Source organism: Alligator mississippiensis, chromosome 4 (assembly GCF_030867095.1).
Source record: "Alligator mississippiensis isolate rAllMis1 chromosome 4, rAllMis1, whole genome shotgun sequence".
Lineage (NCBI taxonomy): Eukaryota > Metazoa > Chordata > Crocodylia > Alligatoridae > Alligator > Alligator mississippiensis.
This window is the reverse complement of record NC_081827.1, coordinates 59,034,457-59,178,635: the sequence shown is the minus strand read 5'-3', so window position 1 is coordinate 59,178,635 and position 144,179 is coordinate 59,034,457. Positions and strand designations below refer to the sequence as shown.

Genomic DNA, 144,179 nt, shown 5'->3' with positions numbered 1-144,179 from the left:
AGGCAAAAAGAGAAAGTGGCATGTAACCATGTTTGCTCCCTTATTCTTTGATCTCATTCTAAACAGAGCTTGGCTAGACCACTACTTCTGAGCCAAAGAGCAAAATACTTCATATTTGTCTTAAAGAACTGAACCAAAACAGTTTTGGTGAATTCAGTTAGCTCAGATGAGTAGGGTTAGTTAAGTCTCCCTCTCCTCCCACCCAATAACCAAATCCAATGCTAGTTGGCAAATACTTGACTGAAATTAAATTAATAGCAGTAGTACTGATGCACCATTGCAACCAGAGATGATTTATTTAATAGTAACTGTTTAGCTACAGCCAATGGAGAAGCAAAGAAATAAGCATTGTGACCCTTTCTTTGTTTTTTGTGTTTTTCATATTGCATACAAAGATTTTTCTGTTGTCTATCACACTAGTCAAGCAAACTGAGTATACATTCATGGGTGCCTCATCAACAGTCAAAGTATATCGTGTGACAGTGGTCTCATTTTTTTGAAACACAGAACTGTAACTCTGAATAACAGATGCAAAGAGCTATACATTGTAGAACCTAATTAATTTACACTAATAACTAGGATTGGAGGAAAGAAATCTACCTTAGACAGTCATATAGCTATGCATCACAAGTGCTATCTAAATGCTTTCCACATAAGATCAACAGCAAAGTCTCTGGACTGCATGCAGTGTCCATCATTACTCCCTTTTGGGAAGCAAAGTTCTTATTTGGAGTAGAGGTTTCATTTTATTAATTTTCTTTTTTTCCTAGGGAAAGAAAAAAAGTGTTGGCATTGTATTATTCTTCTTATTTTCATAAACAGTAAAACTATGGATTTGCCTAATCCTCTCTGAACTTTGTTCTTAAATTGGATCCCATGATTAAACATACTATCTCTTGTTCTCATGCATTTCCTCTTTGATTCCATGAGCTACATTATACCAATGGCATGCAGATATTGTGGTGGCTTATGTATCAAAGACTTATTTTTGATCTGGTAGGGTTTCATGCCATTAATCACTGAAATTTTGGATCAAAGCCTTCAACTTGCATCAGAAGTTAACTAGGAGCAAGTGGAGGGACCTGAGCATGGTCCTGACATAAAACTGCTGAAGTCAGGAAGAAAGTGGATTGCCTCATTTTGTAGTAACTGGAGCTTGTACAATCTTCACATTCATCTTCAGATGCTATTATGTGCAATGTTCCCTCTAAGGAGTAGTGGTCCATGAGTGTGCTGCCTTGGTCTGACATGGGACTCTTACTGAAGGGGGCCAGGGGCTGGAGGCTGGAGCTGGGGGTTGACGCAGGCTCCGGGGAAGTGCTCTGCTCCCTTGAACCAGGGTTGCATTTTGCCCACCCCTGGTCTAAAGTGATGTGGTGAACCTGGGTCGGCAAGTAAAAGAAAACTGCAGCCCTGCAGAGGAAAACAAATTAGTATGCAAGGTTCCCTCTAAGGTGTGTGCCCATTCACAACTAAAAGTTGGGCTGCGCACAGCCTTTTCAAGGCTGCGCACTGGGGGAGGAGCTGAAGGTAAGTTCCTAGGTGAGGTGGGGGTAGGAGCCTGGTGCGGGCTCCCCTGGCTTCAGAGAAGTGCTCTGCTCCCCTGCATCGCCTCAGGGAGTGAGGAGGCATGTGGCATCAGGGCCAGGGAGCAGAGCAGTGTCCCGGAGCCAGAAGAGCCTCACTTGGGGCAGGCAGCGGCTCCTCCCTGAGGTGTGGCAATGCAGGGATGGAGGCTGGGGCGTGGGGCTGGCACAGGTTCCCCAAGGCGAAGTGGGAGAGCATAGCACTTTCCCAGAGCTGGCAGAGCCAGGCTCCTGCCCCCACCTCACCTTGGAGCTTACCTTCATACCCTACCTACCTACCTACCTATATATATATATATATATATATATATATATATATACATACATACACCTTGTTTAGGTCTGAGAAGTAAAAGCCAGCACAGCATGCATATATATATTGTGTGGGTGGGTGGGTGGGTGTGGGTAAGGTGTATATATATGCATGCTGTGCTGGCTTTGACTTCAGACCTAAAGAAGGTCTTGCATTCAAAGCTTGTCTAGCTCTATCCCAACTGGGCAGTTGGTCCATTAAAAGATAACACCCTAAGAAAGCCTTGCCTCAGTACAATTATAGTAATTTAACAGTAATCCAACTTGAAGGCTATGACTATATGGGCATTTTTACATGTGTTTTGGGATGAGGTGCTGGGAGCTTTAATTAGTGAGCCACACTAACTAAAAGCACCCATATGTCACGTGCATCAGCATCCCCACACTGAAAAATGGCAGCGGGGCTCTTTGAATTAAAGCTCATTGAATGTGTTTTAGTTCAAAGTGCCCTGCTGCCATTTGTTCAGCATGGGGACACCTGATGCATGTGACATGGAAGGCTGCCAGAGCACATCCATTTCCATCTCAATTTAATGGAGTCTGCTTTGACGCACTGGATTTCCAGCTTATCAGAGCTGGATCCCCATGCACATTTACAGGAGCCCTATGAGTCAGATCCTAGTCCAGAAAACATCAAAGTTTCCAAGAATGATGGAAGTGAAATAAGGCAATTTTATATACTGGTCACCCACAAAGTCAAAAAGGGCACATGGGGCTTTGTACCACTCTGACTACTTGGTGAGTAGAGGGGTGCATGCATTGTTAAACAGGAGGAGGAAATAATAACATGGCCAGTTTTCACCAGCTTCACCATTCTCTTGCATGATTCATGTAAGACAGTAGTTACATGGTTGAGAATAAGATGTACAGTGGAGTGTCATTGCACTGTGTTGATAGCTGAGCTAACAGTATCTCACTATCTCCCCCCAGCGGTATCAAGCAGATATTGAGAAGTGAAGATAATAAGAATTCCTACTGTTGAAGACCTGTAGAAAGAAAGACCCATTATTGCTCTGAGTGTAGCTGGAGAGGAACAGCTGAAAGCACAAGAGAGTTGGGCATCTTCTCCCCCTAGATCATATAATATTGTTTGCACTATCCTGTGGCCCACCACAGTTGGGTAGAAGAGAGAGGTCCAATATCTAAACCAAGCGCACATACTTTTGATTTCAAAGGTGAAATCTTGGCTTGACTGAATTCAGTATCAACATTCCTGTTGTTCTCAATAGGACCCAGATTTACCCCCTCCCCCCATTTAATATTATTTAAAATTTAAAATATATTCTTCAGTGTTTAGAGACCCTGGATGATTACCATGCATTTTCATTTTATTCCATTTGTTCTTTATTCCATGTTCACACCAGTGAATGAAGGCACAGTACTTGAAATAACTGGAAAATAACTTAGAATTCCATATTTAAAACAGTGAAAAACTTTAAATACCAACTAGTAAGAACACAAACCCAGAAAGCTGCTCCACATGTGGCTACTGCTTCTTGATAGAAGCCCTATCATCCCATTCCCTTTTCAACACACATTCCAACAAGAATGAGGAAGCCAGTGACAGTTTTGCATGAGTGAGTCCAGAATGTGTAGACCAGAGACAGTTATGATATAAACCACTCCTTCAGCAAGTCTAAATATCAGGTACAATGTACTCTACTTATATGTATACTAGATAAGTGCATATGTAACTTAACTGAATGTTAAGATGCTGGTCCCAATTGTTTGCCTATCACTTACGTTTTAACAAACACAGGTTAAAGAGTATAAATTATGTAACTGCATAGGAAATTTTTGGCCAGTATCTACCTTGTAACATACCTGAGCTCTGTTTAACTGGACAACTGGTGAAACTAACTGTGTGAGGTCAATTTGAAGGCTGCTATTGCGAACACAAGGAGCACTGAGAAACAAGGTAACAAGTCTTAATGGAGTGCAACAAGTTTGGTTCAAGTTATGCTTCCTGTTGTCAGAATGTGTTACATTTTGTTCAGACAATGCCAGTGCTGCTACTGGTCCCATTGGCCCCAGCACAGCCACCATTTTATTACACCATGCCAGATCCAGCCCACAGTCGAAGCAGAACTCTAACCCCTACTGATTTATAATGGGTGACATCTAAGATGTCTAAATGAAATACCATGTTTTGTGCCTCTGCCAGAGTTGATGACCTATCTGGGACAGGTCCTTGCATATCTATACATGGCTGGGGTATTAGTTCATGTACCTGACTGTGAAAGGATCAATTCTTGAAGACTTATACAGAATGAAAAGTGAACCCCCTCCCCCCCCCCAAAAAAACAAACAAAAAACCACAAACAAAAAACCCCCACCAACCTACAGTACCAATTGTTTGTTTCAGAATTCAGTTAGAGCTGGATACCAACAAATGGACAGGGCTCATACTTTCTGTGGACTAAGGTCCATCACAAGACTTTCCAGGAACTCGTATTAGAGTTGGCATTGGCTAGGCATTATTTTCCCCACAGGGTGTTCTGTTTTACACACACTTGCTAAGCAGGGGTTAAAGTTCTGCTTGGACAGAAATAGTGATATCTGTGAGTTATGTTCTCTAAAATCTCCTGTTGACAAGGAGACATTATCCTGGCATAGAAGCTAATGACTTGGCCTTAGCTATTCATGCCTTAGTCATAATCCTGTGCCTGAACAAGAGCAGTGAAAGATTCCTGGGCAGTCCTTAGAAAACTCAAACTAGAATGGAATGCAGCAACACAACTTCTTGACAGTACAAACCACTTGGAGTGGATCAAGCCTTTCCAGTGTTCGCCACACTCAATTCTCATAGTATATAGTCAAAATCAAATTCTTGATCCTTACATTCGATTGTCCTGGGCCAAGGATACCTGAAACCATCACCTGGAGATTCAGAATGGAGTCTGTGGTCTGCTTATTAGGCCAACTGAAGCTGTCCATGGCAGGGAAAAAATTGTTTTGTGCAGGACATGAAGCTCCTTTTGAGGCTCATTCAAGACTTTGAAACAGCCACAAAATCTAAGAATCATTTCATACAACACTGCTTTTCATCTGACTGCAAGATACATCTTCTGGCCTTGTCTTCAATACTCTGCACAGCAGACACATTTTAAAACAAAACAAAACAAACACATGCACATAATTTTCTCTTTGGGAGAAAAAGCAGAAGGCAAAAAATCTCACATGGTATGTCAGTCACATTGCTTAATATGATTCTGGAAAATAGTCACATACAAATATGAGGAGGGTTGTAGAAAAACCTGAAGAGAACACTAGAGGGTGAGTGAATAGTAGCATATATTAATTGCGTATTGTCTAATCAGAAGCCATACTGTGTAAGAGGATGCCAGCAGTAGCTGTTCTTATCCATCAGTTTGAGTCTTTGCTATATTTGGCAAATTTACTCTAGAAGTTGATCATCACTCATTCAAAGGACTCTATAATTTAAAATTACAATGGGCTTGAAACAACTCCATCCTCCTGGGAAGAAATGCAGGTGCCATCAGCAGCATATGCATGATCAATTCAAAGAAAATGTGCCAACAATAGAAGCTACTGTCTACTGCCATTGGCAGCAATGACTTCAGAAAAAAATTAAGCCATTATCTAGTTTTAGTGCCATAGAGGTAAGGGAGCAAGTCAGGGGAAGGCCCTGGAAGCTGAACTGTATAGAGATACCAACTTTTATCAGAATGCTAGAAATAAATTCTATAGTAGTGCTTGGAAACACTTAATGTATAAGCTATAAAAATTCCCATAAATTATTTAATGGAAGCACAGAACACAGGAGTATAGGTCTTTCTTTTGGAGAACATTGATTTCAAACTACCAAATGGTGCCAATAATACCGAGAGTTAACTGCCTGAACCATTTAATACATTGAAAGCTGTTCTTGCAAAATTTGTTCTCACATGTATTAATGGCTGACAGAATGGCTAATAGTCCCAACATAATTGTCTCCCTGTTCTATAGTAATTTGCCCTGTAGCAGTCATCTATGGGGTTTCCAATCCAAGAAATATTTTTTACTGATAATCTGCAAACCTTTTACTGACAGACAAATTTTGTACCAACACATGTTTTTACTGATATATGTTTTAAATAATGTAAATATAACTCTTCTGCTGGGCTCTACCCAGCTTTCAGGCCCTAGTTAGAAGGGCTGGGTTCAAATGTAGGGGTTTAACATCAACTATAGTAAAGAAGTAAAAAAGTTTTGTTGTCAGTAAGAAGTCTGCAGTAAAAAAATGTGTAGGTTGGCAACCCTGCTTGACTGAAGCAATGGTTTAAAACTGTATTTCTGTTCACCTTGCCAAAGACCCCCTACTGACCCCCCACAACCTGATGCCCCTGAGTAGGTCCTTCATCAGGCTATCCCTTCTCAGTCCACCCCCCAACCTTACTCCCTCTGGCCCCACTTCCCACCACAGACCACCAAAGAAGCCTACCTGTGAGGCAGCAGTATTATAAACAATCTGGGACATAGCAGCAGCAGCACACATCTGAGAGAACACTCCCTGCAAGGTGCTGCACTTCCACTCAAATGTCAGGTGGTGTTACTGTGCTCTCTCAGAGCTTCAATTAAGCTGAAACTGCTTAGTGTTTTTACTGACGGATAAAGGTTGGGGGCAGTTGGACTTTACTGCCAGCCATTTTTAGACTGATTTTTTTTACTGACTGTAAATTTATTGATAGTTGGCAACCCTGATCATATATTTTCTGGCCATCCATAGATCACAGTATGCGTATGACTTGCTAAAACAGTCAGAAAGGGAAACTATTTCAGGATCTATTTTTTCAAGTCAGGTAACAATTATTTTAGTTTAAATTTGTGAATAAAATGATAATAGTTTATATGCAATATTTATTTGATGCACAATTTTCAGAAATGCATATGTGAGAGTATAGCATATATTCAAAGAACTATGAAATCTGTCTGGCCTTTTTTACTATGGTACACAGAAACACAACCAGTAATAAAAGAGATTTTGGTGATATCAGGATGGCCTCTATGACTATATTTTAAAAAGTGAGTCATTTCATTTAGCTAGAGTGGTTTAAAAATGACCTCAGAAACTACCTAGGAATGCAAGCTGTTACACATAAAAGAAATAAATGCCACTCCATCTATTTTACTTTATTTCAGAATTTAAAAAGCAGTTTTCTGACTGATAGATGACTATGCAAAATGCTGGCATAATGAAAGCGAATGTGTCCAAGACTGAAAATGTGAGAAATCAAATTTTATCTTGATACCTATATTCCCCTTTTTGGTGTCTGGACATCTCCCAAGATTTTAAATTAAAAATGAAACCAACTCACTCTCTCTCTCACTCTCCTTACAAGCCTGTAAGAGAAACAGCATGGTTGGTTGGTTTGTTTGGCTATCTGTGTTTGTGTATTAAAAGGCAGATTGGTGAGGATATTTAAGAAATTAAGTTTTATTTTATTTATGAAAAAGGACATTTTTAGTCATTTTTCTCCTGTATAGGAGCATGGAAGGATGTAAGATTTTGAAAGGGGGGTGCGGATGATATGATGCATCATTGTATGTAGTGTAACATATTTTTCTCCAGTTAAAAAGGACCTAGAACTTTCTAAATATGCTAGGAGCCTAGGGCAACAGTATTCGGTTTAAGATTGAAGGGAAAAAAAATAAAACTATTGGAATGTGCTATATTACATGTTAAGTATGAAAACACAATGAACTTGAAAAATAATAATGTCATTAGAATTAAATTTACATCTCTTATTCAAATTCATAAAACAAAATCTAACCTTGACAAAATCTAATCTTGAGTGTCTTGATAATATAGCCAACATTTCACTAACAGTTCATTCCACATCTGAATAAATATTCAACATGACCAATCCATTGGGATGCTCTTCACTCATTGTTGAACAAAGCCACGCTTTAAGTCTCCACCAAGGATTTTTTGTGATATTGTTTATTGAACTAGCTGTTGATTGGACTAGCTCAATTGGAGAGATGCTGGACAAGGTGACTTGCGAAAGGGCATTTGATGTCCAAAAGTTTGTTCAACAACTCCCCAAACTATAGTGCTGGTCCAATAACACAGACTATCCTTGTCTCAATTAAATAGCAACATGACTGAGTCAGATCTATAAGGTGTGGGACTGCAACAAGCACTACAGGAGTGTAGTGAAGAGGGCTGCAGGAAGACATGGCTTTGGGACACTTTAAGTGCTGCACTTGAAGGCAAGCCAGGGCTTTCACTGCAGCTGCTCTTCATGCAGTTGCAGGGAGTTGGGGCGTAGAGCCCAACTAGCTATGGACATGGAGGAGCTGAACTCGGAAGAGCTTGGCTCAGGACTCTGTGCTGCTCACCCCTTCCCTGCTGACCAGTGCCAACATTCTGCTCCTTCATGGCAGCAACCACGCAGGCACAGTGAGGGGAAGGGGGCCAGGCCTTTTCCCAAGAGTAGCATCGGCCCTAGACCCATAGGGCACATCCCCATGAGTAGGAACGTGTGTTTCTCCAGGGACAAACAGCAGTGGCACAATAGGTTGGGTACGGGAGGCTGGGTCCAGCACCTGGGCTGGTCCCAGCAGACTTAGCTGGGGTACTGAGGGCCTTCAGGGGCTGCAGCCATAGCAATTCGGCAGTATGGAACTTGGCTGGCAGCCAGGGTGGCTTGAACCGGCCAGGCTGTTGTTTCTGGCAGTGCAGAACGTGCATCGCCCCACTTTTTAAAGGCATGGGTGCTCCTGATGTCAAACCCCCCACCCATGCTGAAAATTAACAGCTTGGGGAACGCCTGCGTGTGTGATGTGTGCAGTGTGTGGCACCATAGATGGGTCTATGGCTCTGCATACCGCATGTCTGTGCTCATCTGGACACACCCATGGAACCTAACTTGGGGCTCTGCGCTGCTGTTCCTCTGCTCCTGCTGGCTTCAGTACCAGCACTTTACTCTCTATGGCAGTAGCCATGCTGGCCATGTGGAAGGGAAGGAGGAAAAGAGGATAGGACTTTTTCCCAGGAGCTGCATGTGTCCTGGACCCCAGGAGCCATCCAAGGCTCCTTACTCGTTATCCTATCCCAGTGGTTCTCAAACCTTTTAGACACAAGGCATGCCTATGCAAGATTTTAGAATTTAGTGGCACATTTTAAAAACAAATATAAATATAATATGAATATAATACAAATGTTAAATTATTAATGAATGTAGTAATACAATTAATAACACATAATAAGATAAAATGTAATGCCCCTTCAGAATGCTCCCCCAAGCTCTGCATGGCCCTGTGCACATTTGCACCTGGACATGGATCCTGGTCACTGTGGGGGACTAGGAAGCAACGGGACAATTCATGGCTTTTTTTTACCCCCAGGGTGATCCCTCCTAAACTCTAGCCCTTGAGCCAAAATGGACAGAACCCAGGTACACCCATGCAACAGAGATGTGGTACCACCCTCCACACATGTGGCACATGAAGGACATTAAGGGGTTCGGAGGGGCAGGAAGTGGGTGCAACAAAACATATGAGGCACAAGGTAGGGGACTCCCTCCCAACTCCTAGTCTGTACCTGAAGGGACAAGTGCAACTTCTGCTGCCACAGCTCTTCCGTTGGGTTCACATGCTGGGATCCAGAGACGCCCGAACTTGCAGCTCCTCCCATCAGTCTTGGGAGCATGACAAAAGCTGGGGGATGAGCTGAGGGATGAGAATCACTTCCCTATCCCTTTTAAATCTCTCCACCTACCCCTCCCCTCCAGTTTCCTTTTTTACAAGCTTCTTCCTTTCCCACTTCTCTCCCTCCAACCCAGTCTGAAATTGTGCTGGGCGTTCAGGTTTTCTCAGTGCAGCTGATAATGTAATTGTTTGGGTGAAATGTAGTTTTTTGAGGGGATCAGAGCAGGCAAGTTTATGGAGGGCTTTGAATAGTGTCAGGACAGAGGCCCTGGACAGAAAATCAGATTCAACAGAGAGTACACTAGCTTATGCTCTGTCTCTAACAAGCTAATGTCACTAGCTTGAGCTGCTGAGTAAAAAGGTTTGTGGTTTTTAGACCATGTGGAGCTTTTTTCAGGGTGTAAGTACTCATTTCTATATAGAGTGAGTTGCAGTAAAATGTCATAAAACATATGGATCACATAACTAGGTTTGTGCCCAACTGGCAACAAGTAATGGGCAGGCAACATAATCTGCTACATACACAGAAATATTATAACAAAAGAAAATGTTTTACATACTATTACAAAAGTGAAATGTGTATTGGCTGGAGCCATAGAGATTATAAAAACACACACTAAACTAAAAGAAAAGAACAACACAAACCTGAAAACAAGCACACAAATGAAAGAAAACAACAAAGGAATGCAAGGCCTAAAAGATTATACAAAATATTTTAGGATTTATACAAAATATTTAAGGATGTATAGAAAATATTTTATGAAACCTGGAAAAGCATTGCAAAAACTCTTTATTATTCAGAGGTGCAAATATACACAAACCCCATTCTTTTACTTTCATACCAAGCAGCAAGAAGAGGGAGATAAAACTAGAGGTTAGGCCTTTGCCCACGAGGGCCTCTTAACAGGTTTCTGAAGGGTTGTGATGATCAGATCCCCTAAGTCCTCTATGTCATCAGTCACTCATCTCTGTTTGATTACTTGGTTGTTACTCTGGCTGAATCTTTAATCTTTGTCCCCTTGGAATGGCCCTTCAGATTTTAGTAACTCATCTGCTGGTTGGAGAAACCAGGCTCACCCACTCCTCCAGCTTCCAGCCAAGGATACCAGTAGAAAATACCTTAAGTTGGTTTTCTTTGTCCCTTCCTGCTCCCCCAAGCTGTTTCCTAATTCAGCTTTCTCTGAGAGGCAATGTCCTTCCTTCATCTCTACAGAACCTCCTCCTCAGTTCCATGGGCAACTCTTCCCATAGGCAGCTCCCCTACCTCAGTCAGTCTTCTCACCTCCTCCTCTGAGGTGTAACCTCTTTATTCCCAAGCCACTGCATGGCATACAATTAGTCCCCAAGGAAGGAGGGAATTAAAACTCTCTATTGACCCTTTATCAATAGGCATATGGAATGCATATGCCCATAGCACCCAATTACAAAGATTTTTTTTTTCAGTTCTCAAATAAAACAGTTAAAATATCATCTGCTATCATCAAAGTAGGGCAGAAGACTTAGCTATACATCTTCCAAAACAGCTAAGGTCTGATTAAGTCCCCTAGCACTGTATTAAATATCTTAACCATTGGACATTTGGTACAATTCTGTTAAAAAAACAGTAGTAGTTTCAGGGAAGAGCAAACGGATAGGTGAAGTGATAGGAAGAGAAGATAGAAATACTTGTATTTTTAAAAGTTTTGGCCAATTTTTTTATTTGTTTTATATTCTACTTGTCCTCCACAGAAATTTGTAGAGATTTTCTAAAGAGAGAAGAGTTATAACATTTTAGGAATTCAGGTAGATCTTTTATTAGATGCATGATTTGGGATTTGATCCATGATGATACATGAACAACAATCCCCAAAAACATACACTTCACTTTTAGTTTCTCTTGTTGAAGAAAAAAAAGGTAGTTATTAATACAGGCAATTTACAGAGACTTCCCATGAAAGAGGAGAAGCCCTTATGTGATCATATGAAAAGGCTAAGGGACAATTAAAATCCAGGCAGATCCAGGGGCAATTACAAAGCAGTCCCTTTTCCTCTTAGTACTTCATTTGGAAATTTATAGCATTAGCTCTTACTGAATTCAGAGAATGAACAAAAATAATCAAAGAACTTAAACTTCATGAGTTATTTGATCACAATCATTAGGATTATGTAATTAGTTTCAATTAATAGAGGAAAGTTTGTTGTGGAAAAGCTGATGCTGAAAACCTTCACTGAATAGGCAAGAAATACTGTAGATAGGATGGTCACACATATGCAATGTCTCCTCTTCACCTTGATCTAGTACAGGGGTGGGCAAAATATGGCCCATGAGCTGGATCCAGCCCTCCAGGCATTTTCATGCGGCCCACAGGTACACCAATTAATTGTACCCCACCCAGTGTCCACAAGGGTGGGAGCGAATGGCCCACATATACACTCCCCAGTATACCCTATTGCACCTCGCTCCTACCCTCAAGGTGGAAGGGCCCTGGGCAGCCAGCATGTAGCTTCTGGGTGGGGTTGTTGCTGCCACTGCTGCAGCCACCAGGGGACCTGCTCAGCTTCCCCAGTGTCCTGCTCACTCCAGGCACCAGGTAGGGAAGCAGCAGGGGAGAGAGAGCTGCAGCTGGGTTGGGGCAGGAAGTGTGGGGCTGAGGATGGTGGGAGCGGAGCCAGCGGCCAGGAGGGTGGCGGGAGCACAGAGCTTGGGTGGGCAAAGTGTGGGGGATTGTGGTGGGGTGTGGGGACCCCTCCATCCCCCCACATGCACAGCCCCCACTGGCAGCAGCAGCACCAGCAGGCGGTGGGCACTTGCGCCTGATGCAGGCGCTGCTGTCTGGCAGCCCACAGTTCCAGCCAGTGCTGCATGCAGGGGTGAGAAGCACAGCCCAGCCAGTCTGCCTCTATTGCAGGGGCTCCAAGTGGCACATGTAAACCTCCTGTACTCACACAGCACCAGAGGAAGCCCCATGAACTGGAGCTAGCTGCCTTCCTCGCCCCCTGTTGCGCAGGTCCTAGGACTCCACCAGAAGTGGAGGGGAGCCCTGGCTCCTGCTTACCCATGGAATCCTGGGACCTATGCAGCATGGGGTGGGGAAGACAGTCGGCTCCAGCACAGGGAGCTACCCTCAGTTCTGTGCGAGTTCAGGAGCTGTGTGTGCACTGCATGGAATCCCCATGATAGAGGCGGGCCAGCTGAGCTGTGCTCCTCACCCCTGTGTGCAGCACTGGCTGGAGCTGCATGCCACTGGGCAGCAGTGCTTGCTTCAGGTATGAGCACACACTGCCTGCTGGTGCTCCTGTTGCCACTTGCAGGGGCTGTGTACCATGGGGAGGGTGTGAAGGGTTCCCATACCCCACCACAATCCCTCACACAACATAAAAACCACACACCCACACGCTGCCCCCACAACCCCCCACATATACACCCCCCAACATACCCTACTGCCCTTCCAAAAAGTCCCCACACCCTATCATACACGCTCATATACCCACATCCACACCCCACCATATACCTGCACCCCCATACTCCACCATACACACACACACACACACACCCATCCTCAACCACCCCAACCTCTTCACACTATATACAATAAAAAGACTTTATTTTTTAGTTATTATGCCATCATCTCTATATACACTACACAATTTTTGTAATAAAATTAAAATATAGTAAGTGTTTGACTTTTAGTGTATAATTTGGGGTTTTTTCTGGTACCAAGATGGCAACCCTCCCCTCCCAAAAAGTGGATTTCCAGGGGATAAGTGGGGGGACTTCTAGTGGGAAAGGTCAGGGGTTAGGGGTGGGACTTCTGGTTCCAAAATGGTGACCAAAGGGCAAGGCAACTGTCATGGGGCAGGGCTACCCATGTGGCCCTCAACAGCTTACCAAAACTCATTAAGCGGCCCTCCAGCCGAAATAATTGCCCACCCCTATTCTAGTATCTGCATCTACATTTGCAGATTGCTTGCACAGGATTTATAGGGCTACAAAGAATTTTAGAAAACTGATTTCTACATGCAGTTTCCATTTTATTATTGTATGAAGTAATCAAAAGAGATTCTTGTTTTAGACTATATTTAGACTATATCAGAGATCTGATTAGAGCTCCAGATGGCAGGACATAGGCATTATGTAGAAAATAATAAACTTAGAAGGGAATAGTAATGAACTAACATAAACAACATTTATTTATTTACACTAATGTATATTTAAAACATCTCAACCTTAATACAGTAGAAATAAGTAGGAGCAAATGATGCACTAGATAATGGTATGACAGTTCCAAAGGGTCACAAAGCTAAGTTCTTGAGATCTCACTTGTCATTTTCAGTCATTTGTTTCATTGCTAATCTGCAGTCTGTGGCTAGGTACTGACATTCGGGGAGGCTAGGGGGAGGTTAGATTGCATTAAAAATGGCTACCCAATTTAACTTAGTTCACCCTGGTGTGGACCTTACACTAGTTAGGTCAATCTAAGTGCAAACTATACAGAAGTTTAGGACAGTTAGATCAGTTTAAAAATGACCATCCCAACCTAAATTAACCCTACCTCTGAGGTACAGTTAACTTAGATCAGGTTGGCCATTCTTATACTGATATAACTGTCCTGAACTTCTGTACAGTTTCCAGCACAGCCCCAGGGCTGGGAAAGCCCACCTGCTGGCCCCAGCCCCAGGGCTGCACTTGTCTGATCCCTCCCACTCCCCCGAGTATGGGCTCCCTCCTTGCCTCATGGACCAGCCAGCCTACTCCCCGAGTCCACCAAACCCCACTACAAACTGGTGCCAGTTTTATCAGTATCACCAGTGTTGGGAGCCAAGAAAGTAAGTTCGGGTGGGGGGAGTAGTGGGTGAGATGGCAGAGTGGCTTATGAGGGGTTGTTATTCATTTGGGGGGGAAGGAAGGGGGAGGTTAAAAAAAGTCCCTGGTCCTGTGGGTAGGAGAGAGAGGTCCCCCATTCCCTCCCTTGCATATCCCACCCTGCCCCCCAACACCCTCAATCCCCCACGGACCCTGCCTGCCCCCGATCATCCCAGCTCCCCCTCAGAGCCTTCTTGCCTCCCTCCCCCAGTAGCTCCTTCCCCAATTTACCTTAGAGTGTGTGACCATTTTAACTCAATCTAACCTCCCCCTCACCTCCCCAAAAGTCTATATGCAGCCTGTGTGAATGCATTAGGTAGTCTGACCTGGGGTTTTAGCTATGTCTTCTATGAGGTAATGAGGTAGACATAAATTATTCTGGGGATTTGTTTAAATACTGGTAGCCTTTTGATGGTATAGTATATGGTTCATACTGACTTAGTTAACCACAGTTATTGATGCATCTTAAAGCACATACTCTACTTAAATACAAAAGATATATTTATTTTGGAGTTTGCAAGCGTCACGGTTTGGAATGGTGATGAAAGAGATTCCACACACAAAAAAGTGTGCATCTTAATAATATTTATTTTTTAAACATAGCAGTAATAAGATGTCTACACAGAGACATGAGATAAGCATTTTCTCAGTGGGTGCAGCTACACATGGTATTGATTTGCATTAGGTTAACTGCACAGTAAGCTTTCCCCAGGAGCACATCTACATGTGCATCCTGTTGGGATCAGATCTGCTCATGCCCTGCTCTGCCCCCCTGCAGGAGCCAGGAACAGAGAGCTCCCTGCCCACTGTGGTCCCCTGCTGCCTAGGCTGGCCTACATGAGTGGTTCTGTGCATTAATTACTGTGCAGTTAATCTAGTACCTATATTTACCAGTACTACCTAACTGTGCAGTAGCCTAACTGCAGTAAATGCCCTGCACATGTAGATGGTGACACTTTACTGCACAGTAAATTAGTCTGCACAGTAAAGCATCTCACGTAGACACGTCTAGTGTGTGGCAAACAGGGGAAAGGATGAATAAAGGGTCAGTTAAAAGGAAAAGTGTGTGGTAAATACAAGTAAAATGGGGATGGCAAACTGACAGCAGCACATCTGAAGCACAGTCACTGCCCTCACAATAGTTGCTGTGAGATCAGAATATGGTTACCACTGCTGTTAAATCATGACCTTTCACCAAACACAAAATTTACTTAAAACATAAAGTCCCTGTCTCAGCTCTGTACTGTTTCTATAAAACCCCAAAGAGGTTGCAATAGGATTTTTCACTCAAACTAATGGAAGAAAGATTTTCTTCCATCAAGGCTGCATCAAGGTTTGGGCAACTCAATAGACAGTACCCAAAACAGTGTATAGTTAAAATAAGCACCTCTAAAGCGCATTTCTACAAAGAAAATAGAAAGGCTACAATTCATTCCCACTTTGCCAGACCTTGAACTCAGTCATGGATAAAAGAAAGTTCTTCCAACTTGAAACTTAAAGTAAGTTACAGAAAACTAAGTAAATAGGTAATTGAACAAACAGGAAAACAATGAATTTTGAAAGGCAAGGAATTTTGTGGGTGATTTTTTTCACTGGAACCAAACTGCAATCTTAAGATACAGTTAAGAGAGGTAGTTAGCCATGTTAGTCTGAAGTCAGTCAAAAGGCAGGGTAGATAATGCACCTTTAAAGACTAACTAAATAAGACACACAGAGAGTACAAGCTTCTGTGAATCCAAGTTCACTTCATCAGACTCAGAAAAGCTTTCAAATGCTTGTCTCATTATTCTTCAGGTCTAAGAAAAAACACACACAAAGAAAAATAAAAACCACGCAGGGCTGTGAAATTGGAGGAGAGACAAAAGGAACTTCCCAGAGTTAGCAGGCAAGCAAATCACAGAAAAAAGATAATTTGATTGGTTGAAGGTGCTCCTATAACCTGTCCTTCAATTATTTTTTTAAAAGAAACTCAGGGCAAATCAGTTACGAGCCCCAGGTACTGTATTTTTTAATTATTAATTTGAGGGATAGATTTAAGAACTGCAGCCCAGATACACAAAAGATAGAAGTACCTAAAGTGGAAATTTAGAGCCTAAATTTTGCCTGTGTCCAAGAGTGTGATCCCCCATCTAATCTCTTAGGTACTTATAGATACCTAGTCCTTTCATTTTTCACCAGTAAAATTCCCCAGGCACCTAGAGTTCTATCTTTGAACATGCCTAGAAGTGGCACACTTAGCAGAACTGAGCCCATATCACCTGGCAGGTCTATCTGAGATTCACCGATGAGGTGTCTCAGCACCCAAGTCTCTTGAGGGGACTGAGCCCATAGGCACCTTCTCATTGTGCTTACAGAAATTGACAAATCTGAGATCAGCACAAAACACAGCTGCCACTTCAAATCCAACACAAGGCTGGAGGAAGAGGTAGTGCTCATCTTTTATGTAATAGCTTCCTGCTTAGTGTATTCAGTCGAGAAGCTGGAGACCTTTCCATCTTCTTCAGCTAGAGGGTGTAAAAATCCACATCTTCCATTTCCCAGAACAATGGCACACCCATGAGATTATCAGATGAAATAATAGCATTTTCCACCCTTTCCTGTTGAAGTGCTGCCACTTTGTAGCCAAGAATAAACGGTTCATGAAGCAAAAATAAAGTGAATACACAGTGACTGAGGAGATGCTCAAGAGAGGGGATATATATAACAATCAATTCTTAACCACTGAAGTCGTAACCACTGAAGAACCCTAAAGGACAACTCAGTTGTTTACTACACTCATGTTACATTCCAGTGTGGGTATGACTATCAAGGAAACTTTAATTTTGGAGGCCTTAAGAAGTTACCCTTTCCTACCATCTCAATGTTTTAGTAGGGTTGGAGTGTTGTAGCTGTAATGGTCCTGGAAATGTCTGAAAGGTAAAGCTTTTTGTAATAACTTTTATTGGACCAGTCACTCCTTCAGACCTGAGGAAGGGCACCTGATGCCCCAAAACTTGTATATCAGCTTTACCAATTATACAGTTGGCAGAACCGATCCAAGCAAGATGCAGGGCTGGGGGCAAATCAGCTCGTGTGGGGCCCCGCCCCCACCCCCACCCTGATCCTGCGTGCCCTGGATGGGAAGAAGCCATGGGGAGGGTAGCGAGTGGTGGTGGGGAGGGGAGTAAGTGGCCAGACATGAAGCCAGCGGTGGTGGTCACCATAGCCACTCCACCTGGCTCTGTGGGGCCCGGGGCAGTCACCCCAATTCGCTCCCCACCTCTTCCCTTAAGGATGGCCCTGACAGTTGGTTCAATAAAAGACATCACAAGAAAGCCCAGCCTTTACCATCTTAACCAGCCTCTGATTCAGCAAACAAAAAGGAGGTAGAATGCAATTTAATCTCTATGGGCCTTCAAAATACTTTGCATACTTCAAATAGTAATTCAATTTATAAGCCCACAAAAAGGTACAAACTCTGTTGCATGGGGGAGGAGATTTAAAATCTGTTTTCAATTACAACAAAAACTGCAATGTGGAGCAAGGTGTAAGATGAATAAAAAGTCCTGAATTTATTATAGCATCCTACTCCCAATGATATAGTTATGATTAAGGTCCCAACTCTGCAGATCTGTTGCTCTACTGGCTCACATGCTTAAGAAAAGGGTTTTCAAATATATCTGGGCACCCACAGATGCAGAAAAGTGTCTAAATACCTTTGAAAATCTTGCCCAAAGTGGGGTCAAGTCTTGACGTGCTATTTTTTCTAATCCTCTATTTTCAGTATCTTCTACTTTAAGCAAAAAATAAAATTACCTTTTAGACCCAAATTTCTTAGATTGTTTTTCAAATTTTCAAAACCTCCAAACATCTAATTATGTGCACACTATTTTTCAACAATTAAAAATTACATCTGTGTAACTCAAGACAATGCAGTATACCTCAATGACAGCTATTTTCATGAAAAGTTTCAAGTTAAAAATCTCACTTCTTTGAACTGCACTGCTATTTGACAACCAAATCACAAGAATTTGTTGATAACAAAATATACTTTTCTTCTCAAAGGACTGAATCATTTGTGCTGAATGTGAAAAAAGGAAAAGACATTTTCAGGCAGGGACCAAGCACAGAAAATTTTATCTTTAAAGGTGAAAATTTCAGAAAATTAAAACAAGTGAAAACAACTGGGTATGACACAGAACACATCATTTTATTTGTGGTAACTGCTTCTGTTATACAAAAATTAATTCATAACCTCTGTGGAGAAACAAAGTAATGTATGTGAAAAGAAAAAATGATGGTTTCTACCAAAGCCACAATTTTAGTAATTTTATTTCTATGGCCAAACTCTTACTTGACAAAAAAACTTTTACAAAATTTCTCAGGGGGTGCACCTACATGAGATGTTATGACGCTGTAGCAACACACTATGGCAACATAGCTCCAGTGGGCACAAACCATGATGCTGCAGCTATGTTGGCATAGTGACGCGATTCCTTACCATAGTGTGTTGCTATGGCAATGTAGTAGCTAAATATAAATGTGTGCCACCAGCATGGCACGGTAACAGCTGTTACTGCGCAGTCATTTAGTACTTTCTAAAGGAAGTACTAAATGATGGCGCAGTAATAACAGCACCATAGGGACACAATGTTGGGACCCAGAGGCCTTCAGGCCTAGGTTTGACCTTTGTGCTCAGCTCAACTTGTATGCTTAGCTTGAATTGTGGTCAAAACCTGCACTCAGTGAAAGGAGCTGATGGAAAAATACAGTCCCTGACTTAAAACGAATCAGGAAGTTGGCTAACTAAATTGAATAAAAACTTGGGCAAAAGAGAAACAGGCAGAGGAAAACCTACCCCCACCTAAGAATGAAAAGATTACCTCAGAATTGAAAATTTCAGTTAAAGGTAACCATACTTGGCAAAGAGAAGCAACTTTACTATTATACATTAGGAGGAAGGCTTAATTTTATGTATTAAGAAATGCAAGCTATATGGTACATAAGGAGAGGTGAGAGCGTTCCCTTCGGAACACTCCTGAAAAAAGCCTGAAGATGGGGGTGCACCGACAGAGATTTTTTGGGCCGATACTGACGGCTGAATTTTAACAAGCCATATTGGCCAATCTGATTGCCGATATGCAGCTGGGGCAGATCGAGTCCCCACAGTGAGGAAGGGAGTGGGACTGGGCCTGGGGCAGAGGCAGGCACTGCACAGCTGGGGAGGGGTGTGGGACAGAGCCGCGAGTGGCTTGTCCAGGGATCATGGTAGGGGGGCGGCTCCCACTGCTACGCACACCCCAGGAGGGCATGGGGGGGGGAGGATATGCTTCCGAATCTGCACCTGGGGCAAGGGCAGGATGCCACTGCGGGCTGGGGTCAGGGTTGCGCTGGGCTCTTCCCAGTGGGGAGTTGGGCCAGGACTGCGCTCAGGGTAAGCGGTGGTGGCGTTGGAAGGGGGGCTGTGGGAGGGGCTGCAGACACCCCAAAATTCACCATAGCTCTCCATAGCCCCCCCTCCCAGCATTGCTGCTGCCCATCCTGAGCGCAGCCCCGACCCAGCCCCCCACTGGGAAGAGCCCAGTGCAGCCCTGGCTCCAGCCCACAGCAATAGCCCACCCTTGCCCCATGTGCAGATCTGGTGGCACAACCCCTCCGTGCCCTCCCAGGATGCATGCAGTGGTGGGAGCACCCACCCCCCACGTCCCCTGGACAAGTCACTTGTGTCTCCATCCCGCACCTCACCCTGGCTGTGTAGCTCCTGCCTCTGCCCCTACCCTGGCCCCAGTCCCTCCCCCACCACAGGGGCCTCGATCTGCCTCCCCCATGCTGCTTCCCTCACAACAGACTTACTAGCTGGACTTGGCTGCTCTCCATGGTGCCGTGCTGTACTCCTGGCCACCTGTGTGCTGCGTTGTGGCTGCGCGCATCCACAGGGCATTTGTTGGAGGCATTATCAGTCACATTAGCCAAAAAAAGCTGATTGCCGTTCCATATGTTGGTGCTGATCTGATATGGGACCAATGGCACCTCTACCTGAAGAGATCCTGTCACCGATTCAAGATCCTGTCTCAACATCAGATGTGGGAGCCAGGAGCCCTGGACAAGACTTCACGGCTTGATTTACCAGTGAAATTGCATTTTTAACATTACACAGTGGTGAGTATCTGCTTTGACTAGCTACAAACCTCAAATTTTTAACTGCTAATGCTGCTTCAATTTTAATCAGAATTGTATCTGTTATGGTTCAATAAACTTGCTTTTAGTTTAGGACAACCAGGTCTTAGTCTCCTTGGCTGGTATAGGACCGCGACAATGGAAGTGGGGAGGGGTGGGCCTTGGCCAGCGCCAGTGGCCTCAGCCCCCCGTGGCATTCTGACCTCACTCTCCCCCACTCCTCACCACTGCCACTGTCACCTGCGGGGGTGGGGGGGGGGCGAGGCCTCCTCTGCTCCATCGTTGCCACCTGCAGCAAGCAGGACGGGGGGGCCAGGCCAGCGCTGCTGGCCTTGCTCCCCGTGTTTCATCTGCTTTGTTGCTGCCGCCTCCAGGGAGCAGGGCGGGGGGGGGGAGAGGGGGGCGAGGCCAGCTGCACTGGCCTTGCCCCCCCCCCGTTCCCTGTATCCCACCATCATGGCAACGTGCAGCCACTTGTTGGAACACTTCTTCACACACTGATTGGCTGTTTGTCAGCCAATCAGAGTGCAAATAAAGCGTTACAGACAGGTAGATTAAGGCTTTTATAATATTGGAATTATAGCATCAGTGACACAACGTGTTACAGAGACGTAGTGTCAGCAGGCACAAACCATGACGCTGCAGCTACACTGCCATAGTGATGCTCTTCCTCACCATAGCGTGTTGCTATGGCAACATAGCAGCTAAAAATAACTGTGCGCAGCCAGCATGGCTTCTAAAGGAAGTACTTCTTAAAAAAAGTACTAAATGATGGCACAGTAACAATGACGTCGTAGGGGCACATGTAGGCGCACCCAGTAAAAATTATAAGGACAAATGCTCAAGGACTTATACATGTGATTAGCTACGTAATGTAAATACTCCAACTTCATACAATCAAGCATGCGTATAAATCTCTCCATGATCCAAGCCCAGTACCTCAAACCTGCTAACTGTTCTACTTTCAGCAAAAGTCAAGAGGTTTTCAGCAGCTGTGGATCCTTTCGCAGTGTTCTGGGACCTGGACCAAAGTGAGGACCTCAAGCTATGGTCCCACTTAATTAATGCAACATTAAGTTTGGGATTTTAACATTGTTTCATACTGACTCACTCACTCAGCTGCCTATTCTCTGTTCTCCATCTGTAGCAGTATCTTTTTCAGAAACTGATGAATGGAAATTGATTAACATTTGGCATATAATATTTTCAATAGGAACCTTTCGTGCATATACAAACTGGGATTCTGAATTGCAATAATGAATGGTAAGTCGATTACTTTTTTCTGAAACAGTCACTTGCCTCTGTCAGCAGAATAGACAATAATGCCTGAACGGCAGAAATTAGGGAAACCTTTGTCCTGTGACTGGGACTACTGCTGACAGTACAACGATAAATAACATCTAGCTTTATATTGTCCCTTATCAGAAGACATCAAAGCACTTCACAAAGGAGATTCGTTGCATTATCTCCATATGTTAAAAACACAAATGAGGACACTCCTGAGATTCAGGCTCACACCAGGCTCTGACAACCAATTCACTCTCTTGCATGGGAGGCCACTCTACCCAAAACTATTCTGCAGGCTTGTTGCTATAATTAAGAAGCATTGCACAACTGTTTTATTTCTCACAAAGGTCTGACTTTTGTGTAAGACGGATTTGGCCCAAGCCTCTACATGTCTTCAAAGGTCCAGGACACCTTACACATAACATATGTGCAATATTGCCAACTCTCATGGTTTTTGGCATGGTTCTTAAAGTCTATGCTTTGGGCATGTGAAAAACCTAGCTCTTACATATATAAATAAATAAATACGTATATAAAAGAAAGAGCTAAGTTTTTCACATGCCCAAAGCATGACTTTAAGAACAACCCCAAAAATCATGAGTTGGCAACAGGGCAAGTGGCTGCCAGGCTGGTATAGGTGTGGTGTGTGTCAGAGAAGTGGGTCTTTAGAAGCAGGGCCCTTGCAGCAGCAGCAGGATGTGGCCACTGCGGCCCCCTGCCTTACCTGTGGCAGGTTAGGGTGTTGTACTTCGGGTTGCATTAGGGCTGACTGTAGTATTGTTAATAGGTTAGACCAGTGTTTCTCCACCTGTGGGTTGCGATCCAAAAGTGGGTCGCAAGAATACATGAAAAAGTTGCAAACAAACTTTAAAAATCGAACAAACATAGAGCTCCGGCTTGAGGGTCTCCATGTCCGCCCCCCCCAGGGCTGGGGCCAGCGGGTCGGGAGTGTGGGGCACTGACGGGGCGGCCCGTGTGTGGCTGGGGCTCGGCCCAGCTCTGGCCCGCCTCGCCTCGCCTCGCCTCGCCCCGGGGGCAGTGGGCGGCGGCCCACGCCACGGCTGAGATCAGGGGCCGAGCCCGGGCAGCCGCAGCCGCCGCCGCCGCCCGCGCCCCGCCCCCCGGCGGCCCGGCGCGACGCCACGCCCCCTCCCCCTGCCGGCGGGCCCGGTGCTGAGTGGCGCCGCCGCGTCACGTGCGGCCGCGCCCGGCACCTCCCGAAGCCGCCCGCGGCCAAGGCGGAGCCGCCGGCAGTCCCGGGGGAGCTGGCGCCGCGGCTGCACCATGTCCCACCAGACCGGCATCCAAGGTAGCGGCGGGGGCAGTGGGCCGGGCCGGGCCGGGGGCGGCCTCTCCCCGGTGGTGGCGGCTGGATGGTCCCCGCCCCCCCGCGGCTCTGACACGTCCGTGCGGGGGCGGCCGAGGGCGGCGGCGCGCGACTCTCGGGCCGCCCCAGCAGTAAGCGGCGCGGGGCGGCTCCCCGTCCTCACACACTGCTGCTGGACACACACACACACACACACACACACACACACACACACACACACACACACACACACACACACACACACACACACACACACAGACACTATCTGTCTCTCGCTGCATCTCCTGGATACTCATTTTTTCTCACACTCACAGACACACACTCACACACAGACGCACACTCTCTCTCTCACACACACACACACACCTTCTGCTGGTTGCCTGCGGGTCGCTGTGCGAGTGCAGCTCACCTGTGTTCAGTTTCACGGCAGCTGCTCAGCAGGCTCTGGGCAAGATGCCCAGAACTGGGTCAGTTTTGCCCTGCTGATCCTGGACAACAGGATGACAGAGCAGTGAGGCAAGGGCTGTCACATGGCAGGGAGGGAGCTGGGATGGGTTTCAGACAGCAGGCCTAGAGAGAGAGGTAACCTGGTGCCGAAACCCATAAATCTGCTGTTGCAAGAGATGAGAAAGAAGCAGAGTAACGGAGAAATCGTCCTTCCCCAGCCCCGTGATTTGGGGTCAGTGAGGCGCAAGTGAAAAAGCAAACCTAGAGCTGTAGTGTGGAAACCCACGCCTCCATAAAAAACCAGCATAGTTATACAACAGCCCAGCAAACAGACAGCCAAGCCCCTTGTTGCCCTGCAAAGCCCAAAATCTGTGGGCATGACAAAGGTGATAATGGTTTCTGCAGCTTTGTTGTGGCAGACATCTGTTAGCTTTATAGCAGGAGAGTACAGGCGTCCAGAAGTGCCCATGCTCTCCAGCCATCCCAGGCAGGTGCTCTAGGGGCCTGATCTCCATGCCCCCAGAATCCCCATGCAGGATTGGGCCTCTCTAAGCCCCAGGAGTACCTGCCTAGGTTCCCCCTTACAGAGACCCCCAGGGAAAAGCTGAGGTTTTCTGCTAGCAGAGATGTGCCCTGGGCAGTCTCTAGGACATGCCTGTACAAGTGGGGAACCTAGGCTTTCCCCACTTGCAGAGATGCACCCTGGAGAGTTCAAGGGCCATTTGGGGGACCACATTGCCCATTGTCCCATAGGATTGGGCCCCTGCCCAATACAGAACAAGAGGCGACATGGCAGGATACATTCCAGGGATAGCTAATCTGCTTCATTTGAAGATGTCAGCAATGAAAATGGTGAGGGGGCTGGGGCATGTGACTTCTGAGGAGAGGTTGAGGGAAGTGGGTTTATTTATTTCAGAGAAGAGAAGACTAAGAAGGGATTTAATATAAGCTTTCAACTACCTGATGGGGGTTCAAAAGAGGATGGAGCTAGACTGTTCTCAGTGGTGGCAGATGATGGAACAAGGAGCAACAATCTCAAATTGCAACAAGGGAAGTTGAGGTTAGAGATTAGGAAGAACTTTCTCACTAGGAGGGTAGTAAAACACTGGAGCAGGTTATCCAGAAAGGTGGTGGAAGCTCCATCCTTGGAGGTTTTCAACACCCAGCTAGACGGGCTTTGGCTGGGATGATCTACTTGGGGATGGTCCTGCTTTGAGCAGGGGGTTGGACTACATGACCTCCTGAGGTCCCTTCCAACCCTAACTTTCTATGATTCTGTTTCTTTATACCTATAGAGAAGAAGTAGGGCTGGAAGGGGACCTCAAAAGCTCATCTAGTCCAACCCCAAGGCAGGATCATCCCAGTGTAAACCATTCCAGAGAAGCTTACCTAACCTGCTCTTTAAAACCTTTAAGGATGGAGATTTCATAACCTAGTCGGTCTTTTTTTTTCTTTTTTCTTTTTTTTTTTTTAATTCTTAACTACCATTGTAGTGAGAAGTTCTTCCTAATGTCCAAACTAAATTTCCGTTGTTGCAATTTAATAGCATTACTTCTTGTCCTGTCCCTGGCAGCCACAGGGAATAGTGTATCACAATCCTCTTTATAACCACCCTCCAGCTACTTGGAGACTGTTATCAAATCCTCCTTGTCTTTTTTCCAAACTAAGTAATTCCAGTTCTTCTAACCTTTTTTTGTAAGTCATGTTTCCTAGACCTGTAATTATCAAAAAGGCCAATCAAAAAGGTTGGCCCCCACTGGATTAGCCAGTTATTCCCCAGTCTGTCTTTGTGCATGTGATCATTCTGTCCTGAATGCTGGACAACTTCTTTTTCCTTACTGAATTTCATTTGATTATTTTTGGACCACTTGTCCAGTTTATTCACGTCACTCTCAATGACCATCCTACCCTCCAAACATCTTTTCTGTTTCTCAATATTGCCGAAGGTTCCAACATCATGAGTCAGACTTTACAATTATGAGATTAGTTCTGCCAATTTTCTTATACCCCTGCCTCACTTCTATTGCCTGTTGCTCCTAGGGGTTCTTCACAGGAAGTTGCAGTGGGATATCTTTCTGGGATGTAGGAGACAGGTGTCTAGGTATCCTTTCTCCCCATGTTTCATTCCCATTCAGAGCAGCTGGGCTCTTTCTTTTTCTCCCTCCCTTCCTGTGAAATAGTAATGGCTTTTGAGGAAAAATGGGAGCAGCGTTCTGCTGGTATGCTGCTTAAGCCCTCAGTGGCTGCTTACTGCAGGAGGGCACGGAATGGGGGTAGTCATGGTTTCTCTCCTCTGCAGGGCTGAAATTCAGAAGAGGTGTCATTTTTTGTGCCATCCTCAGGCTGGTCCGGGTTGTGGCTCCAGTCCCATCCCAGCCCTGCCAAACTAGTGTAGCTCATGGGGGGCAGGGGTCACAAGAGTTAGCAACACTATTTTCTATAAGCAGAGTAGAACAAATAATGGGAGGATTTGTGCTTCAAATGTATTGGATACCTAACCAGAAGCTAAAATGAAAGATTGGACATCTTATCATGTTAACAAATATCTTATGATTTTGGTGGGGTTTAGGTTGTAGCCGTGTTGGTCTAAGGATATAGGCAGACAAGGTTCCTTGGGTGAATTTGATATCTTTTATTAGACCAACCCAAATGGTTGGAGAATAGTTATTAAGCAAGCTTTCGGGTTCAAAAACCCTTCGTCAGGCTAAGGACGCTGCAGCAGTTGCTGTGTGCTCTTCCTGGATGGAATGAAAAGTAAACAAGCCAGGGGCTGGGCTGGGGAGTCAGTTGCCAGGCAGATTGTAATGTATCAAAAGTCCAATGTCTGTGTTTAGTCCCTGATCTCTAGTATCCAGCAGGTTGATGAAATGGAGCTCATAGGCTCGTCTCTGGGATGTGTTGTGTAAATTTCCCTTGAGGATCAGGACTGAGAGATTGGAGAGAGAGTGGCCCTCCTGTGAGAAATGTGCCCCCACTGGTAATTGGGTGTTTCTGTCTTTGGATTTCTGGTGTGCGTTCATTCTGGTGCGCAGTTGTTGTCTGGTCTCTCCTACATATCTTCCATCAGGGCATTTGGTGCATTGGATGAGGTATACTACATTCCTGGAGGTGCAGCTGTAAGATCCTGGGATGCTGATGGCTCTGTTGTGGGGTGTAGTAATAGTGGAGGTGGTGGAGATGTGGGGGCAGGTTTTGCATTTCTTGTCATGGCACGGTCTGGATCCTTTTGGTGTGTTCTGGGGCTGAGGAAGTTTGCTTCTTGTGATGAGGTTGGCGAGGTTCGGTGCTTGTCTGAAGGCTAGGATGGGTGGCTCTGGGAAGATTTTGGTATTACTTGTTTCCATTGCATGGAATGCTGTAGATATTTTCTTTAGGCAAAATTTTCTAAATTACTTCATGCAGGTCACACATCTGTAGCATGTTGGAAATTATAAACTTTTGAAGACTTTCCTTACTTTATGAAGTACTATAAAGGGGCCTAGGTTTTCTGGAAAAGCATGAGCAGTAGCTTATTTACATATTGGGTTGGCATTATTTTTGCAGTGACCACTGTCTAATTAATGGTAGCCCAGAGAAATTCTGAAATAAACCCCCTTGTTAGCCTGAAAATATAGTGGGGTGGGGCATATCCTTGGAAAAAAAACAAAGAATTTGTTTGAATATGTGATTATGGGTTAAACTAGTAGAATCTGCCAATGCACCTGCTTCAGCAGGTAACTCTATCAGCCCTTTGTTTGTTTCCTGGTTTGATGGTGGACTTTTATGTTGCTGGCACTGTGCTGTGTACTGTGGGATTATTCACAAAGAGCAACTTGTACAGCTCTGGAGTAAATCCTGTATAACTCCCTGTCTATGCTACAGTTAAATTGACTAACCCTCAACAAAATTCAAAAGAGCCATCGAGGCTAAGATAATCCTTTTAGGATTCAAACACAGTTCTTCAGTATGCCTGTAAAAGTTAGTTTGCCATCTTTTCCTTGTAGTCCAGATGCAAATTGGTTTACCTTTTTAAGTACAGTAACATATTCAACTGCTTTCTTGAAGTATTTAATAGGAATGGTGTGGACAGGAATATAAAAAAACAATAGCATTGGAAATGGAGGTAAAGTCCCATCTCTGAGGTTTATCTGAAATGTAACTGAGACTACTTAAGCACCAGTATTTTAATCATCTTGGTTCTGATGAATCAATAAGAATCCAATTAATGTGCTTTTCTGGTGTTGCAGACTGGATTGCAGTAATTTTATGGGACTGAGAACCTTACTGCCATCTGTGCCTCTTAAAAACTCCCTCTTAAGTCTGTGTTGGTGAGGTTTTCTTTCTTCCCCCGTATTTTAGATTGTGAAAACCTTCCTAAATTAAAGGAGATGGCCAACCTCCGGGTAAAGCAGATGGCTCAGTGTACAAAGATGCAGCAAATATTTGGGATGGGCCAAATCAGTAATTGATACATTAATTGATTATAAAAAGTAATTTAAAAAAGCATATTGGAACCAGGAACAAATTACAAGTGCTACAAAGGAAATGAGAGGTTAAAGTACAAAATTAATTATAAACCCATTCTTTTGCAGCAAGTCAGGGATTGAAAATGCCTGGATAGATGTAAAAGAAGGGAGGGAGCTTTACTCATGATGTTCAGGGTCAGTGCTCTTGTGAAACATTAGCAACGTGGCAACCAGATACTGCTAATTTCTACCTGCATGCTGTTTGCGTCTGTCTTTTACATCCATTTTGTATCTGACTAGTGGGCAATTTATAAATTGAAGACGTATACCTGGGCCTGCAAACATCCTGAAGTTACTGCTTTCAGATGTATATGAGAATTCATCTCTGCTGTATTAGCTGTGAAACCTACAAATGATTATGTACATGTGAACATTAAGTATATAACAGCTGATTAAGTTACATGGGGGGTGATTGTGTAGATATTCAGACACATGAATTAATATATTTTTTGTTTTTTAAATACAGTAAATCTTCATTTATTTACTGTTTTTTTTTTTCCTTTTTAGCTAGTGGAGATGTTAAAGAAACCTTTGCCAGAGCAAGAAATGGACAATACAGGCTTTTAAAAATAGTTATTGAAAATGGTTAGTTATTTTAATATATGTTTCTGTTTTGTCTGATACTTTCTCAAGTTTATTAGCTGTGTTATAGTAACTTCCATGTATAAGTTAAAAAATTAACAATTCTGATCTTTGATTTTTGTTACATGTGTACATATACTCAAGGTAAAAATTCAATGTTGTGATATTTAGAATAGTTTCCAATGTGTTCATCTGTTTCTGCAAGTTAGACTTTTTCTTTTGAGTACTATTTCATCCCAAATTAAGTATTAAATAGGAGAGGAAGGGGAAAGAGTGGCAGAAATATTTGTGTAGCTTCTTTTGACTGCTTTCCACTTAACCTATTTTTTAATGGTGGAGCCAGTTCCTGTAGGTGAATTTTAAAATTTACCTCTTTGGCAATGATGCTGCAACTATTGTCCTGCATGAAGCCACTGCTCTAGCTTTTCTGGAGAAGGCAAAAGTAGGAGTGGTGGCAGGGGATTATAGCATGGTTTTTCTAGGCCAGGTTTGCAAACACTGATGTACCAGATGCCTGTTGAATTTCAGCTGAATCAGCATGATAAAACAATTTGCCCTTCTTTATATAATTTTTATGTTCCATCCCATCCTGTGTAATTTTTTAATAAAGTAGAAAGCAGGCTTCAAGTAAACTTTTCAAATGTAGCTACTCATTTTGAATGATAGTATAGATACTCAGCTTGAGACATCTTAGGCTTGATGCTCAGAAATGTTCAGCACCCTCAATTCCTATTCAAGGCAATGGGAGCCCTAATGCTCAATATCTCTGAAAAGTAGCAGTAGTAACTAGCTTTGAAAATTTGGCTAAATCCTACTCCAGTAGCGTTGGAGCATTAGAAGCCAGATCCTGGAGTGTAACATGATTTGCATTCAAGATAGGATGCTCAAATGCATTGCCAAAACAGTATTATTATTTAAACTATGTAGCTAGGTTTTTTTTTAAACTTGATATTTATTGTGAAGTTGGTGAATATTTTGAAATACTGTGATACTACTTTCTTTTTGAAGTTGAGACAGCATTTGTACTTGGGGGATGGAAGGAAGCCTATTGCCACATCTGTCAGTAATTAAAAGTCTTATCTAAAATACTTCATGAGAGAAGCAAGCAAATTATGGATAATAAAAAAAAAAAAAAGATAGTCATACAGAAACAAAGATTATAAAGTTATAATAGAAAAAAGGTTTAGCATTTTAAGTGGTCAAATTCATTAAGGCACAAATAGTGCAGGCATAGTCTTTCTGTTTCTCCCAATTTTATAGCTGTGTTGCTGAGTTTTGTAAGGTACATAAAATGACAAAGGCATATGCTTAGCTAAAAACCCAGACTGTCCCACTGACATGTCATTGTTTCCAAGAACAAGATTTAACTTAATAATAAATTGTTAATATAGATGCTTTTCATGTATCATGTACAAATTAATTGGTTTTCTTTATATGATTTTTTTGTGAAATGCTTTCTCTCAGACCGTTAAAAGTATCAGATTATTGTTGCACTAATGGAAATAAGAAAAAATAAATAATTGCATCCTGATTTTTTTTTTAAAGGCACTTATCTATTCAAAACAGCTTTCATTTTTTTAACTGGAATGATATTTTGTATGTACATGGATCTTTTGAATCGATCTTCTCATGTAAAGTTTTTTTTCTTTCATTATAATTCTCTGTTTCACTTGCACAAATTGGATACGGAAGGACATCACCTAATGCTAATTTGGGCATGGTACAAACTCCCATTTGAAGTGAGGGAAACGAAAAGCTGAATCTTTTGAGTTGCTGAACTCATCTGGCATTCTTCTGGTTTTGAATCTTACCAGTAAAATTTGGATTTCTTATCTTAATTTATAAGGTTAATGTTTAAGGATGTGGGCCAATTTTTATTTAAGTTAATGAAAGGACTTCCACAGATTACAACCTGGGTTTGAACTGGGGCCACATTTAGCTTCAGAAGATCTGTTCTTTTGGTTGTCAGTAGAAAATAAATAATTATACCAAAAATAAATTTGATACCTGTCACTAAGGGTAAAATTTGCTCCTTTATTAACAGAGAAGTCTGACATCTATGGACGATTACATTTCAGTTGGATTTAATTTACTATGTAACTTTTAATGATATATATAAAAAAATGAATGCTCTATACATTCTCTTTATAGTGCTACTAATAAAATTCTTTATGTGATGTTAGAACATAATTCCAAAAACAAAACAAAAAAAGAAACTTGCTGTCCCAAGGAGTTTGTTGTCCAGTTGTGGCCTAAATATGAGATGATAGAAGGACATATACATACATGTTAGCATTTGGGTTGCAGTAGGATTCATCAGCAAGAAGTTATGCATGTTTTACCTAGTCCTACATAGTCATTGATTTTTCCATTCTCACGCATATAATCTTGAATGATCAGGCCATGAATGTCTTTATACTATAAAGACTTAATGTTTGAAGTTACTTGTATTGACTTGCAGTTTTGGTTATTTATAGAGCAGCTTGTTGTGGGATCTGCTAGGCAGTCTACTGAATCATGGGAAAAGGAGTACGATTCCTTTGTTCTTCCTCTTCTTGAAGACAAGCAACCATGTTATATATTATACAGATTAGATTCTCAGAATGCTCAAGGATATGAATGGATCTTCATTGCATGGTCACCAGATCACTCTCATGTAAGTAATACTCACTAGTTTTGTTTGTTTAAAAAAGACTGTCCAAAGGTCATTAACCTATAGCCAATAGTTATAGGCTATTTGATATAAATCTCAGATAAGCAGGAAGAGAGAAGGTTTGGAGGCAGTCTGCATACCCCTGAAAGGAAATAGAGCAGCACCTTGACCTTGTTTGGTGCTAATCTAGGAGTGGGCTCAGTGGGTTTCAGAGTCTAGCCATTTTCAGGCAGATGGCATAACAAAAAGGTCACTGCTCTACAAATTATTTGGATGAATAGGTGGTATTGTTAGTCTGTCTCGCAAATGAACTGTTAAGGAAAAGGATAAAGGAAAATCTAATTCTTGAGAAACTTTTAGAAGGGAAAAGTTACAAATTACTTAATGCTAAAAATATTTTACATTTAAAAGTTTGTCAAATATTAGATTACTTAGATTAATATTAGTTATGCCTTGAATCTACTTAAGCTTCATCCTAGTCAGAAAGGAAAATTGTATTGACAGGGTCAATTTATAGAGCTGTTCAAATTTGTGAGGCAAGTAGCTATACTTAAGTCTTTTATAGGGTCCGGTAATTTAAATCAAGGTAATTTGCATAGTTTGTTTTTCTTAAATACGATTAATCAAGTTGAATTCAGGTTATTTTCTTTCTTTTTTTTTTCTGTGCCTCTAGTAGTCTGTCGGAACCATTTGTTGAACCAAAACAACAGTAATGGAGTGCTTATAGCAGGTCCATCTTTTTTTGGGCTGGGGGTAAGGGGAAGAGGATTACCTTTTGCTTCTTTCAAAATTGAGTTCAGAAACATAAGTGTCGCAGGGCACCTTGGTGCTCTGCTCCTGGAGAGGAGAAACTGCCAGGGAGAGAGCCCTGGCAGTGCCTAATGAGCACAGCTGCAAGTTGCCGGGGCAACTAATCAGGAGCAGCTGGCCAGAAGGGGGCAGGGCCTGGCCTTCGTAAAGCCCAGGGCTGAAGCCAGGCTAGCAGTTCTCTGCCAGCAGCCTGGGAAGCAGGAGCTCTGGGAGTGAGGATGTGGAAAGGAGCCTAGCAGCAAGTACCATGGTCATATGGAGCAATGTTGTTATGGCCATAGGGCTTCGGGTTTGAGTTATAGCCAGACGGCTTGAGCTTGCATTTGTGTTACAGCCTAGGGGCTTGTGAGTTTGTTTGACTTTGTTATTACACCTGGAGGCTTGGGTGAGGCTGTAGGGGTTGGAGGAGGCCTCAACTATAGGGACCCCAGAGAGTGTAGGGTGCCCTAGCGCCAAGAGGGCGCATTATTTGCATAGCGCCAGGGAAGGCGCAGCTCGCACGCCAGGGCGTGAGCAACTGGCAGCGAGGAGCGCGGCCAGTGGGTTGCAGGTGCAACCGGTAGGTTGCAGACGGGGGACATAGACCCTGGATCGCATGCGGGGTACATAGACCACAGCCTCAGAGCGAGGGGCAATTTCATTGAGAAGCCCAGGGTGGGCACGGCGAACCCCAAAGAGGGGGAGCGCCACATTGTATTCTTGAGAAGCCCTGTGGGGGCACGGCGAGCCCCAAAGAGGGAGAGTGCCACACCGTGTTATTGAGAAGCCCTGTGGGGGCACGGCGAGCCCCAAAGAGGGGGAGCGCCATACTGAGGAGCCCTAGAGAGGGGCCATTACTGAGGAGCCCGAGACGGGCATAGCGAGCCTGGCCGCAGGCTAGTGCGGCAACACCCCTCAGACCGAGGCAGGGCACTGCGGTTGCCCCTGAGAAGACAGGGAGTAGCAGCGTGGTGAGCCGGGGTCAGAGAGGGTACCCGTGCGGTTGGCCAGAAGGGCCGGGGCCCGGTAGGGAGTCCCTGAGCGGGACCGCACCATCAGGAGAGTCCCAGTGAGAGGCTGGGTGCGAGAGAGAGAGCCCAGAGTGGGCTACACTTTAGAGGAGGCCCGGGAAGCGGGCGTACAGACCTAACAATGTCTATTACATCTGCGAGGCTACGCACAGCCCATAAGGCTGGGGTGCTTGAGTAGCACCCATCGTACGGGGCGACCCACGAGGGGTCCAGGAGCTTACGTACCCGAGGAAACACAAGGCAGCCTCCCTATTACATATTCCAGCAAGACGTGGCGGGCCGTGACAATAAGAATCTGCAACAGTTTTTTGAGCTGCTATTGTATTTTTTGTAGTTCTTGCTAACAAGTTCTTGCTTCCCTCAAACCTTGAAAATGACGTTCATAATAATTGCAATTTAATCTTAAAATTTCTCCGATATTATGTTGTATAATTTGTCTCCTCAACCCTTTGAGATTGGAATAGCATATCTTATTATAGATTCATAGATGTTAGGGTCAGAAGGGACCTCAATAGATCATCGAGTCCGACCCCCTGCATAGGCAGGAAAGAGTGCTGGGTCTAGATGACCCCAGCTAGATGGTTATCTAACGTCCTCTTGAAGACGCCCAGGGTAGGGGAGAGCACCACCTCCCTTGGGAGCTCGTTCCAGACCTTGGCCACTCGAACTGTGAAGAAGTTCCTCCTAATGTACAATCTAAATCTGCTCTCTGCTAGCTTGTGGCCATTATTTCTTGTAACCCCCGGGGGCGCCTTGGTGAATAAATACTCACCAATTCCCTTCTGTGCCCCCGTGATGAACTTATAGGCAGCCACAAGGTCACCTCTCAACCTTCTCTTGCGGAGGCTGAAAAGGTCCAGTTTCTCTAGTCTCTCCTCGTGGGGCTTGGTCTGCAGGCCCTTAACCATACGAGTGGCCCTTCTCTGGACCCTCTCCAGGTTTTCCGCATCCCTCTTGAATTGCGGCGCCCAGAATTGCACGCAGTACTCCAACTGCGGTCTGACCAGCGCCCGATAGAGGGGAAGTATCACCTCCTTGGACCTATTCGTCATGCATCTGCTGATGCACGATAAAGTGCCATTGGCTTTTCTGATGGCTTCGTCACACTGCCGACTCATGTTCATCTTAGAGTCCGCTAGGACTCCAAGATCCCTTTCCACTTCCGTGCCACCCAGCAGGTCATTCCCTAGGCTGTAGGTGTGCTGGACATTTTTCCTCCCGAGGTGCAGCACTTTGCATTTCTCCTTGTTGAATTATGTATACTCAAACTCATTCTGTGGAGTTTATTTTATTAGGACTAAGTTTAAAATCTAACTTCTATTCTGCCTGTAACAGAATTACCTCTGTGATTTTTTTTCTTTTTCTTCTTAAAGAATTATTTCCGGTTTCAGTATAGTCTTAGCGTATGAGCACCTTAGCTTCCATATCCATAAAATTCAAGAGACTCTCTTGACACATAACAGGTTCGTCCAAAAATGTTGTATGCAGCGACACGGGCAACACTGAAAAAAGAATTTGGAGGTGGACATATTAAAGATGAACTTTTTGGAACAATAAAGGTATATTTTTTTAAATAAATTTATTTAAGAAATAATTGAATTGTCCTCTGAGCAATTGTAAATATTTTTAATGAGAAATATTGTAAATACATTGTAAATATTTATAGGATTAGTTTTAAATGTGCAGCATAGCATTTTAGTTTTAAATGTGTTTCTATTTCAGTAATTATTTTAAATTCCTTTTTCAGACAGTTTGTTTTGAGTCAAAGGTATTCTTGCATCTAGTTACTATAAAGGTAAACAATCAGTTCCCTCTAGGAACAGTAGCAGGATCTTTTATCTTTTAAAATCTTACTACATGTGTGCAAAGCAGGAAATAATTGTTGCATTTAAAGTAAGCCTTTTACTTGCAAAAGCTGTTTTTGATGGTATGCTTTGTATCAAATCATTGCTGTTATGCAGGTAAACATGATAGGAATTTAAAAAGATTATTTTTGTCTTTAGCTGAGGATTTTTTTTCTCTGAAAAATATTATTACATAAAATGGTTGTCAAATTCCATGGTTATTTTCACTTTTTGCAGAGACAGAAATTGTAGTGGTAAGTAATTGCATCATTAGAAATACAGGTTGTTGAGTGTGTGGATACATTTGGAACCTTTTCAAAAGGGGACTATTTCAAAATGGTAGCTGCAGTTGCATTATAATTCCAATGTGTGAACAAAGATAGACTAATTCAGATGTAGGAAACCTCTTCCAATTTCATATCTGCTTCATCCATGTTTAAAATTGGAGCAGTGTTGCTACATTCGAATCATCTAAGTCTGTTCACATGCTAGAATAAGATTGCAATTGCTGGTACTATTTCGAAATAGTCCTCTTTTGAAAGGGCCCCAAATGTGTGCGTCTCCACACCTGAGCATGTACTGTAAGAATCCTACACTAATTTGCACACCAGGTAAAAAGTAGCGGTTCTCATAAGTCTACTGAGCTTCTAGGGTGTGTTGAAGAGCCAAATCACAAATGACTTACTTGGTTGGCACCTTGGGCTGAGATTTTCAAAGCTGAGTCAAAAGGCCAACTTCCATTAAAATGAATGGGATTTAGAGGGCTCCAAATCTTTTATGACAACTTTTGTAACATGTCTATCTACCCCTTTTTGCAAATCTCAGCCATAGTTTGGAAGCTCAGCCAAAGAACATAAGAACTTCTGAACATAAGAGCATAAAAAGTGCCATGCTTGGTCAGCCCCATGGTCCATCTAGCTCAGTATCCTGTCCCGAACAGTGGCAGAGGTGGATGCTATAGAGGGAGAGTTTTGAACTGGTTATTTAGACCCATTTCATTGTCACTTCCTGCAACTTCATTGGTGTCAAAGGTCACATCACATCACTTCCTGATGTGATACCACTTCCTGTGAGGTCTTTGAATATGGCTCGCTGGCCCACTGGGTGATAAAAAGTTTGTGATCCGGCCCTACATTCAAAAAGGTTGGACACCCCTGGTTTAGGGTAATGAGTCTAAGCGTCTGTGCATGCTCTACATCTTGGTCCTATGACTACTTTTCCTCTGCAAGCATGCCACAGTGCCATGCCCTTCAGAACTTTCTTTTTGTGCTGTGTTCGCAGATGTAGGAGCTCTTAGTGCAATTGGAGTGCTTTTCCTGGACAGCTGATATCTTTAGCAAGAGGAGGAGGAAAGGCGTGTAACCACAGGAACGTGTGTAAATAAAGAGCGTTGCCTGTCTTTGTTAGGAGGCAATGTTTTGACTGCTTATAATTCTTCAGTTGTAATTGAGGGAAAATAAAAAGTTCTCATTCTGGCATCATACAAAATTTTTCCATGAAAATTAATACAATATTGTGTTATAGTTTATAGCTCTATACCATAAATATATTTATGCAGTATTACTATCTGCTAAGTTCCTTATTATGTTTAGTCTCTAACTTATACTTGTGTAAAAATCCCAACTTTTTTTCAGTACATGTCTATGTGGCTCCCACTGTTGGTGTGCTTGTATCTGTTTCCTGAGCTGCAGTGTCCAGTGAGTAACTCCTGCACTCTTCATGTCAATGCCCTTGCCCTTTACACCCTTGGATGCAAAGGGGCATGGAACTACACAACAGTGGACCTTTCTGTTCAAAGTTCTGATATTGCACTTGTGAGGTGCCGGCACACCCACAGTGGAACCCATATAGACAAAACAGACCACCATCGCAGGCACTGAAAGGTAAGTCATTTGTTTCTCTTTCTTATTTCTGAGTTATGAAGCATCTTCAAAGAAAACTGTTAGTAAAGAATCACTGCTTCAAAGACTAATTCTTTGCTTTCAGGATGATGTTTCACTGAATGGCTACAGAAAGTATTTGCTATCACAATCATCCCCTGCACCTCTGACTGCAGCAGAAGAGGAACTTCAGCGGATTAAGATTAATGAGGTATTTTAACACAGTGGATGGAAGGTGGGAGGATAATAAGTATAGAATTCTTGTACAGGGACATCGTTAGGCAAGCTAAGTTTCAGGTCGGTTGTTTTTTGCCCTTGGGGCTGTGAAATAGTATGAATCTCATGAAATGCTGGAGTGGCCAACTAGGGGCCATGCTTTAACTCGGGCAGCAGTGACCACGAGATGATTGAGTTCAGGATCTGAGGAAAGGAAGGGTAGAGAGCAGCAGAATAAGGATCCTGGACTTCAGAAAATCAGACTTTGACTTACTCAGGGAACTCATGGGCAGGATCCCCTGGGAAGCCAGACTGAAGGGGAGAGGAGTCCAGGAGATCTGGCTGTACTTTGAGGAATCCTTACTGAGAGTGCAGGAACAAACCATCCCCATGTGCAGGACAGCTAGCAAGTCTGGCAGAAGACCAGCTTGGCTTAGCAGGGAACTCTTCAGTAAACTAAATCTCAAAAAGGCAGCTTATAAGAAGTGGAACCTTGAAGACATAACTAGGGAAGAATATAAGAGCATTGCTTGGGCATGGAGGGATGAAGTCAGGAAGGCCAAAGCTCAATTGGAGTTGCAGCTAGCAAGGGATGTGAAGGGTAACAAGAAGGGTTTCTACAAGGATCAGGGGAAATGTGGGTCTGAATGGGGGAGGCAGCCTTGTGATGGAGGATGCAGAAACGGCTGAACTGCTCAGTGCCTTTGCCTCCATCTTCACAGGCAAGGTCAGCTCCAAGACTACTGCATTGGGCAGCACAGTTTAGAGAGGAGGTGAGCAGCCCTTATTGTTGAAAGAACAGGTTAGGGACTACTTAGAAAAGTTGGGCATGTACAAGTCCTTGGGGCCAGATGGGATGCACCCAAGGGTGCTGAGGGAGTTGGCTAATGTAGTTGGTAGAGCCATTGGCCATAGTCTTTAAAAACTCATGGCAATCAAGAGAGATCCCGGATGATTGGAAAAGGGCAAACATAGTGTCCGTATTTAAGAAATGGAAAAAGGAGGATCCAGGGAATTAGATTAGTTAGTCTCACCTCAGTCCCTGGAATAATCATGGAGCAGATCCTCAAGGAATCCATTTGTAAGCACTCGGAGGAGAAAAGGGCGATTAGGAACAGTCAGCATGGATTCACCGAGGGCAAGTCATGCCTGACCAACCTGATTGCCCTCTATGATGAGGTGACTGGTTCTGTGGATGCAGGGAGACCAGTGGATGTTGTATACCTTGATTTTAGCAAGGCTTTCGATATGGTCTCCTACAGCATTCTTGCAGGCAGGCTAAGGAAGTATGGATTGGTTGAATAGACTTTAAGGTGGACAGAAAACTGGCTGGAGCATTGGGCTCAGAGAGTAGTAATCAATGGCTCGAAGTCTAGTTGGCAGTCATTATCAAGTCGAGTGCCTCAGGGATCAGTCTTGGGGCCAGTTCTGTTCAATATCTTCATCAGTGACTTGGAAGATGGCATAGAGTGCACCCTCATCAAGTTTGCAGATGACACCAAGCTAGGGGCAGTTGTAGATACACTGGAGGGTAGGGCCAGGATTCAAAGTGTCCTACATGCATTGGAGGAGCAGGCTAAAAGAAATCTCATGAGGTTCAACAAGGACAAGTGCAAAGTCCTGCACTTAGGACGGAACAGTCCCATGCACCAATATAGACTGGGGGCTGTCTGGCTGAGCAGCAGCTCTCCCGAAAAGGACCTGGGGGTTACAGTGGGCAACAAGCTGAATGTGAGCCAGCAGTATGCCCTAGTTGCCAAGAAGGCTAATGGCATATTGGGCTGGATTGGTAGGTGTGTTGCCACTAGGTCAAGAGAAGTGATTCTTTCCCTCTATTCCGCACTGGTGAGACCACATCTAGAGCACTGTGTTCAGTTTTGGGTCCCCCACTACAATGTGGACATGGAGAGAGGACAGATTGGAGAGAGTCCAGCAGAGGGCAACAAAAATAGTGAAGAGGCTGGGGAACATGACTTATGAGGCAAGACTGGAGGAACTGGGTTTATTTAGTCTAGAGAAGAGGAGACTGAGAGCAGTGTTCAACTACCTGAAGTGGGGTTCAAAGGAGGATGGAGCTAGGCCATTCTTAGTGGTGGCAGATGACAGAACAAGGAACAGTGGTCTCAAGTTGCAGAGAGGGAAGTTGAGGTTAGACATTAGGAAGAATTTTCTCACTAGGAGGGTAGTAAAACACTGGAACAGGTTACCCAGAGAGGTGGTGGAAGCTCCATCCTTGGGGGGTTTCAAAACCCAGCTAGACAAGCTTTGGCTGGGATGATCTACTTGGGGATGGTCTTGCTTTGAGCAGGGGGTTGGACTACATGACCTCCTGAGGTCCCTTCCAACCCTAACTTTCTATGATTCTATGGATGGCAGGTTCTGACTATGGAATTCATTCACAAGACTGTTTTGAATCTGGGAGTATAAGTTAATAGAATCTCAAAGGCAATAAAATTGGTACTTTCATTCCAAAATAACCCTTTTGCCTTTTATGGACCTCTAGTATGTTTTGCCATAGTTTCTATAGAGTAGGAATTTTTATGTTAAGAATTCTATAATTATCTTCAAGGCAGTGAATGAAATGTCTTACTTCTACAACTGAGCAAGGATTTTTTTCTTAACTTGCTTATCTTTTATTTATTTAAAAGCATGCCATTAAAACAGATTTGGTTATAACTGCAGAACTTTGCCTGTGTAGGTTGTATTTTACATCAGCTAATATAAGCTTGATAGACAGTTTGTTTTTATTTTTGTTTTATTTATTTTTTTTGCAATCAGATTCCAGTGGACCATATCGTGGTATGCACCTACCTGTGTTCTGTATAATGTCTTCATTGTCCAGCATCATATGTACTAGACCTTCATGTGTTTTATCTGTTTTATTCTCTTTCAACAAATTAGTTCCTGTGATATTTTCATTCATTTATTAGACTGTAAAAATCAATATTTGTGATTTTACGTTTTGTGACTTTTGTGTCATCACACCGCATTCTGAGTTTTATTTGAAAAAGGTATTTTTAAATACCTAATTGGAACTTCTATAGTGCTGATAACCATTCATTCGTGGTATGTGTATTACTACCTTTATTCAGTACATGCATATTTTATTGCCTTTTATACACTTAACTAAACAAAATAAAGTCGTATATGTTACTGTGCGTATCTTAATATATGCCAGTAACTATACGACTTAAAAATGTATACATTACAGATTGTTCTCACTTTGGCAGTTATAAAGTGTGTTAAGTTTGGTTTTTTTGGTTTTGCTCTATATAGCTTCCTCGATAGTGGAAGTTATAGTTAAGTGTTGCTAATATAGTGAAATGCTATATTTCCTCCTATTTTCACTTAAAAGCTGACAAAAAAAAATCTTCTTTTGGGTTGAAATTTTCCATATTTGGTCTCAGCTAATTGTGGCTTTTTTGAGATTGAGAGAAGATTAATTAATTTATAAATAGGGAATAATTGTCAGTTCATACAAAGTTATGGAAATTGGTTTGTTTTCAGCTATGGCTCAATTGTGTGAATTTGAAAATGACAAAAATAAGATTGAATGCATAATTGCAGCAAAATACTTCCAGTCTTGTAGAAGACTTATCTGCCTGTGGCACCATATGGTTCTGCATGGGACCACCACAGTACCAAGTGCTGTAAGATGTTTGAGAATATGCACCACTGGTTTTGGCATGGTTTTCCCTTAGCTTGTGCAGTTATGAAAAATTCAGTTTCCCCCTTTATGTTCCTTTACCGCCCCCTCCCCAAAAGAAAACCTGAAGCAGCTGATAAATGGGCTGATTTTGTTTTGTAACTCTCTCATATAGAAAATAAAACAGAAAAAGCTACCTTAATGAAGTTAAAGTTGTAGATTTAAACTTGATTCAGGTAGTGAGAGAATGAAGATATTCAGATCAATGCTGACTCTTCTGCATTGCATGAATGGTATCTTGTACTTATTTGAGCTTTTTCATGTATATCACTAAGAACACAGGACTGGAAGGTACCTCCTGGGTCACTGAGTCCAGATTGCTGTTTTTGTAGATTCAGACATCCCATAATCCTATTTATAAATTTATCAAGGTCCATATTAAAACTGTTCCTATAGGAAAATTGTTCCTTAGTATGTGCAATGAGAGTCAGTATTGCTTCAAACTTCCATTTCCTGTTTTTTGTGTTAATATTGCATTAACCTCAGATTTTAATGTAATGGTAACATCTTGTGCTTGTTTATATACAAGTCCAGACTTTTTAATGTTATACTTCAGTGTGGTGATGAATCAGCAGAATGTAAATGTGCCACAGAAAAATGCATTTGTGGCTTTAGAACAGAGATTTTTGCATATATAGAGGCTGCCAAGTGGTTAATAAATTATGATCAGTTAAATTTGAAGAATAAAATACAGAGGACAGTGTGTTTCATGAAAAACTGCATGTGTACAATAAGATTAGAAGCGTTTCTTCTCTGAAAAGTGACTCTAAAAGTGATATACAGTAGTTGGTTTCCATATTCATTGTTTTGCAATGAACTTTGGATCAAATCTTAAGTTTATAAGCAACAGAACATTTGCCAACCTCTGGCCTTGTTTACACTACATGAAATGTAAAAATCAAACTGTTTCCTTCTGTTCTATCAGTATTGAGATTCTGAAATTGGACGTAGTTAACAGCTGCATTGACACTTCATTCAGTTTTATTTCCGATAACTTTTATGGATTGCTCAGTGCTAATTAGTTTAAAATTGGGGTTTTTAAGCTAGTACACAGATGGGATTCTATAAACACAAAGAAGAACAGATTTATTGAGTAAAGTGATACCATTTTAGAGTTGCTTTTTTTTTTATTACTATAACTGCATTTTCATGGTACTTCTGTCATTTTCTGGATGCGTTTGTAATATTACACACTGAATTTAGAGGCTGCATGCATATTCAGAAAAAAATAGTTTAAATCTGAATCCATATATTCATTCTAGGTACAAACAGATGTTGGTATAGATTCCAAACATCAGACTCTGCAAGGGGTAGCATTCCCAATAGCTAAAGAAGCTCTCCAGGCTTTGGAAAAACTGAAGAATAAGCAGATCAACTATGTGCAACTGGCAAGTACAAAATACTTCATTTAACTATTTTAGAAAATAATTATACAGTTATTTTTAACTCATTACTCAGTAATTGTTGAACAGATTTTGTATTATTTGAAGAATATATTCATATCTGAAAGTATTTTCCAAATGTGTTGTTCTGAGTAGGATTCTAAATAATCTTTTCCATATCACATTCTGCAGTTTGCCCTCTGTATATTTACCCTAATTTATGTTTGTTTATTAACAGCAAATTGATATAAAAAATGAAACCATTGTTTTGGCCAGCACGCTTCATACTGAGCTTAATGATTTGCCAAACAGAATTCCAAAGGATTCTGCGCGCTATCATTTTTTCCTCTATAAGCATTCCCATGATGGAGACTATTTGGAATCCATAGGTATGACAATTTTCATATGTGACACATTATATGATTGTTTTAGATATTTTAGTAATATGCAATGGAAAGGGACCTATAAAAGAGATTTGTTCAATTTCAGTAGCCAAATCATTCCAAGGAGACTAATTTTCAGTGTCTTTTAGGTGTCAAACTCTGAGACCTCTTTGAACATGATACATTTTTGGAGAGTATTATATACTTTTTCTTGCATACCAATTACTTTCCCCCAAAAAATCAGCCCTCCAAAACTGGATTGTATACCTTAAACAGGGAAGCTGATTGTATGCACTGTAATGAAGGAATGGAAGCATGGAGGTCCTGTAAAATAGGTGCTGTGCTTCTCCCCTTGGCAGCCTCAGGAGCTGGAATTCATCCTTCAGGGTTGGAGCTACAGTATTTACCCTTTCACAGCCACTGCAGAATTGGTAGTAGCTTTTGGCTGAGAAGCCAACAGCTGCTGCCAATTTGCCAGCCACTGTGAGAGGGTGGATACTTCAGCTGTTGCCTGAACAGTGCTAGTCAAGATTCTCTGCAGTCAGAATTCAGCCATGACTCTAGAAAAAATGTTTTTCATTCTGTCTTCCCAAAACAAGGTGTGTGTCTTACTGGTGGGGCTGTGGAAAGTGAGAAAATATGGTACTTGCTGTCCAGATGAGGTGCTCTGTAATGTGTCCTCAGTTGGGCACTGAAACCTTGAAAATATTAACCAACAGCTTTCCATCACGTGAAACATTAAACTGAAGATTTGCAGAAAGTGTTATATTTTTCCCACTCAACCTTCATCTTAAATTTTTGCTTTGTGCATATGTCTGTTTTTAAGTAATGATTTTAAGATAGTGGTTCTTACCAGTTTCTGTTCTGCAGTTTTTATCTACTCTATGCCTGGGTATATGTGCAGTATACGAGAACGGATGCTCTACTCAAGTTGCAAGAACCCACTTTTAGAAATCGTAGAAAGTCAGTTGTGGATGCAGATTATCAGGAAGGTAAGTACATTAGCATTCTCCCCTATGTGCAGTAGGGGAATAATATTAATTTTCTTTATTTTGAGCTCACAAGTCCATGGGTAGTTTGATTGAAATAGTTGTTCAGAATTGTAAAGCTGACTGCCAATCCATGTTATCACATTGGTAGAATATTATACAATTATACTGAATTAAAAGGGACACGAGCACACATCTGATGTAAAAGTTGTGCGAGCCAGCTCTTTCCTGCAGTCAGTCGAAGCTAAACTGGTGAAATATTACCTCTGTGTGAAACACCTGCAAAATTTAACTGTTTAGATTCTAGTTACAACAGTACAGAGCAGATGCACAAAACCATTGCCATATATCAAGCTGATATGTCATAAGGCTGTGCCTCCTTTTGAATTGATGCAGTTGCTTCATCTGTCCATAATCCTAAAACAGACTAAAATATTGTTGTTTCTAAATGGAATGTTTATGAATAAAGGTTTTTGGTGATAATTAGTATGTTATGATAAAGCTTGGGTCTGAAGAAGTTTATTTCACCATGGGGTAGTTTATTTTTAGTATTTGTGTTACTTTGTCTGAAAATAAACACAGACCTGTATGCCATTCCATGACTAACAGATTCAAAAACAAATGGAGTTCCCCAGATCTGTTGAGAGCATTAGGATAAATAAATTAGCTTTTCCCCTGAACTTTCTTGCTCATATTTGTTTGAATATAGTTTTAGCACTTCAAGCACAAATTCCATAACAGTTGTTAAATCTCTCATTTTTCTTGGCAGATTGAAATTGATAATGGTGATGAGTTAACTCCTGAGTTCCTTTATGAAGAGGTTCACCCAAAACAACATGGCCACAAACAAAGCTTTCCTAAACCAAAAGGGCCTGCAGGAAAAAGGGGGATCCGAAGACTAATTAGGGGTCCAGCAGAAACTGAAACACCTACTGACTGAAGTTTGTTCTCATGGAGGTAATAAGGCATTACTGTAGGAGCTCAAAAATTCCACTTCACTAATGAATTGAAATTTTCACATTGATCTACACTAGTAAATACAGCTTTTTTTCTCCCAAAGCACCACTTATCTCACTTTAGAATTTATACTGTTCATACGCTGTGGAACAGTTGTTCATTATCAGTTCAAAACTATTATTTTAAATTTGAGCTCATTGTTTAATAGCTATATACTTTATTATCTCTCTCTCTCTCTCTCAATCTCTATCCTGAATATTGTTTCCACTTATACTGCGATGAGTTTCATACTGTTGAATTAAAGGTAACTGTGGGTATGGATTTCCAAATCTTTACTTTTACAAGTAGCTCACTGAAACAAGTGAAGACTATATGAGAAGGTTTGCAGGACTACACTGACTATCATCATCCCAAATAATTATTTATTTTTTCCTTTAACTATCAGAAAACAAAAAAAATGTATTTACTGTCTGCCTGTTTTTGAGGATTTTTAGATGAGGAGATTGAATGAGAATCTATTCTATTTTGGAATAAGAATCTATTGTATTTTGATGCTGATGTTCGGGAATAGCCAGATTATTTTTTTTCACAGAAATGATTGGCTGCTCCCAATTAATTTCTAATATTGTGCAATTACATAATCTTAGAGAAGTTTGAAAGAGAGCGCACTAAAATTCTTCTTACTTTTATACCACTAGTAAAGCTTGTGTGTTAAGTACTGTTTGATCATGTAAAACATCACAAATTTGCACGTCTGTACGTTTTAGTGGATTATGAAGCTGCTATAAAAGCACAAAATGTTTTCAACCATGCTGTTAAACTAGATTACTTGTACAGTCTGACTCAAAAGTTTAAGCTTAGTAAACACTGAAATAGTATTACCTCATGATACTGAATCAGTTCTTTGAGTGCAAATTGATCAGTTGATTGCAAACTGTTTCCCACTGCTTATGCAGTTCCTACTGCAGTGATGATAAAAATGTTCTGAAGGTAATTTTGAAACATCCAACTTGATCTGTTTAAGAAAAAAAAACACAAAAAAACTGTTGGCAGAACCTGATTAGTCTTCCAGTCTTTTTTTTTTCTCTAAATGAACTGTTAAAGGAGAGTCTAAAGTTCGTTTGTACAGATGTAATCTATTTAACAGTAAAACTAAGTATAAACATTTTATAAAAGGAAGGGAAACAGTGGTGTTAGACATGAGTTAATAAGTAAGCTTCAGTGATTTAAAATATGCTTCAGTGGGACAAGTAATCTAGGGGATAAGGTATATCCCCAACCAATGGGAACACTTTTTTTTGTGTTTTGAGCTTTTTTTGAAGAGCTAAGTGGATTTCAGGTCTTTTATCATTTCATAGTGTAGCATAACCAACATCTTTACTATACATATATGTCTATACACATATGTATAACATAGGTGGGTTATGCACATAAGATAGCTATGTCACACATTCTTACACAGTGGGGAAAGTATTTTAATTTAATTTTCTAGGGTGGACACATTTATATAATTACTTCCTAGTATATTTACTTTAGCTGCAACTGTTATTTTCATTGGAATCAGTGACTAGTTACTGAACCTGTTGGGACATCACTGGACAATTCAAAGATTGCAATAGAGTATTTTAACATCTATTTTATTAAAATAGAAATGTTTTACTTCAGTTGTCTTTTTTTACACCTTTATATATTTGTTTCAGTGCTGCCATGTACTTCTCTGACCATCAGTTAATTTCCCTTCCTTCCTTTCAGTGAGTTTTTGTGTGACTCTTTAGGCTTTTCCAAAGTAAATTTTAGATCAGGAAGTTTTGTTTTTTTTTTCTTTTGGAATTTATTTTTTGTTCCTTACACTCATCTATCAGATGTCTCGCTCTTTAAATAAATCACAGGGTACGTTTAATGTTAAATATCATAGAAAACAACTGTGATCTCCTGAACTACACTTTTTGTAGATGTGATCCACTTCTTAGTATACCTAGAGGAGCAAAAACTAAGCCCCCTTTCCAGTTTTGTGTCAAGAAATTTAGAACTGGTTAAACTGATATTCTTTCTCTCCTGCACCAGAAAAAACCCATGCAGGCTTCTCTTCCACCTCCTTGTCACAAGCTCTATATCTATAAAGAATGTTTTACACTTTCTGGAGGATGGGTTGGAAATATTTGGACCCTTTTCTAAATCATCAAGCAGCTGATGTTGGGGGAGGGAGATGTATCAGATCTCTTTCCCAGTTGCTTAATGAGTTGTTTTGAAGCCCAACCAAAAACAAACATCAACCTGTTGCTTTTTTAAATTTTCTTTAAAATACTGACTGACAGTCACCATGTTCTGTAGAGGTCCCTCTGAGCTTGCAGCGTGGAGTGTGACTGATTACTTTCCCACCATACCCTACCCCTAAAAGATGAGACCACAGCCTTTATTAAAGATTCCCCTGGAACAGAAAACAGCCAAAACATGGAGTTAATTGAATAGAACCTTACAGTACACATACCAAATGATTCATTCCAGCTACATTAATTTGACCTATCATGGACCATTTCTAGAGGAAAAGAGGGAGAAGTATCTTATTCAACTTCTATCATGGTTGTATCTGAATAAGTACCCACCTTGTAATACTATACAGGCACATAATTCCTAGTGAATACTTAGCAAAACACAAAATAAGAGCATTAATAGAAGCTAGGATTGAGGTTCCTTGAAATGTTATTTGGTTTAAACACTCCATTCTTAAGTGCTGTTTGAATTAATAAAGCATACGGGAAAAGATGAAGCTGCTAACAATGCATGTCAGAAATTTAACACGCAAGTCAAAAACTCTACCTTACTTATATTTATTTCAACAATTCAGATGACAAGTACAGAGAGAATTATTTTTGAATCGCCCACTTATGAAAGGTAACAATGAGGAAAAGAAGGTCTTTTAAAATAATAGTTTGACTCCTGTTGGAGAGAGAACTAATCAAGCTATTAATTCCACTACCATTTAGATAGTTAATTCACTTACAAGTGATGACAGACTATAGAAACCTCTGCCTCTGATCTATATGTACTAAATGTAAAACACCTTCAAATTCTTCAGATAAAACTGTACTTTAATTTCTGTTTTGCAATTTCACTTTATAAATAAAGACTGAAGTTTATAATTCATTGCTGTCTGGGATTTTTCCACCATATCTTTTGAACAAAAATCTACATAAATTGTCACATATAAGGACACAATTGTCACCATATGTTTACAAGCACCACAGTGTGTGTGTGTGTTACCAAAGGAGAAAAGTGGTGGGTTAGAAATAAAATAGACTGGTTGCTGCTAAAAATGAGAATCGGCCTGCTAGGCAGTTAAGAGGTAGCTGCCTATATAAAGCAATAGAGGCCTTTGTAATGGGAGACGTGCCTTTCACAGGTTAAGATATTTTATTTCAATGGAAACTTTCCAAAGGGGGTTACTGTGTCTTTCTGTAACTTTTTGAAAAAGTTTTTGTGACAACTGAATTGTGACAACCTTTGCAACATGTACTTGCCATCTACTCTAATGTGGGTCATTCAGTTGCACTGTAAAAATACCCTTTTACACAATACATTGTAATACTATAAAGCAGGAAGAGCAGATTAGATGCACCTTTAAAAGGATCTTGTGGCACCCTGGTTGAGAATCACTTCCTTCGTCTTAGAACCTTGCAGTCCTTGAACAATTGTCTTATCTAGTAGATGAACTTGAAAGAGAGTCTTTGGTCTGTTTTCTAGAAGGGCTGTCTTCTCCCTTAGCTTTCCCAATCCTTTTGCTTCTTTCTAGACATTTTTCATTTGATAGGCAGCATTGGGAGCCATGTCAGTATTCATTTAGGCAGTGATAGGATTGGGTGACAGTTTTTATAGGCTATAGATACAATTCTGCTTTTCCCACTCACTACAGAATTTCAGCAACTTTTTCCAAACCAGGTGGTTCAGAGATTTTAGGTGTTTTAGGGCCAGGGCACTGAAATATTTTCTAAAAACTTTAGATGCAAATAGCACAGATACCATAAGAACACAGTGTTTCAGAAACAAGTATTTTCAATCTTGGGCATTAAAAGATAACTCCTTAAACTATTTGAGCATGATGTAGTTCATAAAGGCAATACTCAACGTCGACTATAGCCATTTACCTAGCAGATCATGGAAGGGCTGTTGTGATTTAATATAGATAGTGTGTGTATGTACATGCATACATAACACAGTGTTTCATATATGTATGATAAACTGTTAAGACTTAAATATTAAGAACATATACGTGATTCAAAACACTTATTTATATGCCACTCTTCCCAACAAAGGCTCAGGTTGTCTTACAGTAAGACATAAAATAACTTATAAAAGGAAATAAAATATTAAAATAAGGAATACAAATCTCCCTAAACAGTACCATAAAATTGTAAAATTAAGCTATGAAAAAATCATTAAAAATACAAGATACTAATTTTGTTTGATATGGCAGTATGCAAGAGAAGCTTTCTAGGTTATAAAGTATTTGGAAACCTGTAGATGGCAGCTGAATATGAAGGCCAAAATCTTGTACAAGTGACTTTTTTTTATTTCACAGCAGAGATGTTTTAAACTTTCATTGTATAGGATGGAGGGATGTTAAAACTGTTTGAATTGACTGAAACATGAGGGCTGTGGGTTTTATCCTTAAGGGGGAATATGGGGTAGAGACAAGGGCTTTGCACCTGCCCCTGTGTCTAGAGATCTCAAAGCAAGATCATGGCCTAGACTCTTCTGACTCAAAGCATAAAGCACTCTGTTGCTCAGTGGTCAGGACCCAAAAGCACCACCAGTTGGAGTATTCAGTCAAACCCCCAGATCTGTAGCTGTCATGTCACAGTGAGTCATGGATTAGTAGCTGAGGGCAACATAAAGAGCTCATTGTCCTTACCAGTAATACACGTACTTAAACTGTTCTCATAATATTTACCTTATGGCCAACAATACCCAAAGAAAGGTGTTTACTGCTCCTCTGCAAAAGAACAGGACATGTTTGCAGAATGTTTGTAGCCAAATGGTTTTTTTGAATGTCAATTTGGAAACCCTTAGCCTTACTTTCCAGAAAAATCAAATAACTCACTTATTGTTAAAGATCATTTATATGCTTCTGATAAGATGATTATAGTTCCCCCAATATTTCTGTGCTGAACACAGTAACTGGTTGAAGTTTATGCCTGATATGACTTCAGATTCCAGATACTGGTTATCATTATGTCTTTCTTACTGGGTTAAAGAGCCTGTGCAAGTAGTGCCTCTGAGACTGAGACCTTCAAGGCTTCCACCCAGGTCTCAGGGAGTGTAGCCTGTGTGTTCCTGCCAAAGACAGCCGGGTAGAAGAGTATTTCTGGTGTGAGTGGTGACTCCTGGTAGATTTCCTCAGGAACCAGATATGGGAGGTGGCTATGGTAGACTGATAGGCACCTGAGAACACAAGGACTTAATGCACGGGGAGACCTCTATGAATACAGAAGCAGCCCAGGTGAAGAAGAAATTAGAAAATGAAGACAACATCAGGGGGTACAAGCTGGCAGCTGGCCACCTTTGGCCAGGAGACAGTACCCCACTTCTGAACACCTGACCACCAAGATGAACAGGTACAAAGCCTCTGACATTGCAGGAGCCTTCTCCATTGGGGGAGGTAGGCAAGTCATAGGCTAGAAGAACTGATACCACCAGCATCAAGAAGCAGCAAATGGTGGTAAGAGCTGGCGAAACTCCCTTCTGTGGGGAATGGAGGGAATGTAGTGACCAGACTTGTTGTCTCATGATGTCTTGTTGCCTGCCAGGAGCCTTGAATTCAAGATATTAAAGACAAATTGATGAGCTTCATCTGTCCCTACGACTATTATCCCATGCTCTTCATGTGAGCACTGATACTGCTAGGGGTGACACTAAGCAGATTAGAAGCATCTTCAGGGCTCTGGGTGAGGGTGAAGGGGACAGGTTATGTTCTCAATCCATTGCCTCTTACCTTGGAGGTCGGGTGAAGCCCCAGACGACTAGAAAACAGCAAATAATTATAATACCCATCTTTAAAAGAGAAGAGGAGGAAGAGAGTTCAAGGAATTGGAGACCTATCAGTAACTCTGACACCCAGAAACATGGAGCATGTCATCAAGGAATGTATTTCTAAGTACCTAGGAGTTAATGAATTGTTTGGGATCAGCTAACATGCATTTGTCAAGAAGTTCTGTTTAGCCATACCAATTTCCTCCTACAAGGTGATGGGGTTTGTTAGTGCAGGGAGAAGAGGAGCAGTGAATGTGGTAATGTTTCCACTTTATGATGAATGATGGCAGCAGAAGCATTACTAGTCTCATTAGTAAAGCCAAGGAAATAGTCTAAATGAAACTACTGTAGGTTGGATTTGTAACTGGTTAGGTCTCTCTCTCTCTGCTGAAAATCCTAGGGCCATAAGTCATTCTGGATCTACACAGATTTATTCTGCTTAGCTCTTAGTGCCATTTTCATTTCTCTCTTTCAAGCTGCTATTCCTCATTTTTGTGTACTTCTGTTCTTAGCATGAATCTCCAACCCAGGCAGCCTGAGCAACATTCACTTTCTGCAGACACCACTACTTTTATCAGTGGAGGTTTTTATAAAGTGACATTTCCCAAAACTGGCTAGCACTTGAGTGATAAGAACTGGCATTACCAATAAAGTAATACAACATACAATTTGCTCAATGCATCTCATCTCACATTAGTGTTAAATATTTTAAATATCCATTTTAAAAAAAGAGTTTAGAAGAGAGGAGTCCTAGTGATACAAATATCAATTATCACATACTTTTATTCCATTTAACTGCCCCCCACCACACATCCTTTAAATACAAACACTGAACTGACTTGTTCTTCTGTTATTCAACAATCATGAGTTTCATCTTGTTCAGTTTTAATTTTTTATACCCACATTAATAGAAAAAAGCTGAATGACTGGTAGATGCAAAAGATAAGGTTTATTTAAAGTCATAGCTTCCATTTACAAACAATAATATTTTAATATGTTATCACTGATTTAGGTCTTAAGTCTAAAAATTGAATGCAACTGTTTATACTTGAGTTACTCTACCTGCATTTTTATTAACACATTCAAGTATGCAAATTGCCACTGTATAATACTCCCACCCCACTCTATCAGCTTTCAAGAACTCTGTCATTAGCCCAAATAAAGGAATGCAAATTAGTCCTAAAATAGCACTATACTGTACACTTTTCAGTCCAAATGGATTTTTATATGTAATATTTTAGTTATAGCATCTGTTTCAAAGCTCTTTTAGTAGTTTACAAAAGCAGGATAAAACTTTCTTTTCCTAAGTAGGGAAACAGAAACAAGATAAATGCCTTCTCATGTCATGACTCGACAGAAGAGAACCCACATCTACCATTTCTGTCCTCTGCTATATATTCACATTGCAGCGCACTTATTTATTCTTACTAAAAAAAATCCAGTGAAGAAAACATATCTCCATTTAGATCTCCATATCACCAATAATCCTGAGAAAACTTTAAATTAATCTAAACACTCATCAGCTTGTGTTTCCAAATGTTGCATGAATCTGAAATACATTCTCAGCTAATTTGTTCAAATGGATATTGCCAGTATTTTTATTGTACATTGCATGGAACAAATTATTAATGCAAGTTACCTGAACTCTTGACAAGAGTAATATAAGCCATGTTCCACAATTAGAAATGCTTTTGCTTTCATTAAAAAAAGAAAAGGCCTAGTCAGTCTGTTTCCTGATGTATTATAGCAAGTATATTGATTACCCAGAGATCTGCAGAAGTGTGGAGAAAGTAGAGCAACAACATAACATGTATTGCCCGAAACAGATTTTTAGTTCTCTTGCTCTCCAAAGTTAGTAAAGAGAGACTCATGGGAGTGAAGTATTATAACTTTGAGGGTTAGGATACCAGGTCTTAGTCCTATCAGATCTCTTTAACGGTTAAGGCACAAATTATTTGAGAAAATGGCTTTAATGGTGCCACAAAAAACGGTGCTGTGGTAACAAAGGAGTCATCTTTTCATCAACATAGTCTTCATATAGGCCACAAAAGCTCAGAATGCAGACATGACATCCAACTGGATACAGAAGTCCATGTTTGCTAGAGTCCAACTGGAATGTAAAGCTGATATTTTAGAAAATGAACATGCATGAAACATGTATCAAATAAGAAATACATGTCAGAGAATTATCTTCTGCAGATGCTGTTGGACCTGTGAAAATACAGATTAAAGTTAATCATATTTATTTCTACCACCATCACCAGTACATAAAATGCATTTGTTTAAAAGGCCATAAAGTGAAAATCTATATACCATCTTAATGTCTGGTCTTCTGTTCTTTTTTTCACTCAAACATTGGCTAGCAATTGCATACGTTTTATTAATTGACGTGGTATCCCAATCACTCATCTTTTCATCTACATAATCTTCAATTGTCTTCTCTTCGTCTTCAATTTCTTCTGTGATACTTAACTGTAAAAGCATTTGATAGGATTAATGGTTTTGAGTAGAATACTTATCTAAAAGATGGCTAGTCATTAGGTCTCATATAAGCTTTTTAAAAAAAATTAAATTCTCCTGTCAGGACACCCCCCACGCTCCCACCCAATATGTGCCTTCATTAACTTCTCAAATATTTCCCTGGACTTCAGAAAATATGGTGGTTGAACAGCATAGATACTACACCTCATATGATTCAGACTTAGAACAAACTTTTTCATTTCAAATGGAATTTACACTGAAGATGTAGAGCAACTTTCCTTTATGTGGAGCATGACTTATGAACTTTCATCCAATTAAGGCTTAACAGTCCATTAACGCAGGGGTGCTCAGCCTGTAGCCCACAGAACCATTGCATCTTGTCACGCTCCCTTCCCCACTGTGGGGCTGGATCAGGGATGGGCTGCCCTGATGCCCCCTTTACATGGCTTAATGAGGTTCTGTTGCACCTGTCCCAAGTGCTGGATCAGGGCCACTGGACATTTCTGGCTTGCAGATGGGCTGGGTACTGCCCATCCAGCCTGCCAAGGAAAAAGGTCGAGTACCACTGCATTAATGCATTCCCCAATTTTCTTAGGACACCTATCACAGGATATCTAAAATACCTAACCGTTGAGTTTTTGTCCTTTTTCTTTAAAGGTAAGTACAGAAAAAGATGACGGTTACTGACACAGCAGTAATGACAGTGAAGATGAGTTGATGGAGAAGGTGTAGAATGTGCATTATTTTTGAGTGGGTACCTAATAACCCCTCTACACATGCAGATAAAGGAGCTATGGGATCAAATGTGCAGTCCTCTTGTATGGCAGAAGGTGTGATTGTGGGATCATGAATCAAATTCCATCAGGCCTTACCTGCCAGTGCATGGGCAAGAAGCAAGCTCCCATAGCTGGGAGTCCCTTCAGTTGATGGAAAACCCAGGTGTGCAGGCACCCCATGCAATCCTGTCCCTGGGAGACCACAGGTGCTGCAATCTCCCAGCCATGGGGACACCCCACACACCCTCACAGTTGGGAGCTCTCAGGCTTAGGGCAGCACATGGGCCCCCCAGCTGGGAGCTCTAATCAGTTGACAGGGCCAGTCATCGGAGCTCTTGGCTATACATTCAATTAATGGCATAACAGGATGCAGCTACAAAAGTTACCACATATTATGTGGAATAACTTTGTAACTTATTTTCAGCATGCCATTAATTGATTGAACATGTGGCCGGGTGCCCACTTAAAGTGTGATCAACTGATTAATCATGCCTTATGTCTAAGGTGTATATGGGGCCCAAAAAAGGCTATTCATAAATAAATACTGATACATTTTCTAGACAAGAGAAATGCAACAAATCTTTTTGCAATGATGCAACTGATGTAGCTTTATATAAGGAATTATAATTAGCTTTATATAAGAAATTAGCTAAACTGGAGAAAACGGGTATTAGAGTAAGAAATGTAATATGGATGAGGGAATGCTTCAAAAGCTATTGCCCAAAGAACTGCTGGAATACAGGAAGGTTGGTAGTGGAGCTCCTCAAGGAATTCCTCAAGACCAACTCTTATCTGGAATGCTATGTACAGTTGTGTACAGTACCTCCCATTCAAGCAAAACAAACTTAAACTGCAGGAGGGACAGAGAAAGCACAATCAGTATAACCAGGAATAGTGAGAAGTTGGCAAGAGTTACTTGTTTATTTTAGCAAAATGTGGGCTGATTCTTCTCTCTATAAACACATTGGAAGGACACCTGCTTCAGAGAAGACTTAATGAATATGTTAGCAAAAGAATAAATGGGTATATATTGACCATGAATAAATTCAGGCTGCATATTATTAGAGGAAGACTTCTGACCATCAGCAGAGTGAAATTCTGGAGCAGCCTGCCAATAGGAATTGTTGGTACAAGTAGTATAATGGTGTCAGATGGAGCTTGATCAGTCTTAAAGGGATTATGTGACCTGAATTGCCTGAGAATAAAGATTAGACTTTATGATCCAAGACAATGGTTTTCATCTGTGGTCTGAGAACCCTTGGGGGTTTGCGGACTATATCTAAGGGGTCCGCGAAAGATGACTATGATCAATCAAAAGTATGTGACTACCCACACTTACAAATTCAAAGGGGTATGTACCCTCGTTTGAAATTTCCAAAGTGCTCCACACCTCCACTTGAAATTTTTTAGGGGTTCACAAATAAAGAAAGGTCACTGATCTAAGGTCCCTTCCAATCCTATATTCCTAACAGACCAGACCCTGCAAGCCTTCTACACAGATAATTGCCACTTGAGTACATGCTGGAGGACTGCAGAAATGGATGACAAGCTAACAGTGTTGGAAATACTTATTACCTGCCTATAGGCCAAGGAAAACTGCTAGATTAGATGCAGAATTAAAAAAATGCACCATTATAAGACATTAGCTGCTTTGTTTTAATTCTCTTAAGCCTTAGGTCTGTGGTGTCAAACACAGCCCACAGAATCAGTCCAGCAGACTAGTGGAAGTTGTGGGGTCTGGCTAGTGGAGCATGGCCTGCTGCACAGTTCAAAGTCCCTGGATCCTGATGGACATGGCCATTGGCAGCAGGGGCTGAGTGAAAGATGTGGAGATGCAGCCCTCACTTTCCCTGCTGCTGTTCACCCCCAAGCTCTATGCTGCCACCTGTGCTGCCATCTATCCTGATTCCATGATCCATGGTGCTGTCCACCAATTTCCGTGTCCTGTACTGCCACCTGAATGTGGACCTGCATCACTGGATGCAGAATTCACCCCAGGAGGAGCCCACATGGTACGGATCTGGCCCAAGCCAAAAGGACAAAGGAGTCTGACACTCCTGCCTTAGCTTGATCATCTTAGTATATGTTAAAAGCTGTCTCACCCCTGCAAGACTTTTAAATGTTAGTAATATTTCAGCCAACAGGTTTACGGCATGTCTCATCCTAGACTAGATTATTCCAATAGCACAAAAACACAAATTCTTATATCGCTTTTGAAACACTTTGGTACCGCAGCTGAATTCACTGACCGTACCTCTTGGTTCTAAGAGTTCATAAATTGGGATTATTCCAACCTATAGATTTCCGACAGTTCATATAAAGTAATTCTGAAAAAGGAGGAAGGAATTCATACCAGCAACTGTGGCTCACGGTTTTCATCCACTGGAGAAAGCCCTGTTATTAGTTCCAGTAAAACCTTCAAGAAAACCAAAAGAAATAGCTGGAAGACATACAACAGTTGATGCATACCTCAGCTGAACCAAAGAAACAGGATCCTTAGTTTATATTATAGTAAATGTTTTTCCATTTAAACTAGTTTAGTTAAAAACATCACAAGCTTGTACATAGGCACTCTCAGGACTTGGCTATAAGTATAAGTTGCACTGGATCAAGTCAAATTTGTTTAAAAACAAGTTAGACAAAGTAATGTAAACCAATTTGGTTGCATGCTGCCGGCATCAAGGCTTCCAGTGCTGTACATAACAGGCATTCTTGTGTGCCTCAGATCAGATGGGCAGCTTATTTTCTGACTACATGCCTGCTCAGAGGTCTTCCATTTTCTACCTCCTCCTCTTGGTGATGAGAGGAATTGATGTCACTCCTATTTCCCTTCCATTTCCACCTACTTTGTAATCCAGATATTTCAAGTTTTATTTTTACTCCACATAGTGTTGTTTCATCCCTGGACACCACTTCATATAATTATAGAAAATTAGGGTTGGAAGGGACCTCTGGAGGACATCTAGTCCAACCCCCCCTGCTCAAAGCAGGACCGCCTCCAACTAAACTGTCCCAGCCAAAGCTTTGTCTATCCAGATCTTAAAAACCTCCAAGGATGGAGCTTCCACCACCTCTCTGGGTAACCTGTTCCAGTGTTTTACTACTCTTCTAATGAGAACATTTTTCCTAATATCTAACCTAAACTTCCCTTGCTGCAATTTGAGACCGTTACTCCTTGTTCTGTCGTCTGCCACCACTGAGAGCAGTCTAGTTCCATCCGCTTTCAAGTCCCGCTTCAGGGAGTTGAAAGCTACAATTAAATCCCCTCTCAGTCTTGTCTTTTCTAGACTAAGTAAGCCCAGTTCCCTCAGCCTCTCCTCAGAAGTCATGTGCTCCAGCTCCCTCACCATTTTCGTTACCCTCCACTGGACTCTCCAATTTGTCCACATCATTTATGTAGTGGGGAGCCCAAAACTGAATTCAGTACTCCAGATGTGACCTCACCAGTGCTGAAAAGAAGGAAATTATCACCTCCCTTCACCTGCTGGCAACACTCCTACTGACCAGTGTGCCATTAGGCTTTTTTGCAACAAGTGCACACTGTTGGTTCATATTCAGCTTTTTCCTCACTGTAACCCCCAGATCTTTTTTTGCAGAGCTGCTACCCAGTCAGTCAACCCTCACCCTGTACTGGTGCATGGGATTATTCTGCCCTAGGTGCAAGATTTTGGCACTTGTCCTTGTTGAACCTCATGAGATTTCTTTTGCCCCAATCCTCCAATTTGTCTAGACCACTCTGAATCCTAGCCCTACCCTCCGGTGTATCTACTACTCCCCAAAGCTTGGTGTCATCTGCATACTTGCTGAGGACGTACTTCCCTCCAAGACAAGTGATGGGTATTGCCATACCAGTTAGGTGCTCTTACTTGTCCTCCCCTTCTCCAACATGATGGTCACAAGGGAGGGCTCAACAGTTTTTATGATGCCGAATCTGTCCAGACCTGGATTCACCATTTTTCTAAATTTCACTCTGAAAGGATCAGTCTTTTGTTTGCCACTCTATTTACTCTGCTTTAAGGGGAAGCCATGCAAGAGGAGCACCAATTACTATGTTTTACAAGTGCTTAGTATTTAGGTTTGACCTCACTATTTTCTTCTACAAAGGAGACTTTACAATCCTTGAATTACAGCTGCTTGCAGACTTCAAAACCCCTCTCCCCCACCCAAAAAAAAAAACCCAACAAAAAAACCAAAAACCCAACAACAGTGCTTTACTTTGGGCACATGCCAAGTCCAGCACATGCCCAGAAGCAGCAGTGTGTTAACTGGACCTGGCTCGCACAATGTCGGTATAGATTGGGAGCTTTAGTGGGGCTTTTTTTGGTGCTTTTATATAATAGCTGATTAAATCAGCTTTAGAATAGCACCAAAAAGCCCCACTGAAGCACCCAATCTATACAGATACTGCACAGCCAAGCTGAAGTAAAAGTAAAGCACAATTTTTTTAACATCTGTAAGCAGCCCGAGTTTATTAACTGTGGTTTCCAAAGGTTTTTAACAGGTGAGAACAACATTTAGCATAAATGCAATTCATCTTAAGGACTGTAAATCCAGTATCTAAATTAACTAGAACCTAATATGTGATTTTACACTGATCTTTCAACTCACTTTTCAGCAGAAGGGCCATAGTTACTTGTAAACAAAAATTAGTTTTGATTAACATATTCAAGTATCTTGCAAATCCTTAGTGAAGCAGTTCACTTAAGGCTTAAGAGTATCCTCTTAAGGTCAGCTGTTCCCTGAGGAAAAGCTGACTGTACAAGATAAAATGGTGACAATGCTGGATTTTGTGAACTTGACTTGTTATACTTTTAACATCTATACAAAGGAAGCAAGTACAGCAAGTACTCACCACACCAAAGCTAAAAATATCCGCTTTGGGTGTTATCTCTCCACGTAGAGCTTCGGGTGCCATGTAGGCTGCTGTTCCCACAATTCTATCGGTCATAATAGTTTGTGTGAATTTCACCGATGCCCTTGCAAGCCCAAAGTCAGAAATTTTTGGCACAAATGCCTCATTTAATAAGATATTTGCACTGAAAGACAAAAACAACATTCCTCAGACCAGTTTTCTATTACACTAAACACGTGGTTTAAATATCTATGCATAAAGTGTGCTCATTATTGTGTCTGATGCTTGGAATCTGAAATAGTAATTGAAGGTAATTTACTTTAGTTAGCAAAAAACATGGCAATATTAACAACTAATTTACATCAAAATCATTACACTGTTGACTAAATAATTTAAGAATTGTCTATCAGACAAACTGATTCAAATACAATTTATTTTTCCTGCAAACATGGAGGAGGCCCCAGGTACCACAATCACTTAACTGTATCTATGTGATTTCCCTTCCAGACCAATACTGCTGCTGACAAAACAACCAAATAACCTTCCTCAGGTACCTGAAAACTTGTCTATATATGTCTCAATGCGATTGGTCCAATAAAATATATCAGAAAAATCCTCTTTTTCCTGGACCATCATAGCTACCACATCACTCCAACATTACCCCATACTTGTATGACATTGTCAGTGGGGTTATAAGTGTTTTTTCATTGTGTTTCCGAATATAAATATATGTGGCTTGCAATACATGGAACAATATTAAAGTCACAATCTTTGATACTAAACAATATCACTTCATTTTATAAGCCTGATACTGTAGCCGTAAGTGACCCATAGAAACAAATCAAATATACAAACCCTAGTACAAACAAAACCATCTCCCAAGCCCTCAAGCTTCTTCTTGGAGCCTTATTAAGCACCACTGAAGCACGACTCTTACAAAAAAGGACTGGATGTCTTAGCCTTAAAGACAGAACAGTTACGAAGATTTATAACATACTGTCACAACAGGCCAGACAACAACCAGAGATCTGTCTACCAATAGGTCTGATTCTGAAGTTCATACCTGACTCCTAAATACAACAATGCATGTAAAGAACAGTAACAAGTAACCAGCTTCTTTTTTCTGCTAACTGTGCATCGGCTAACCCTGAGAATTTCTCCCAGCCTCTCCCCTCCACTGTGCTGCATCTGGCTTTCTGTGATCAGACCTGATGAAGAATGTTTGGCATTTGAAAGCTTGTCTAACTTTTCCCAACTACATAGTTGGTCCAATAAAATATATCACTCTAAGAAACATTTGCCTCTTGCATAATTTCTGCACCATCATAGCTACAACATCACTGTTATACTACTGTAAAGAACAACAATTTCTAAAGTCAGTTTCTTGTCAACTTGACCAGGAGCCCAAAAGAGACCATTATCTGATATACTGCACAAATATGACTATTAACTTAATATGAATATTAACTTAACTCTTGATGCGGTTGTAGTCAGGAGATAAGAGCAAAACTAAAAACATTAAGTCAGCAATGCCTTCCTGAACCCACAGAAATCTCTCTATTGCTGTTGATGGTCTCTCTATAGTCAACAGCATTTTGCTCCCACTGAAGCAAAGTGAAATCTGAACAAAATCTTGTTAAATCCTCTGTTTGCTTACAGACCACATCAACTCATAGCTGGTAAGAATTAATGTCTTCTTTATTTGTATTGCTAGTACTTGGAAAAAGTATAAGTAGTAGCAGGCTCATGGTTATTTAAGTATTCACTGGCAAGGATTACTCAATACAGTCTAAGCAGGAGAGAAAAGAACAGAAGAAAGTAGAGTAGTAAGAAAAGTTCTCTCTTACAGGCAAAGGGGAGGGGGAGTACAGCCTTCACAGCTCTCTTCCCCAGTAAGTAGAGTTGCTCAGAGGCATAAGCAGAATGTCAGAGAAAGACACACAGTCAAAACAGCAAGCAGGATTTCAGTTAGGATCCAGGGTCAATATATGTCTGTCTTTCTGCAAATACTCCAAGCTTGATGTGAACTGGATTCAGCAGAAGTGATGGGGAGACAGAAACAGCTCCATGACATTGTCTGACAAATCAATTGATCATGATTATTTCTAAGATGTATGAGATATATGATGCTTGTCCATAAGGAATATAGCTCAGTTATGTTCTGCCCATTTCTTGAAACAACTAGACAGCCTTGTTACTCTGAAAAAACAAAATTACACAAAAACTTAGCTCTACAAACTTCTGCTCCATACAGCTCTATTTGACATATAGCAAGCAGGTTTAAAGCCCCACTTCTTTCAAGACCTTTGCAGATCATTAACATATAAACCAAATTAAAGGCAGGTCTTATAAAGTTAAGAAGCAAAAAAAGGCCTCAAAGAGAGGTACTCAGAGGAAACTCTACAAAAGATTATTTTTATTTGAAAAATCCCCCAAACCTTTAATTAAATCTCCAGTAAGAGTTGGTTTATAGCCGGCTGTTTAGTTCCTTTCTTAATTTTGGGATGATCTAGTGATCACAACAGATATTTGACATGAAAGCCTATACCGACCTGAAGACAGCAGAAGCTGAGTGTTCTTAGCTGGCTACACCCTTGCAGCATTAAGCAAATTTATTATAATATGTCTCTTACAGAAGACAACTGTGCACTTGAGTGAAGAGGTGTTTCGGCAGGTCTGTTCTGTCTCACTAAGATTTCATTTGCGGAAGAAAGATGAAGCAGACTCTTGTAAGAGATACTCTTCTCAAAATACAGTTGAGTTTGTTTACATAGTGCAAGCTTTATGTCTAAAACTTAATTCAGAAAAATCTGTCTTGTGCACTGAAATCGCCAAAGTGATAGTCTGAAAAACCTGAATGATGTTTTGGGGATGTACTTTATGCACATAAAGAAAATCTCAGCATAAAGCATGCTGAGATTTTCAGATGCAAATCATTAAGAAACAAAAATGGTCTATAAAATGACTGAAACAAATGCATTTTAAACTAAGATAAGCAGGCCTGATTAAGGAAAAAGGAGAAAAATTATTCATAAGAATTGCATCAAAGTGGTCTTAGAAGCAAGGAAACCCATCAAAGAAGTTTCAGAAAATGTTTGTATCTTCCATTCTATTCCATCATCTCTGTAAAATGCATTTAATAGGAAAATTTGTAGACATTGGGTGCCTATATGCAAGCGCTGAGGCTGCTTTGATGCACTGGAATTCCAGCGTGTTGGAGCAGACTTGATTAATCGAGTCAGCTGGAGCGTGGCAATTGCGTGCTCCAGCAGTCGCCTAGGTCTCGTGTATCAGTGTCCCTGCGCTTAAAAATGGCGGGGTAGGAACTTAAAGTAGAGCTCATATGAGCTTTAGTTCAAGTGCCCCACTGCTATTTTTAAGCATGGGGATGCTGATACAAAAGATGTAATGGCACTTTGATTAGAGTAGCGCTTGAAACTGCTCTAATTAAAGCACCACCCTCCCCCACCCCCAGACCATGTGTAAAAGTGCCCATTGAGATTATGACATATTATAATCTGCCTGACAACTCACTCCCCAGCCCAGCCTCTGGCTTCTTTACTTTTCATTCCATCCAGGAAGAGCACACACCAACTGCTGAAACTTCCTTAGCCTGACGAAGGGTTTTTGAACCTGAAAGCTTGCTTAATAACTTTTCTCCAACTATTTGGGTTGGTCTAATAAAAGATATCAGATTCAAGCAAGGAACCTTGTCTGCCATTGAAATTAAGTATTTTACCTTTTAACATCTCTGTGAATGTGATTGTTTTCATGCAAAAAGTTGATGCCATTTGCTGTACCATGAGAAATTTTGCATCTTGTACTCCAGGGAATTGGTGCTGTGTCATCCTTAAATGAGAAAGGTGAAAGTACAAAGTATGTTCAGTTAGTATTTATTTATTGATGGACTGATGGAAATGGATCCTTTTTTGGTGTGTTCCTTTATTCCTTACCTATTATATCAATTTCTCTTCTCCACCAGTAAACCATTTACTTGTACATGAAAGAGCATTTACCTGCAAGGGAAATCTTAGCCATATTAGAAGATGGATGATAAAAGTCCCTCTACTGCTGCTTAACTCCTTAAATGACTGTTCAAAAGTCACCTCATACCAAAACTGTAGGTATCATCTAGACTTTTCAAAAGCACTGAAGTTGCCTACCTAATGAAAATAAAAAAGCAAAGACCTTAACTGTTAGTGTTCATGGGGCTTGTCTCCTCTTGGATCACAAAAAGGAAGGTTTTAAGAAACTGGAGCTTCTAAAATCAGGAATCAGCAACTAAGGTATGACGACTTAAGTAAGAAAAAGCCTACCTCTGCAATTTCCAACACTGATGTTCTTCCAAAAAACCAAACAAAACCCACACACAAAAATATCTCTCTCTCTCACTCGTATATATATTATCATCCCATTTGAGACCAATTCATTTCTGCACTAAATGGCGACATTTTGGATTTTAACCATCTTTTGCTACTCAGCAATTCTAGATGACAAAAAATTATGCCCAGAAAGTTAGTTTTGGATTCTGAGCACCTTAAAGCACACAGTTTGGCAATAGGATGTTATTATTTTTTTCTGATCATCTAAGTGACCAATAGAAGATGGGATAACTAAGACCTGACTTTCAGTTAAGACAAACTCAACTGTATGTATTTATATTTAAAGTGACAATCCTGTATTTTGTTATTTCTCTTGCATAAACTTCCAAGAAGTTTAGTACTGACATTTCTATGGCTTTCGGTAAGATTTTTACTACATAACACTTATCTGAATCTTTACTTGTGCAGCAGTATGTGGATTTGTCAGGTTTATTTTTATTTCCCCATTTTATATTTAAGACTTGCATTACCCTGTTACAAACTGTTCTCTGTATTGATTTTTGACCATATAACAACAGACAGCAAAACTGCAAAAATCCACAGAATCAAACTTCATATCTACTTTACCTGAAGCAAATTGTGCTAGTCAAACAGGTTTTATCAACATGAGTTGAAGTTAATGCTCCTTCATTAAAGGCTACAGACCAGGGGAGGACACAATACAGTCCACAGCAGATTCCATTTCCCAGAAGACCCGGTGGCGCTGCCACTGCCAGACCCAACCCTGCTGCCCAGGCACTCCAGCCCATCCACCCCACACCCACTGCAGGGGGCAGGACCCGTGCAGGCAGGGCACAGAGCCTGGTGGCTGGGATGGGGCTGTAGCTGGGAGCCAGATGCCAGGGAGACTCCAGGATCTTGGGTCTAGCGTGGGGCTAGAGCTGGAGGAGAGCCCTGGTTCTGCAGACAGGTGTGCAGGGAGTGCATTGCGGCTCTGCCCCAGCCCCCACCTGTCATGGCCCTGCAATCCCAGGGTCTCCATGAAGACTGGCTGGGAGCCACATGGGCAAAGTGTGTGGCTGGGTGGGAAGCTGCCTGGGCCAGGGCCAGGGCCAGGGTCGCGGGGCAGTGACAGCACAGGTCTGGGGCCCAGTGCAGAGCTGTGATCCGCTCCCTGCACACCCCTGCCCATGGAACTCATGCCTATTGCAGGGGTGTGTGGACAGCAGATCATGGCTCTACTCTTCCCCTATGCTGTCACTGCCCTAAGATCCTAGGGTAACCCTGGCCCCACCCATCCATCTCGTTCCCAGTTGTGGCCCCATGCCAGCCACCTAGCTACGTGCCCTGCCCATGCAGGTTCTGCCCCCGGTGGTGGATGCAGGGCAAATGGGCCAGGGTACCTGGGCAGCAGGGCTGGGTCTGGTGCTGCCAGAAAATGGAATCTGGCCACAGGCCAGATCTGCCATTTTCCCCACCCCTACTATAGACAGGTGAACAAATTATACCAGGGGAATGTGAAATGGAAGGGAGAAGCAGCACAACATTTACCAACTCCTATATCTGTTCTGTAGCATGTTGTGTGTGGAGCAGCTGAGGGGGCGGGGGAAGCAGCAATGAATAAGTTCAACAGAGGTATGCTGTCCCACTTTACCTTCTCCTAAGCAGTGGTAAAATCTGGACACACAACACAGTAACTGCGGACTTGCTAATGGATTGTAAGGGTCTCCCAACCTCCATCTTTGACCCAGTACGATTTGTCTGTTCATACCTATAGGTTTTTCCATTTGGTTCATAATATTTAAGAGTGGGGACATTTATTTTCTCCAACACCTCTCACTTGTTGAGCTGTGCAGGGAAAACTGATATGAAGTCCCCTCCCTTCTCCAGCTCAAGCCACTCTTAGCTTTACATGGAAAAGTGAACAACACAAGCAAGCACTCAAGTCTCAAAGAGAACCAGTTCAATCGTACAATTCTCCAGAAACACAAATTAAATAAACGTGTTTCCCCATGCACTCATTTGGGCACTAATAAATGACTGAAGATATCTTTTGAGCGTAATAGAAAGACATCTGTTTTCCTCTGTCCTCAGAGGGTCTGAGCCATCCTGTCTATCCTTCAGTCAACCACTGCTTTACCTAGTTCCCTCCTTCTTTCTGATCATGCCTGAGTTTGCAAGGAAAATAAGCAACAGATTTGCATAGTCTGCCAAAAAAGCAGCCTAGTCTACAAACAAACCTGCACCAATTTAATTAAAAAAGTGCAAGCTTGGGCAGAGGTGCTCTTGGGGCATGTCTATATAGCCAAGTTCCACTGGTTTAAGTCCGCTAGTTTAAGTGCCAGCTCAGCAGCAGCAGCAGAAGTGGCTGGGCAGACAGGTTAACCCTTTTCTGTCTGCTCCTTGGGGACAGACAACAGGCAGCCACAAGTAAATGGGGGGGGGGAGCCCTGGGGCAGTAGAGGGCAGGAGGGAACCAGAGGAGCGGGGGGGGGGGGGGGGGATGGACAGACACGGACGGGACACCGAGGACGAGGGGGGAAACCTGGAGTGGGGGTGGAGGGATTCTTACCTTTCAGTCCTCCAAGCCTTTGCTGGCCTGAACTTGTGACTGCCCCAAACTTGAGCTAGCACTAACACTGATCAACATATGTGCAGCTCACAGTGTAACATGTAACAAGGCCCTAGACTGTCTGCTTATTGATTACAATTGGTTAACTAAGTCAGTTTAGAGACACTTAGTTAAAACTAACGCAAGTCTTCTAGTAGACTGCGCTAAAAATTGCAGTCCTAGTAGCAATGTCACAATTACCTCACATATTTCAGATCTACCTGTAAGGTCTGTTTAAAAATTTGATACTAGTTCTTTGATAATTATTTCTCAACATAGATGCAAAGAAAACCAGTTCCAGTTAACTGTCACAACCCAGTTAATCAGTGCCCATGCCACTAGCAAGAGATACCATTCAAGTAGTCAACTAAGGGTTAAAAGACATCCTTGCCAGAAACTCCTAAAACAAAATCCTGGCAGAGAGCTGTATATAATTTATGCCCACGTCACAAACAAGAAACAAAACTTAAGACTGGCCAGGGTGAAAGGGGATAGCCCTGCCATAAATCACTGCAATTGGTCAAGAAACAAGCGTAAGCCCCTCATCATAACCTCATACATAACAGGCAGAAAACCTAACCCACTACCTTGTAACCTGATAGCAACCTGAGAGCACAAAGAACTGCTGCTTGCCAGAAAATTAAAGATTCCACATAATGGTTCATCATTGGGTATCTCCGTCAGACACCTCTATCTATAAATAGTTTAGCAGTTTCCGCCCAAGGCGGAGAACCCCGGAGAAATCTCTGAGGAGAGACCTGAGTCCATCACCAGAGTAGCTTGACGGCCTGATCAGGTGTCAATCACTCTCCGTCATCGTTAATTTTGACGTAGTAAAGCCCTGTAGGCTCAATAGTCCATTCTCGGCGCGCTTCGTTCGTCATCGCTTGATATCGTAACCCGACCTTGTTCGCTCAACTGTAATCGATGCAACTATAACGGAACAAAGGCTCAGCCTGTGTCGCACGTCAAGTTTAATTGCCCAACTCTGGCGCTCGGATCGCGTGGCCATAAACTCCTAACCCAACTCCGCGAAAGTTTAGAAACTGAGGACCGCACTGCGACAAAATGGGCGGGCCCAAAGTGGGACAAAGGAAAGATAATAAATGTGCTATTCCGTGCCTTTACGGGTGTGTTGCGGGAAAATGCGGACTTGGAGGCCCAGCTAGCCATGGCTGGAAAAGCGGCAGCAAACACAGCAACAAAACAAATTCCTGAGCCACCGCCCAAAAATGGCACCGGGGAAAAGAAAGGGCAGGGCAATGAAAAGATTCCACAAATTCCACAAGGAGCAGGGCCAGCCGCGGTACCACCTACGGCCCCGCCCCCCCAAGTGGTGCCACCCACTGGTCCGCCCCTTGAGATGGCACCGGCCATGAATCCGCCCCCTTACGGAGGGGGATGGCCAGCTGCGTCATTGCCTACAGCCCCACCTCCCGAAATGACGCCACCCGTGATGCCACCCCCTGAGACGGCACCAGTCACAGATCCGCCCCCTTATGGAAGAGGGAAGTTATACGTGGCCCTCCCAGTTAACCCCGACCCCACTCCAGTCCAAGCCCACCCAATTGCATTAATGAAGCATAATATAGATGAACAGGGAGCAGCACGTACGACTATTACGTACCGTACCTGTACTCGGCCAGAGATGCAGGATTTCTGCAAGGAGTCAAAGTTAAAGCCCGGTGAAACCTTGGCGGTATGGTTGGGATGGTTGCTAGTGGAGTACAGGTCGGAGACACTGGACCAAGATGAGGCTAGTTTCCTAACGCGTCAAGCCACCTGGAGCGGGGGACACGCCACTGATTTAAATACAGTAATGGGTAATAACCAACGGCCCATTCCGCTCCCAGCTCTCGTTGCAGGTCAAGTGCACCAGAAAGCCTACGCTTGGCATAACGGACGACCCCTAAAGCCCTCCGCGGAACAGCTGCTGCTAGCTATCATCGGGGTATCCTACTTGTCCTGGAACCCTAGAGCACACCCACTGGGTATAACAATCCAGCAAATAGGCGGCCCGTGGCCTCATCGACACCTCGCCGATTCCGGCCGGGTCCCAATTACGATGGCGAGTATCGAAGCGTGTGTAGAGGTATATGGGGGCAAGGAGGCCATAACCCTCTGGCTCCTTTTAGGGCCATTGGCTGGCGAACCGTCGGGAAATTTATTAAGTGAGCTACCACGGCTACAGGCCCTCATGGACTCTACAACAACAAACCCCGATGGGCCAGACCCACGATCCGCGGCGTGCCCAGTCGAACATCTGGAGCCGGAACGTTGCCAGCCTGGTCCTCGACGCGACCCCCCCCGGGCCGTGGCGTGAATTCCGGGTCCCACCACCAAGGACGCCAGAGGAGAGGGCCATGTTTGGCTTCCTCCTAAACAACACGCAGCTTAACAAACAACAGCTGCGCGTCTTAGGAGACGACGGCCAGCGACTTCTAGCGTCCGCAATGGGTTTTAAGTACCAAGAGAAGCCAAAAAACAAGTAATGGCTGCCGGTCACACCGGCAACCTACTCAAACCCAACCCCGCAGACTCTCGTCCCTACACCGAGCTTGTCGTCTACAACGTCGCTGACCCAACTATACAACGTAAGGTCCTCTTTCCTTTGGACACTGGGGCGCAAATCAATGTCATCACCCCAACGATGCCTCATGTAATGACAAAAAAGGCCATCAAAGTCCAAGGGTTAAACTCCATCGCCACTGCGACGAAAGTAAAGTTTACAGTGGCCGGATACCACCGCACATTGGAAGCAGTCCTAGGGGGCATCAACATCCTGGGAATCCCTGGACTCAGAGCGCTCGAACTAAAAGAACAAGCATTACAAGCTCTTCCAATCTCCATTTCAAAAATGGATCAGCACAGACCCACACTTCGCAACACGTCTACATGGCGCTACAAGCCAATCCCAACGAAGGGGCCCCTGCGAGAAGCCCTTGTCACCCTTCTACAGCGACTCGAACAACAGGGATGCATAAAACCAGTGGCCGCCAGTACTCCACACTCTCCAAACAAACTAATTGTCGTGAACCCAGTTACTGCTCTCGTTTTATTTTTTTCAGGTCCAGCAGTGAGCGCGACAGCCATATACAACAGCAGCCCATCACAAGAGCCACCGGAACATCGGGCTGCTCCGACCTGGCATGCACCAGACCACCATGGGGGCATCTATCGTACTAATCCTGTTGGATGCCGTTGTCACCTCGGCACCTTCTCCGGACCTTGGACCCTCCAACTCGATCCTGTCTCTCCTGTCGGTTTGGGCCAACATCACCAGGTCCGATAAAGAGTCGGGACTCACTACATGCCTATGCCTTCCTCTTTGGGAGGACTCTTCTTGGTTAATGCATTTACTAACCCCGCTTATTACCTTGTGCTTGCCATTAATTGCGATAGCTGTAGTTGTGTGTTTAGGTTGTTGTATCTTGCAGCTCATAAAGAAACGACTAATGATGCTTTTGCTTTTGTATGCACCCGCTTGCCATTAGATGACTCCAATGACAAAGAGTATGACGACGAGAACGAGCTATAGCCAAAAGTAAGCGGTCGCTTGCTGTGCCATGGGCAAGGGGGCATGTCACAACCCAGTTAATCAGTGCCCATGCCACTAGCAAGAGATACCATTCAAGTAGTCAACTTAGGGATAAAAGAAATCCTTGCCAGAAACTCCTAAAACAAAATCCTGGCGGAGAGCTGTATATAATTTATGCCCACGTCACAAACAAGAAACGAAACTTAAGACTGGTCAGGGTGAAAGGGGATAGCCTTGCCATAAATCCCTGCAATTGGTCAAGAAACAAGCGTAAGCCCCTCATCATAACCTCATACGTAACAGGCAGAAAACCTAACCCACTACCTTGTAACCTGATAGCAACCTGAGAGCACAAAGAACTGCTGCTTGCCAGAAAATTAAAGATTCCACATAACAGTTCATCATTGGGTATCTCCGTCAGACACCTCTATCTATAAATAGTTTAGCAGTTTCCGCCCAAGGTGGAGAACCCCGGAGAAATCTCTGAGGAGAGACCTGAGTCCATCACCAGAGTAGCTTGACGACCTGATCAGCTGTCAATCACTCCCCGTCATCGTTAATTTTGACGTAGTAAAGCCCTGCAGGCTCGATAGTCTGTTCTCGGCACGCTTCGTTCGTCATCGTTTGATATCGTAACCCGACCATGTTCGCACAACTGTAATCGATGCAACTATAACGGAACAAAGGCTCAGCCTGCGTCGCATGTCACTATCTGGGCAACATAAGTAAACAATCTCCTGTAACCAACACGCGTCTGTGCCTGGTTAATTTCACCTCATCCATCACTACCCGCCTGTCAGGTGAAAGTTTTACTGCTCCAGTAGGGGGGCGGGGAGGGGGGGGCCAGAAAGCAGCTGCCGGTGCTGCTCTGATCTCCGACATTAACCAGATCAGAAAAATGCAATTTCAGGTCTATTTTTAGTTCATTGTTTAGGAGTTTATCAATTTATCTTTGATGGTTATGTTATTAATAACTCAGTATTGTTTTAGAGTCTTCTAACGTGGAGGTACTACACCAGGGATATCCAACTGATGGCCCATGGGCCATATGTGGCCTAGGGATGTAAATATCATTAAAAAAAATATTTGTTTAGCCTCCTCTAATTCTATTGGTTAAACGATTAACTGACAACACAGCAGCTCCCACACACCTCCCAGGGCCTTTGACTGGGATTGTGGGGTGGGGGGGTGAGGCGAGGAGGCAAGCCCAGCCAGACCACACAGCCCAGGTGAAGCCCTGCCCTGGGAGGGAGTGAGCACCTGTAATGAGCAGCTAATTGCTTAACTGATGAGTCATTAGGCTGCTCCTTGTCTTCCTGTAGCTATGGGTACTAGTCCCCTTTGCCCCTCCCCCTCCTCTCCTTCTTACTCCTCCCTCCCTTCTTCCTTCCTGCCCTGATGCCTTCTGATTCCTGCTGTGGCACTATGCAGCTTCCATTTCCCCCCTTCCTTGCCAGACTGTGCTGGCCCCAAGCTAAAGGATAACCAGAAAACTAACTGGTTATCACTGCACTTATCAGTTAAACTATTAAGTAGGGGCGCACCGATAAGAGATTTTGGGGGTCAATACCGATAGCCAATTTTTAAGGAGGCTAATACCAATCAGATTTCCGATACAGCTGCATGCAGCTGGTAAGTCTGTTGTGGTGGAAGGGGAGGGGGGAGGGAAGGGGTGTGGTGGAGGGCCAGATCAAGGCTCCTGCAGTGGGGGAGGAGTGGGGCTGGAGCTGACACTGCCCAGCCAGGGTGGGGTGGGGTGTGGGACAGAGCTGCCCCACATCTAGGGGGCACCAGATGGGGAGCAGGGTGCACGCACCCTGGGAGGGTTTGGGGTGACATGTTCCCTGAGATTGGAATGGGGCAGGGCAGACTGCAGCTGCAGGCTGGGGTGGTGCCAGGCTCTTCCCAGTGGGGGCTGGGCTGGGCTGGGCTGCGCTTGGGGCAGGCAGTGGTGGCACTGGGAGGAGGGTTAAGGGGGGCCTGCAGCCACACCAAATTTTGCTGTAGCCCCCTGTAGCCCCCCCTCCCAATGCTGCTGCCTGCAGCAGCAGCCCACCGCACCCTGCTCTGCGTAGACTGGGGGCATGTACCCCCCTCATACCCTAACCCCATATGCCTTAGACAAGCCATGGTTCTGTGCCGTGCCCCATCCCATCCCAGCTGGGCAGTGCCTGCCCCACTCCCTCCCTCACCACGGGGGAGCATTTATTTGCGCCCCCACGCCCTTTCCCCTTCCACCACAACAGATTTACCAGCTGCACACAGCTCTCCAAGCTACCAGGCTGTGCTCCTTGCAGACTGAGTGTTGCGCTGAAGCTGTGCATATGCACAGGCATTTATCAGCCAAATTACTGACCACAACAGGCCGATTTCCGATACAATCAATTTTCTTTACATCGGTGCCGATCTGATATTGGCCCGATGTATTGGTGCACCTCTACTATTAATTGTTTAAGCTTTCACGTCCCTGTGGCCCATGAGGGGTTAGCACGCAGACTGTGGGCTCCTGCCCATCTACCACTGGCACCATTGCTCTGGCTGCCATGGTCTCTGTTCCTCCTCCAGTTTTTGCTTCCTGACCCTGCCCTTGGGGATGGGGTAGTGCAATGTACTGGGAAGGGCTTCAGGGAGGGGGCCATGTGCTACTGGAGGAAGGGAAGAAACAGGCTCCTTGCCCTGCCCAGGTGTCACATGCAGTAGGAGAAACTGGGCTGCTTATATGGCAAGAGTAGGGCCTGCCTGCCTTAGCCACACAGCATGCAGTGATGAGGGAGCCAGGCTAGCTACCCATGCTGTGTACATGATGGGGGGCTGGGCTGCCTGTATGGCAATGTAGCACGGTGCTTGCAACTCTTGCAGCGTGCAGCCTGGTGTCCTGCAGTGTGCATGGCATGCAGCATCTCCACCAGTCACAAGCTGGACAGCTCTGTACTACACTATAGTTAAGACGAAGGTACGCTTATATAGTGCAAAACTACATCCTAAAAACACATGAAGTAAGAAATATTTCTTGCCTTGTACAAACTGTAAATTAGATCTATAAATAAAACTGACATTTCTAACTCAACTCACGTCACATTTCTTCACATGTGTATAGGGTACACCTTGTCAAAAGGTGACATTATTTATTAATTACTAAAAACTCAAGAATACAAGCTGAAGTATTTGTATAAAACAAAAATAAAAAATTTACTTATAAAATTGCAATTTCTATACTGGCTAATCAAGCAGTAGAAGAAGTTTTGTTTTTGTTTTTTCAAAGTTTCTGTAACTGACTTCAACTGTCTGGGAGTTGCAACAGATGTCACAAGGGCATTTTCTGATACAATTAAGAAAAACTTACTTTTTGTGTGCCTGACAAAAATGGTTACATTGAATGTGAGTGTGAAGGAAGCAACTTAGTGTGAAAGGAGAACACTGATTCCTCCAAAAATGATGCAGTATTTTAAAAAGCAGCATAGAGCACTTTTACTTGAAGATAAGAGTCACAAGCTTTTAAACATTTCAGAAAAAGGGTCTCTCTGTGCAACTCTAATCACAGAGAAAAAAAGTTTATATCAATTAACTGATGTACATAGAGAGTCTATATAATAATAGAGTAGCACAATTTGACCACTTCAAATCCATTATACTGAGGAAAAGGAAATAAACTATTGTCACTGAAAAAGTTAAAAGACAAAAGGTAGAAGAGAGTATAGATTTCACTTACTAGACAAGCTAATCTGTCAAGCAGTGAACCATTGGGCATGAATTCATAAACAAGACAAGGTTGATCACCATCACTTGAGAAGCCCAGCAGTTCTACTAGGTTTTCATGATGACACCTGTTGGCAACAAAAAATATTTAGAAATATGCAGCAGATTCAACATTTAGAAAATAAAGTTTAGTCTCAAATATTACAGGCTCGGGGGCCAGTTCAATTTTGCAGAATTAAGATAATTCAGAAATCTTTATAAGGTTAAGTTTTTATTTTAAAAGGCATTACATGAAAATATCCCATAATTAAATTAATATTTATATTTTTAAAAATGAATACTGGAAGAGGGCCAATGTGGTGCCTATCTACAAGAAAGGAAGGAAGGAGGATCCAGGGAATTACAGGCCAATCAGTTTGACCTCAATCCCTGGAAAAATCCTGGAAAAAATTATTAAAGAATCCATTAGCAATAGGTTAATGGAAGGCAGCCTTCTAATAGATAGCCAACATGGCTTTGTTCTGGGTAGGTCATGTCTGACCAACCTCACTTCCTTCTACGATCAGGTAACACGCCGCCTGGAAAAGGGAGATGAGATTAACGTCATTTACTTGGATTTCAAAAAAGCCTTTGACTTGGGTCTCCCACGACATGCTCATGGTAAAATTGGGGAACTGCACCCTCAATAACCCAACAGTCTGATGACTAGAAAACTAGCTCTGAGGCAGGACCCAGAGAGTAATAATAGATGAAACTGAGTCAACATGGTGCTTGGTGACCAGTGGCATCCCTCAGAGTTCAGTACTCGTACTTTTTAACATAGTTATTAATTATTTGGATTCGGGTGTTAAAAGCGGGCTGGAAAAGTTTGCAGATGACACCAAATTATGGGGGACTGTGGTCATGCTGGAGGATAGGCTGGGGATAAAGGCTGACCTGGATAGGCTTGTCAGGTGAGCAGATCAAAAACTGATGATGTTCAACACCAAAAAGTATAAGGTGCTCCACCTGGGGAGAAACAACCCACAACATGCTTACAGGCTCACCAGTGCTACAATTACTAGCACCACAACCGAAAGGGACCTGGGGGTCTTGATAGACCACAGAATGAACATGAGCCACCAATGCAATGCCCTAGCCGGCAAAGCAAACAAAACACTGGCATGCATCTACCGATGCATCTCAAACAAGACTAAGGATGTCATCCTCCCGCTTTACTCGTCCTTGGTGAAGCCACAACTGAAGTACTGCATCCAGCTCTGGGCACCACACTTCAGGAAAGATGTGGAGAGGCTTGAGAGAGTCTAAAAGAGGGCTGTGTGTATGGTCAGAGGTATGGAGAGTAGTAGGCCATATGATGAGAGGCTGAGAGACTTGGGTCTGTTCAGCTTGGAGAAGAGAAAACTCAAGAGGGGACTTGGTGGCAGCTTATAAGTATACAAGGGACCCACCATCAGGGACAGGGAGAACGTCTGTTCACTAGCACTCTCTAGGGGAAGACTAGGTATAATGGTCATAAATTGCTAAAAGACCAATTTAGATTAGACATAAGGAAAAACTTTACAACTCAAGTGTCCAGGGTCTGAAATAGACTCCCCACAAAGTGATACAATCACCTACTCTGGATATCTTCAAAAAACATCTGGAACCTCACCTTGCTGGGGTCATCTGAACCCAGCAGTCTTTCCTGGCCAAATGCAGGGGCTGGACCTGATGATCTCGACAGATCTCTTCCAGACCCTAATGTCTATGAATCTATTTCTCCAAACCCAAAGCAAGGACATTCTGAAAGAAGCAGGCTAGCAAACATATTAACTCTGGCTCCTTCAATACAGTCTAGATTCAAATCAGTGCCAGAAGTTATACAGCACAGTACTTACTTTGCTAATGTTTTTATTTCTTGATCAAACTGCTGTTTCAAATCTTGAACGCTAACATCAACCATCTACAATGAAAAATATTTATTCTCCATTAATTTTTGTGGACAATATTAAATACAACATAGGTTTACTGCAAATGTGCATAAGGGATTGTAAACCTAACAATGGATCACGGGTCACCCTTTTTGTAAACAATAAAAACTGATTTGAAATAATTTGACTGCAACACAGTACAAACCATATAATCTACGGAAAGAATGGGAGTGTCATAACATATTTTTACTGATTGATTTTGGGTCTGCTGATCCACAAAAACAGCACCATGCTGATTTATATTCAGTTAGTTATTCTTAAAGATACTGCATACACACAAACATCCAACCAACTACATTCTGAAGGAACTGATGTGATGAGCAAACTCTTAGGGCTCTGTGAAGCTTCGGGTACTGATTTGATCCAGAGGAGATTCGGCCCAATTTGGTGGCCGAATCTCCGAATCCGATTCAATGGATCCGATGGCCGAATCTCCGAATCCGATTCGATCCGAATCCCCTGGGTGATTCAGGGGACCAATTAAAAGGTCCAAATCAATTCAAAGCTCTTTGAATCTTCGGAAAAGATTTAGAGAGCTTTGATGATTCGGGTAGTCCCTGGAGGCTGCAGCAGGGAGCTGCAGCTGGACACGGAGCTGGTAAGTAGAGGCTAGTTGGGGGGGGGGCGGGGAAGAGGGGGGCGGGCGGGTGTGGGGAGGGGACCATGGGGGGAACCCAGCCAGGCCCTATCCCTTGCCTTTTAATAAGACTGTTGATATTTGTACCCTTGATATTTATATTGGCATCCTCTTAGTAAAAAGCAGTCTAAATCAAAGTACGTCTGAAGAATTTATATAATACTTTCTATGACAAAATATAGGAATTAAAGCATCATTAATACTGAGCTCAAATGAAAACAAAGTAAATGATGGAACAATTTATATAATTATTTATATGAATCATAAAAATGCAAATTACTTAAATTAGTATATGTGTTTAAAACCATTCAAATGATTATTAATATTTATGATTTAGATCATTATAAGTTTTGTGTACTATAAATATTGATTCTTAAGTCTGACCTGAAAGATGGAGACCACTTTCTTATATTTGCAAAGGTGGGTGGGGAGAAGAGGGAGACTCCATTTTTGTTAAGTGTTGATTAACAAAATCCTTCCTCAAGAGCCCATGAAGGACTCCATATAACCCAACCAAACCAAGCTGGTGGTTGGTTACATGCAACCTTGTAAGAATAAAATTCTTCCAATACTTCTGGCTGTACAGCTGCATGCTGTTCATCACTGCTGTATAGTATTCCCCTTGTTCTTGGAAATGCTAACTGAACCTATTTGGGATTTTCATTATGGAACAGTCTTTGTTTTTTTTAAGTTATGCAGAATTCCCTAAACATACATCTTAAATTGTCATATCCCTGTCAACCAGCTATATCATCAAACTCCCTGGATGAAAAAAACCCCCAAAACAGAGCTTCAGAAATGTAATAAGGTTCAAGAAGGACACCCTTTTCACCTAAGTTTTACTCTATGTTAATAAACTGTGAATTGACTGCCTGGCTCTGTCATTTTTCTAACCACAGGTCTCATTAAATTAAATGGGACAACACTGGTTAGATGGAGCAATGACTGTGCCTTGGCTAAAGGTTAAGTAATGGGAATGATGCATCCAATTCTGGCATTTAAACCTTAACATGGGATCTTTTATTCATAAAGATTATAAAGATACTGAAAAACAAGTGCATAATTAAAGGATTTTCTTTTTACTTTCAACTTAAGCTATATCCTCCCAAAAAGATAGTGTAATTAATGTTTGTCATTCATTGGTATTCCTCCATCAACGTATTCATTTATTTATTTTTACACACCACATGTGAATAGACACGTGTTTTTAAAATTAAGTGAAAAAGTCTATTTCCTTAGTAATCCTATCCTCATAATTTTGTTTTGAAGCAGGGATGTCCAACTAGCAGTCCACAGGGGTTGCCTACAAGTGGTTGTGTCTGGCCCCTGGTCCCCTGTTCAGCTGCTGTACTCCCTATTGCTCCAACTGCAACAGCCACCTGGGGGCTCTGCCTCCCTTCTCCAGCTCCAGCTTCCTGCCCCCTTCCTAGTACAGCATGGGGAGCACAGGGTGAATCTGTGGCCCTGTGAGTGTGCGGTGCAGTGGCAAGAAGCTGGGGATGGTATGCCCGTGCAGGCATGGTGGTGGTGGTGGTGGGGAAGAGCCTGCATGGGCACACAGTGCAGCGGTAGGGGTGTCTATGGTTTGCCGTGGTACAGCCCACATGACATGCAGCCCTCGCTAGTGTATGTGCAGTCTCCTGCCACTTGGAAGTTGAACAGTCCTATTTAACATTACAAAATTATATCATAGTGTTACTACTCATTTACACAGTGAGTCTTCTTACATGGCCACTGTTCCAAACCATTGTCAGAACAAAGGTGACAAATACAACATGTTCAGAGACTTTCCAAATATAAAAATTTCAGTATATTAATGCATCTGACTATACGATCACAAATTTAACTGGTATAAAACTACAGAAACTACCAATTCTCAGGATTCAGAAATTTCATTCTACACCAGTTGGGGCCATAAAAAAATTCATTCCCACCAGTGGCATAAGTGCCAACAGGTGACTTCCAGTAATGTGGCAAAATAGCAGTGCCTTTTTAAAAAAAACTTAATCTTAGAATTAATTTTTGTCTATCTACATTTTAAGTAGTGTCACATTCTGAAACACATATATTCACCTATAAAAAATGGAAGAATGGGTCCAATTAATAATAAGAGACTGATGATAGTGATAAAACTTAAAGCAACTTACAGCAGCAAGCTTTTTCACTGCCACAGTTCTTCCATTGACGCAGCCTTTGAACACAACTCCAAAGCCACCCTCTCCCAGTTTGTTACCTCCAGCTGATTCAGGTCGCTCATCAAAATTATTTGTAATACTTTCCAACTCATGAAACCAAAAACTGAGGAAATCTGAAATAAATATTTGCAACTTTAGATGAAGCTTGCATGTTTATCTTATATCAATGGTGCATCTTCCTGCCTTGGCTTTATTAGTGAACTGTTGTATAAATACTAACTTTCTGAATTCTTAATTCTGAAGTCATTATGAATTTTAAGACAGAATTGTTCCTCTTTCTTAAAAGTTGCCAGAAGAAAGACAAGCAAAAAATTATAGCTTTGTTCATGAGTAGTGGCTGTTATGACTGCAAGTATTTTAAAATTCTGTAGTAACTGGTTTCTGCCATGCAAAGTGCATCATAAAGAACGGGCCACAAAAAGCTGTTGCAAAACAACCCACTATTAGCATCAGCACCAATACATTGTGCATAAGAATTAGAAGCTTCTGTATCCACTATACCATCTCAGTGGCCTCCCAAGTGTCAACATGGAGTGCTGACAGTTTGATTATCAGAAGTCACAATCCCTTCTCCAGGTAGAACAGGAAGTAGGATAGGGGACTTAAAAGGATGTGCAGAATTGACCTTTTGGCTGTTATAATACAGTCTTCTTATTTCACAGGGGATGGAAGCCAACAATTGAAGTTACATTTAATTCTACCAAACTAAAAGCAGACCTGTGTCACTGAACTCTGGGCTGTTGTTCTCTTGACATAAGCAGGGAGGAGCTGAAGGTTGCTGCTCATTATCCTGAGCTAAAACAGGCTTTAAAGTTGTGACTTGTTTTTCCTGAACTGGCACTTGCTTCCCACATATAGGCATAGTTTCTTGTGAAGAAAAAGGTATTGTCGTTTGCCAGGTAATGTCATTTGCCACCTGAACATCATCTGTAAACACAATTTTAAAATGTGACAAGAATAAGTTATGTAACATCAACATTTAGTGCAGGTTGATAGATAAGCAAACTTCAACTAAATACATCATGTTCTACAAGAATGTTTAAAAATTAGAGATACGTTAAATAGCACTTGTAAGATCCTAAGCAATTCCTTTTAATCTGTTCTCTTAAAAATTCTCACTGCAGGTAACAAAGAAGAATTGAACTGAAAATTGTTAGATGTCATCGTTTCCATTCTCTTAATAAAATACGACTGAAGTTACAAAAGCAATGTATGCAAACTGAGCCAATGGCATTACCTGGAAGCAAAAGAGTGGCTGGTGCCAAGAGCTGATTCTTTATTAATACATCCACAAGATCACTAACTGTGCAGTTGGATGTTCCCCAGTCAAAAAGTAATTCCATGGTGGGGCTCTTTCCCATTTGTATTAATCCTTCAAATCTCCTTTGAAAAGACAAGTTAAAGCTACCTTGAATTTCTAAAAATAAGTGGTTTGCAAAGATAAAGCAGGGAAGAAGGGAAGGGGATTTTTTTCCATAGTATGCAAGAGAGGCTTGAGAAGTTATTTACATACAAGTTATTTCATGTTTTCCAAAATAGTATTTGGAATACTATTTTGAAAGTTTATATTCAAAGGGCTTTACTGGAGGGTCTTTTTTGAAGACCTAGAGAAGCAGACGGAAAGACCACTCACCCTTAACTGAACATACGTGCTGAATCTTTAGTGTTTCTTACATACAAATACATTAAGAAAAATAAAAGTTTAGAACTGATTTTCATTCTGAATAAAAAAAAATCAGTCTACTGTCCCTCAGTTCAGTTCAATTCCTTTGGTCTTCCTTATATCAGAAGCCTACTGATTTTTCCAGTCATTCAGTCTTACAGGTAATGCAAGGTGACAAAACCTAATGAGGACAGAAAACCAATATAAACAAGATCATTCATACAATTCTTCTAAGCACCCAGTTACTGTGTAGGGGGGGAGGGGACTTAAGATATATTATCAAATGGAAACCAATTCATTTTTTTCTAAAATTAACTTTGAGCTGTTTGAAAGGGACAGAACAGTGATCCTCAACCTTTCAGACTCCAGGTACCATGCCATAACTTTTGTTAATTAATGGCACATCATTTAAAAAATGAATTTATTATAGTGTTTGCCTCCTGACACAGGGAACGGGTACAAGGAACAAGCACTTGCCTCCGCTCACAGGGACCAGGCACAGATGAGTCTCCACTCACATCTTTTTGGTGGCTGCGCGAAAGAGTGAGCACAGCACTCCTTGCTGTTCTAAGCACTCTTAAAAGGATCTTGTACCCCATGCTCCCTATTGAGAATCAACAAACTAGTTAATTTGGATTAAGTTGCACTAAGTTTCTACTTTATCTACTTCATTATTTTTAAAAACTCAGGATCTAGTCTTAAGAGATCACTAAAAGAAAAACAAAGCCCAAGATGCTATAAGCAATATTTTAAAACCCTTTCAGTAAAAACAACCTCATGTGCAGGCTCAAATCAACCCTTCAAGCTATGAGAGATTCACACAAATCATTTTCCTGAAGAGTCTAGTTTCAAGTTTCTAACACTACACCTAGCAGAGGCTGTTAAAGTACCAACACAATACAAAAAAACCATTTGGGGTGAGGAAGAGAGAAACTCTTTCTGGCAGATGCTAATGCAAATGCCATCTAGAAGTTCATTTAAGGTATGACCCATAATGTAGAAACACTGAAAGGAACAGAATCTGAGAGGAACCTGGGAGAAAAGCAAGGGGAGTGGGAGGGTGGGTAAGCAGAAAACCTAGTGAAAACTTAATCCTACATAAACTTTATCTAGCAGAAGTTGCTGTCACAGGTCTTAAGACCTGCAAAGCAAGGAATCTTCAAGGACTATTATACTGAGATGGCCAAACACTGTGGGCACATGGAACATTCAGACAGAATTTATTTCAATTATGTGTACGTTACTTATGTACTACTGTATTCCTGCAAGTGACAGAAAACATAAAAAAAAACTTGAGAAGTTTAATCCAGTGAGATAAGCTGCATATTAGTTTGTTCTCATTCAGAAGGCCAGACAATAAAGCTGACAAGTTTTAGAGAGACAGCCCTGATTTGAGGTAACTACAAACATAGAGGGACTCAGACCAGAACGCAGAGCTGACTAACTCACATCTGCACTTACCAGGACCTGTGTAATTGAGATACTGTCTAGCATAAAAAAATAACAGTTTATATACATGCTAAGTTTCCCTGTGCAATACATTTGTCCTACTAAATAGTACCATGCTTTGTGAAAGCCAATAGGTTATCAATTAATTCTGTCACTCTCTTTGACAGGGAAAAGGATGCAAGGTACTGCATTAATGTCAGATATGCTAGGTATAATCACAGTGAACTAGAGGAGACTGCAGACTTAAAGCCCTACTCTCAAGGGGCAGGGATGAATTTTTGAAGATAAGGACTACAGTGCACACCTCGGAGGAAGCCACCAGTGTGTCAAAATTTAGTTTAATCCTGTCACAATTTGGGGGTATGTCCATCTAAAAATGAATTTATTGAAAGAGAGAGGGAAGGAAGAAGAAAACTTCAAAGGCAAGTAGATACTACAGGTCATAATAATTTGTTCTAATATGAAACAAAAGAAAATGTGCCTGCACCAGAAGTCAAGAAAGCAAAAACACGGAGTAAGACTGGAGAAAATCCTGTATTTGGGAAAAATCACAAATTTGATAGAAAGAGGATTGAAATTACTTCAACTGAATGGTACTGTAACTGAAAAGATATATAATTTATAAGTTAGACTGTTGGCTCTCTATATCAAGTACATTATTTGAGAAGGGCAAATGACAACTAAAGTTGACAGATCTTTTTAGATACCTGTCTGGGATAAATGTTCTTGAAGAACTACAAATGGCCTCAGACATGTTTAAAGTCCAATCCTCTTGAACCAGAGTAGTCAGGGAGTCCATGGAGAAAATACACTGTCAGATTATCACAATAAGACCAAAAATGTTATATGATTATTGATCAGAACAAGAAACATATGGCAATACTGCAGGTCTATTATATTTAGATCTCCAGCAACTCACTTGTAAAACTGTGAGCTTGTCTTAAATAAGAATACAGTACAATTGACAGGGAAAAGAAAAATATTTTGGTTAGTTTAAGACATTAGAAAAAGAGAAAGAACCTTGGACTGCTTATAGCTAACATTTTAAGTAAGTCTTTTGCTTTTATTAGTTCTTTAGACCAGGGGTTGGAAACCCCCGGCACATGTGCCAAGCATGGCACGCAAGACTATTTTCCTCAGCACACGTTGGGGCTGGGGAGGCAGCAGCTGTTTGCAGCCTCCCGGCTGCAGCTAGGCCCAGCTCTGGGTAGCTGCTGCCAGCCGGGAGCCCAGGCTGCTCCCATGGAAGCCCTGCTTCAAGCAGCCCAGGCTCCGTGGCTATCAGCAGCTACCCAGAACCTGGGTCAGCTGCAAACATCTGCTGCCTCTCCACCCCAGCCCTGGCACCAGCTGCCTCCCAGCCCCAGCCCTGGCCCCGGGGAGGCAGCACATACTGGCAATGCTCCCCTTGCCACTTCTGCAGAGAAGCATTGGAACCCGGTGCGGCACGGCACAGCGGGAGGCACAGAAAGCTGCCTGCTCCCAGCTCCCCACTGCCCTGCCACACTTTCCCCGCATGTGGAGACAGCAGCATGGGGCACAACCCTGCACTGCTGCCCATGCTTCTCCCATGCATACAGGGGAAGTGTGGCAGGGCAGCGGGGAGCTCGGAGCAGGCAGCTTTCTGCACCCCCCACTGTGCCATGCCAGGTTCCAATGCTGCTTTGCAGAAGTGGCGGCGAGGGCAGCGCAGCAGGGACCATTGCCGGTACGTGCTGTCTCCCCAGAGCCGGGTCTAGGGCTGGGAGGCAGCTGGAGCCAGGGCTGGGGCGGAGAGGCAGCAGATGTTTGCAGCTGGCCCAGGTTCTGGGTAGTTGCTGACAGCCACAGAGCCCTGGCTGAGGGGCAGGGGCTGTGGGTGGCGGGCAAGGGGCAGCAAGGCTGGGGGGACAGGGGCTTTGGGTGGGAGGCAAGGGTCATAAGAAGGGCTGGGCGGCAGGGGCTTTGGGTGGGGGGCAAGGGGCACAAGCAGGGCATTCTGCCATGTACCCCCTGCCCACATTTTGTTTTTCTAGCATGCTCGCACTCCAGCACCTTCCAAGTTAGGCATTGTGGGGTTTTTCGATACTCCGGCCAAAAAACGTTGTCTAACCCTGCTGTAGACTAAATTCATCACCACTGTAACTCCATTAATATGACTGGAACCATTGCACCACAGCTCCTGCACCTGTTCCTTTCAGTCTCTTAATCCTAATTTATAATTTTTTCCTCATAATAACAGGGCAGGAGCTCTCTAACATAGTAACCTCCTGCAAGTGCCTGCAGACAAAAAGCAATTCAAATGAAAACTTGAAGTTTAAAATCTTTAGTGCATTTGAAATAGTAAATCTCTGATTATACTATGTTTTGGCTTATTAAAAACTAAATGTGATAAATCAAAAATGAAAGGAAGACTAAGCAGTCACAGTGAATTTCTCATCATTTTCATATGATACCTAATATGCATTTGATTGTATCTGTTTTCACCAGAAGGGTTTTTTATGTCTACGGCAAGCTTCTTCCATCCTTCTTGTGGATCAAGGAAATCAGCCAATTGCCTCATCAGTCCATAGCCAATGCAACGAACATATGTGGAAGGAGTTACCGATTTGCTCATCTTTGGTTCCTAAAAATACAATACATAATTTTAACAGATATTGTAAAAATATGCTTATAAATCAATAAAATATACATATTAGAAATTGTAATAGAACTATGACAGATATAAGGAATTAGACTTGCTTGCCAAACATCTCAATGAATTTGTTTTTAAATCATCCCATAACTGGATTACTGCTTAGAATCATAGAAAATTAGGGCTGGAAGGGAACTTGTCCAACCCCCTGCTCAAAGCAGGATCATCCCCACCTATATCATCCCAGTCAAGGCTTGGTCTAGCTGGGTCTTAAAAACCTCCAAGGATGGAGATTTTTAACTCCTGTATCTAAGTCATTCCTCTCTATATCAAAATTATACCCTGAAGTCAACCATAAGTGGGCCCTGCCCCCACCTCGCCTTCTGGCTAGGTGCTGTATAAACATGAAGCATCCTGTGTTCTTTTTAGTTTCCAAGCCCCAGATCCCCAAACACAATGCACTGCAATTCCAACCATTATTTAATGCCTAAACTCCCCATGAATTCATAAATGGCTTTAAGGATTTGTACCTAAGTCCACGAGTCTTTCCAATATATCCCAGACTCCCTCACTCCAAGCTGGTTTCAGAGACAAGGAACCAAGTTCATTATACTGTTCATAACTACAGAATAACGTAGGGCAGAGAATCCCACACTGCAACCCAGTACCCATGGTCTAAATTCAGGGCCTTACCGTTGTTAAAAATGGACTTAATGAAGTTTATAATTCAATTACATTCAAGTGCAAGGGGTGGGTTTTTTGCTTGTGGCATGTGGGGGTTTTGCTGGAGCAGCTCAGAGCCGCTCCTCGGCTGCGTGCCTGGTGGATGTCCTACCTAATCTTCGTAACCAGAAAATCTCACTGCTATCTTTCTTTGGGTAATTTTATCTAATGTTAGGCTTCAAAGGCCATATCCAAATGAGCAGGAACATGCATTTTGCAGTGCCTCAAAGCCTTCTGAGGTGTCTCAAATGCATGTGGCACATGTTAATTTGTTCACCATGCTGCATATTTGCTGTGCAGTGGCAAAATTAGATTCTGGGAAATCCTGGTATCTTAAAAAATACCCAACAAAATCCCCCAAACACACCAAAAACAAGAGATGCGGTGCACATGGCTGCAGCGTGTGCGGCCCAACCCGAGCCTAGTTGGCCAGAGATATGCCCTGCCTGCTGGCCAGGCTACACACAGCTGGACCACCACTGCTGCAGCCCTGGAAGGCCCTCAGGTAAGGATGCTGGGGCCAACCCAGGTGCTGGCCCCAGCCTTCCCTACCCCACCCGGGGCAATCTGCCATGCACCAGAGCACGCATGGGCAGGTGTATGCACTGGGATCAAGCAGCAGTGGCACAAATGTGCTGCTGCTATTTGTCCCCGGGGAATGCACATTCCCGCTCACGGGGATGCACCCAGAGATTGGCTATTAGGAAAGACTCTCTCACTGGGAGGGGGGTGGCAAAGCACTGGAGCAGGCTGCTCAGAGGTGTTGTGGAGTCTTCATTCTTAAGACGTGAGGCGACAAAGCCTGGGCTGGGATGATTTAGCTAGGGACAGTCCGCCTTTGAGCACGGGGTGGGAGGAGATGCCCCACTGAAGTCCCTTCCAACCTCACTTCCTACCATGCTAAAACAGGTGTATCCAGGGGGTTGTGTTTAAAAGGGGCAGCCTGGATGCTCCTGGGCCAAAGGGGCATAAGGCAGTGACAGACAGCAGCCCAGAGACCCGGGTGCCACCTTCCACCTGGGGCCCCGCGTCTGAGGAAGCAGCCGAGGGAGAGGAGAGAGACAGCCCCAGGCGCACAGTGCGAGCGAGCAGGGGCAGGGTTTTTGTTTGCGGGACGCGGGGGGTGGCTGGAGCAGCCCGGAACCGCGGCTTGGAGCCGGGCAAGGCCCCGGGGCAGGAGGTGTCCGGGCCGGCGGGTGCGGGGAGTCATTACGGGTCAGCCCCGTGGTGTCCCCCACCCCGGCAGCGCCCAGCGGCGCCCACAGCAGCCGGAGCCGTGACCATGACCGCACCCGCCCACCCCACTCGGATCCCCGCGAGAACCAGGGACAGGCCGCGGCGACCCCTCACCTCCCGACGCTCCCCGCCCCGCCACGCCATTGCTCAACTCCGGGACTTCCTACTTCGGCTTCTCCTTTAAGAAGGCCTAGGAGGGCAGCCCGCCACCTTCCTCTTAAGAAACACGCGCCTGCGCAGACGGTGCCGTGCCAGACAGGAGGATAGTGAACCCGGAACGCGGCCCGACTCTTTCCTGCTGCGTGGAAGCTGATGGTACGGTCCGACCACCCTTCCTTCCCGCGTGCTCGGGACCGTGGTGCCGTCCATGTGCGGCCGGCTTCCTCGCGCGTGGGCAAACCCCTGAGCAGGGGCGGAGCTTCCGGGCTTTCCTGGTCCCGCCCGTGCAGCCGCTGGGGCGGCGTGTGGCTGGGTCTGGGCTGAGCTGTTGCCGGGGGGGGGGGGGGAGCTGTAGGCCAGGGGTGGGCAACATACGGCCCGCGGGCCGGATGTGGCCTATCTGGCCATTCTATCTGGCCTGCGGGGCCATTAAAAACATTTAGAAAATTAATATTTATCTGCTCCTGGCTGCCTGTCATGTTGCCCTCGACTGCTTGCCAAAACCCAGTAAGTGGCCCTCCACCCAAAATAATTGCCTGGACCTGCTGTAGGCAAAGGGGCCCGTGGGGCACGACTAACATCCTCTGTGCGTGTCTGCCTGCAGGCTCGGGGCCCTCAGAGAGTTGCCTCCATAACGTGTCCAAGCTTCCTACGACTAGCTCTGACCTCTTGACACCTGGCACCTGTCATCCCCCTTAAGTCACCGCTCTTCTCTCTGTCTTCATCAGATAGGCCCTTTCTAACACCAGCCCTTTCTTTACACCAGGTCCCTATTACACACATTGCATGATTTGGTGGTGAGTGGTGCAATAAGTTGAAACCACCCGCACCTGCAAAGTCATTCCTGCAGCCATCAAAAGTGACTCCTATTAAAATGCACCAGCTCACCACAAACTTAGCGCTTGACAACGTGGAACAAATCAACGGTTGGTTTCTGTCTTGCTGTCCTTCGGGCATGCTTTTGAGCTAGCTGTTGTTTTCTCTGCTTCCCCTGCTGCCATGGCTGTGTCCCCCATTACCAGCTTCTGTTCTCACTTTGCAGTTGCTTTCTGCTTCATCTCTAAATCTTCATGCTCATTTTTATTAAATCTCAGGCATAAATCATAATCTACGTCTAGAGTGTTGTTCATCCTTCGCAAGTGAAGATCCCCACATCCAGCAGGGGTTGGGGGGAGAAGAGAGAAACGAAGTAGGAAAGAAAAAGTGAGGGAGAAAGAAGAGAGCAGAAAGAGAGGATGGTGTGGGGCAGGGAGGCTAGGTCACGTGGGTACACAGGTGATTTATAAGCCCAATCTTTGCCCACAACAGTCTGCTGCAGCAGGGGCTGGAGAGCGATGAGGACTGGACACAAGAGGTTTATATCTAGAGTAACATGCAGTAATTTGACAAAATCTTTCTTCTAGACACTTTCAAGGTTGACTTATGCAAGATGAAAATGATACGTTGGCAACTAACAGGGAATGAGCTTTTATTTTTTAACTAATCACCTTTCTTGTTAACTTTCTTGCTGATTGGTGCTTTGTGCTTGAGATTTTCTGTAAATTTCCTATTTTTTTTTTTTCCTTTTGGCTATTTGTCTGTTCTTAGATCTGTTTTCCTTTGATCTGGCTTTAAACCTCACCCCTCTCCTATGATTTTGTACTTTCACAGACCGGTCTTTGTACCTCCTTGTTCCACCCTGGGATTTCCTTATTCATAGATGTTAGATGTTAGGGTCAGAAGGGACCTCAATAGATCATCGAGTCCGATCCCCAATTCTCTTTTCTAAATTTACTTATTCTTCCACAAACCTTTTTCTGCTTGCTTTCCAGTTACCTTTTTGAGCTCATTCCATTTTACCTTTAGTGTCTTTAATTCAGCCCTGGGAAGCTTACGTGCTACTCATTCTTAGCAGTTTTTCAATGGTGTTGGATCTGGTCAACCTATGACAGGCCTAACAAGCTTGTAGGTGGTTTTTGATCTGCTCATAGGAAACATTCCATTTTTAACTCATGCTAAATGATTTTAAAATTTCTCTAAATTGACTTTTTAAAAAGAAATAATGTCCCTCAGTAAGTAGGAAGGGCAGAAATTAAAGTATTCCTATGCCTCTTCTCTGAAGTGTTTCTCTGCTAATTACCCATCTTCTGTCCTTTTTGCAAATTTTGTCATTTCAGGTTCGAAGTGGAAACAAGCACTGGAATCATGCTTAATTCTTTTAGTTATGTGAATGATCACATTGGCTTTTGTGGTAGTGTGAAAAACTCTCCTAGTGACTTTGTAGTAACAGAAATTGATGTGTTTGGGCAGTTACTTAGTGACACTGAGTCTTCTTGTGCTATCAGTGAAACTCCATTGGAACAAAAGAGCCCCTACCAGCAGCATCACAAGAGGTTAAGAATAAATACCCCAGAACTGGGCACAGAGGATGAACATTGCCAGGTGGACAATCTAAGTCATGCTTCAGAAGAATGTCTTTCATCTGTTAAAGAAAACAAGGAACGCGTGACCAAAACCATACCTAAATGTGGGATCGATGACACTGACGTGTTGGACTCCTTGTTAAGCAAGTCTGTGAACGAGCTGCTTAGTCAGTTTGCTTGCAATGTAAAAGATGCGTGGAATTCAGAAAATGATCAAACTCCTTATTCTAATGAATTCTCACTGGGGCCTATTTTTGAAAAGGAGAATCGAGCCTGCTTACATAGTGCCATAAGACAGAAATTTCCTTTCCTAATGACTGTTACAAAAAACAGTGAAATTATTGTAAAAGCAAATGCTGATTACAGAGAGCTTTGCCAGTTTGTTACTGAAGAAGAAGCATATGATTTTTTTAAATTTTTAGATGCAAAACTGAAGACCTCTAAATTTTCTTTTAAGCCCGATGAGAACAAGGAACACAGAAAGACAGTCCATCATTTCATCAGTAAAAAATTTGGAAAACTTTTAGAAACAAAGTCTTTTTCTGTGACAGACTTCAGTGGTCAGCAAAACACAGCGATAATGGTAAGATTTCGGGAGAAAACGTGTTCCAGAAAAAGGCCAGCTGCTGATTGCCAGGAGAAACAGAATCTTTATACAGGTGAATTTTAATAGTTTCATGGTTTTCTTGGATAAGATTGCTCCCTTTAAAATAATTAAACTTTTAAACAAGAAAGAAGATTCAGGTCTTTTATTATTCGTACATAAATCAGGAGTAATTCTACTGAGAAAAGTGGTGTAATACCAGTTTTAAATTGGCATGAGGAATGAATCAAAGTGTTGCTGTAAATTAAACTGCACAAAGGAAATGATTGAACTATTTCCAGATTTAACTTTTTGTCTTATGTTCATTGTATGCACTGGCTGCTTAAGGATGGAGAATCTGTGTACTTTGATATTAACCTGTTCTGTTAGAGGGTAGGATTTTATTTCCTGTAGTCTTATGATAATCAAATTTGGCTTATGACAGTATTTCTTAAAGCCTCTGGTACCTGATACTCAGAGTAATGTGTCTATCAGAAGAGCAGTATATGTTAGAGAGGGACCGACATTAAATCTCATGTTCTCTTTAAATTTTTCATTAGGTGTTTTGTAATTAAAGTTGTGCAATTGTTTTAAGTGAATAACAGTGAAGAAATTTTTGTGTTGGTAACATTGAAAAAAAATGCTGTTGTTCTTAAGCTCATCTTTTCTAGTTTCTGTAGCTTAGTTTCTCTTACCATGTACATCTTTCTCTTTTGACATGGAAAAAACTTTTTAACTACAGATTTAGATTTAAAAAAAATCCTTCTATATTCGTAGCAGGTAACATCTAGATATAAAGAACTGGCACTAGGCTATTTATTCTTCATGGTATGGGGCCTTGGATAACTTGAATATGGGTTTTTTAATAACTTTGAGATCATTGTTTCAGCTTTCACCCTTCAGAAAGAAAATCTGGAAACACTAGAAGCAATTGGCTATTTGTCTTCTGAACTTGGTGTGCTTCCTTCAGACTTCAGTTACACGGGCATCAAAGATAAGAAAGCCATTACCTACCAAGCTATGGTTGTGAAGAAAGTGACTCCTGAGAGGTACTAAAAATTGATTTCCAATATAGAACAGTTATGCCACTGGAGTACCTTAATACATGTAAATGTAGCAGCACTTCATAGATTTCATAGACATTAGGGCTGGAAGGGACCTCATAAGATTATTGGGTCCAGCCCCCTGCCCAGGGGCAGGAAGTCAGCTAGGGTCAGAGCATCCCAGCAAGATAAACATCCAAATGTTTCTTGAAAGTGTCCAGAGGAGGTGCTTGCAAGCTCCCCCTCATCTCACAGCCAGGTCACATCCCCTCTCCCCACAGCCGGCTGGCCGCTTCTCAGATGGACTTGGCCCAGGGCACCACGTTTGTGCTGCCTTCAACGCAGGGATTAAACCCCCACCTTTCCCTCAGGCTACTGGCGTCTGGCTGCCACAGCCCTGGGTACATGAGCGAAGCCTATTGGTGCCTATGCTGCCTTCCCTGCAATAGGGGTATGTAACAGGGGGCCTTCTCAGGGCCAATTTCCCAGTGGCCCGCCCACCTGTTTCTGGGCTAACTGCCCGCCTTCTTTCCTGCCATGCCTTGTTGGTAATTAACTAATTGATGTAAATTAAGCAGGAGGCTTAATTTCTTGCCTCAGTGCCTGAAGGCGCTATTTGCTGCTCCGTTCCTCCCCTACACCACAGCCCAAGCCTTGCAGATGGCATCCAGATGTTATCAATATCACCAGCCTTGCACTGGACCCTGGAATTCTACTAGTTGAACCCCGCCTGGATTAGTCTCCTCAGGCAGCCTATTCCGCCTTCATCCTGGGCAGCATAGCTCCCTGAACTGCTTCCCCTTACGCGTGTGGTCCCCCCAGGACCTTTGGCTACTAGCCCTGGCCCACCTCCAGGCCAGTCGGAACCCCAGGCCCTCAGCTCTTGGTCATTCCATGTGGTGGGCCCCCGGCCCTTTGACCCTTCCGGTCCTGGCCCCAGCATTGACCAGTCAGGGGATGTCCAGACAGGTGTGAGTCTATGGCCCCACTTTCTCTCTCTGGGGGTCCACTTTCCAGACTGTACAAAGGGGGGTAACCCACCCGGTTGTGGGGGGTAGGGGTTAAGGCACCCCGACACACCTTTCACCGGGGTGGTAACTGGCCTGGCATTTCCTGGGGTCTCCCGCGCCACTGGCAGCCCCACCAGGCCACCCACTCCTGGCAGGGTGCAGTTTTAGGTCATACCCAGGACCAGGAGCCTCCTGACCATTCCCTACAGCTCCCCCCCTTGCCCCCAGCTGATACCAGTAGCCCTGCAGCCAGGTGATATTGTCCCAGTAGCAAAATGCCCTGTTTATATGGACAGCCCTGAATCTAAAATGGCTGCCCTAATCAGGCACCTGCTGGCTGCTGTCTTCTGGCCCCTTAAAGTGGCAGGCACAAACAGTACCCTGCCACAGGTTATTAAATCCCTACTTCCCCTCAGGCTACCGAGGTCTGGACCCTCCCCTGCTCCTGGAGCAGTGAGGAGGGTGGGGGACTGGGGATGCCTGGCAAGGGCTGGTGCCCCCTTGCCAGGCAAACCTGGCAGCACTCCAGAGCAGGATTTCCCATCCCCACCATGAATGCCGCATGCCCCCGGAGGCTGTGGCGGCTCAGTGACAGCCTGCAGGCAGTGGTGGGCTCATGGCGGTGGCAAGCAGGGAGCTTCTGCAGGCAACCACAGTGGTGCCGGCAGTGTGGGGGTGGGTGGCTGCTGGCAGTGTCAGCAGCGACAATCAGGGACCGCCCACAGACGCCGCTGGCAGTGTCAGCAGCAAGGGGAAGTGCGGGGTGCCCCAGCAGCATTGGTGGTGTTTTTTTCCAGAGGGTACACTGCCAAGCTCAGAGAGTGCACGTGCACCTGTATACACCCTCTACGCATCGCTAATAATTCCCACCCTTTTCTTAGCCAGCTGAAGCAGTGATAGTGCTCTGGCTAGGGAGGAGAGGGGCAGGGCCAACCCTGCTTGGCTGGAACAGACAGCCCAGCCCAGCTGATCCCAGCGCTGCAGAGCATGCTGGGATGCTGGAGGACTCTGATTTAACTTAAAGCAGGAAGGGGTCTGGGACAGAAGTTTCATAAACCAGTTTGACCAAAGTCAGTTAAGTCTGATACTACATCCATCCAGGTTTATCTTAAACCACTTTTGGCCATTTTGAAACTGGCTTATGTGCACTGAACTTCTGTTCTGTTACAGGTTTAAACCACTTTCTGATTACTTAAACCAGTTTATGTGTAACTTCTATCCCTGGCCCTAGGGAGTGAGCAGAATTTCAAGTGGTGAGATGTTGCAAGGCCCACAAGATACTTGCATCAGGGAAGTTATATTTGGCTCCTGCCCAAGGGAGTACGTGCATGATTCTGACTCCAACATTCCCTTGTATTGAACATGATAAAGGTAAAATGATCTTTTAAAGTAGGTGAGACTGACAGAGTTCCTCTTTTAACCCTTTTCTTCCCTTGACAAGCTTGATCCACACAAAAAGAAATAGATTTTTCTGTTGATAGCATGGTGGCTGCTGTCCTGAAATTCAGATGCAACTATTTCTTCCTACTTACCTTTCCTAATAACAGAAGTAAGACATTTTACAATGTTATGCTGATCTTAAGAGAATAGCCTTTTGGAATGCTGTAGCAAACTTGTAGAAATTTTATACTAAAGGAGCTAGTGGGTTAACGAATATTGGAAACAGCAGGGATGAAGTAGGACTTCCTCTCCTCTTTGGTGCTACAACAGTGGCTCTGTTTTGTGGTGTTATGGCTTGATCCTGTAAATACTTGCCACCAAACATAGTGCTTATCATCGTAAGTAAGCCCACTGACTTCAGTGAGGTACACATGAAAAGCACTACTCTTGGTAGCCAGTTTATGTAGGATTGAACTCTAAATTGTTATTGCGTCAATTATAAGCTTATTTTTATCCTAATTCTGTTGAAAATGATCTTTCTGGTATTAAAAAAAACATTGTTTTAGTGACACTTCAGAAATATTATTTAAAAACTATATTTGTTTTATTTGTGTTCATATATTGTAGCTGGAATACATACTGACAGCGCGTAACTTCTTGGACATTTTCAAGGTTGACCAAACTGAATTCTTAATTCCCATTCTCATTATTCTGGCCTCTGAAAATCTGTTTTTCATTAAAAATGAGGGCTGCACTATGTCAGTCTCTACAACACAATCAGTCTCTTCTGGTCAGCCTTACAAAAACAAACTCAAAGCATTGATTCTCTTCTTGGGTGTACATACACATGCTTATAATTGGAAACATAGCTGACAACATGGCCTTTAAGTATCCACTTAATTCTTGCATACTTACCCAGAAGTAACATCTGTTCAAGTCGATGGCAGTTTTTTCTGCATAAGAGCTTAAACTTACTTGAATTTTATCTAATATTTTTATCATCTGTATCACCAGACTGTAAATATATAAATCTTTCTAAAGATGGAAAACTGGTTGCTGCTTGTTGCTCAGATATATTTAGCTATATTTCTTTTAGTTCTAATTATCCAAGCGTAACTACGTTAATTTGTTCGTTCTTTTTAATCAGTTTTTCAGATTAACGTGCAACAGAATTTTACTGCTGGTATAAACTTGTAGTTAGATACAACCTTTACTCTGCATACATTTTGTGTGTATGATCCTAAAGCAAAAGGGAAAAGACACAGAAATCCCATTTAGTATCTTGTTTCTTGCAGTGGTTGTTTAAACAATTAACATTTCTCCAGCATTTTAAATATATGCATTCTTGAACAATCAGCCCTGACAAAGGAGAACAATATAGTTGTAGCACATTCGGCGGCTTAATGTGCCTTAAATGACTTTGGGGTGCAGCAAATTAAAATACCTCTGAGGAGTTTTAGTTTGCTGCCCTACAGCCACAGAGCGAAGCACCAGGCTCTGTGCAGCTCAGGGACTGTGCAGGCAGCCCGTGCAGGCAAATTCTATCAACATTATTGATTTCCCAGGCAAGAAGTAGGTATTCACAGTACAAGTACATCATTTAAGCCTAAACAGGAGGCAACATATGCCATGGGCCCATTGTGAAATGGCAGGGGATTATTAGGGCGTGTGTAGACGAAACAAGGGGCATGTGTGCATGACACTTTAAAGTGGGTTAAATGCTTTGGCACTGCTTTAATGGTGTTGGTGTTTGCACACGTCGACAGCGTACTATGCATTAACTCCAGCCACTGTAGCACATCCGGCGGCATAATGTGCCTTAAATGACTTTGGAGTGCAGCAAATTAAAATACCTCTGAGGAGTTTTAGTTTGCTGCCCTACAGCCACAGAGCGAAGCACCGGGCTCTGTGCAGCTCAGGGACTGTGCAGGCAGCCCGTGCAGGCAGCCTGGCAGCATCCCAGGAAGGCAGGCTCCACTGAAGGAGAAAAAAAAAGAAAGAAAAAATATCAGTCTTGCCGTTTTTGTTTTTTTTTTCCCCCCTGGAGCCTGCCTGCCTACCTGAGCTGCACAGGGACCCGGTCCTTCCCTCCCTGGCTGTGGTGTCCCCCTGGGACCATTCAAGTCGGGTGCCTGCAGGCAGGTGCTGCCTGGGAAGGAACTGCTGCTGCTGCTGAGGGAACCACCAGCCCTCCCCCCCCAACCCCTGCAGCCCAGGGACCGCTCCACTCGCCGGCAGCTCGCTGTCCCCTCCCTGCTGCCAGAGAGGCAGCTAAGACACAGGTGTACTCGACATGGGGTTTACTTTGCCCTAAATCGAAGCGGTGTTTTTAAAAACCCACCGCTTCAATTTAGGGCCCCCATTTCTTCTACAGACACTGTTAGAGACAATTTAGATGTGATTTATATTATGAAAAATTTGAAAGCACCTATGTGACTTTTATAGCACCAGGCACTTTCTCAAGAAGACTGTCAGTATCCTTCATGTAATCAATCATATTTTCTTCTAAGAATCATTTGACAAAGGGAGAGGCAAGGATTTCTTAGGGTAATCTGTTTTATTGGATCATCTATGTAGCTGAGGTAGTTAGACGACAGGTTTTCGAATGCAAGACATTCTTTGTCAGGTCACCTGATGAAATATGTCTTGTATTCAAAAGCCTGTCTAAGTCTATCACAACTACAAGTAGATCAATAAAACAGATCACCCTAAGAAATCCTTACATCTCACATAATTTCTGGACCATCATAGCTACAACATCACTCTTACACTATCTTCACAAAGGGATTAATTTTTAAATCATAGACTCCTAAATATCCAGAGTTATGACTTCCTATGAGATGCAGTAAAAATCCTTGAGCACCAACTACTTGGTATCCTAACTTCACACATGATTAGTGCTGAGGTAGGGAACATTTTTACGTTGAATATTTTTAATAAAAGACTTTTTTTCACAAACTCCCAATTTATTATTTTTGTAGGATGAAAGAAGTTGGAACAGCAATTGTAAAAAAGGGAATGAAAGTGTATAACATTCACAGAGTATGCCAGCACCTTAGACTTGGTCAGCTGAAGGGAAATCACTTTGATATAACTGTGAGAGATCTAGGGCTCCAACAAAATGATTCTTCTGCAGATGTGAAAGAGAGAATATCAGAAGCAATTGAGAACATTCAGGTAAAGTAATTCCACAATTTAATTTTCAACACTGCAATATTTTTGCCCTGTCTAAAAAAAGGTATTGTTTATTTGGTTTTTGGAACTAAAACAAATGTGCTTTCTTGTCTGCCTGTTCATTCTATCTTCTCTCTCTAGTTTGTTGGCTGTGGCAACATTTACCTGTTTTGGATAATGTCTTCCCTTCAACTTGTTTTCTCAGTCCAAGGAACCAGGAATAGATCAGCTTTCTAAATAAGGAGGACAATTATTATGGCTGCAATGTTGAATAAATAAAAATGTGGATGCCACAATAGATGGGGATATGGCAAATAAACTGAAGAGACTTGGAGACAATTTAGAGACAAAGATAGTTGTGATGTGCCTCCACCATCCCCTACATTTGTTGGGAGTGGCAGCATATAAATCGAATAAATAGGAAAATGCATGATTTGTTTATGTAAAATGCACAGATTTTCATGGGCATTGCATAAAAAAGATAACATTGAAAATGCCAGTAAAAAAGGAAATTTCATGGCATTTCTTGTAGCTTCTGCCAGGACCTGTCCTGACTAACTAAAGGAAGTCATTTGACAGGAACTTTGAATTAGTGAGAAGAGTGGAGGGATGTTAGAAAGAGAGAAATAATTTTATCTGCATGTATTATACTAAACAATATTTCTTTCTTTTTCTCTTCTTTGCTAAGTAATGGTCATCATACCTGCTGCTTCAAGATAATTAATTCAGGAATAAAGATAAAGTTGAGAAGAAGCCTCTCTAATTTATTTATACTCTAGAAATTTTTGGATGTTATTTTCACAAAGAAATTCTCAGCTCTTGCTTTAATTGGTCTATGCTACTTTTGATTTCATTTTGTACAAGGCAGTGGAAAAGGGAAATAACCTGTCAGATATTGGATGCTGATTGATTAAATTGCTTGTGTCCTGGCTGTAAACAAACTAATTCAGCATTGGGATTTCAGTTTTTATGTGTACAAATGGACCTGTGGATTCTAACCTAGTATTGAGCATATTTAAATCTTTATAGCTGCGCTGTATTTCAGCCCTCAGTGGGTCATGCAACTAATTTCCCTGGCCTGGTTTTATTCTGACAAAGAGTCAGAACCCTCACCAGGAAGTTCTAAAATCCTAATCACTGGCTTAAGAGATGGAGTCATCTCATGAAAAGAGGTTGTTTTGGGTTTTGTTTTTTGTTTTTTTTAAGGAGAAAATATCCAGCATCACTTCATATTTCTGTTCTGTTTCAATGCAACCACTGCTTAGGTGTTTCGAATCTTCTTATACAGATCATACTGAGGCAAAACTCCTATTAATGTTGATTTCAATGGGAACTCTGTGCGACTTAAGCATTTGGCACATGGAAAATACTCAGTTAGTTTGATGTGATATACAGTAGGTAATGATTAATGTATGCAGAAACATTTTTATTTGGTTTATTTTCATGGCGAAGCTTAGCTTTTTGAGAGGGAGCATGGGGAAGCTTCTCTTCCTGGTGAATTCCTGGGCATGTCTACGTGAGGCACTTGCAGTAGCCTAATAATACCGCGCAGTAGCATGCCAGTCAAAAACCATGCTAATATGCTACTGCTCAGTGTTATTAGGCTACCATGCAATAAGCATCCCAGAAAAAACATGCGCCAGTGCTGCAGTGCAGTAACTGTAGTTACTGAGCATTTAGTTTAGTACTTCACGAAGGAAGTACTAAACTAAATGTGCATTAATGTGTGGATGGGCCCTGTGTGTGCATGTGGTTTAACAAGTCATTCATGCCTTCATCCTCAAAGTCATGTAAGCACCTAGTGCATTTTCGTACATGTAAGAACCACAGCGCTGGGCGCTTTGAAAAGTGCCTAGCGCTGCAACATTTGCAGTTGTATGAGCGGCAAAATGCACAACAGCTCTGAGAAAATAGCAGCGGCACATTTTTGAATGAAAACATATTGGAAGTGCTTTAGTTAAAAAATGCACCGTGGCTGTTTTCTGCGCGCTTACGTGCATTTTGCAGCTTATACAACTACGTGCAGTGCAGTATGCCTCAACTCGCATGCAGAGCAAACTCAATTAATCAAGCCTGCTCTGAACAGGCAGATTAGATCTCTGGCACATTGTGGGACAGAAAAGTATGTGTGTAAATTCCCCTAATGTCTAATTTGGCATTAATTTTCCACAGAAATCTACGATGGCTAGCTAGCTAAGTACCTTTGTGCATCTCGTTCTCAGTGGATGCATCTACACGTGCACTTTACTGCAGAGTAGACTAGCTCCACAGTAAAGTGTTGCCATCTACACGTGCCAGTAGTATTAGGATGCAGTAAATTAACTAACTCCACCCTAAAATAGTACTGTTGGCGACAGTACTGCCTTACAACAGAAACAGTAACTGCGTTGAAATGGGTGTGTAAACAGTGGATTGATTTGAATCATAATTTAAATCACCAAGAGAGAACCTCAATTTAAATCATTGATTTAAATCAAATTTCCCACTGATACTTCTTCGCATATTTCTTAAACAGTGGTGCAAATCTGATCACTAAAACATGTTAGTTTACAACTCAATATAGCATTTTATAGCATCTGTCCTTAAAAACTTTTTTTTTGATTTTCAAACTTTATTAACTCTAGCAGACAAGTCATCACAACACTAAACGTACGCTATCCTTAAAACTTCTACAACTACTCTCATCTCCCCCACTCCCACTGTCATTTTTATTCATAGACTGAAACAGAAATATGAGTTTTCCTGCATTTTCAACTCCCAGTCGATTTTTTTTCTAATTTTGAGTGAATAATACCAAATGATGAAAATATTCTCTCTGTGCCTGCAGAGGGAGCTACTGCTGTGAAAAGTTGGCTTAGCAACTGAAGGAACTTGGTTGCAAGGTGCCTGGCTAATGATTTCCACCAATTCAAGGGAATGACTTTGTTCAAAACATCATCAGTAAACATGTACTGTTTAAATAGTTCCCCTCCAGCCCTGAAATTTGTTATGACTGACATAACTGAGGAATGATTTTGAGATGCCCATGCAATGACAGTATCATCTTCTTCAGAAGTTAGGCATCTACCTTTATATCTGGGGTTGAAAATGTTTGCAAGAAAATGTGGTGGAGTTAGTGCTTGATCCATTTGCATCTTTACTGCCTTCAGTTTAACTTTCTAGTTACGTATTTCTTTCTTCAGTGTCTCTTGAAGTGCCTTCCAAATTTCGACAGCATCAGCAGTGCAGCAACAATCTTTCTGAAGTTTGTTTAAGGCAGTGGATATAGGCTTCAGTATACCGAGCATATCCTCTACTTTTCTCTTTAATCCAATGTTAGATACTTTGGATGAGATACTTCCATCTATTTTATCATGGTTTTCTTCACAAATTTTTATGAGAATAGGCCAGTTCTTAATAAATTGTTCAAAACCATCAGCCACAGAATTCCATCAAACTTCTTGTGGGAGAATTAGTTTGGATCTTCCTGCTCTCTTCAGTGAAGCTGAAGCAAAATGGTTGTTATGGAAGTATTTTGCGACTTCAAAAACGTTTTCTTTTATTTCTGGAGGGGTAATTAAGTCTTTGGCTAAAAGATGCATTAAATGGGCACTGCAGCCATGTTATTAAGGAGCATCCTTCTGTTTCTTCTTTTAAGTATCTTCTCATCTTTGCCATGTTTGCAGCATTGTCTATGCCAAAACTGCGCAAGTGACGGTTCAGTTTTTGTTTGCAGTTTATTACCATTTTCACTGCCATTTCTTTTAAATATTCTGCTGTGTGGGCATTTCCTGATATATCTTTCAGAAACAATAGATATGGATCCCCATCTTCTGTTGTCATACAGGCACGTATTACTGGGTCATTGTGTAATGCTCCACTCATCAAGGCTTAAACTGGCAAATTTCCCCTCTGTATTTCTTGCACACTGTTCAAGTTCCTTCTCATGCACTGTATCTAGCAACCTTCCACCAGTGTGGAAGTGTAGCTTGGTCGTAAGGACTCAACCATGTCAATGAAGTGTTTATTGTTAACAGTGCAAAAAGGAGAATTTGTGGCATAAATGAACCAAGCAATCTTTTTATCTATGGTGTCTTGTTGGTATTTGCTGGTCTTTACTGCAAACCCATCCATGGTGGTGGTTTTACTGGATGATTGAAATTTTCTTCTTGCTACTGATACTTTGTTGTCTGAAACATGTTTAGTTGCAGCACTGCTGCTAAAAGTACCAACGGATGACTCTGAAGGTGTTGCAGATAGACAGTCAAAGTCTCTTATGCTTAAATGGGATCTGGAAACAAAAATCACTTTTGAATAACTCATTCTTCTCAGTTCTTCTCACTCTATTATTCATTTAATCATTTACTTTTTTTTCAGCTAGGATGCAGATCTGATTCCAAATTACCAAAAAAGCTAAGACTGACTGCGCTTAGAGGACACCTAATTTTGGAGTAAGCCCCATTGAACTCACCGGCACTTCTGTTTTTTGAGAAAACAAGTATAGGATAGGGTTCCCTTGGGAAAGCTGAGCTATGCTGAAGTAAAATAGAGAATGGACTTATGACATCACCATTATGGTCTGGGGCCCTGATGTTGCAAAATAAGGGGCATGTATTATGCAATATAAGAAAATGACACCCAGCAGCAACAAGCAACTCTAGATTTCTAAATTTCTTTTCCTGGAGCTTTCTGTACTGTAAACTTGGGTGATAGATTCTAAACTTGGTTAACTAATTAAACAAGCCATAAGGATTAGCTGAGCTAAACTTTTTTTTCTAGCAGCATCCAACATGGCAAACAGCTTGGGAATTTACTTGTTAAATCACACTTATACTAAAAGGCATAGGGAGAGTCTTGAAGAATGATGCATTGCAAAGTGCATTATTTAATTTACTAACCAGCTGATCCATATTGTTCTTCAGACATATCCACATCTTCATTCACATCATTTTCTCCCAATAAGCAGCTTTCATTATGATGTTTCATTCTTGTAACTAGGCCCTGCATCTCCTTCTTGCACTGCTTACACTTAACACGTTTGCTTTTTTTTACCCAGGGAAGGAATTTCTTCAAAATATTCCTAGATAGGGTCTCTCTTATGCCTAGAAGCCCTGACAGTTTTTCTGTGGCAAAAGTGTGGGGGAATATAGGAAGCTGTGTGTGTGCTACTGAATAATGTCTTCCCTTTTTCTTTCCAGTCCACTCCACTGTTCCTTTCTACTCTGCCTCCATCCTTTCCTATATTGTCTCTGTCTTTAAGACAGTGTCTTAACTAACTCCTCTGCCTTGCTTGGCCCAGCTCCACCACCACCTAAGCATAGAACAACAACAATCCTACTGAGCCTGGGTCTTTGCACATGTGACTTTAGTCTGCTGAGAAACAGAAACTGAAAGCCCGGAACTTTACCAGCTCTTGCTTTTTCAGTTAGGCTGGACAGATAAACTAGAGCCATTTTCATGAGATGAAAAACTGAAGTGAATGCCCATTTAGTGCGAAACAGCACCGTTCTGCTTCGACTTCTTCGACATTTCGAAGGAACAGGGTGTCGTTTCAAGTTTAGTTTAGTTTAGAAAGCACTGTTCTGTTTCGTTTCATCGAAACACTTTTGCTGTTTCAATGTTTCACCCATAGGCTATAATGAGGAAGCACGAAACTGAAGGAGGAGCAGCTTCCTGTGGTCACAGGCAGATTGGGGGCCTGCACCCCCAGAGGAGTCCGGCAGAGCCCCGCAGACCTCCTGGGGGTGCAGGCAGGAGGCTGCCACTTGGGACTGGCGCTGGGAGTTGAGCCCAGTGGTGGGAGGCAGAGCACAGTGTTGCCTCTGCCCACCTCTCACCACTGGCCTGAACTCCATGGGGCAGCTTGTTTTGTTCCCATGCTGTTTTGACTCGTTTCAAGCTCAAAACAGCTAAATCAAAACGAAACAGCTAGCGAAGCTTCGCACAGCCCCAATGCCCATGTTTTATTGGTAGGCAAGTCAACATGCGAGTGTGACAGAGCCATTAATTCATTTTTATGAGACTAAGCGTAGGTTTAGCATGTTTGTGATGAGCTTTAATTGTAACTTATTTTTTAAAATGAGAGAGAAATCTAGTATTTTATTGATTTTAATTTTTAAAAAAAGAAAATCTGATATAAATACAAAAAAATCCAATTTAAATTAAAAAAAATCCATTTTTAAAATTCTTTTTATTTATTTATTTTTTAAATTATTGATTTTTATCCACCCTGATAGGAGTTGACCAGGGGTACAAGGTTGCTGAAGTGTGGGGGCTGCCTGCCACCTAGCCACGGCCCTGCACTATCAGCATCCTCGTGCTCCAGCTGGCCCTTCTGCTGCCTTATGCCACTTGGAGCCTGTATGGCAGCGGTGCTCCCTGCCCACCTGAGGCTGCTTGCACCTTGCCCAAAGTGCTGTTGTCCTGGGTGCATATGTAGACACTGTGCCCAGGAGCTGTTGACTCAGGTGAAACGGCTCTAGAGTTTGTGTTGCATTAATTACATGTGTAGATGCACCCAGTTACTGTTTTTCAAAAGTGCACTTATAGCTCCCATTGTGCTTAGTTAAAGTTCTTGTGTGAGGTGCTTCTAAAAATCAGGAGACTCCCTTTTTATTCATTTGTAAAATGGAGAAACTGTTAAGAGCTGTAATTAAGTAGAGCAGTTTATAAACTTTAATGAATTACATACTGATACTATTAAAGAATTCTCATTTCCATTGTAAAAATAATTTGTAACAAGAAAACTGAATGTAAATGTACTGTGTTATGTATTTACTTAATGTTCAATAGGTATTCATACTTTTAAACATTTTTTATTTCTTTTTAATTGTAGACTAATGGATTTGTAAATTACTATGGACCTCAGCGATTTGGGCAGGGACAAAATGTTCGGACAGATCAAATTGGATTGGCTTTGCTGAATGAAGAAATGGTATTTATTTCACAATGTAAATAGCTACAGTCAGCTCTTTCCACAGTTACAATTGTAATGTCTGAGTCTAGTGTTGGAGATGACCATCCCATTGAACAGTCATCTCATTTGTGACATAAACAGCGAGAGTAATTTTTTGAAGAGATTGCAAAATCACTTTCTACAGTGGTGTATAGTCTAAAGTTAAATATTAAGTGTAATTTTTTTTTTTAAAGGTTGGGAAGTGGTTTTCTGTCTTGTCCTAATCCCCTCTGCAAGATTGAAGACCGTTCCTAGCCTTCCGCATGACTGCAAACCCTTCGTTCCGAACCTAGAGAAGAATGCACTAGACCAGTGGTTTTCAGACTGTCTGCAGAAACTTAGGGTTCTATAATAGTTTATGGGGAGTAGGGGTGGCAGAAGAAGTGGTATGAAATGGTTCCATGACTCAGAAAGTCTGAAAACCACTGCACTAGACCAGGGTATCAGAATCATCCCGCTCCTCAGGTCAGATCCAGGTGTAGTGGCAGGGTGAGCTGCAGCAGCAGGACAAGGGGCAGCAGAAGTTAATCAAATGTTACTCGTGCTCTATTGCTGACACCAGTTGCAAACAGGACTCTGTGCCTCAAATTTCAGTGGCCCCACTCCCGCTTGCCCTCCATTCAATTTCCTGATCCCTTTATCAGCCCCATGGACCCTAGGACACAGTTTTGCAGGCCCAGTTTTCCCCAGAAACCAAATGTTTGACATCCTTGCACTAGATCCTCTTATTTCATGTGTGTGGCATTTTGGAACTTCAGATAGAAAGAAGAAGAGAATGTGAGTCATCAAACTTAAGGAACGGTCAGATTCTGAGATGTAATAGTGGTTCTCAACTTCATTAGATTCAAGGCACCCCTCATTAGACTCAAGGCACCCCTTGGAAGATGCCAGTGCTTAGTTTTCAGGCTTTTTTTGACTGCAGAAAAATATTAGAGCAGTTCTTCTGTTGCAAAGAACTCAGAAACAACATAGCAAGTTAAAATGTATTTAATACTGTGGACTCCTATTTGAAATCTCTGGTTTTATCTTGTGCTTTATGTTTGCACACCTAACAGTGCTAATAATGTGTGGCACCGTGAGGCACCCTTGAAAAAGGATCTCTGGTTTGAGATATCTGGCACCATGGTTGAGAATCACTACAAAAGAGTATCCCACCAAAAAACTCACAGGTGGGGGTTTCTTCATCGGTTAATTGCTCTAAAATAGAGACAGTATAATTTAATGTATTATTTTTCAAGGTAAAAGCTGTGAAGCTATTTTTCACACCAGAAGATACAGATGATCCTGTAAACCAGGCAAAGAAATATTTTCTTCAGACTGGTAAGTCTCACTTTTAAAATATGCTTCATGAAAGTTCTTCTACATAGTAAGGTTCATATTCTTCTCTCACTTTGGATTTATGCCAGTCATACTACTTCCTCTGGATTTAATGGAGTTTATTGCTGAATATGAATGGGGAATCAGGCCCCAAACAAACTATCAAAATAACACCACTGTATTTTCTGTATTAATTTGCCAAGCAATTTTTCATTAAGTTTTAATATGGATTCCAGTTTAAACTCACAGTGATTTAAGATTTACCCAGACTGTTACTCAGTGCTGCCTTGTCACCAGTTTGAATGTCCCAGAATGAGAGCAGAGTAAAAGCCAAGTGGACATCTCAGGATTTTGTTATACACATCTTGTCTTGAAGTCATATTTACTTTACAAGATATTGTTTTGAAGATACAAAAAGGACATCTTTTAACATGTTTTAAATTTAATGCGGTCTTACGTTTTAATCATTCTGTTTGTAGTGAAGATGTGCCTTTGGTACTACCTGTGGCATGTACATCTCCTGTCAATACTGTTTTGAACTTTGTGCTGATTTATTCTTTTTTTTAAACTCTGAATGCTCTAAATCAATCCCGGACAAGGTTCTTTGGGTGAATCTCATATCTTTTATTAAACCAACTTAAATAGTTGGAAAAAAATTTCTTAGTTTTCGGGTTTAAAAACCCTTTGTCAGGCTGAGGAAGCATCTGCAGTTAGTGTGCGCGCTCTTCCTGAATGGAATGAATAGTAAAGAAGCCAGAGGCTGGTGTGCATGCAAGAAAAGAGCCTTGTCTGCCTATATCCTTAGTCCAACACAGCTACAACCTACACCCCTAAATCAATCCTTGTTTTTTACTCTGTACAAAATGAATAGAAGATGCTGCCATTTCCCAAGGTTCAGGGCAGTGGAGAAACTTCATTTCTAGTGGAGACTTTACTGAAAAAGATTGCATACTGAAAAAGATTGGAAAGGTGTCTCAAGACTGCCCTTTCTCCCCCTATTTGGAATACCATAATCTTTGGTGAGGAGTTTCAGAGGAAGATAAGAGTTGTAGGCCCAGTTGCAACTGAAACTGAATGCAAGTTAGATGTTAAGCTCTCTTAGCTTCCTGAGAACCACAACTTTTGTTGTTTACAATATTTATTGGACACTCCAAAAAAAAAAATTAAAAAATGAAAGGCTTCCTGAGCCCACTAGTCCATCAAGTCATTGTGTAAAGAATTGGTCATTTCTGTAGCTAGAAAGCACACAAGGAAGTACTAAGACTAGCATCACATTCCTCCCCAGTCTGAATGACCAGTACCCAGATATAGCTGAGTTGATAGGGAGTTGGGCAGCCTCAGCATAAATTCAGATTGGGGCTCAAACTTGTCTCTGGAATTGTAGCAGACTCCTTAATTGCTTTGCCATTGGGCCTCCTGTTGGAAATTACTTCTATGTGTTACACAAATTGCCAATTGCTCAAATCATGAGCAAGGCTTTATAAAGGGGAATAAGGCAAGGTGCTGTGTTTATTGATTAGATGAGTTAGACATAGAGGTTTGGGCACACCATTCATACAGACATACACAAATCATCGTACACATCATTACACACAGGCATACACATACACAAAACAACCATTTCATCCACACACACACCAGATATAGTTACCAGCAGTAGTTGCTCAGTATCAGCCCAGGGTGGCCAACCTGGGCTTATTGAATAGATGATGATGATTTGAAGATAGCAGATTTAAAGATAACAGCTGGAGCACAGTGAACAGATGCGTCTGTGCTCCAATGAAACAGCGGTAGAGAAAGAGACTCACCCAACTTGGCATTTTTAAAGCGTTCTTTTATAGGGATTGGCATCCTTTGTTTCAGTGCTTTAGGGTTTTTCTATACCCAGCTTTTGTTTTTGCGGCTGTTTTTCTTTTCTCTTCAGCTTATCTTAGCCTTGGAGTGTTCTTGTTACCTGTCTGGCAGAACTTCTTCTTCTGTTACCTCCTTTGTGCCCTCGAGCTTCAAAGGGATTCTTCAGCCATTTGTTAGTTAGTTACTGGCTGGTAACTTATATTTGATGCCTTGTTGCTTACATAAACACTTAAATCTTCTCCTGTCTCTATGCCATTCTCTCACCATTCACCCTTTTACACATACTTTTACATAAAGGCTATTCAGAGTTCATTCACTTATGTCAAGCAGAAGGATACAAAATGGAGTTTTCAAGTTGCTTACAGAACAAGACTAACATGGTTACATTTCACTATTATTACACTCTGTGTTAACATCAGCTACATTAGTTCAGTTCATGCTACATATGCAGTTAGTTAGTGAGACTGGAGTGTTGTTGCAGTAGTGGTGGTTCAGGCAATGTGCAAAAGACAAATCTGTTTTTGGATGACATCTTTTATTGGAGCAACTCTGTAGTTAGGAGAGATGTTAGATGAGCTCATCTAACATCTCTCCTAACTACAGAGTTGCTCCAGTAGAAAGTTTTAATAAACAAGTCCTTGTTTCTTGTTCTGTGGAATTGATTTTCAATTCTTTATGTCCCTTGCATTGAATCTCTGACATAATTCCTGTCTTATGTTAAACTCAACACTGAAACTTTCATAAAAAGGTGTAAACAGACAAGTGTTTAAAGGTATAATGGAGTTTGAAACCTTTCAACCCCCCCTGCCCCCCCCCCCAAACAAAACAAAACAAAACAAAACAAAACTCCAACTGTGGAGAGACATGCAGCCCTCCCCATTATACCTCCTGGCTGGAGTGCTTTATCCGCAGTTCCACTCCTCCCTCCCTGCTTAAGGCAGAAGGAGCAGAGTGGACGGTCAGTGAAGCCCTGCAGGCCCCCTCTCCTTGGTCTGATTGTCATTGAGTGCTATCTTGTTCACTGCATTCTGCCAAAACCAGGAGACCCCTTGCCACTGTGCCAGATACTTGAAATCAAACATGGAGAAGTACATGGGAATTGGGGTCTAGAGATCAGGAATCCTGGTTCTGGATGGGGGGTGTGGTGCAGTCTCCTGGCTCTGGCAGTCCCTGCAGCACCTAAAACTGAGAGTCTGTAGAGTAGCAACAACAGCCAGGAGGTGGGAAGATGGGTGGGCAGTAGGATGAGAAGAGCTCTGCATTGTTTGATGCTTGAAGAACCGCACTACCATGCACATATACAGTTCAGAATAATACTTGCTCTTTCTTTGTATATTTGTCACATTTTGAGTGTTTTATTCCATGTATATGTTTGAATGCTTGCCTTTCAAATGTTATGCCTGCCTCCAGCCATAGACTAGAATCTGTCTTCAAATTAAAATGACCTATTTCTGACACCTGTGTTTCTGCTGTTATCCATCTTAAATATACTCTCAAAGCCAAAAATCTTGGAGTCATTGTTAATTCCAAATGCATTTATCAGACCCCCCACATTTTTACAGTTGCTTGTTATTATATGTTGACAAGTTAGTTAGGGTATGTGGTTTCAGGGGAGGGTGGATGCGCTTCATTTTTGCAGACTAAATAAGGTGAACTTTTCTGCCTTATGCTAGTCTATGAGGCACAAAAATACATTTGACATGGCCTCCAAAGTCATCAGCTTGCCTTTTCCAAAGCAAGAAGTAAATGGCTATGCTGTTCCAGGTATTCTCTGAGAAAATTACAAAGGAAAGAAGGAAATATAAAAACTGAAAATACAAATACAGTGCATTTGTAGAAGGAACATGATGGGATAAACTTTTAACCAGGCTCAGACTCTATTGACAAGTGCAGTTTGTACTTGTGATATAAACCAAGCATGATATTTGTTCTTCTCACGAGGTGTGCACCCTGAAATGACTTGGCACTTATTGTTTTGGCAAATCAGAGCACTTAGCTATGGAAATGCTAATGCATTTATACGCTTTGTGGATGCAAAAACTGTTTGTGCACAGGAGAAAGGAGCCATTTAAAAATAGGGGCCTAAAACTGAGCACATCAAGTTCTGTAGTGAATCCTTAAGGAAATGATGCATCTTTATTTCCAAAGAACTAGACATTCTTTGAATTGAACTAGCAAACAAATTGCAGTTAGTTTCATTTATATTCTGTGTAAGTTACAGAAAATGGAATTATTAACTTAGGCTACTAAGCCTAAGATGCATAAGATCGAATTTGTCCGACATAATAGATTGAAAGCTGGGGAGTAATAAACAAAAAGCCAGTTTAAGCAAGTTAGTCTGACAGCCTATTTCCTACCTGATTTACTTTATCCTTTTAGTTTTAAATTTATTTTTCAAAGTAGACAACATTGAAAAATGATCAATTTGCCTCTTACTTCTGTATCTTTTTTTCCAGAGGATGCAAAGGGCACTCTTGCAAGGATGCCCGAATTTAAAGTAAGAGAGAAGATGATACTTCGTGCCTTGAATCGCTATGGAGTGAACCATGAGGGCTGTACACGAGCATGGTTCAGTCTTCCTCATTCCATGCGCATATTTTATGTTCATGCGTATTGCAGTAAAATTTGGAATGCAGCAGCATCTTACAGGTTTAAGATCTATGGGTCAAAAGTAGTAGAAGGTGATTTAGTCCTCTCTGAAGAAAATGTTGATGAAAGCTCTTCTCTGAATGACCGAGTGAGTTTTGAGTTTGTAAACAATATTCCTTGTAAAAGTTAGCTTGGCACACTTACGTGGTTTAAGATGCAGAAGTCCCAATTTTATGTTTAGACAAGGTTTCTAACCCATTTATACTACCTTTGCTATTTTCTTTAAATATTAATTATTTTGATTAATGGTAGGTAAAGTAGCTTAGCCCCCTCTCAGTTGTCTACAAATAGGCATATGTGATGTCTATACTGTTAAACATCCTGTTTGGTGTGTTCATGGGAAGAATAGAAACAAAGTGAAGGTGTGGATTCAGGGATCAGGACTTGGCCAGATTGGTTATGTATGTATGAAGCCTGGTGATCATTTTCTGTTGTACGTTTCTTTCAGTGTGGGTCTGAAAGACCTGCAAATCAATCTGTTTCTTTTTTCAGAGGTGTTGATATATGGCAACCAGCTTCCCTCCTGTGCATCAGATGCAGTGTAGACTTTTTGTAGTGTTTTAATGGTCTTCATATGGGCATAACCGTCAGAATAAAACCCACTTCTTAAAATTTATTAGTGAACATCTTCCAGATACTTCCTGGAGTAAGATAAATTTAGATGTCACTGTAACTAGTCTTCCAGCTTTAGTAAACAGAAGATTCCTATTTTTATTGTGATTTTGATCAAAACATTATGAGAGGGTGGCACAATAAATCAGATAGATTAAATCAATGGAAAGATGAATTATCATATGTATCTAACTTCAAGTCAGATGAGCATGAATGTGAAGCCCTGTGCTAGAGTCTTGCTTCAAAAATAGTTAACATTTGTGAATATTTTATGGACAGCTCTTTCCTAATACAATTATTACTTTGTGTTTAAACAGGTTGTTGTTGTTGTTGTTGTTAGTTGAAACATAATCTTTCTTCATTATAGTCAAATATGTCAGAATCCTTGATTTATTTGGAGGGCTACATGGAATATAGTACATGATTTGTTCCATAGTCTACTTTTCTGTTATGTCAAACAATAAGTATTTTTTTTAATTTTTAATGCCAGGTCCACATAGTAACTGCTCCAGAAGAGTCAGCTAGCAATTATACAATACATCAAGTAAGTTTATCTCAGAAATAATATTTCAGGGAGGGGGTTGAATTAATGAAAATAGTATTAAAAAAATAATGCAACTAAATGACAGATGCAGTTTTATTTATTACCAGGATGCATCCCTGTAAAAAAATAAAAATAAAAAAAAAATGCACTTACAGGTTAATACGCTCTCCCAGAAAAGACAGAGAAGAAAGTATTCACTCGTGATAAAAAGGACAATGTTCTATGTGCTTTTAAATATTTAAGAACAGTTGAAAGTCAATGTATAAAAAGGCACAGGAAATAGTGATTTGGAGCCTTCCAAAGAAATGCATTCTGTAATTGTTATGCTTCTCCCAGCAATCTAAAAAAGTCACGGTAGTCTGGTTTTTAGATTACTGGCATCTTGACTGGGGTCTGTACTAGTGATATTTACATCTTGTGTACATACATAGCCTTCTTTCAATGTGTGTACTGTGGACTTAGCTGAATCAAGCCCTAAAATAGGCAAGAATTATATTTGTGATTAAGTGTAGGAGCCAAGGGTTGCAGATACGACTTTTAACTAATCATATTTACAGAAACTTCACACCACATGCAAAGAAGTTTTGAAAGAAAAGGGAGTGGTTTTATTTCAGGTATGTTTGTGGCTCATATCATTTTTTTTTTTCTTTCTTCTTTAGGTGGTTCTTCCAATGGTTGGGCACAGTATCAAGTATCCCAGTAATAAAGTTGGGCAGTGGTACCATGAAATACTTGCTGAGGATGCGTTGCAGACATGCAGGTTTAGACTGTCTGCATTACAGCTCAATATACCTGGATGTTACAGACACATTTTGAAAAATGTTCACAATTTATCGTATCGCTTCTTAGAAGACAGTAAAGAGGGAATCAAAAGTGAAGACAGCTGTCATCTAGATGCATCAAAAGCATCACTTTTTCTTTCATTTGACCTCGATCCTTCATGTTATGCAACAGTATGTCTAAGGGAAATAATGAAATGTGATATTTAAAATGTTTGTGTTAACAAAAATTACAGAAGTAGTATAGTGGTGGTCTTTTACATAAGTTGCCTATAAAATAGAAGGAGCTAACTTTTCACATCATGAATAATGTTAATTTGAAAGTTACAAAATAAAGTGAAAAAATAATGCATACTGTTATTTGTGGGGGGGTTGTATTTTTTTTAACTTTACTTGTCTTCTGTGTGCTGGAGCTAGATCCTTCTAAACTATATTTACAGTCACACCTGTTAAAATGGGCTCAAAAGAGCCAAGGGTTGCAGATATGTCTTTTAACTATCATATTTCAAGAAATTTTATACCATGTGCAAAGCTAGACTCTTTAAAAAGAGGCTTATAGCAAATGGACATTTTTCCTTCCCTTATTATCATCATGTTAAAAGCTAATATGCTTGGTGTTATACAAGATATGAAAATAAAAACACTTCTGCTTCAAGAAGTTTACAGTCTGCTAATATCTGATACTGAATTAATATCCAATTTCACTCCTTTAATTTATTCCATAGTGAAATTCCAAACCTTTTGAAATCCTGCACTATTTAGTCTGCCACCTGTCTTCTCTATGCACATATAGGGAGAGATGAAAGAGAGAAAGTCTGAGTAAACACTGTTTGAGTGATAGGACACATCTTGAAGCTCATAACATTCTCTTCTTTCAATTATTTCCTTACTAAGAAAAGCATAGCTTTTGTTTTAGGCCTTTTTTTTTTAACTAGATGCTACAACAACCAGAAGTGACTGTGCTGTTACTATAATTACAGAAGTGTTTATTATAGTTTTTTTGTGAACTAAGGACATCATCTGTCTTTGCTGTTCAGACCTGTTTTCTGTACAAGTTTTTAAGGCTATATAGGAAATGCTGTCAGGCTCATCAGTGGAACCTGTCATTGTTAAAAACCAATTTTAAGATTTTCATTTGGGGTTTGGTTTTTTCCTGTTTCAATTGAAAATGGTCATATTGGCTTGAAAGGGCAGAAAACTGGAAAAGAACCAGAGGAGTAACTGAGAAATGGCAGAATCATCTGAGAGCTTTGAGTTGCATGTCTTATACTTAATCTGAAGATGGCAGTGTGACTTAAAAATAACCATTGGAAAACAACTATATTGGGCATTTTTGCAATAAGGCATACGTAAGTGGCTAATGTTTCACTCAAGTTTTCGTACACTCAGATAAACAAAATATTTCTTTCTGTGGTGTTAATCCTTGAATTTAGGCCTAGTGTTTTAGTAAAGTAATTTACCCTGGACTTGTTCACTCTTTGTACTTAAAGTTTATTTCTAGGGATTTCAAAGGAACTGTAAAACTGATAAATTAAAATGGAGGAACAGGTTATGATTATCTAGTCAATGAGTTATCTCTGTAAGGCCTTAGTAAGTATTTTGACACTTCACCCCTAACTTCAGTGAGGGAAAGAGATGCTCTGTAATTTGCAGTGTTTTTATGGGTGACTGAAATTATGCATTAATAGTGATGTAAATATTTAACTTAGCTTCTAGTTTAATGCTAAGGGTAAAATCTGTTCCATTTATGTGCCTAAATGGCACATGTAACTGCAGTTTTTGGCACTTACGTGCAGACTTAGTAGGGAAATAGAATTTTACAGGTACAAGCCAGGCAACTCTGGAAGTTTTAGTCAGGAAAAAACCACAACAAGGCAGGTATTGTACACTTGAGAAGGAAGGCAACAGTCTCACTTTTAAGCCTAATAGTCTAGTGGTTAGGGTACTTGTCCCAGGACCAGGTGATCCAGCTTCTAGGCCCCCTTCATTTAGAGGAGGAACCTGCATTTCCCAGGATAGTGCTTTAGCCCCCTGTTTGAAGCTGGCTCACTACACCTTGCCTTTACTATTCATTACGTTGATGCACAAGATGTGGGTGGCTGATGGAGTGTGGTAGTTGCCATGCTCCAGCAGACTTGATTGAGTCTGCTTTGATGCACTGTAATTACAGTGCTTCAGAACAGCCTCCCTGCAAATGTATAGGCACTTAAGCATGCAAAGTGAAATAGGATTTAGACCCAGAAACCTCCTTAAACTCAACAAATCACTTAGAAAGCAAAAAAGCATGCATTCCTACAGCATGGTTACCTGTTTCAGCCTACTTGCTGAGTTATATCACTGACCAAAATGCATATTTAAAGTGGATGAATTTACATTGAGAACAGGCTCTTGCTTCCATTATTTCATTCAAGACAGTTGTGGAAAGCAGTGTTATTGGCATCAACTCCACACACAAGACTTAAATCTACAGAGTGTTATGCATGTTAGTTGTTGACACTTGATTTAAAAGAGTACATAATAGGCTAGATTAACAGAGTTTTCAGACAGGCATGCTCTTTTTTAAAGGTTCAGTTGGATGGCTGATCTATAGCAATTTTAGGCTTATTTGTCAGTATTGTTTCTGAGCATTCAAAAGGACTAATCTTAAGCAAACAATTCTTTCAGCAGCTCTGAGGTAAAAGAGCTAATTGTGAATACACTTCCTATGACAGAAATGTTGCATTTGGGAAAAATCAAGATAGATATTAATTCACTGTTATATGTACATCAAACCTGGATATTAAAAATAACATGTCAGAATGTTTCAGTGTAAAACTATACAGAAATTAAAGTATATTCATTTTTATAAGCCTGTTTTATTCAGCAATATAATGTATAAAACTGATTAAATGAGAGTTTTGCTAGAGTGCAATACCATCTTCTTAAAGCATCATTCTACATATGTGAAAGATTTATAGTAGTACATTTAGAAAAGAGGATAATCACAGGCAGAGATTTCATTTAAAGAAGGAATGAGATCAAAGAGCTGAGCATCTCTTGTCTTGATTCTTTGTGTTTCTTTTGCTAGTCAGCCTTGCTTGATGAGCCTTAATGGTATTTGGCTAATACTAGTGAAAGCAGGCCGCTATGTTTTTCCGAACAGAAGAGGTATTAAATTTAGTATCTCAATCATTTTTCTGGTTATTGGTTTGTTTTAATAGGGAAAAACATTTTTCCATATTAATGAATTAAGAAAATTATCAAATTTAATTTTACTCTCAAACTAGACAATTATTTAAATTAAAATGTATAGATTACATATCTTTCAGAATGAAATAGATTGAAATTATGTTCATCTTAAAAACTGTTGTATATGTCAGGTCTTCTGAAGTCAACAGATATGTCAGTTTCAACTAGATCACTTGCTGGCCCCTGGCATACCTTGTACTTGATATGATTAACCAGTTAATCACATCTTAAGTAGTTACCCAGCCACACATTAATGCAGTTAATGATTGGCAGTTGTGGAAGGGACTAGAGGGGAGGTATGGAAGTCCCAAGTAGCCCAGAGAAAGGGGGGGCAGAAGGATAGAGGGCCTAGGGCCAAGAGAGACAGAGCTTGAGCCCAGGAGGGACTAGGTACTTGGGAGAAGGCCTGTTGCTAGCGAGGGGTTGAGGGCAAGGGAGGGGGATGGGATTGGGAGGATCCAGTGCTTGGGAGGGATTAGGGTGCATAGAGGGACCCTCTGGTGCCTGGAGGCCTGTCAGAGGGCTGAATGTGGGGGCCAGAGTGCCTAAGCCCAGAGACAGCACTGTGTCAGCAGGGTCAGAGAGCTCAGAGGTTGGTAGCCCAGGAAGGACAGGTGTCAACAGGGTCTGGGACCCTGAAGATCTTGCTGGGCCAGGGTCCAGAGATAGGCCAAAGGCTGAGCAGGGCCACAGCTAGAGACTGGTAGGGTCAGAGGAGTGTAGGAGTTGCATTTGGCGTAGAAGCAGGACCGGGGCCTTGGAATGGATAAGCTAAAGACTGGGGATCACAGCTGGAGACTGAGGGAGCTAAGGAGCCTGTAGCTCAGGAGGGTGACAACTGGGGCTGGCAGCCTATAGGCCAGGAGGGGAGTGTGTTTAGGAGGTTATCTGCAAAGCATGGGGTGGGTATCGGGGATGAAGGAGCCTGTGAAATTAGCTATTACGGTAATGACCATAGGCACCTGTGGTTGAAATGGCAAGACTGCTTTGGAAGCCGTGGGGCAGCCTCTTTCATCAGAAGCCAATAACATCAAGGTGTGGTGAGCATGTAAAGGGAGAGGCCCCCAAAGGGAGCCAGGTTGGCAAAGGTTGAGTATCTACCAGGGGGCATCATGACCACCATGGGACGTACTACACGTGTGCAAGAATTTCAGGAGGGATGGAGCCTAGATAGTGATAGCCTTGCACTCCATTAAGGCAGTGGGTGAAATGGGAATAGCTAATGGAACTTGGAGGCATGGGTGAAAGTTAATTGGGATTGATATCAAAGTTATAGAAAAGTTAAGGAAGGAAATGGAAAAGATGCACAACCTCAGCCCTCTTACAGGGAGGGAGTGTGCCCATAATCCTGCACCAAAATAAAAAAAAAAATTTCCAGTGGAAAAATATGCAAAGAATGTGCATTGTAAACAGCCCAAGAAACATAAATAACTTCAACATTCCCTTGGTAGGGCCATATTTGATTTAATATGTCTGGGTACATTTTAGGATAAAAAAGAGAAATCTTAAACTTCTGACTGGAAAAGAATCGTTGCAAAAGGAAGTTAGTTATGTAATCCCATAGTAGAACAAATGTTCTGAAGAAGTGAGTGGACAAGAGCTTCAGAGACTTGGGGAAAGGTAAGACTAAAGACAATAAATAGTGCCAGGATGGGAGCCTAGCAGGGAGCATCTACATGAGAAGTTTACTGCAGAGTTGACCAATTAGCTCCTCAGTAAAATATCACAATCGACATCAGGGAAGAGGGTGCTTCAGTGCAGGGGCTGCCTGCTGGCTAACCCTGCACTGAAGCATGCTTGTGCCCCAGCCAGCCCCTCCGTAGCATGTTGACGTGGGTCGGACCAGCCCTGGGTTGGCAGGCTGAGGCTACTCTGCCTTGGCTCAACATATGCAAACACAGGGCCCAGGAGCAATAAAATCTTGTGTAAATTTTGTTTTAGTTTATTTGGCCGCATTAATTGCATGTGTAGATGCACCCACAGAAAGTATGAGAGAGACACAGGTTGGGGAGGAGTTGTTTTTATAAAGTATATAATGTCAGCAAAGTGAAACAGGAAGACAAAGATGGCAGTTGATTATGGAGAGAGAGGATCAGAACTTTGCCTTGTAAAAATTACTTTAACGCCATTTATCAATAGAACAATACAGATTTACCCCAACTGAGAATATGGCTTTTGGTAATCTAGAGCAATCTTGCGTTTAACTTTTGAGGGCTATGCTGCTTCTTTACAAGGTTAGAATTGCAAGGGGGGGAGAAGCAGGGATGGAGATAGTTAACCATATTAGAAAAGTAACAAGGGGCTCCTATACACCTGCAGGGAGCCTGCTCTTAATGTGCTGTAATTCCAGCACATCAGCAGACTTGATAATTAATATATTAATTATTAATTATTAATTAATAATATATTCCAGTAGCCTCCAGCGTCATGTGTATAAGCATTCCTGCGCTGAAAAATGGTTGCGGGGTGCTTTAAACTAAAGCTTTTTTTGATCTTCGTTCAAAGCACCCCACAGCCATTTTTCAGTGTGGGAAACCTGATACACATGACACTCCTGGTGCTTTTAATTAATGCAGCTCTTGAAGCTGTGCTAATTAAAGCATGCCCCCCCTCCCTCCCCCAGCCCCAACGCCTCCCAGAGCATGCGTATAAATGTCCAAGGATTACTACAGGGTTCCACTGGAAATTAGGGAGATGTTAAGTCCTAATTATTTGATGCCTTCTATTTCAGGCAGATATAACTTATGCAGACCTGTACAAAATGTTGCCACATCAGAATGGTGTTTTATACTTGCTTTTGCTTTACAAAATGTAAATATATAAACAACAAATCAGTCACTGCACATGCCCTGAGTCATTACAGCCCAGGAGAGGCATCCACCCTTTTAAAGTATCTGGGACTTCCAAATTTGACATGAACATAGAGAAGGGATATAAATTGTTTTATGGAGTGCCAACTAGAGTGACTGTGGCTGGAAGATATTAAAAGGAGTCTGAAGTGTGACAAGCAATGGAACAGTCAAGGAACAAACTGATTAAGGCATTGGGCAGAAGGTCAAGAGACTATAATTGAGAAACCGTATAGTTCTGGCCAAGGCTACAACAGGTACACAGTCAGTGCCTACAGCATTTGCAAGTTTTAAATTTGGTGTAAGATTTCATTTTGTGCTGTTTTTTTGTTGGGGGGAAGGGAAGAGAAGTCACAAACTTCCTTAAATGATTGTGTCATCATTAATGTATAGATTCTCTGGTCATTCTCAATTGACTATTTCATGTTAAATAGCTAGTTTTAAAAAGTTTGTTTCAAGTCCTGTTTCCCCATGTTGATATTTTTTCTATTTTAATATATGACTCCTATTTTGGCCTTTCTCCCTTCATTTAAAGCCTCCCTCTTAAGTGCTTTCACCACAGGAAGCAGTAAATAGCATTTGCCTCACTAAGCTAAAAACGTGACCTTTAATGTTAATCATTCCAGTAAGAGAACCTGCCACACTCCTTCAACATCAATGCCTACTCTAATTTCAAAATGAGCTACACCCTTCCATTGCTGACATCCACAGAGCTTATGTAATTCTTGTTGGTCTCACTTTCATATCTCACTGGTAAGAAAAGAGCTGAGAGAAGCATTGTAAATTGATGTGCTATAGATTATTTTTGCAAAAGGATCTAGGCACAAAAATCTAATTTCTTACATTTGAGCCAGTTTCTTCAAGCCACTCAGGGCTCCTGAGGATTACTGGCCTTGTGGTAGGGAGGTCCCAACATCTTGACAAATCTGTTATATAGTGAGTTATGCAACAAAGATAAGAAAGACCAAATTAGCAGAACTACAGTATATGTACTTGAGCAAAGCAGTTGGATTACAGCTGATACTTTTCTATCAGGATGTTTTTGAAGACGATTCTGTTGAGGAACCAAGAAGTAATTTGTCATCTTCAAAGGGAAGTTTTGCTTTTAGTTTTAAGGTTTAGTTTAGCAAATGGCTAACATGTCATTCCTAGCAGGAAATATAAAAAAGAAAAGCCCGTCTTCCGTCTATACACAATGTAAAATATTCTAATTAATTTACAAATGAGAATCAGATCATTGTACAGTAGTACAGAGGTGTAAGGTGGCTACCTTACTGGCAGGTAAATGTTGGGTAGCAATAAAGAATGACAGAAATATTGTATCCACAACCTTTCTTTTGTGAAGCAATATTTTCTCTCTCTCTACCTTGATCTCACCTTTTTCTAGTGCTGTGTCTGCTATAATCCTAAGGCAGTATGTATAGAGAAAATAGTACAAATGAACACTTCTGCTCTGTAAGAACTTAAGCCACTCAAAACAGAGGGCTGCCTAATTAGCTCATTGTATGTTTCTCACTGATAACATACAAGAGGCTTGCTATGTCTCTTCTGACACTTCTTTTTCAAATGGATAATTATGTTGATTGGATAAACTAGTAATGATTCAGAATTGTCTGTCTGAAGTACCATTATTTGCTTTTGCCTTGGACATCACAAGAAACTTTAGATTTTCATAGCTTTTAAACCTTTTTAGACTGTTTCCAGAACATTAAGGAGTGTATCAAATCATAAGAGCAGCTCACAAAGACACTCTTATGGACCCAGAGGGACAGACTTCCACCTTCAGTTCCCTCTGTGCAAAAATGAAGTTTTATTTTCTACCTATGGGGACTCTTTATCATCTATCTTCCCTGAGCCTGAGCCTGAGGAAGGGTGTGTGTGTGCCCAAAAGCTTGCAGAAAAAATTTTTTGTGTGCGTGTGATTTCTTAGTTGGTTTAATAAAAGGTATCATACCTGAACCAAGAGTTCTAGAATTTTTTTTTTTCCTTTGGAGACCAACATGGCTACCAAAATCTCAGGAAATCATAGAAAATTAGGGTTGGAAGGGAAGTCAGGAGGTCATCTAGTCCAGCCCCCTGCTCAAAGCTGGACCATCCCTAACTAGCTCATCCCAGTCAAGGCTTTGTCTAGTTTGGTCTTAAACCTCCAAGGATGGAGAGTTCACAACCTCTCTGGGTAATCTGTTCCAGTGTTTTATTACACTCCAAGTGAGAGAGTTTTTCCTAATATCTAACCTAAACTTCCCTTGCTTAAGGGAAATAGTGAGAGGCCTGTTGGGAGAATGATTCTGTGTTCAGAGCAGGGTTTGAAAGGCTTGTAGTAAGGCTTACAGTCACATACTGGATGCTGGTGATCAAACAAAACATTGAAAAAAAATGTCCAGTCATAGACTTGTCCAACATCTACAAAGGCTTTGGCTTCTTCGATCACAATCTGCACTCTAGAGAGAGAGAGGCAGCAGTTTGTTGAGAAGGGACAGCCAGCCTCCATCTCATTCTGACAGGGAAGAAGCTCTTCTCTGCCAGAGTGGCTGACCTGCTTGACAGGGCTCTAAAAGAAGATCACTGGGGGGTGGGTGCACAGTCACTAGTACAAGCTCTGGAAGTGACAACTACAGAATCAGCAAGTCAGGTAACACAAAGGAATTCATTCCTAACCCAGCCCTAGGATGGGACAGTTCTTAGAGACAGGGAAGCCCAGGGTTTCTGATGACAGGCTTAGCTGCCTGTACACAAATGCCAGGAGCATGGGAAACAAACAGAAGGAACCCGCTAAGCAAAAATTAGTACAATCTCATAGGGATAACAGACCTGGTGGGACTCTGCCTATGACTGGACCACAGGTATTGATGGTTATACCTTGTACAGGAGGGATTGTGTTGCAAGGAAGGGTGGGGGTGTAGCTCTCTATGTGAAGGAGCAGTACACTTCTGTACAAGCAGAGATTGACACTTAAGGAGGGCAACTTGAGACCGTTTAGGTTAAAGTATGGGGAGAACATGGTGATGGGGATATAGTGGTGTCCCCCAGGGCTCAGTACTTGGACCAGTACCCTTTAATATATTCATAAATCATCTGAATTCTGGTGTTGGAACTGTACTGGCTAAGTTTGCGGATGACACCAACTATGGGGAAGTGCAGTCATGCTAGTGGATAGGCTGGCAATTCAGGCCAACCTGGACAGGTTCGCAAGGTGGGTGGATAAAAACCTGATGACATTCAACACTGAGAAATGCAAGGTGCTTCACCTTGGGAGAAAAAATCCATGTCCTACGTATAGACTTGGCGGTGCTACACTCACTAGCACCACAACTGAAAGAGGCTTGGGGGTCATGAATGACCACAAGATGAACATGAACAACCAACGCAATGCCACAGCTGGTAAAGCAAATAAAACTCTGGCTTGCATCTATCAATACATCTCAAGCAAGACCCAAGAAGTCGTCCTCCTGTTTTACTCAGCCTTGGTGAGGTTGCAGCTGGAGTACTGCATCCAATTTTGGGCTCCATGCTTTAGAAAGGATGTGGAGAAGTTTAAGACAGTTCAGGAGAAAGCCACGCGCGTGATTACAGGTCAAGAGAACAGGCCTTATGAGGAGAGACTGAGAGGCATGGGACTCTTCAGCCTAGAGAAGTGAAGACTCAGGGGTGACTAGGTGGCAGCTTATTAGTACATAAGGGGTGTGCATCAGGAACTGGGAGAACATCTGTTCACCAGGACACCCCAAGGGATAACAAGGTCTAAGGGTCACAAGCTGCTGGAAGACCATTTTAGAGTAGACCTAAGGAAAAAATTCTTTACTGTCAGAGTCTCCAGAATCTGGAATAGACTCCCTCAGAAATGGTGCAAGCACCTACTCTGGATACCTTTTAAGAAATGCCTGGATGCTTATCTTGCTGGGGTTATCTGACCCCCGCTGACTTCCTACCTTTTGGGCAGGGGGCTGGACCTGATGATCTTGTGAGGTCCTTTTCATCCCTAATGTCTATGAAATCTAAGAATGAGCCAGGGGTCCCATGGAAAAATAACATTTCAGCATGTTGTTAAAAGTTTTATCATAATATGTAGGCACCAAGAAGCTGAATTAACATTGTATAGACAACCTGCTGGCATTTTCTAGGTCCTGAGCACTTGACTTGATAACTTTTATGTTCTTTTTACATTTTTTTTTGTATCCAATGATGTATACAGTGCCCAAGATGTTCCTAGCACTTTACCAAACAAGCAAATATTCCACCCAGGAAAATGTATGATCTAAAGGCCCTTTTTTTTTTAAACTCGTTACATGTGAGCACTCCTTTTACATGTAAGCTCACAATACTAACTTACAATCATTAACAAGGAATAGCCTTTAGTTCAGATACTTGCACTGACCTCAGGAATGATTAGATCAGGCTCTTCAGCTGTAACTATTTTCTCTGTCTTATAGGAGATACTGGATCAGGCCAGGTTGTTGTGATGTGAGCACCAGTTAACAATATAGTTCTCTGAATTAATATATTAATTTCAGGTTATTGATTAAGTAGGCACCAAATAATGGCTTCCAGTTGCACCAATCTGAGCTTGAATTCAAGGCAGTAACCTAGAGTTTCTCTATCTTGTTACTGTCACTGATGTTGAAGCCATCAGCCATATACATTTACTTTGAGGTTGATAATGATAAATAGTTGAATGAAAATGCCTAACAGAGCAATTTACTTTATAGAGCTAAATATAGGTATTCTATAGGTAAATGATAGTCTATAGGTAAATGATATGCTCTTTCTTTTTTGGCTTGGACAACCAGAAGTTGATCTGTGAAAAGAGGAACACCTGATTTAATTAAACTATGAGATAATAAGAAATGAAAGGTACAGAAACCCCCCTCACTGTGAAAACAATCGCAGCTCTTGTATTCTATACCAGAGATTTTTTTCAATTTCCAATAAAGGTATTAACTGACATCAAAGTAACACGTACAATAAAAAGAATGCCAGAAACAAAAATAATAAGTGAGGTAAACTATACAGTTTGACAGCATGACTTTCTTTTAAGTCAGCAATGATGTGAGTGATAACAACTTCTGATTAAGCAAATAGCCTTTTTTTTTTCCAAAGTATTTTTCAAAATAGGCAGAGAAGAATCACTTCAATGAAATGAAACAAAAAAACACTAATATTGCTTTGTAGCACAGCCTGCAGCAGGGTGCTAGGTTTCTCTAACTTATTTTTGTTTAAACCCTTTTCTTATTCTCCTGTGACATGGGGATCTGTGATGAAGGCCTTGGATTGCAACTTATCAGATCTGGGTTCAGTTCCTAGCAGCACCAGAGTTTCTGTGGCCTTTTGCAGATTGTCTAAATACCTTTTAAAATATTGCACTTTAATCTTTTTATTCCTCAATCTTGCACTTGTAACTTGGGAATAATATAACAACCTGTTTTCTCTAAAACAATTCTATTTGCCATCATGTCTTCAACATGCTACATCATCTTTAAAAAAAAGCAACCCAACAAATCAATTAAATTACATGGCCTTCTAACCCAAAGAGAGAATGTAAAGAACCTGAACTGCTTAAGCTTATGGGAAGGATAGTATGACAAAATAGGCCTGTACGAGTTGGCAGTGATCTGACCCGGCTTCAGATCTGGCCGCTTCAGATGGCAGTGATCCGATCTGGAGCTCCAGACTGGGTTTCCGCCTTGATCCAGCCAAAGTGGCTATGAAACTTCAGAGCCGCCTTGGAGATCTGGCCATAGGGTATAATGGGGAATCAATGAAATATCTATAACTTTGTTGTTTTTTGGATGAAACTTGCAGGGATGGTAGCCTCTGCTGAAAGCATGAAACCTGCCAAGTTTCAAGAAGATCAGTGCAGGGGTTTGGGGGGAACCGTACGCCAAATTCTTGAAAGCCAAACTCATGTCATGACTGTGTGTTACACCACAGGGGGGTCAAAACTGCAGGGGTGGTAGCTCTTACTGAGGCCACAAAGCCTGCCAAGTTTCAAGGAGATCGGTGCAGGGGCTTGGGGGGAACTGCACCCCAAGCTGCAGACAAGCAAAACTCGTGCCATGGGTGACACTGCATGTGCTAAGGCGCAGTGGGGTGACAGCTGCAGGGGTGGTGTCCCCTGCTGTGGTGCCTGCCAGCTGTGGAGGAGATTGGTGCAGGGGGGTTCTGGGGCCCTGCACCCCTAGCTGCTGACAGACAAAACTCGTGCCAAGACTGTCTGTCTTGGGGCAGTTGATTGTCTGTATTGAGTCATCCTCTCCTTGGCCTGGGTTTGTAGGTGTTAATTGATGCTTGTTAAGTCGTTATGTAGTAGCTAGGTCTTGTGTATTGAGCTGGTCCCTGAGGGAATCATGATTGATTGATTGATAACTGGTAACACAGTAGCTTATCAGCCAGGCCTGCAGTAGTGTCTGCCCTCCCCACCCCAAGCCAGACACAGTCAGTCCCACGGCACCCATGGCACCAGTTTTGCTTGTCCGCAGCTTGAGGGGCAGTTCCCCCCAAACCTCTGCACCGAGCTTCTTGAAACTTGACAGACTTTGTGGCCTCAGCAAGAGCTACCAGCCCTGCAGTTTTTACGCTGCTATGTTGTATCGTCTAGACGTGACATGAGTTTTGCTTTCAAGAATTTGGGGTGCTGCTCAAAAACCCCTGAACTAATCTTCTTGAAACTTGGCAAGCTTCAGTCTTTCTGCAGGGTCTACCAACCCTGAAAATTTTATCCAAATTGGACAAAAAACAACAAAGTTATAGATATTTTATTGTTTCCCCATTATACCCTAAGGCCGGATCCCCGAGGCGGCTCCGAGGCGGGTCTGAAGCTCTTCAGGAAGCCGAACGAGGCCGGTGCTTTGACCCGGATGTGCTGCTTTGGACCCTGAAGCATCCAAAGCTTCACCGGATCCAAAGCTCTGTCCGAAGCCTCACACAGCCCTACAAAATAGCTTTAGAATCAACAATTAGAGTGTATGATATGTGGAATCAAGTATTTGGAATCCCCAGGTTGAGTTATAGAGGTAACTTCCTTACAGTGCAGTAGTTATGTGCAAGTCCAAACTTCAGGACTTTTGCTGGTCACCTGTAGGATCCAAGAAGGATTTTTTTTCTCCTCGTGAATACTACTGGCATTGTGCGAAGGAGTTGCCTTCCTTGAAAGCATTGGACATTAGCCACAGTTAAGACCTGGTGTGTTCTGATGTTCCTGCTAACACATAGAAAACACAAAAATTCATAGAGGTCTTACTCTTCCACTTAGGGTCAGGACAGCTGCCAGATTTGGGATCAGGAAGGAGTTTTTCCCTTAGATGAGATTGGCAAGGGCTTTGGCCTTCCTCTGTAGTATGGGACATGGTCCTCGTCTTACAATCCTCTGAGTATATATTAAGTAATTACAGTACTTCTTTAACACTGCAGTGGTAGAGCATTGGCAATGCCTTTGTCTCCCTTGCTTTTACATCTGGCATGTTAAAGGGTGTTCTTGGTATTTCTGATTTTGTGCCCTGTAGTGGTATATGCTGAAGTGGTGATTTTAGAGAATCTTTTATCTTTGGATAAATGGGTACTTGCAAATACAGGAGGCTGGACTCCATGGCCTAGAAGACCTTTTAGTCTAATGTTCATTCGTTGTTCCTATAACACATTCTATAAAAGTAGAGGCAAAAATGTCAGTTGCTAATGAAAAGAAAAGGGGGAACGGAAACAAACATATTCTGTTCTTAGTGGAAGAACCTGTAATTATTTTAGTCGGTGCTCCAGTGGATACAGCTCTGTCTGCAGTAGAGCACACCTACTATTGAATAAACAATAAAGAAGGAGAAAATTGGCCAATGATTCATGAGCAAAGCCTTAATATTTCAGAAAGATGCACACCTTAATTTATATATCTCAAAGGATTATGGACTTAGCTGGGTATTAACAGATCATGCCATTTCCTCTAAATGTAGTGATCTAAGCATTAGGTTCAAAATACTAACTGTTCTGGCTTAATTAGATAATAATGCACTTCCTGTTTATGCATTAGGAACTAATAACTTAAGAGAATGTAACTAGCAGTGAGGCACTGTGAGCTAAACTTAAACTTGGGGGTGGCTTAACAAAAGGAACATCTATTCAGTTAATAAAGACACACAAACTAGACGTATACAAGACTGCATCCACAAAGGGACTTAGGCATCAAGGGTGCAGACAGAAGCGACAATTTTAGCCTGATCTGGTCACAGAAAAAGGTTTATAGCCATGACCAAACACAAGTGCATGGCTGCAGACTGCTTAAAAAGTGGCTGATAGGGTAAATATCTGAACCCTCATTGCATGAAGGGTCAGATAAAGACGTTTCAAAACAGAGCATCTTCTATAACTTGTGTCTGCACTGCCTCTCAGCCTGTCACTGTTTTCAGAATGGGAGGGGGGAAAGGGAACAGAGAGAGTTTGGTCTGGTGGTTGTTTTTTTTTCCAGCCCCACCTAGAGGTGGGGTGGGTGTATTGAAGGCCCCTGAGGTGGGGGAGGCTCCAATTTACCCACCCCACCCTCCAGAACTGGTTGAGGAACCCACAGAATGAGCTTCCCTCTGCTCCCTTTCTCCATTCCCATTCTGAAAACTTTGCAGCCTTGAAGACAGGAGGAGCTGTTGCTAGGGGAAACCAGCTGCAGGCTTTAGCCAGCAGCTAGATTCCCCTCCCTCCTGGAAGAAAGTGAACTTCTGCTTGGTCTGGGAGATTGTTGTAATTCAGAACACATCCTGCAAAGTGCTCTTGGTTACATTTCTGTCTGCCCCCTGAGGCTGCATATTGAAGCACCTGTATCCTGGGTTTGGTGTCTACACCCCTGATGTATGGGAAAATTCCTGGTTAGCTGTGTTTCCTTTTATATAATAGCTCAGTCCAGGGGTGGATCCAAGTGGTATGGCTGCAGCCCCCTCTGGTTGTGATGCATGTGCTCTCTTGATATGGGGTCTGGCTGGAGCCCCTGCTTTTCTGTGACTCCAGAGACCAGGGGCTGAGGATTGCTGCCACTACTTCTCCCTTCCTTTCCCCTGCTGTTGAATTCAGTGAGGAGAAGGATGGAGGGGAAGGGTGAATAGTACTAGGATTCACACCCTGGACTTTGGAGCCATGCAAAAACTGTGGCTCTGGCCAGACCCTGCCCTGACCAGCTGATGAGCTCAGAGCTCACTTCCCATGTGGAGCTCCATTAGCCACCTACATTGACCAGGCAGCAAGCTCACTCCTCATGCATAGCACAACCAAAATGTGTGTGTGTTGAAGAAAGGGGTGGGGGATAGGGAAGAGGGATGCACTCCCTTGTTCTGTTCCTGGATCTGCTACTGTTCTGGTGGCTAGAGCATTCATAAGCCTTCAACCCCATATTTCTCACTGCTCCTCCCCCGGAAGAGTGTGTGACTAGCTCATCTAGAGTAGAGGTATAGAACAAATGGCCTGTGGGCTGGATCTGGCCTGTGGAAACATTTGAGCTGGCCCATTGGTAGTCTAGTGGACTACTGGAAATTGGGGGATGTGGCCAGTGGACCATGGACTGCTAGTATTCATTAATTGTCCCTGGACCACAATGGACATGGCCATAAGCAGCAGGGGGTGAAGTAGGCTGTGTAGATGTAGCCCTTGCTTGCCCCACTGCTGTCTACCTTCAGACCCCTACTGCTGCCTGATTCTCAAACCTGTGCGGCTGCCCACCCTGATTCCCTCACCTGCACAAATGGACCTGGGATCTGGTTTGGGAAGAGTGCGCATGATCCAGATCTGGTCTGAGGCTTGGGGTGAATTTTATATCCCTGATCTATGGTGTAGGGGACACACTCTCTACCTTTCTTAAGCTGTGCCACTTTGCAAAAAAGGATTCAGAAAGAGAAGGATGAGTGATCATAACTTTCTAGGTGATTAGGACATTTGTGTGGAAGAAGGGAGATCAGAGTTCCTGTTCTAAACAAGCGTTATGCATTTTATGTCTTTTTTCCCACACAATAACAAGACAAGGGAGTATCTGGATAAAAACAAGTCACTGCATTTGGGACTAAGAAGTATTGTGAGATGAAATGACGGGAACTGGTCATTTTGACATCAGGGAATTAGAAAGAGACTGTAACAGTGCAAGGCAAAACTTATGAAATAAACACAGGATTAAAAATAAACCACTTTCTCATCATAAAAAATGCTGAAAATTAGTTTTCTTTGGCATTTATTTAATATGAACACATAAATAAGTGGTGGGAGTAGGCATGGACTGAAGGCCAATAAGTTATATTCCCATATAAATTCAGAATTATGCAACAGGAGTGGCATATTAGTAGTCATAATAATAATACCAATTTTAATTACGTGGTAGAAATAGGATGTGATGTTGATATCATATTATTATTGTGTCTCTTACTATTAAACAGTGCCCCAGTAGTCAATTTTCATGCTGCCAGGGGAATCTGGCAACAAAGCCACCTATACTGGATCCTCTGTATGGTATTTATTAGGTATAATTGAGAAGAGAGGTTACCCTGAAGGTCAGGCAGGACCAAGGACACCTCCACTCGTCCCTTTGAAGTTGGCCTTTTGGGCAGCCAAGAGGAAAAGTGTTGCATGGCAAGAAGGAGGGGAAACAAGAGGAAGTGTGATTCTGTGCTCCAGTGGGGAAGAAGAGGAAGAGAAAACTGTCCTGCGATAGAGGGAGAACTGGATTCTGGCCTGTGCTTCCAGTGTTATTTATGCTGTTTATAATACTGTTACCATTTGTCCTGCTGCCAAATTTCTGGCCTTATAGGGAGCTCCACAGACTTCATCCAGAGTTCAGAGCAGTGTCATAGAGCTGACAGGGTTACCCAAGGGGCTGGACATTTGGTGGTGTGAGAAGCAGTGGGTGCTGTGTCCCTAAGTAGTGTTTAATACTATTGCCACCAAATGTACAGTCCCATGGGCCAGATGACTCTTTCCCATGCTCTGGATCCAGCCCATGGACTGGTCTTTCAGTCTGGATCTGACCTGCAGGCCAGCCCAGCCCAGCCCAACTGGCTAGCAGCACCTGTTAAAATTGATTCCCATAACCTAGTTTATTTTCCTATGCTGAGGCAGAATAAGCATGCTGCAGAGAAGTTTGTCTCACCTGCTCTTGACATCTCTATTAACAGAAATCCACAATTTCTGTAGGTAGTCTAGTCTAGTGCTAAATTACCCTTACAGTTAGAAAATTATCCCTGAGATCTAATCTAAATCTTTGCTGCAAAGTAAGATGATTTCTTCTTGCCTCTTTCTGAAAACAAGAAGAAAAAATTATCACTATCCTCTTTACAAAAAGCATTTACATGTTGGAAGTTTGTGATCACATTTACATATTAATAGGAATAGTACATGAATAGCCTATGATCTACCACCTTGACAAGTGATAGTCCATGTGGTTTAAGTTGTAGTCAGTGATTAATAACTCATTATGTGACATGAAAACCAGGATCGGTTTTCAGATACTTGACATAAAAGGCCCAGACTTGAGCAACTGAACTATTTGCTACCAACAATTAACTCACTCTTTTACTCTTTCTATGACTTCTTCTTTGTTTGGGCTATCTCCTTGCTGGCTTTCACATGAGACCTGAATTATTTTTAGCTGGAACCTAATTTAAACTTGAGTAGGTATTAAACTAAGTCATAAAATCACAGAATCATCATTAAAGTCTGTGCGTCTTTTGCCCCCTCCCTCCAGTTTCTAGAATGTTACCTAAATACACTTTGATAATAACCTCTCTTTTGTTTAATTCCTAGTGTAGCTGTACTCCACTCATGGCCTATTATAACTTATTTTAAAAGAAGTTCTTCTAAACTCTCTGCTTTTTAAAACATCAGTGAATCAAGAATGTTGGAACAAGATCTCTCTATCCCTGCAAGGAGAAGGCTCATATTTATCTGTGAAATAACACAATATTACACTCTTAGTAGAGTATGGCAGGTGGTATCACATTTTCAAGAAGTATCACAACGTCGTCTAATTGCACAGAAACAGTTGTCATGGACAACTGAAAGCTTATATCTAAGGACATATTCCTGTGCACACAGGTAGCCATATGCAGTAAAGCCTCCTTTGAGTTTCTTCTCCCTCCCCTCACATGACTACCCTTCCTAGTCATTTGCCAGTAGGAGAGAACATATTACTTCACTCTCTCTCCCTCCCTTTTCCCCCTGCCCCAGTCTGGGGAAGCTTGAATTCACAACATGCAGGAGTGCTGTTGATTGAACCATATTGCAATATACTTTATTCAGTTTAGTGGTAATGAAAACCAGCAAAAGTGCACTGCCCCTATTCTTAAAAGCAAGGGACAGAAGTTGGACATAAACCAGTTTAAGTGATCAGAAACTGGTTTAAACCTGTAACTGAACTTCTATTCTGTACACATAAAACAGTTTCAAAATGGCTGAAACTGGTTTAAGATAAATCTAGTTGAATGAAGTATCAGACTTAACTGATTTGACACCGGTTTATGAAACTTCTGTCCCAGACCCCTTCCTGGTTGAAGTAAAATTACAGTCCCCCAGCATTTTGCAGCCCTGGGCTGGGCTGGGCTGGGCTGGGCTGTCTGCTCTTGAGAACAGGGCTGGCCCTGCCCCTCTGTTCCATCCCTGGCATACTGGCCCCAGCCTCAGAAAACCCCAACTTCCCTTCCCCTGGAGATGCCCTGCCCTGCTTATTTAGTACTGGCTGTGACTATGCACTACAAATCCCAGAGGCACCTGGAAGCAGGAAGAGGAAGTGGTGAGCAACCCTGCAGTGTCCTGCTGCTGTGATTATGGACTGCAAATCACAGAGACCTGGGGGGTAGCAGGAAGAGGAAGCAAACACACAGCCCATGTTGGCTACGTGCTAGAGAGCTATGCTCTGTTCATTTGCTTATTGGTTCAATCTTTGCAGCTTAGACTAACCTGCAAAGACTAAATCAATTCAGCTTTGGGCTTTTTGACTGTCTGTACTTAGCCAAGTATCTCTCTACTTACCCAGGTACCTCTCCACTATTTACCAGCTACATTCATCTCCCCTCCCTTCCCAGCCCAATCTGTCTCTCACCCATTGACTCCTTAACTTATATTGCCACTGACTGGCTTTCTTGCATGCATATCAGCCTCTGGCTTCTTTACTATTCATTCCACCCAGAAAGAGCACACACCAACTGCAAATGTTTCCTCAGCCTGGTGAAGGGTGTTTGTGTCCAAAAGCTTGCAAACAAGATTTCTTTCCTACTATTTGAGGTGGTCTAATAACAGATATCAGATTTACCGAAGGAACCTTGTCTACCTATGTACTTAGCCAAAGAGTGTAACTAAATCTAATGGATTTCCTCTTTTTTTAATCTACAGCCCCCTAAAATGTCAAGTCAGTTGTACTTGAACACTTCTGATTGCCGTTTTAGTTTAGTTGCAGTTCATGTTCAAATTTTCATAAGCATGTCTTATATATTCCATAAATGCACCATAAAAGCATTTATTATTTAATTTCAAACAATATTGCAATGAAAGATGTACTTTTAAAAATGACTAGTGTTTTTCAGTGGGTCAGAAACAGTGTGGGTTTTTTTGTGTTTGATAGAATATGCCTGTTAGAACTATCATGCATGTTTTCCCTCATGTAATAGTGTGAAGGATTATGCTGGTGACTGAAGCAAAGGCTAACACTGAGGAAACCATATTAAATTATCTCATCGGCATAACATTTTCAGTTAGAGTAACACTAATAAGTATGCCTTTTATTCTTTCATGACTTTTTGATTCATGATAAAACTCAAGAATACTGTTCTCATAAGAATGACCATTTCTAAGCCTTGCTAGTAGGTTGTAGTACTACTTCCTTCTAATGTTAGGAATTGTAGCATCCATAAATGTTGCACTTACACTTTCAAACCCAGTTCAACAAATTATTTAAGCATGAACCTAACTTTCAAAAAAGAATATGTATGGTTAACACTCAAGCCCAAATCTAAATATGCAGGTAAATTTTTTGCTAAATTAAGGCTTCAAGGTCAGATTTTAAAAGGGATTTAGGTATCTAAACTAGGACTCCGGTGTAATTTACATACATACGTAAATGAGTTGTTATCTCCAAACCCCCCACACAGTTGTCATCTAAACTACGTAGGCCTCTTACGTTTTTAATTTATGCCTAAAGTTCTGCTTCTGTGCATGCTTGACAATGTCTTAGTATTGATAGCACTGCATATCATGATGTTTATAACACCTAAATCTGACTAGAATCCAAAGACTAGATATTTCTTCACATATCTTGATCCAATAAGGAAGATGCAGCAAGGAATACACAATTTTCTGGGTCAGAGAGAAAGAGTAAGTGTGAAGACAACACTGCAGTCTAGTGGTTACAGTACTCTTCTGGGAGAAGAGATACAAGTAGTCCTCAGACTTATGACACAAGGCACAGTTTTCAGGAATCAATTAAGTCAAAATGTCATAACTTGAAATTAATTTTCCCATAGTTACAATGTTGTAAATGGGTGATTGGTTTAGCTGCATCCAGCTGGTAGGTCTGTTGTGGTGGAAGGAGAGGGGGGAGAAAAGGGGAAGATCAATGCCCTTGCAGTGAAGGAGGGAGGGGCTGGGACAGGGGCAAGCTCTGTCCAGCTGGGGTGGGGGGCATGGAATGAAGGCACAGCTCATCTGGGGGGCACAGGGGTGTGAGAGGGGTGACACCCAACCCCAGAATCATAGCACCTGCCATGCCCACATGGCATCATGCATCAAATCCCATTGTGATCTTTATAACATCTGTCAGTGGCCTAAAAGTCAGTCAGTCATGATGACCATGTTCCATTTTGGACCTAGTCTGTGGTGTCTGTAGAGTGGGGAAATGTATCTTATGCAGTTTGTGTAGCAAACAGGACTTACTTTAGTTTTGTTTTTTCTTTCAAGTTTCTGACCTAGTTAGTGTTTAACTCTATTTTCCTTAATTTCGAGCTATGCAAAGTCACAGGAAGTTCGGTAAATAGAGAATCAGACTGTCCTACAGGAAAAAAATAAGAAAGTTTAAACAAACAATAAATATTTGAAACCAAAGAACTCGGTTCAGAACACACACACAGTTTTAAATAATGTTAATGGTCTCTTCCTCTGATTATTGCCTTTGGATGTTGATGTGATACTTGTCTAAAGCTGTGGCCAAGATCGCAGTCCTTGGTAGTGGTTATTAGATAAAGGTTGCCATTGTGTGCTTACTTTACCCCTAGAAAAGGGTCTGATTGTTAAAACATCTTCTGAGAAAGCTATTTCAGGCTCATTCTACTTTGCTACACTTCATCACTGGTGATTAGCAGCCTGTTTCCTTTGAAGATTTAGTGGAAGAAAACTATACTCCACTGACCTTTCATTTATCTTCTGAAGTCTCTGAAACTTCTTGTTTGGCACAATAGCAGCAACACACATGCTGAGCTGATGGAGGGACAATAGCTTTCTAAATGGAAAAAGAAAGTAATTCTAATCCCTCATATTCTCTTTACTTACTTGTTCATTCCTCTTTATTTCCTCTCCCAGACTTTTTTTCATATTTCTTATTTAGATTTTGTATCTGTGGTGATTTTTGACTCCTAATACTTTGCCCGAAGGAAGGAATGGTGTTGTGGACTGAGACTTTGGAAGCTTGTTTTCATTTTCCAGCTCTTCTTGAAACTCCCAGTGCAGAGTTTAGTGAGGGCTGCAAAATCCTTACAGAATGGTAAATTAGTCCAGGTCGATACATGTGCCACCATGGTTAGACTGCTTCCTGTACCTGGGCTAGCAGGATAAGTCTACACTGCTGTGACTGCAGTGTGGCCACACCAAGGAAAATAACCTGCATCTACTCTATAACTGAATCCCAGTCCCACTGCCTTGAGTGGGGCCAGAAATTTGCCCTACCAGTGATATTCTGGAGTTTTGTTCCATTACCCAGTTGTTGAAAAGCTGAGGATGATTTATCTATCTGTTCCACAGTCTTGCAGTTGTTGCTATCCAGATTGTGCTTTCTTACAGAGAATTGGAGAATTCCTTTTATTGTCTACTTCTTTACCAAATGGTTACAAGTGCTGGAGCAGTGATAATGTACCAAACAATTGTGTGGTGGTGGCTGTTGTACTGCAAAGCAGAAAAGGCTAGGTTGTGGAAGAAAGCTGGTGTTTTTGGCCCTGCTGTGTGAGGTCTGAAGATGTCATTGCTTTGTGTTTTACTTTTATTTCTGTGCAGGTCTTTAAGGTTCAGTTGACACTCCCAGGACTTGAAGATCACATTTGCAGGAGAGCAAGTTAAAACAAGTGATTGAGAATAAATGAATCAAAAAGCACAAACCAAACACAGAGTTAATCATCAGTGTGACAGTTCCACTCCCTAGTATTCTCCTCCTGCATGCTTGAAAATGTTTTATTACTTCTAGCTATGCTTCAAATACCATGGGAACATCACCTTGTTCCCACAATAGTCATTATATGTGATTCATAAAAAGCTAATTAATTCTATTTCATTTTCCAGGTAAACAGGACTTAAAACTTCCAACTTTGATGGAGGAGATAAGCCCATTCCAAAATGCCCTTTGAAGTAAGAAGTGGAAACCCTGATGTTGATAGAACAAGGAGCAATGGTCTCAAGTTGCAGAAAGTGAAGTTTAGGTTAGATATTTAGGAAGAATTTTCTCACTAGGAGGGTAGTAAAACACTGGAACAGGTTACCCAGAGAGGTGATAGAAGCTCCATCCTTGGAGGTTTTCAAAACTTGGCTATACACAGTAATGCCAATTCTCACAAAATAGTCACAAGACTCCCGATTTCCAAATCTAATTAATCCTAACTCGTGATCTCATGATACAACCTTCAAATCTCAGGATTTTCTTTCCGGTACATGTAGAGAGGGCCTAACTGCAAATCTGTGGAGGGGAAGGGGCTGGGGGGGGGCAGATTGAGACCCCAGTGGTGAAGGAGGGAGTGGGGCAGGGGCTGGGATGAATGGGGCTCTAGGGCCGGGGCAGGTCATATGGCGGGCAGCTCACCCAGAGCGTGGGGGGGCATGGCTCCCCATAGCAGTGTGCACCCCTGGGGGAGGCATGGGGGCATGTGCCCCCTGTGGGGCAGAGGCGGGCTGCCTGCTTTGGGCTCAGGGCTCTGCACCCTGCTGCCTTTGTCATAGGAACTCAGCCATGTGACCCAATGGCACCCACGGGTGGGCAGGGGATGTGGGACTTGCTGGACCTGTGGCACATCCCCTGCCTGCCCAGTGGCAGGAAGCATACTGGCGTTGCATGGCTGAGCTCCTGGTTCAAAGGCAGCAGGTTGCAGAGCCCCAGCCTGCAGTGGCCAGCCCACTTCTGCCCTATGGGGAGGCGGGTACATGCCTCCCATGCCTTCCCTGGGGATGTGCACAGCTGCGTGGAGCTGTGCCCTCCTTCATCTGCCCCACCACCCCTTCTCTTCCACTTACCAGCTGGGTGCTGTCTAGTTGTGTGTCTGTGTTTGTGTCTGTGTGTCTGCTTCTCACTCCAATCCACAGCCCCCTCCCCCTAGCCCTGTGCTGCCTCTCACTCCTGACCCACAGTACCCCACATCCTACCAGGGTGTGCGAGGACCATCCAGCCCTGGGCTTCAGCCCCCCTCCCCCACACACCCATAGCCCCCCACAGCTTCACAAAGAACCCCTCCATACACACTTCAAAAATAGCACCTCATGATTTTCATGCCAATCTCTTGATTTTTTTAAGAGTTCGTCTCATGATTTTTGACATGGTGGGTTTGCCAATACTGTAGGCAAAGCTTTGGCTGGGATGATCTAGTTGGGAATGGTACTGCTTTGAGCAAGAGGTTGGACTAGATGACCTCCTGAGGTCCCTTCCAACCCTAACTTTCTATGATTCTGTGTTAAAACAGGCATTTCATTCCACTATAGAACTGAGCTAAATGGGTCTGTTAGCTAATTACAAGTAGGTTTTGCAGGGAGGGGGTAGGGACAGACATTCAAAAAGCCTGAGCCTGAATTGATTCAGTCTCTGCAGGTTACTCAAGTCTGGCTAGACTGAACTGGTTTGTAACTGGACAGACATTCCCTCCGGACTGTGGAAATTCAGGCACATGCCTGCAGTGACTCAGGCTAGAAGCTGGGCAGTGCTAGAGCAGCCCTCCCTTCCCTTATATAGTACTGAGCTGTGGCAGGTGTGGCCAAGCCCTGGCAGGACCTCTGAATAGGGAGGACTGTCTGCCCCATCCCAGGCTTTTTCCCACCAGCTGCTCAAGGGCCAGGAGTGTTGTCAGACCCCAGCTCAGGCCTAGCACTCTGAGGCAAAGCTGGGGTGTGCAGTGCATGCATCCATTGATGATATGGAGCTTTTCAATCTCCCTCTCCCTGCTTCTTTATATTGTCTGCAGCAAACTGACAGGCGAGCAAGCCAGCAGGGGGCTGATAACAGTGTCTATCACCTCATTAGCAAAACAAGAGGCTCTCTCGATTAGTTTAAACTCTTCTTAAACAGCTTACCAGCTGACCTATTGATTAGTTCCAAATAGCCCAAAGTGGGCACTGTTCTGTGTGCCTGTCCCAGTGAAATTGGAGAGAGACACAGACACCTCTCAGCATTAGCTAGCATACCACATGCCCAGGGTCAGTGGGGGTGGGGCCCGTGCTGTGGGAGATGAAAAAGAGAGGAGGTTTCCCGCCTAAGCAACAAGCAGTGAGGGCGGGCAGGCGGGGGGGGGGGAGGGCAGATCCTGCTCTGTCTGCAGTCTCTGCTGGAGCTCCAGCCCAGGAGCAGAGGGGAGAGGCCAGTTCTGCTGTGGAACAGAGACCCCCACCCAGCCCAGAGAGCATGCCGGGATGCTGGGAGTGTCTGGTTTATCTTAAATCAGCAAGGGGTCTGGGACAGACATTGCACAAACCAGCTTGACCCAAATCTGTTAAGTCTGATACTACATTCAACCAAGTTTATCTCAAAATGCACAGATGCTCTGGCACTAGAGGGCCAACAAGCTGGCATTTCAGCATGCTGTGGTGGAGCGCATTTTTCACATATTTCCAACAGCATCCAAAGACATTTTCAAACTGGTTTATGTGCAGTGAACATCTGTTCTATTACAGATTTAAACCAGTTTCTGATCACTTAAACCAGTTTATGTGTAATGTCCATCCCTAGTCAGGGGGAATATTTTGTTATTTTGCTTTCACCTCTCTCCACCTCTGGGTGTTGTTATTTTTCTCCTTGGACTATCCACTTCAAAACAGCATTTTGGGGAATACTGATGTAGCCTCTGAAGCAACTATTTGCCACCCAACATCATCCCTGAAACAAAAATACAGGAAATACATCTGAAAAGGACATTATAAGGGTATGGCAGAAAAGAAAAGCAGGGAGACAACTTAAAGGGAACAGACAAAAATCAAAGTTTTATATAATAGGTTTAGTAAGAGAAGTGAAAAGGTGAAAAGGAAATGAACAAAGGAGTGATAGAAAGAGAACTAATCCCCTATCCCCAAATTAGTAGTAGTATAACTAATGCAGGGCAACCAGAGCAGCAGCTCCTGGTCTCGACTTAAGGGAGGGTGGAAAAATATTGGCAGCTGCAAGTCCATGCCAGAGGCACTGGCAGCTGGAAGTCACTGTTGCCCGTATATGTTCCTAAGCTGGGTACCCAGTTTCTGTTACACCTCTGAAAATGTATATACATATCTATATTCCCCAGTAGAAAGACACAGAAAACAAGTTCAAATAATACAAATAAATAAAACTTATTACAGCAGATGTTTTAAAGGTAGTTATAGAGATCATAGTCTCAATTAATCCAAGATGGATTAGATGTTTACTCCATTTATTCATGTAGCCTGATCCCAATTAAAAAAATCCAGTGACTTCAGCATATGGCCCACTGAGTCTTCTGTATGTGTGTGTGTCTCAATTTCTCACTACAAAGAAAATTTAAATTACTTCAGTGGAATTGCACAGGATTTGCAGCAGCATAACTGAGCAGCATTTGGCAAGGGAAATGTAAGTCAAAGTCAGTAGTAGTCATTTTCTGTATTGAAACAAGTTATCATATGAGTAATTCCATGAAGATATTAGATCTGTTCAGCATGATTGTATTTTGTGCTGTTAGTTTTATTAGCCTATTAGAATGTATGTTCTAGGAACTATTAATAAAAGAATTGATTAAAACACTTAAAAATAATTGGAACTCAATTTTAACAAATTAGTTTATTAAACTAATTTATACAAAAACTGTTTTATATTCAGTTACTAATCCACACAGCTGCTTTAGATATAAAATAAGCTTTTACTTTCTTCAAGTTTTCTAATATTGTTCTTCATAAAATACCTGAGGGTTTTCCTCAAGTGTTCATATTTCCTTTTTCTCTTCCTTTTTCTTTTCAGAATCCATAGTGCCTTGAGGGGTACTCTGAGACACTGTCATTCTTTCTAAAAGATACGAAATCTGCCATCTTCTGTAGTTTAAACAAAGCCATACTTTAGAATAGCTTTTCTAACTGAAACACAGCAGGGGGAAGGAAAATGCTAGACACGGGAACTGGGGTGAGAGGTTGAAGTGTAGGAGGAGTGTGAACTCCTCTTTTAAACTTTGTTGATACCCATAGGAAAGATAAATGAAGAGCAACCATTGTTCTACAGCAGATGTACTATGTGTTAAAGCCTTTATCAACCCAACTATCTGTGTATTAATGGTGTGGGATAAAGAATTTGCCCTGTGAAAGTGACACGAGGCCTATGCTTTTTCCCAACACTCAAATAGTTTCCTTCCTTCGTTTTCTTTTATTGTACCGCCCCTATTATTAGATGCCAAAAAATCCAGAGGATTTGGCAGTTTGTTACTATCATGTGGCAGCCCCCTTTGGTGTTTAGTAGATAAGTTGTAGGCTTACATTGTGTATCTCCTTTCCACATGCTTGAATCAGGCTTTTTTATCATGGACATGGTGAAATACTACCACAAAACTGCAGGTGAAGCTGTAAAGATCTCTTGGGCCCTGGAGGGTAGGCTTCAGAAGAACTTTGTTTAGCCAAAAGATGAACTTCAGAATAACACAACAGGCTTTTTCCTGCCACTTAGTACACATGGTACTCCAGCAGAGGTCTAGGGATCTTATTCAATAAGGGATATTAGCATTTTGACAACCTTGAACACCTTTAATATTAAAGGACATTTAGTATGTATTAAATCTGTGGAACATTATACAATATGAAAGTTAGAATATGTTCTGAGCAGGCACACAATCATGTTTACTTCAAACACTAAAATGCACAGCTCATGCTCTGGCAATAGAGGGCCAGCAAGCTGGCATTTCAGCATGCTGCAGTGGAGTGAATTTTTCACAAATTTCCAACAGCATCGAAAGACAGCTGAGCTGGGAGTGGTGCATTCTGGGATGCTGAAGGATTGCAAAATGCTCATATTATCTCTATAGAGCAGGCTGATGGTAGGTAAACATATGCTTCTTAATAAGAGCTGGAGATAGTCCTAATGTAAAAGTCATGTTTGCTATGATATGAATATTTAGCACTTGTTTTACTGCTTGAACACATGGTTGCTTGCATCTTAAGTGCATTTAACACTAATAAGTGTCTGATGCGACAGCCTTCAAAAGTGGAACTACTTAAAGACTTAAGGTGATGGAGCAGCTTTAGTACTCTGTCACTTTAAGGGCTAAAGCAGGGAGATGGCAGGTGCCTGATGAGGGTGGCCATTTAAAGGTCAATTCCCTGTGGTGGGGCAGTTTGAGATCAGCCAGCATGGAAGAAACATCTCCAGGAAGAAACATCTGCTGAGCTCTGGCTCCAGAAACATCCTGGAGGTAAGGGTGAGGCTATGGGGAAAGAGGAGGCCTCATTGGTCCTGGGCATGACCTGAAACTGCACCCTGCTGGGTAAGGGTGGCCTGGTGGAGCTACCTGTGGTGCATTGGCTGGGAAATGCATATTAGCCTGATGGCTGAGCACTGCAGTCCCCCATGGTTTTTATCTTAAGCGGGAAGGTATGTGGCTGTGCACCTTTGGGTGCTTGCCACTTTAAGGGCTGGAGGCAAGCAACCAGCAGGTGCCCGATTAGGGCAGCCATTTTAGGACCCAATTCTTCTAGGGCGAGGCAGCAGTTTGCAGCCAGCTGCCGAGAGAGAAACATCAGCTGGCTGAGCTATGGCTCAGGAACATCTTGGAGATAAGGGCAGGAGCTATGGGCATGATTTGGAGGCTCTTGGTCCTGGGAATGACCTGAAACTGCACCCTGATGGGGCTCTGGCAGGGCTGTCCATGGCAGGACAGCTCCCAAGAAATGCCAGACTAGGTACCCCTCTTGGTGAAAGGTGGGTACGACCTGTGCAAAAAGGGGCACTTGAAGGACTACATGTGCAGAGTAGGGTCTCTGAGGGAGGCTTGAAGGGCTGCACCGGGGGGTACTGAGTAGTAGGCCTGTGCAAAGCAGAAAGTATTTGCTTCGGATTCGGTGATTCGGAGGGACAGTGATTTGATTCGGTGATTTGAATCACTGTCCCAATTTGATTTGGCTTAATTTAAACCTGAAGATATTTGGCACCGAATCTTATTTGGCCATAGACTATACAGGCAGGCAGTGCCAGTGGGAGCAGCTGGGGGAGCAGCTAGACAAGCCCTGGTTTGAGCTGGCAGCCCCGGGAGAAGCTGTCTCATCTAGCTGCTCTTGTGGCTGCCCCCCCCTGCCGGGGCAAGGCAGGCAGTGCTGGCAGCCCTGGGAGAAGACACGGGGGCTGGGGGGAATGATTGGGGAGCACTGTAATGACAGGTACTAACTTAATGTGCTGTAATTGGTGCTACTGCACATTCAAGCATATGAACTGTTTTTTAGTGATACTACTGCACATCAGACTAAATCTACTGGGCATTAGCACAGGCTTTGCCCGCTGCACTAATACAGTAGCATTAGTCTTCTGTGCATTGTCTTGTATAATAACATGTCCATTATGTCAAAGGCCACTTTATAGATAGCTGTGATTCTTCATCTCCTTACTCCCTTTGTCTCATCTGTATTTTGCTTCTCTATTTAGTCAATCCATACCTCCTCCACTCACTCTCCTGAACTACAGCTCCTTCCTGTTGCTTATCATGTAATCAGATTTATCAATACATTTCAAACATGTTCTGCACTGGGCCCCAGAATCCTCCAGTCCATACCCCAACCAGATCCCTCCAACCAGGTGGCCTACTCTGCTCTCATCCTGGGATGCCTAGCTCCCTGAAGTCTTTTCCTTCTCAGGCATGCCCCCTGGACCTTTGGCCACATAGGCCCTGGCCTCACCTCCAAAGCCAATTGTAAACCCAGGCCCTTAGCTCTGGGCATCCCTTGCAGTGGGTCCCTGGCCCTTTTGACTCTTCTGGTCCTGGCCCCAGCATTGACCAGTCGAGCATGTTTCAAGTCAGGTTTCTGAGCCTCTAGCCCACTCTCTAACATGAGTCTGTCTTCTTGGCCCTACTATGGGGTAACTCACCTGGTTGTGAGAGCTGCGGTTAAAAAATCTCTTTTTATAGACTCAATGTGGACAAATCTGGAGCCCTTAGTGAATAAAACCTGAATGAAAAAATTGTACTACAACATGAAATATGGTAAGATAATGTTACAGTTGGCTCTATTTCTCTCTCCTGATGTTTGATTCGGCAAAAGATTATGTCCTGTATATATTAGACCTTAATAAGTATACTCGCTGTGGAAGTTGATGTGTCAGATCTATTTTTGAAATTCTAGTGTCATAGAAACTCAATTCTACACAGCTGTGCATGTCCCATCATAAGAGGGTTTTGGTGGGTAGAAGCAGAACAAAATTAATTTGTTCTTTAATACTTTTGAGTCTTTATTTTGTGAGATACACAGAAGTCCCTGTGCCTTGTAGATTCCTACAAAAATGTCTTGTCAATACTTGTGGGATAGCTAAAATTTTGGCTGTGAATGTTTCATTACTCTCTACAAAAAGCATAGAAAATCAATAGTCCTATAAAAAGAACTGCAGTTTTTTCAGTAGTTTCCTGTCAGGGTATGCCTCTTGCTACAACGCCTCAATACATTATTTTTACAACTGTGGTCCCAAGCCTGCATACCCTTACTGCCAGATGTAGTGTTTATTGCTGTAAATAGTTCAAAAGTTTTTTTGAAGTCAGTGCTCATTATGGCAGATATTTGCAGAATCAGGTCCTGTATTTGTTGTTTTAAGCAGATACCACAACCATGAATGGAATAAGAAAGGGTTGTTGCAAAGATCACATTTCAAAGCAATTACTTCAAAACAGGTATGGTGTAAAATATGTAGATTTATCCTTTGATCTATTATACAGGTAAAGGCTGCTGTGGTTTGTCATTAGTAAATTACTAAATGCTAGGATCAAATAACAATAAGAATTTGAATGTATTTTCCTTTATTAAGTCATTACTGAGGATAAACTCCAACGCAAAATCTGGATCACTGACCCATAGCACTAGGAGACTGATTGTGGGTGTTTGTTTTTGTTGTTTTTTTTTTCAACAACCACCACGTATTACACAGGTGTGGAAGCAGTTACCTGACACTTGCACCTAGTACAGTCATTCGCATTTTTAGGTCTGACTGGTACACTTTTATAGCCACTCTGCAAAGATGTAGATGTATTGGGTGTAAAACAGTAGGAAATGAGGCGCATAACTAACAGATCACACCCACAAATCTGAGACATTTAGATGCTAATATTCCCATTCAATTAATTCCACCTCCAGAACTGGAGTCATATTTGAAACCCCTTAAAAACGGTGGCCATAAATGTAAGATTCTATATGAGTACGAACTACTGTACATGAATGCTAGATGTTTTGGAGGCCCAAAATATCAATTTTTAAAAGAGAAATTCCTCTAATATATTTATATTATTATTGACTAAATACAGGGAAAAATTTATGCTTAACATTGAAAATAGCTTTGGAGAGCAGAAAAAGTAATTTTCAATGCACTCTTCTAATTTTAAAAAGGGCATTTTTTAATAAGGGAAAAGAAATAATTGTTAACTGAAATGTAGCATGGATTCTTTGTTGCTCAAACATTGCTTCTGAACTGTTTCACATTGCACTGTGCTCCTTTAAATAGCACCTTCGTTTGGAGATAAGCCACCAGCACACTAAAGAGAATTGTTTTACTGGAGAAAAGAAATGAAATGTAATGCAATATAGTGAAATAAGCCACCTTATTAGCTAGTAAATATTATTTATTATTGATAAACAGGGTACAGTGTATTCTAGAAATAGGAAAAGAACCTTACAAATGATCAGTGGATTTTCATAAGGTCACAACACCACAAACAAATAGGAGAGCTCCACTTCTCCTGGGGAACCCCTTCCCTGCAATCTGAGAAAGTGTGAGCTCTGCAAGTATTCAGGTTAGGTACTGGAGAAGGGAGGGTGCAGCCAGGAATCTGCCAATGTATACAGTCTCTATGCATATCAGATTGGAAGTCCAGGAATAATTAGCAAAGAGAAGGCATAATAAACAAAGACTTTTTTTCATTTTATAGTAAAAATGTCCTGCTGAGATTTCAGCTGTGTAAAGTTAAATATCTGAACATAACGAGTTATATGTGTGTGCAGTGAAATATCATTCATCTAGTCTAGTGGTTGCCAACCAGGGGGCAAAATGTGCCCCGAGGGCCAAATGCAGCTTGCCAGGCCATTCTATTTAACCCATGGAGCCCCTAAAAAATTTAGAAAATTAATATTAATCTACCCTGGGCTGCCTGTCATGTGGCCCTTGATGGCATGCCAAAACTCAGTAAGAGGCCCTCTGCCCAATATAATTGCCCGCCCCTGCTCTAGGGGTACTTAAAAGGGCATAGGGGGTATGCAGAACTAATGTGTCTGATAATTGCCATGTGTATCTGAGCAGCCACAGTGCAGCACGCAGGCAGCGAGGAGTGCAGCCTAGCCACATGGAGAGCATCCAGGTCTGGCTAGTAAGTCTGATATTGGGAAAGAGACATGGGTGAGGGAGTGGGGCTGGGGCTACCCAGCCAGGGTAGGGTGCGGGACTGAGCTGTGCAAGGTAGGGAGGGCTGCAGGCCACTGTGGGCTGGGGGCAGGGCAGTGCTGGGCTGTTCCCATTGGGGATGTTGGGTCGGGCTGCACTGGGAAGGGGGGTTGGGGTGTGCAAATTCTGGAGTGGCTGCAGTTCCTCCTGTAGTCCTCTTCTAGGGCTGCTGCCACACCCCCCGAGTGCAGCCTGGCCCAGCCCCCCACTGGGAAGAAGCTGGCTCAGCCTGCCCCACCCCATGCATAGATCCAGGGGCATGCACCCCGCCATGCCTTCCAAGGGTGCAGGCAGTGGTGGGAGCTGTCACCCCCATGACCCCCAGATAAGCTGCTTGCAACTCTATCCTGTGTTCCACCCTGAATGTGCAACGCCTGCCCCAGCCCCAGCCCCACTCCCTCCCTCACCACTAGGGCCTATGGTAACAGGGATAAGGGGGGGGGGGGCAGTGCAGCCACTCCAGAATTTGCCATAGTCCCCCCAACTCCCCCTCCCAGTGCTGCCCCTATTCGTCCTGAATGCAGCCCAGCCCAGCCCCCTGCCAGAAAGAGCCCGGTACCGGCCATAGCCCTCCTGTGCCCTGTGTGCAGATCTGGGGGTGTATGACCCCCCCCATGCCCTCCTGGGGGTATACATAGAGGTGGGAATCACGCCCCCACCCCCGCATGGCTCAGTCCCGTGCTCCACCCTGGCTGGGCAGCACCTGCCTCAGCCCCACTCCCTTCCACACTGCTGGGCCTTGATCTGTTGCTATTGTTGCTAAGAACTGAAAAACCATAAATAGCCACTGTTAATTAAACATTGTTTTTGTATGTCCTAACTCAAGCACACTTTAACAGATTCCAGGAGATCTGCAGAATCTATTATCAGAAGGATAATATATTATCAAAGGGCCTTCAAGGAATCCAGAGTGGAAGACCAAATCTAAACAGTTTTAAAAAACCTGAAATTCTGTTATTTAACTGTTAGATTTCCCATCAACTTATATTAAAGAACTCCAAAGCAGTACAGCTAGAAAAAGTAGATTATTTTGTTTGGACATCCATCATCTAAGTCATAATTTTTTCCCATTCTTAGCAAAACTATTCGACAGTGAACAGATTTAGACTAATGTGAAACATCATGGACACAAGCTGCATTGATTTAATAAGAATAGGAACTATCTAGGTGTTGGGGGTTAATTATCAATTTAGTCTTTAATTATCCAAGCTTGCCCAAGCAGCAGTTCTCTCTGTCAATTAACCCTCTGAGAGGTGGGTTCGTTCTTTGCCCACAGCATATCTAATCACTACTTTTATTAAATAAATAACTAAGAGAATTGATAACAGTACACAAACAAGATGGTTTATTATAATACTGAGAAGAATAGGTAAGTATACAATTACACAAGAACACACTTAGTCTAATTATCTATCAAATCCTAAGTACAACAACAAAAATATGAGGACTGAACTTTATTATAAAGAGCAGGGGATCTTTATTCAGTTTGGCTCCAGTTGTTGGACTGGAGACGACTGCACCTCAGACACTGACTTCTAATCTTCTTTGGACACCCGCCAAGAAGAAGAAGAACCTTAATACCCAGAGGGGAATGGGGTAATGCTTACCAAACAGAACAGAGGGCCGCTACTTTGCGTGAAAGACACACCAGGAAGGAAAGGCCCAGGGAGCCAACCCTTCCTGCTCCAGTGGCAGACAGAAGATCTCTCATGGTGACTGGGCCCAGTACCAGGAACCTCCATGGTCCACACAGTTAGCCAGCCACTCAGTCTCTCCATCTCTCTCTCCTTTCTGTCCACAAGCACCCCGACTTCTTTCCCTCTCACAGTCCCACCTCAGTTCAGCCACTCACATGCACCCTACACACCAAGCTCAGATGCTCCCAGTTCCACACACACCCAGACACACACAGTTTCTGTCAATCAGAGCCCTTTATAGGGGTAGTGAACCCGGCATGCCAGGGCTCTGAACATGGCACGTGGGTGTGCACACAGCACTGTATTCCAGGGTCTCCTGAGGGTGGGTCAGATAAAGGTTATCTGTTGACCTACTTAACATAAATTAAATGAGCCAAGCCCCAATTTCCACCATTATATAGGCATTTAGATAGTTGCGGGTGCTTAATTAAAACCAGACTTGGTATAATGCAGGTCAGTTACATCCTGAGAACTTACCATTGTTTCATATTATTACTTGGAAAGGTTAATTGCATACTTGTTCAAATGGAAACTTAAAATTGAACTCTACCAAGGTATGTGATATTAATAATCAAGTAATACCTTTCGATATTAGTAATACCTTTCAATAATACTTTCAAATGTTATCTTCTGTAA

At 42.3% G+C, this 144,179-nt stretch overlaps 3 protein-coding genes across 14 annotated transcripts; 2 read left to right on the top strand and 1 right to left on the bottom strand.

Annotated features, from left to right (window-relative positions):
- The first annotated feature begins 23,028 nt into the window (after positions 1 to 23,028).
- Positions 23,029 to 47,675, top strand: TWF1 (twinfilin actin binding protein 1). 2 transcript variants are annotated; one of them, XM_006272239.4, is made up of 9 exons: positions 23,029 to 23,149; positions 28,627 to 28,704; positions 31,179 to 31,357; positions 34,638 to 34,733; positions 37,005 to 37,109; positions 42,083 to 42,208; positions 42,441 to 42,591; positions 43,456 to 43,577; positions 44,344 to 47,675. In XM_006272239.4, the coding sequence occupies exons 1-9, from the start codon at positions 23,125 to 23,127 to the stop codon at positions 44,512 to 44,514; spliced, it is 1,053 nt and encodes a 350-aa protein (XP_006272301.1). In that variant the 5' UTR covers positions 23,029 to 23,124; the 3' UTR covers positions 44,515 to 47,675. The 2 variants fall into 2 exon arrangements, with proteins under 2 accessions (XP_006272301.1, XP_059582012.1); XM_059726029.1 differs by lacking the exon at positions 23,029 to 23,149 and adding an exon at positions 26,573 to 26,591.
- A 3,813-nt stretch (positions 47,676 to 51,488) lies between these two features.
- On the bottom strand, positions 51,489 to 85,640 carry IRAK4 (interleukin 1 receptor associated kinase 4). 8 transcript variants are annotated; one of them, XM_014601047.3, is made up of 12 exons: positions 85,557 to 85,640; positions 83,187 to 83,356; positions 78,877 to 79,022; positions 78,357 to 78,566; positions 77,592 to 77,752; positions 74,715 to 74,779; positions 72,848 to 72,962; positions 62,407 to 62,516; positions 58,668 to 58,851; positions 56,169 to 56,231; positions 52,872 to 53,030; positions 51,489 to 52,769 (listed from the first exon to the last, which is right to left on the bottom strand). In XM_014601047.3, exons 2-12 carry the CDS (start codon positions 83,345 to 83,347, stop codon positions 52,737 to 52,739), a joined length of 1,407 nt encoding a protein of 468 aa, XP_014456533.1. In that variant the 5' UTR covers positions 83,348 to 83,356; positions 85,557 to 85,640; the 3' UTR covers positions 51,489 to 52,736. The 8 variants fall into 8 exon arrangements, with proteins under 8 accessions (XP_014456533.1, XP_019348267.1, XP_014456532.1 ...); XM_019492722.1 differs by having other exon boundaries at positions 85,492 to 85,573; XM_014601046.2 differs by lacking the exon at positions 85,557 to 85,640 and adding an exon at positions 85,439 to 85,528.
- PUS7L (pseudouridine synthase 7 like) lies at positions 85,557 to 112,612 on the top strand. Of its 4 annotated transcripts, XM_019492714.2 has the most exons (10): positions 85,579 to 85,639; positions 86,250 to 86,409; positions 87,640 to 88,544; positions 89,358 to 89,517; positions 94,883 to 95,078; positions 101,890 to 101,988; positions 103,248 to 103,329; positions 107,637 to 107,917; positions 108,932 to 108,985; positions 109,645 to 112,612. In XM_019492714.2, exons 3-10 carry the CDS (start codon positions 87,668 to 87,670, stop codon positions 109,972 to 109,974), a joined length of 2,079 nt encoding a protein of 692 aa, XP_019348259.1. In that variant the 5' UTR covers positions 85,579 to 85,639; positions 86,250 to 86,409; positions 87,640 to 87,667; the 3' UTR covers positions 109,975 to 112,612. The 4 variants fall into 4 exon arrangements, with proteins under 4 accessions (XP_014456531.1, XP_019348259.1, XP_059582009.1 ...); XM_014601045.3 differs by lacking the exon at positions 86,250 to 86,409 and having other exon boundaries at positions 85,557 to 85,639; XM_059726026.1 differs by lacking the exons at positions 85,579 to 85,639; positions 86,250 to 86,409 and adding an exon at positions 86,803 to 86,837 and having other exon boundaries at positions 107,637 to 107,677.
- Positions 112,613 to 144,179: the final 31,567 nt, after the last annotated feature.

Excerpts from the sequence above, each read along its gene's own strand:
- TWF1 (XM_006272239.4), top strand. The coding sequence starts at position 23,125 with ATGTCCCACCAGACCGGCATCCAAG. Across the intron at positions 23,150-28,626 it reads CCACCAGACCGGCATCCAAG|CTAGTGGAGATGTTAAAGAA; the intron begins GTAGCGGCGGGG and ends TTTCCTTTTTAG. Across the intron at positions 42,209-42,440 it reads AGATCAACTATGTGCAACTG|CAAATTGATATAAAAAATGA; the intron begins GCAAGTACAAAA and ends GTTTATTAACAG.
- PUS7L (XM_059726025.1), top strand. The coding sequence starts at position 86,818 with ATGAGGACTGGACACAAGAG. Across the intron at positions 101,989-103,247 it reads CTTTGCTGAATGAAGAAATG|GTAAAAGCTGTGAAGCTATT; the intron begins GTATTTATTTCA and ends TTATTTTTCAAG. Across the intron at positions 107,918-108,931 it reads GCTCTTCTCTGAATGACCGA|GTCCACATAGTAACTGCTCC; the intron begins GTGAGTTTTGAG and ends TTTTAATGCCAG.
- IRAK4 (XM_014601046.2), bottom strand. The coding sequence starts at position 85,468 with ATGGCGTGGCGGGGCGGGGAGCGTCGGGAG. Across the intron at positions 77,753-78,356 it reads CCCAGAGTTCAGTGACACAG|ATTTCCTCAGTTTTTGGTTT; the intron begins GTCTGCTTTTAG and ends TATTTATTTCAG. Across the intron at positions 58,852-62,406 it reads ATTCACAGAGATGTTAAAAG|TGCAAATATCTTATTAAATG; the intron begins GTAAAATACTTA and ends TTTGTCTTTCAG.